General features: G+C 45.1%; 1 protein-coding gene across 5 annotated transcripts; it reads left to right on the top strand.

Moving 5' to 3' along the window:
* The first annotated feature begins 14,744 nt into the window (after positions 1 to 14,744).
* LOC122927210 (cytokine receptor common subunit beta-like) lies at positions 14,745 to 87,999 on the top strand. 5 transcript variants are annotated; one of them, XM_044278848.1, is made up of 12 exons: positions 14,745 to 14,953; positions 28,858 to 28,962; positions 32,643 to 32,766; positions 57,197 to 57,357; positions 66,864 to 66,996; positions 70,014 to 70,180; positions 71,774 to 71,925; positions 72,218 to 72,422; positions 75,610 to 75,700; positions 81,338 to 81,413; positions 83,429 to 83,490; positions 86,215 to 87,999. In XM_044278848.1, the coding sequence occupies exons 2-12, from the start codon at positions 28,896 to 28,898 to the stop codon at positions 86,471 to 86,473; spliced, it is 1,497 nt and encodes a 498-aa protein (XP_044134783.1). In that variant the 5' UTR covers positions 14,745 to 14,953; positions 28,858 to 28,895; the 3' UTR covers positions 86,474 to 87,999. The 5 variants fall into 5 exon arrangements, with proteins under 5 accessions (XP_044134783.1, XP_044134780.1, XP_044134781.1 ...); XM_044278845.1 differs by having other exon boundaries at positions 83,396 to 83,490; XM_044278846.1 differs by having other exon boundaries at positions 14,745 to 14,966; positions 83,396 to 83,490.
* Positions 88,000 to 121,896: the final 33,897 nt, after the last annotated feature.

The raw sequence follows: 121,896 nt of genomic DNA, 5'->3' as shown, positions 1-121,896 counted from the left end.
AACATTATGGGCGAGGGCCTGCTGGTGACCTTCAAAATTATTATGGGTGAGGGCTTGCTGGTGACCCTCTAAAACCTTATGGGTGAGGGCCTGCAGGTGACCTTCAAAAACATTATGGTTGAGAGCCTGCTGGTGACCCTCAAAAACATTATGGTTGAGAGCCTGCTGGTGACCCTCAAAAACATTAGGGGAGAGTGCCTGCAGCTGATCTGACCTTTTAAAAATGAGGGGCGAGGGCCTGCTGCTGAGCCGACCTCTAAAACATTAGGGGCGAGGGCCTGCTGCTGATCTGACAATCTAAAACATTAGTGGTGAGTGCCTGCTGCTGTTCTGACCATCGAAAACTTTAGGAGCGAGGGCCTGCTGCTGAGCTGACCCTCTAAAACATTAGGGGTGAGTGCCTGCTGCTGATCTGACCATCTACAACATTAGGGGTTTGGGTCTGCTGCTGAGCTGACCATCTAAAACATTACGGGTGAGGGTCTACTGCTGAGCTGACCCTCTAAAACATTAGGGGCGAGTGCCTGCTGCTGATCTGACCATCTACAACATTAGGGGTTTGGGTCTGCTGCTGAGCTGACCATCTAAAACATTACGGGTGAGGGTCTACTGCTGAGCTGACCCTCTAAAACATTAGGGACGAGGGCCTGCTGCTGTTCTGACCATCCAAAACATTAGGGGCGAGTGTACTGCTGATTTGACCATCTAAAGCATTATGGGCGAGGGCCTGCTGCTGATCTGACCATCTAAAATATTAGTGGCGAGGGCCTGCTGCTGTTCTGATCATCCAAAACATTAGGAGCGAGGGCCTGCTGCTGAGCTGACCATCTAAACCATTAGGGGTGAGGGTCTGCTGCTGAGGTGACCATCTAAAACATTAGGGGTGAGGGTCTACTGCTGAGCTGACCCTCTAAAACATTAGGGGCGAGTGCCTGCTGCTGTTCTGACCATCCAAAACATTTGGGGCAAGTGTCTACTGCTGATTTGACCATCTAAAACATTAGGGGTGAGTGCCTGCTGCTGATCTGACCATATAAAACATTAGTGGCGAGTGCCTGCTGCTGTTCGGATCATCCAAAACATTAGAAGCGAGGGCCTGCTGCTGAGCTGACCCTCTAAAACATTAAGTGCGAGGGCCTGCTGCTGACCTGACCATCGAAAACATTAGGGGTGAGGGTCTGCTGCTGAGCTGACCATCTAAAACATTAGGGGTGGGAGTCTGCTGCTGAGATGACCCTTTAAAACATTAGGAGCGAGAGCCTGCTGCTGTTTTGACCATCCAAAACATTAGGGGCGAGTGTCTCCTGCTGATCTGACCATCTAAAACATTAGGGGTGAGGGTCTTCTGCTAAGCTGACCCTCTAAAACATTAGGGGCGAGGGCCTGCTGCCGTTCTGACTTTCCAAAACATTAGGGGATAGTGTCTACTGATGATATGACCATCTAAAACATTAGGGCCGAGAGCCTGCTGCTGATCTGACCATCTAAAACATTAGAAGTGAGGGTCTGCTGCTGAGCTGACCATCTAAATCATTAGGGGTGAGGGTCTGCTGCTGAGCTGACCCTCTAAAACATTAGGGGCGAGTGCCTGCTGCTGATCTGGCCATCTAAAACATAAGGGGCGAGGGCCTGCTGGTGACCCTCTAAAACATTAAGAAAAAGGGCCTGCTGGTGACCCTTAAAAACATAATGGGCGAGGGACTGCTGGTGACCCTCTAAAACATTATGGGCGAGGGCCTACTGTTAACCCTCAAAAACATTATTGGCGAGGGCCTGCTGGGGACCCTCTAAAACATTATGGGTGAGGGCCTGCTGCTAAGCTGACCCTCTAAAAAATTAGGAGTGAGGACAGCCTAATAAGCATGTTGATATGATGGAGGAGGAGGATGAGAAAAGTGAGATTGAACCATATACCCTTTTTAGTGGTGGAAGGGGTGCATGGGAATACAGTATATTCAATACACCATAAAAGCCACATTTAGACTGCCTTTATGTTCATCCGCTTTCCTCTGGTGGAGTAGAGAAGTCAGGGGCAATCCAGGCCTTGTTCATTTTTATAAGAGTCAACCGGTCAGCATTTTCAGTTGAAAGGCGGATGTGCTTATCAGTTATTATGCCCCCAGCAGCACTAAATACCCGCTCTGACAAAATGCTGGTGGTGGGGCAGGCCAGCACCTCCAAGGTATAGAGCGCCAGTTTGTGCCACGTTTCCAGCTTAGACACCCAATAGTTGTAAGGCTCAGAGGGATCACTGAGGACATTGACACGGTCTGCTACGTACTCCTACATCATCTTCTATTTTTTTTTCCTCCTTGTGACACTAGGCCGCGCATTAGGTTGAGGGTGCTGGCGGGGTGTCATAAAACTGTCCCAGGCCTTGGAGGGTGTTGCCCTGCCTCTTTTGGAACTGCTGTGTGTTCCCCTCGTCTTCCCTCCTCGGTTGGCCAAGGAACTACGTACTCTGCATCCAGCGTTGTCAGCTGGAAATTTTTGGAGCAATTATTCCACTAGGGCCTTTTGGTATTGCACCATTTTGCTCGTCCTCTCCACCACAGGAATGAGAGATGAGATATTCTCTTTGTAGCGGGGGTCGAGAAGGGTGAACAACCAGTAATCAGTGTTGGCCAAAATGCGTACAACGCGAGAGTCACGGGAAAGGCAGCCTAACATAAAGTCAGCCATGTGTCCCAGAGTCCCAACAGACAAGACTTCGCTGTCCTCATCAGGAGGATGACTCTCAATCTCCTCATCCTCTACCTCCTCTTCTACCCATCCACGCTGAACAGATGGAATAAAACTTCCATGGGTACTACCCTCTGTAGCGGAGGTAACCGTCTCCTGCTCCTCCTTTTCCTCATCATCCAACTTGCGCTGAAAAGACGAACTGTGTACTGTCTTCCCCCATTTCCACCTCTTCCACATGCAAAGCGTCCGCCTTATTTGTGAGCAGCGAGCATTTGAGTGTGCACAGAAGTGGGATGGTTACACTGATAATAGCGTTATTGCCGCTCACCATCTGTGTTAATTCCTCAAAGTTGCGTAAAAAACTCACAGAGGTTAGACATCAATGCCCACTCATCGCTTGTGAAGAGTGGAAGCTGACTAGAAAGGCGACGACCATGTTGCATCTGGTATTCCACTACTGCCCTCTGCTGTTCACAAAGCCTGGCCAACATGTGGAACGTGGAGTTCTACTGCGTGCTCATGTCGCACAACAGTCGGTGAGCTAGCAATTGTAAACGCTGCTGCAGTGTTGCCAGACCGGCAGAAGCTGTCGATGACTTGCGGAAATGAGCACACACGCTGCGCATCTTCACCAGTAGCTCAGGCAAATTGGGGTAGGTTTTAAGAAAGCGCTGAACCAGTAGATTGAACACGTGGGCTAGACATGGTATGTGTGTGAGCTTACTGAGCTCTAAAGCCACCACCAAGTCACGGCTATTATCAGACACAACCATGCCTGGTTCTAGGTTGAGTGGCGAGCCACAGCTCAGTCTGGTCCCTTATCCCCTGCCACAGCTTTGCGGCGGTGTGCTGTTTGTCACCTAAGCAGATCCGTTTAAGCAAATCAGCCTGTTGCCGCTTCCCCACTGCAGTGCTACACTGCTTCCAGCTACTGACTGATGTCTGAATGGTGCTGCAAGATGATAATTCAGAGGTGGAAGTGGAGGAGACAGAGAAGGAGATAGGGGGGTTGCAGCCACTAACGTAGGTGGTGGCAGAAACCCTGATGGAAGTAGGGCCCACAATCCTTGGCGTCGGTAGCACCTGTGCCATCCTAGTGTATGACTTGCTCCCGGCTTCCACAACGTTCACCCAGGGAATTGTACCAAAAGCACTTGTCCATGTGTCAGTCGTTAAGTGGACCTTCCCAATAACTGCGTTGGTCAGGGCACAGGTGATGTTACGGGACACATGCTGGTTTAAGGCTGGGACTGCACACCGTGAAAAATATTGGCGGCTGGGGACAGAGTACCGCGGGACAGCTGCCGCCATAAGGCTGTGGAAAGCCTTAGTGACCACAAGCCTAAATGGCAACATTTCCAGGGCCAGCAATTTAGAAAGTTGCACATTTAGTGCCATAGCTTGTGGATGAGTGGCTGGGTATTTGCTTTTTTTTGTTCAAAGGCCTGGGGTATAGACATCTGTATGCTGTGCTGGGAAACAGAAGTGGATGTGTTAGTTGATGGTGCTTGCGAAGGTCCATGTGCATAGCGGGAGGCATTCAGGTCTGCGTCTTGGACAGGGGATTGGCCAGCACGTAACACAGGGGAAGAGGAGGCAGTGGTGTGACCCGCAGACACTGGTTGTGAACCCAGGCATTCGGCCCACCTATTAGGATGCTTTAATGCCATGTGGCGGATCATGCTGGTGGTGGTGAGGTTGCTAGTGTTCATGAACCTGTTCATTTTGGTACGACACAGGTTGAAAATGACAATTCTTTTATCATACGCACTTTCCTCAAAACAGCGCCAGACTGCGGAAAACCTACCCCTTGGCAAGGGAGATTGCCACAAGGGGGTGCTCCGGGGAACAGTTTCAGGCCTGTTTGGTGTGGCCCGCCTTCTCCCTTTTGCCACCCCACTGCCTCTTCCAGTCTGTTGCGGTGCTGCGGATCCCTCCTCCTTTGTACTGCTGTCCTCGCTCGGCTTGCCACCTTCCCAGGTTTGGTCAGTGACGTCATCATCCAGCACCTCCTCTTCCACTTCCTCACTCTAGTCATCCTCCTGACTTGTTGACCTAACAACAACCTCAGTTATTGACAACTGTGTCTCATCCTCATCATGAACCTCTTGAGACACTAATTGCGGTTAACTTATTGACAACTTTGTCTCATCATCATCATCCACCTCGTGAAACACTAATTGCCGTTCCCCACCGTCATCTTCTTCTGACTGTGGATTCTCCAGAGTTTGGGAATCAGGGCACAAGATCTCCTCATGTCCCTCTTCAAGCAGGCTTGGTGAGAGGTCCAAATTAAGGAATGGTGATGTAAACAGCTCCTCGGAATATCCGAGTGTGGGATGACTTGTTTGCCAAGATTCTCCATGGTGGGTGGAAGGAGTATCAGGGTGAGCATTCTGTTGACCAGACTCTTGTCTACTGAGACTGGACTTTGTGGAAGACAGGGTGGTGCTTAACCGACTGGAAGCATTATCTGCTGCAATCCAACCGACCACCTGGTCGCACTAGTCTGACTTCAAAAATGGTGTCCTGCCCCACCCTGCAAACTGGGACATGAAGCTAGGTATCGTGGATGAGTGTGTTTCTTGTGCTCTGGCAGCAGGTACAGTTTCACTGCGCCCAGGGCCACAGCCTCTGCGTGCACCATCAGCAGCATGGCCACTTTCCCGTCCCTTACTGCTCGCCTTGCACATATTAAATGGTATATATGCTTGCAAGTATGTCACATGTACTGTAGCGCAGGTTTTGTAAGTGTATGCGCAAATAAAGTACACAGAATGTCACTGATATTTTTAGGATGCGCACACATTAAACAGGAGGTATAGCGCAAGTAATGTAGCTGTCATCACCGCCTAATAAAAAATTACACTGAATGAATGCCACTGATATTTAGGATGGGGAAACGTTATACAGGAGATGTAGCGCAGGTAATGTCGCTGCCAGCAGCAGCAAAAAAATTTGACTGAATGTCACTGATATTTCGGATACGCAAACTTTATAGAGGAGATGTAGTGCAGGTCATGTAACTGTCCGCAGCGGACACTGTCTACAGAAAAAGTATACTGGATATCACAGATATTTTTAGTCTGTGCACACTTTACACAGGAGATGTAGCGCAGATAATGTCGCTGTCACCAGCAGCAAAAAAATTTGACTGAATGTCACTGATATTTTGGATACGCAAACGTTAGGCAGGAGATGTAGTGCAGGTAATGTATAGAGATGGCCTTGCGGTTCACCCGGAGGTCATTTCGCAGCGAACTTTGCTCTTTCGCGGTTCGCCGAACGGTTGAACATATGGTGATGTCCACCGGCGCCATATTCTTTTAGATTGTGAAGAACTTTGACCCATGACACATCCATCAGGCAGTACAGGACAGCCAATTAAGACGTTTCAGCACATGGATACACCCCCTAACTTATAAATAAACCCGATCTCGCTGCCATTTTACATTCAGTCTTTTGCCAGTGTAGAGAGAGGTTGCTGTGTGGAGCAGGGACAGACTGTTAGAGACACCAAACGCTAGCTAATAGGGCCACAAAAGTCCTTTTAAGGACTAGTATAGGTGTGACATATAGAGTGGGGATATACTTATAATATACTTTTTAACATAGAAAGTATATCATAGTGCATTTGTATTGTGCAGCAGTTGTGTGCGTTTCTGCAGCTATACAGAGGGTAAACACTCTTGGAACAAATAATTTCAACTGGTGTTATATACCAGTTGCCCCCCCAAAAAAAATGATTGAGGCAGGGGTGTGATATACCTATAATATACTTTCTATATAGTGCATTTGGGTAGTGCAGCATTTGTTTGCACCTGTTTCCACTGGTGTGATATACCAGTTGCCACAAAGCCACACTCCCGGCGCTTCACGTCCTTCCTCTTCTCCTTCTCCTCCACCTTCCACCGTGCCGTCGTCGATTTCATCTGGTAAAAAAGGCAGGCTTCCATTGCCCAAATGTTTGAGCATTAAAATATGATGACGCCGGATAACCCTCTTGCCCAACGGCTGTCTGCCGTCTTGTCGGAACTGCTTGCTCGTCAACTGCTGCCATATATACTGGTGGACTCAGAGGCCCTTAGAAAACTTGTGGCCATTGGCACACCACAATGGAAGGTCCCCGGAAGGAAATATTTCTCCCAGAAGGGCATCCCGGAGCTATATGGCCACATTCAGCGGCAAGTGAATGTATCTCTGGCACACAGTGTCGGTGCCAAGATAAATCTGACCACAGACACGTGGTCTAGCAAACACGGGCAGGTAAGGTACACAAGTTTTACTGCCCACTGAAGGAATCTTGTGCCGTCAAGCACAGAGAAACAGTTGCGAGTACCAATCCAACAGCGCATGCAAGAAGAGAGTGGTTTGAAGATGTGTTGTTCACTTCGGATATGAGATCATTCTTGCAACCAACCCATCGACAGCCACCCTCAGGATCCAGTCTCAGGGAACACCTAGACCGACGGGTGTCCGACTACATCGGGTTAATGGCTGTTGTGGACGCTATGAGAAGCAAGGAACCCATGGACTACTGGGTGTGCAGGCTTGACCTGTGGCCAGAGCTGGCACAATTTGCCATGGAACTCTTGGTTTTCCCCTCGTCCAGTGTCCCGTCCGAAAGGACGTTCAGCGCAGCAGGGGGGATCGTGACCGAAAAGCGCACTCGCCTAGCTCACGAGAGTGTGGACTACCTCACATTTCTAAAAATGAATGAGGTCTGAGGAATTCAACACCTGTGACGATCATGTGTTTCAACTATTATCATTAGTTTTTTTTTTCAAGAGGGGGGATTTCGTTAGCCATGTTTTTTTTTTTCAGATAATTTTTATTAAAGGTTTTATAAAGAACATTTAATATCACATTAACATATCCCTTCTCCCATCCCCGCCCTCCCTTCCACCCTCTCCCACCTTCCCATCCCCCTTACAGTCCTGAAACCATTTAAAGTCCAGAAGTTATGTTCCATGGTAAGTCCCGCAACACTATACATCAGCTACACACCTCCTTAATGCATATCTCATACATTCACATTTCTCTGGCACGACTTTGTCCGGCGTCATAGAGTCACATTTCTCATGCCAGTCTTACGGTTAGCATCCATACCTCCCTTCCTCAGTGTCTAGTCTTGTTTACAATATTATTGATTTATCTCACTTTTATGTTCTCAAGTAATATTATAGTGTTTTATCCATAAGAACCATATTACATCGAACTTTTTAATAGAGCCCCTCTTCTGATAAACATATCTTTCCAACCTTATTAGAGTATGCACCCTATGTATTAGTTCTTGCAGCGTTGGTGGTTGTGTGTCAATCCAATGATAAGCAATACTTTTCCTCGCCTGATATAAAATGCACATAATGGTGATTTATTTTTTTGCCATACCTGTCAATACTTTGACACTTCCCAAAATACGCGTTAATGGTGTAGCTTCTATATTTGATTGAAATACATTTATCAATTCCACCACTTCTGTCCAATATCTCATAAGTCTGGGACAATTCCACATGAATTAGGTGAATTAAGTCTGCGTTATGCCTATTACATCTTGGGCAGTTATCATCAGTTTTGTATCCCATCTTTTTTAATAGTACTGGGGTTCTGTATGTATCAAGTATAACTGCGACACCCTTTGTGCTTCACTCACCGCTAGTATTTGAAAGTTTTGCAGTGCTCCATCCCATAATTCCTCAGTCAGGTCTCCAATATCATTTTTCATATAATCCCAATGGTTTATTTTTGTGTTGCATTTCCATGAGGGTTTTATAATGGAGATATATTACCCCATTTGTGCTTCCATGGGTTACGGTGAGATCTATAATACTGTGTTTTGGTTGCCAGAGTAATACTTTCTTGTTTTTCTTGAGTTTGTATAGGATGTCTAAGTTGTAGATATAAATAAATAAAAACTTGTGTGGTATATTAAATTCCTTTTGTATTTGTGCAAATTCTTTTAAGGTGTTATTAGAGAATAAATGGGCCATCCTATTGAGACCATAACGCTCCCACACCCTCGTTTCTGACACTTTGTCTATTTCTTTATACATACACTCACCTAAAGAATTATTAGGAACACCATACTAATACGGTGTTGGACCCCCTTTTGCCTTCAGAACTGCTCAGGTAGCCCGTGGCATTTAAACGATGGCCAATTGGCACTAAGGGGCCTAAAGTGTGCCCAGAAAACATCCCCCACACCATTACACCACCACCACCAGCCTGCACAGTGGTAACAAGGCATGATGGATACATGTTCTCATTCTGTTTATGCCAAATTCGGACTCTACCATTTGAATGTCTCAAGGACTCATCAGACCAGGCAACATTTTTCCAGTCTTCAATAGTCCAATTTTGGTGAGCTCGTGCAAATTGTAGCCTCTTTTTCCTATTTGTAGTGGAGATGAGTGGTACCCGGTGGGGTCTTCTGCTGTTGTAGCCCATCGGCCTCAAGGTTGTGCGTGTTGTGGCTTCACAAATGCTTTGCTGCATACCTCGGTTGTAACTAGTGGTTACTTCAGTCAACGTTGTTCTTCTATCAGCTTGAATCAGTCGGCCCATTCTCCTCTGACCTCTAGCAACCACAAGGCATTTTCGCCCACAGGACTGCCGCATACTGGATGGTTTTCCCTTTTCACACCATTCTTTGTAAACCCTAGAAATGGTTGTGCGTGAAAATCCCAGTAACTGAGCAGATTGTGAAATACTCAGACCGGCCCGTCTGGCACCAACAACCATGCCACGCTCAAAATTGCTTAAATCACCTTTCTTTCCCATTCTGACATTCAGTTTGGAGTTCAGGAGATTGTCTTGACCAGGACCACAACCCTACACCCAACCCGCATTAATGAGAAATAGAACAGGTGTTCCTAATAATTCTTTAGGTGAGTGTATAATTGGGCCATATCGGGGTATATACCGTATATACAGATATTTTGGCCATAGATCTGGCTTTCCACCAAATTTTGTGTATTACACCTAGTATCCGATATCGGTTACTTTTACTATGGAAAGTACCGTCTTCCAAGGCAGATATTAAGCATTGAAGTCACGAAGAAGGACCGAAATTGTTATATGGTCTGAAACACATTGACGAAACCGTCCTGTATTTGAAGATTTTAACCACAAGAATAAAGTTTTTCCTGCTATGACGTGGAGCTGGATTTTTCTTCTACATATTAAGCATTGTCTACCAATAAGATGTTTCACTATTTCCCCAGCCTCTGATGTGTTGTAATTGAGCTGCAATATAATATACCCAAGGGTCTGGTATGGCTAATCTTCCTTGTGTTTTAGGTCTCTGCAATGTAGATAGTTTTATGCGCGGGATACCTTTTTTCCATATTAGGTCTCTAAAGATCGCGTTAGCCCTATAGAAGAACCTAAGTGGAATCCATGTTGGTGCATTGTGAATGAGATATAACAGCTGAAGCATGAGAATAATTTTGATGAGATTGGCTCTGCCAATCAGAGTAAGAGGTAATTTGCTCCACGCCTGTATTTTACTTCTGAACCTATCAAGTAACGGTGTCAGATTTAATTCTTCAAATTCTCGCATATCAGCAGATATTCTCACCCCCAAATATTTAAACGATGTAGCAACTCTGAGATCCATTTCATCTACCGGGGTTGAATTTCCCTTGTTAGGCATTACGACAGATTTTGACCAATTTATAGTAAGTCCAGACAGCTTGCCAAAATTATTTATGACTTTAATAGTTTCTGGAAGAGATGTTTCACATTCCTCTAAAAATAAAAGCAAATCATCCGCATATAATGTGACCTTTTCAGGGAGATTTCCATATTGAAAACCTTTCACTGAGCACGCAGTTCTCAGAGCTTCTGCCAATGGTTCCACTGCCATCGCAAATAATAGCGGCGACAGTGGACTTCCCTGCCTTGTTCCCCTATAAGTTTGAAACAAATCTAAAAGATTGCCATTCACTCTCAACGTTGCCCTGGGGCATGCATACAATAATTGTACCCATCTTAGGCCTCTTTCACACTTGCGTTGTCCGGATCCGGCGTGTACTCCACTTGCCGGAATTACACGCCGGATCCGGAAAAACGCAAGTGTACTGAAAGCATTTGAAGACGGATCCGTCTTCAAAATGCTTTCAGTGTTACTATGGCACCCAGGACGCTATTAAAGTCCTGGTTGCCATAGTAGAAGTGGGGAGCGGGGGAGCAGTATACTTACCATCCGTGCGGCTCCCGGGGTGCTCCAGAGTGACGTCAGAGCGCCCCATGCGCATGGATGACGTGCCATGCGATCACGTCATCCATGCGCCTGGGGCGCCCTGACGTCACTCTGGAGCACCCCGGGAGCCGCACGGATGGTAAGTATGCTGCTCCCCCGCTCCCCGCTACACTTTACCATGGCTGCCAGGACTTTAGCGTCCCGGCAGCCATGGTAACCACTCTAAAAAAGCTAAACGTTGTATCCGGCAATGCGCCGAAACGACGTTTAGCCTAAGGCCGGATCCGGATCAATGCCTTCAATGGGCATTCATTCCGGATCCGGCCTTGCGGCAAGTCTTTAGTTTTTTTGGCCGGAGCAAAAAGCGCAGCATGCTGCTGTATTTTCTCCGGCCCAAAAAACTTTCCGTTCCGGAACTGAAGACATCCTGATGCATCCTGAACGGATTTCACTCCATTCAGAATGCATTAGGATAATCCTGATCAGGATTCTTCCGGCATAGAGCCCCGACGACGGAACTCTATGCCGGAAGACAATAACGCAGGTGTGAAAGAGCCCTTATAAACTCAGGGCCAAATCCCATTTTTACAGACCACAGGTAATTCCATTCCACACTATCGAATGCTTTGGCCGCATTGAGAGATGCGACCACCGCACTCGAGGTATGATCCTGGCTCGTCTGAATATTTAAATACAATCGTCTGATATTTACCGCTGTTGACATATTTGGCATGACGCCAGCTTGGTCAGTATGTATGAGAGACGTTATTACCATATTTAAACGGTTCGTCAACACTTTTGCTAATATCTTCACATCCACCGGAAGTAAAGATATGGGTCTATAGGAGTCTGCTTCCAAAACATCTTTACCTGGCTTTGGTAATAGGACAATTATGGCCTCATTTATAGATGGCGGTAATCTGCCTTATTCTTTAGCTTCCTTGCATACTTCCAATAACTGAGGTAAGAGTATGGAAGCATATGTTTTATATATTGCTGTTGCTATCCCATCTCTCCCTGGGGCTTTGTTAGTAGACATATCACTCAAGGCTATTTCCTTTTCATTTATCGTAATAGGGCCATCCAGCATGTTTCTTTGTTCCTCAGAGAGGGTGTTTATGTGCAATGGTTGAAGGAACCTCTGTAACTCCTCATCTGATGCACACATTGTTACAATCCTACAGGCTCACCTGAGTCAGAGGACAGCTGGCTGGAGGTGGGAGCCCAGTGGCAAGGACCGCAGGCAGGTTGTAGTTGCAGGAAGTCAGGCAGAGGCGTAATCGGTTGGCAGGAGGTGGGTTAGGGCAGGCGGCAGTGAGCGTGGTCAGACAATCCGGATCGGGAACGGTGGTAGCAGTTCAGTTGGTAGGGACAAGCAGAAGAGTAGTCGGGGACAATTCCGAAGTCGGCAGCAGTCGAGTTGGTAGCAGTAGCAACAAAGGAACAGCGGTAGATGCAGCAGGATCAAGTCCAGAAGAACAATAACCAGCGGCGATCTGGTGCAAGAGGCTGGGCTTATAAAGAAGAAGTAGCAGGTGCAAGGAATCACAGAGATTAACAAGGCAAGGCTGGAACAAGGTAGATCAAAGAGTTCAGTAGAAGGAAAAGTCCAGAAGGGTTGGTAGTCTAGTGGCTAGAGCTGGGACATGGCCGGTCATGGGTTCGAATCCTGACACACATTTTAGCTTCATATAGAGTAAAATGAGTGCATGATTTTAAGTATGTGCTCTGGTGATGTATGAATGTCCCCCTCCTTGTTTTAAGGGCAGCTATATATGTTGTTGTTGTTGGGCTTTGGAGATCATTGCTAACAATTGGCCTGCTGTTTCCCCTTCTTTGTAGTATCGTTAGCCATGATTTTAATCCATTTTTTTTTAGTTCTTTTAAACATATGGATTTGACCTGTATTTGTACTGGCCTTCAGTAAAATTGATAGCTATTGACCGTCTAATATACCTCCGGCCACATAATCGCTTGATCTTTTATGTACGGAGAATGCATAATTTTTGGGGCCTGTAATCTAACTGGCCAACAGTAAAATTTTTATATGGTGACCGCCTAATGTACCTCCAGTGACATAATCAATAGTTTTTTCTGTACGGTGAATGCATAATTTTTGGGGCCTGTAGTCCACTGGCCTGCTGTAAAATTGATATCCAATGATGTGTAAGCTACCTCCAGCCACATAGTTGCTTGTTCTTTTCTGTACGGTGAATTAATAATTGTGGGGGCCTCGGAGGAATTCAACACCAGTGACGACCACGTGTTATCGAATTTCAACTATTATCATGAGGTTTTTTTTCAAGAGGGGGGATTTCGTTAGCCATGTTTTTAATCCAATTTTATATTTTTTGTTCTTTTAAACATATGTATTTGACCTGTATTTGTACTGGCCTGCAGTAAAATTTATATCCATTGACCGTGTAATATATCTCCGGCCACATAATCACTTGATCTTTTCTGTCCGGTGAATGCCTAATGTTTGGGGCCTGTAGTCCAGTGGCCTACAGTAAATGTATTATCCATTGACCGCATAATGTACCTCGAGCCACATAATCTAAATTTCTTTTATGTCAGTGACCTAAAATATAACTTTTCTAGGCTCCAACAGGGCACATTTTAGAGAATTTCCCTTTAAGACGCATAAAAATGTCCCCTGATTAAGATACATATTTTTTGTTGGAATTTTTATCATTAATCCCCCTCTAGTATGTCACTGACCATGTTGTGGGACTATTTGTGCACTTCTCCTAAGTATTTGGTGGCTGCAAATATGAGCTGAAGGTTTTTCAGGTTCGCCTGCCATTAAAGTGAATGGGACTCACCGCAAACTTGCGGTTCGCGAACATTTGATCGTGTTCGCGAACTGTCCCGGCCAATGTTCGTCCATCACTAGTAATGTAACTGTCCGCAGCAGACACTGTCTATGGAAAAAGTACATTGGATGTCACAGATATTTTTAAGCTGCGCACACGTTAGACAGGAGATGTAGTGCAGATAATGTCGCTGTCTGCAGCTGCCAAACAATTGCAAGCTATTTAGAGCAGGTTGATACAACTATAGTCCTTATAGGACTTTTCGGTATCTAACAACTCTGTCACAGGGGCTTTACTTGTATAAGCGTTTAATAGAACAGGTTCTGTAGACATCTATGTGGAATCAGCTGACGACAGTGTAAAAGGAGTGTGCTTCTTCTTGGCGCTAACATCGACCTGTACGGCTGACTTCATACTTGAGTTATTTGGTCACCAGTGTGAAAACGGCAGGATTTTTGGTTTTAGTTTAAATATAAAAAGTCACTTGTGAAATTAAAAATATCATCATCAAAAATTGTTAAAAATATGTTAAACATAAAGAAGAGATTTAAATAGCAGGTTGTTTTCTGATAACACATTCCCTTTAAGAAGACCCCAACATTATGATACATATGAGCTATGTTACAAAATTTGCCGTGAGGTCTAGAAGCTTCAAGTTGTGTATGTCACTGTAAGATGCCCTTAGCAGGGACAGCCGTCTTTGTGTTGATGTCTATCACTTCTGAAAAACGTGTAGCAACTTCAAAAACCAAAAACATCCGTGCCTCCCGACAGCTGGGCTTGGAAAAGCTGATTGTCCCAAAAATAGCTTCCCTATTACTTAAGGCAAGTATCGATAAATAAAGTATTGTGGCTCTCATAGTCCATCATGTCTGGTTACTGCAACTCTCCAGCTGTTCACAGGACCCGACCAAGCTTTTCTCTGGAAATCTTGCTAAACATGGGCCGGATCTTGTTAGCAGGAAGCAGAACGTTTTTCTAGATAAAGTCAACCCTGCAAAAGAAAAGGAGGAAGTTGTTCTAAATGCATTATAGAAGCAGATTTTATGAGCGACACATGGAAGGGATCCCAAAGGAGGCACAGAACCACCACCGTCTCGATGACAGCTTTTTAATTCTTTTTCATGTACCCCGGGCTGCTGCTACATATCCAGAAGCATAGAGGGAGAGTCTGAAACGTAATATCATATTTTATAGCTTTTGTCCATCATTACTCCTAGAGAACTGCTATAGAAAACTAGTCAGAGACGTGAGTATTTTATGTAAGTTACTAATTTACTGAAATGATAGTTGGTTAACGGTCGGCTAATTGAACACAGTCAACTACTGGCTGATTGGGGCATTCTTCTACGGGATTACCTACAGTATTAAGATAAATATTTGCCCTCATGATCTTGACTTTATCTGTGCCTTTATGTGTTCCACCAGAAACCTTACTTACATGTGTCTGAATGGATGTGAGCAGCTTGTCTTATAAGGTTCTTCAACTTTTAGAAAGTTCAGGTTCTTGTAGATTATAATGGTGCCTACAGGGTGGAGTTTGACTGCTACGGGAAGAAATGAAAGCAATTGTTTAAGGGTTTAATGAGATTGTGAGAACAATGTGAATCACAGCTTGAGATTGACAGATACTAATGAACATGGGGTAGACAATGATTCTTTGCTGCCACCAACCTCCTTTCTCAACATTAGTCAAAAAACTAACTAAAAATATTGTCTTTATCTGTACCATATACTTCATACAAGTTTATGGGTTTTCTTAGGAAGGCTTCTGACAGAAATGAGATCACCAGTTCTAAGAGTTGGTTACTATCAACCCCTTAAGGACACAATAAAATTTGGCCTTTAGGACGCAGATTCTTTTTTGCTCTGTCATAACTTCTGTATTTTTCATGTAGCTACATGAGGGGTTCATTTTTGTATTTCAAGATGTATTTTGGGACACATATAACCACATTTTGATTACCGTATATACATTTTTCATGAACTGCAAAAAAAATCACTTCCACAATATTTTTTTCTTCCTACTATGCGTTAACATTTTTGTAATTATTCTAATGTTCTGGAATACATACGCAGTTTCAAAGCATAGTAGTCTGTGATATGGCATGGACTTGACCCTTTTATGTTTATTAGGTCTTTTATTATAGCCAGTTTTCAGGACTAGAAAAGTTGCATGTTTTGTCACCATTTTTTTGCCGGTTTGTGACAAAATTTGTGACTTTTTATCTTTCTCCAACACCCTCACCAAAAGGTGTTAGTGGGTGGAGGTGGGTCACGGACAGAAGCTCTGTGGATCGACTCATTTAGTAACATATGCACCAGAAAACCGCATTGGGTCAAGTTTTTCTTTTATGCTGACCTATGCTATGAAGTGGCAGATGTAAATCACATCCAGCCCTCCCTCTCCTCCGACCCATGTAATCACAGTGTCGTAAAGTGTTGACACCAAGTATAACTTCCAGTTTACAACACTATGAGCAGATTTATCAAAACTGGTGTAATGCAAAACTGACTTAGTAGCCCATAGCAGCTAATCAGATTCCACCTTTCATTATCTAAAGGAGCTCTGAAAAATGAAAGGTGGAATCTTATTGGTTGATATGGGCAACTAAGCCATTTTTCCTTTACACCAGTTTTGAATGATCTCTCCCTATATATTTAGGACACAGGATGGGAAGTGGTTAATATCCCTGTTTATTGTATATGGCTCTGTGCTGTTACATGCTTAGGCAGAAGAGTTTTACTAAGTGAGTAGATAGGTATCTTCATAAATTAGGATCTCAACTATATAGTATTAGGCTACTTTCAAACTAGCGGCACGGACCTCCGGCAGGCTGTTCCGTCGGGTGAAAAAAAAAAACTACGACATATCCAACATTTATTCCGGCAGCCTCTCTCCATGCGCTGCCGTGCCTCACCGGAATTCCACCCCCAGTAAAGTCAATGTGGACAGAGCAGCAGTCCGGAGACACACGATCACTAGCAGAGGACGGATCCGACAGGCTGTTCACCCAACGGAACAGCCTGCCGGAGGTCCGTGCCGCTAGTGTGAAAGTAGCCTTATTTGATCATTAGGTATTTTTTTTTGTAATAATCAGAGTATATATATATATATATATATATATATATGTCCTGGTTTGTTTTAAAGGGGTTGTCCGAGATAATAAAAAATCTCGGATAGGCACTAAAAGGTCTTGAAATAAATTTAACAATTTTTTTACCTTTTTGTCCAGTGCCGTCGCATGTGATTGATGCGGCCAAACACTGTCCTCGGCAGTAGACCGATGAGGACAGTGATTAGCTGCTGTGGTCACATGCCACACAGCTTCCTGTGCTGAGTAGGTTTACAATACATTCTGGGTATCGACTCTCTTATTTTTTCTTCTACACTACGTGCAGAATTATTAGGCAAATGAGTATTTTGACCACATCATCCTCTTTATGCATGTTGTCTTACTCCAAGCTGTATAGGCTCGAAAGCCTACTACCAATTAAGCATATTAGGTGATGTGCATCTCTGTAATGAGAAGGGGTGTGGTCTAATGACATCAACACCCTATATCAGGTGTGCATAATTATTAGGCAACTTCCTTTCCTTTGGCAAAATGGGTCAAAAGAAGGATTTGACAGGCTCAGAAAAGTAAAAAATAGTGAGATATCTTGCAGAGGGATGCAGCACTCTTAAAATTGCAAAGCTTCTGAAGCGTGATCATCGAACAATCAAGCGTTTCATTCAAAATAGTCAACAGGGTCGCAAGAAGCGTGTGGAAAAACCAAGGCGCAAAATAACTGCCCATGAACTGAGAAAAGTCAAGCGTGCAGCTGCCAAGATGCCACTTGCCACCAGTTTGGCCATATTTCAGAGCTGCAACATCACTGGAGTGCCCAAAAGCACAAGGTGTGCAATACTCAGAGACATGGCCAAGGTAAGAAAGGCTGAAAGACGACCACCACTGAACAAGACACACAAGCTGAAACGTCAAGACTGGGCCAAGAAATATCTCAAGACTGATTTTTCTAAGGTTTTATGGACTGATGAAATGAGAGTGAGTCTTGATGGGCCAGATGGCTGGATTGGTAAAGGGCAGAGAGCTCCAGTCCGACTCAGACGCCAGCAAGGTGGAGGTGGAGTACTGGTTTGGGCTGGTATCATCAAAGATGAGCTTGTGGGGCCTTTTTGGGTTGAGGATGGAGTCAAGCTCAACTCCCAGTCCTACTGCCAGTTTCTGGAAGACACCTTCTTCAAGCAGTGGTACAGGAAGAAGTCTGCAAGGTAAGAAAAACATGATTTTCATGCAGGACAATGCTCCATCACACGCGTCCAAGTACTCCACAACGTGGCTGGCAAGAAAGGGTATAAAAGAAGAAAATCTAATGACATGGCCTCCTTGTTCACCTGATCTGAACCCCATTGAGAACCTGTGGTCCATCATCAAATGTGAGATTTACAAGGAGGGAAAACAGTACACCTCTCTGAACAGTGTCTGGGAGGCTGTGGTTGCTGCTGCACGCAATGTTAATGGTGAACAGATCAAAACACTGACAGAATCCATGGATGGCAGGCTTTTGAGTGTCCTTGCAAAGAAAGGTGGCTATATTGGTCACGGATTTGTTTTTGTTTTGTTTTTGAATGTCAGAAATGTATATTTGTGAATGTTGAGATGTTATATTGGTTTCACTGGTAAAAATAAATAATTGAAATGGGTATATATTTGTTTTTTGTTAAGTTGCCTAATAATTATGTACAGTAATAGTCACCTGCACACACAGATATCCCACTAAAATAGCTAAAACTAAAAACAAACTAAAAACTACTTCCAAAAATATTCAGCTTTGATATTAATGAGTTTTTTGGGTTCATTGAGAACATGGTTTTGTTCAATAATAAAATTAATGCTCAAAAATACAACTTGCCTAATAATTCTGCACTCCCTGTATATGGAGAATTTATGGTGGGTGGTGACTGCAGGAAGTCAGTTCCTTCTTTAAAATTTTCTGAATTTGTTTTCTGTATGACTCTCAAATGGGCCAAAAGTGCATCATGAAAGTGTCACCAACAGGAGGAAGAAACTCCACAGTTTCACCACACTCATGACTAAACTATCAATGCTCCATGTAGAATGCAATACCAATGCTATAAGGCAGTGGTGGCGAACCTATGGCACGGGTGCCAGAGGCGGCACTCAGAGACCTTTCTGTGGGCACCCACACCTTGGGAAAAGTCTATGGTGTACCAATATGCCTTAGACTTTTCCTGCCATTCATCAGCGCCGGGTTCACTATGAATGGCCCCGGCAGTGCACTGAATGTAGGCAGGCTATTACAGCTACATGATAAAGTACATGGAAGATACACTATATTGGACTGTAGTATTAAGGGTAAATTGCCGTGTTGGCACTTTGCGATAAATAAGTGGGTCTTGGGTTACAGTTTGGGCACTCAGCCTGTAAAAGGTTCGCCATCACTGCTATAAGGCATGAAATTGGAAACAGAATGAGGTTTCTTTACACGGGCCAATGCCTTTGGGCAATTATGGAGAAGGAGCATTCCTAGGAATGTCCCTTCCCGATAATTGCCCTGTGTAAAGGTGCTGCCGATCAACCGATCCCACTTGTTCATTGGGAGAAAGCATTGCTGATGTGGTCACCTAAATCATCATTTCTGGGCAGCAGATCATCTGCCCAGAAACAATTATTCTCTATGGTGATAAGCAATTACAGCAGCGATCATTTGTCCCCATACATAGGAGATGACTGCTGCATGTAAATAATTGCCTGCTGTGTCGACCTGTGTGGGCCTTTACTCTTGACCAGATTAGTCACAATATCTTGTGACACCAGACTTAAAGTGATTTTCCGGGAGTAAAATATCGATGTCCTGTTATCAAAACAGGTCATCAATATCTGACCAGTGGGGGTCCGATTCCTGGCACCCCCAACAATCAGCTCCATTGAGCGCTGTAGCCTCTTCCTAGGCCAGTGACGTTCACTGGTCAGACGGCCTAGGCGCAGCTCAGTCTCAAACGATGGGCTGGAGTTGCAATACCAAACTATACAATGTATGGCGCTGTGCTTGGTATGCTGTGAGGAGGCCATGGCTCTTGGAGTGGGGGCGGGTGCTGGGAGTCAGACCCCCATTAATCTGGTATTGATGACCTATCCTGGGGACAGGTCATGGAAAAATTGTACTCCCAGAAAACCCCTTTGATTCCTGACATAAACAGTCAATCATGACTGGCCTGTGACACAGTGTTAAGATCAGAACAAGTTTGCCAGTAGTCTACAATTGACAATACTGAGGACTGTGGCCGACATCAGGAAGTGGCCCGGACTGGCCCACAGGGGCACAGGTGCATCCCCCAGTGGGCTGCACAAGTAGCACATGACACAGTAGACTGAACGACCTTCGTGTAGCTAGGTAGCATACAGCACCCCAAACAGACTATGTTAGTATAAAAAATTGAGTAGGGTAACAGACTATTGTTATTATAGAAGCATCGGTGGGCTGAGATGACTTCTGGGTACAGAGGTGTGCCAGACAGTATCCTCTTTCCCTAGTGATCTACATCATCTTGTAGTGTCTTGTTGCTGCCCCGATGTGAGCAGGTAATATGCCTATAGTTAACTGGTTGACAAAGGGCAAAAAATGGCATGTCCATGTATTCCTGGGGTTCCAATATTTACGGGAAACGAATAGGACTAGATGATGCCTAGGTTCAGATTTCTCTAAAATTAAAATGTTATGTACTGGATGAGAATACTGGTGGTTTCACTTCTGTCTCACTGGGAAGCCCCGTACTATATGAGACGTTTTATAGCATAAAATTGTATATGTTTTGTCAACGTACTGCTGTACCAGCTCAGAAAATCACAGTATAGTGCCTTTGGATTGCACTGTATTGTTATCTAGAAGCAATGCTTATATAGTGACATCAGCATATGTAATGTTAGCGATTCATTTCTTTACCCTTACTAATAAGTTTTGTATGCTTTTTTTAATGACAGTTCAGTCATCTGGACTACCAAACTACAGGTCCACCATTAATCCTTTTAGCCCCAAGAGTCCCCCCATCCCTTTATATTTTCATTCTTCTTGCCTTCCCTGGGCCGTAACTTTTTTCCCTTCACATAGCCATATTAGAGCTTGTTTTTGTAGAACAAGGTGCACTTTCTAATTCCACCATTTAATATTGCATACTTTGTAGTGGTGAGCTAGAAAAATATTCCAAATGGGTTTTATGGGTTTTGTTTTTACAGCGTTCCCTATACAGTAAAACCAACTTTACTTTTATTCTACAGGTCAGTACGATTACAGCCATACCAAATATGTATATTTTAATACTGAAAAAAAAATAATCTTGACAAAATATATTTTTTTATTTTCGTTGCCATATTAACTTTTTGTTTTGTAGTTATGTGTACAGAGTTGTGTGGGGGCTAATTTTGTGTGGAGCGATCTGTACTTTTTTATTGATACCATTTTGGAGGGTGTATGACTTTTTGATCATTTAATAGTCTTTAATATAGATTTTAAGGCAGTAGTTCCTCATTCAGTGGCCACATGTGGCTTTTAAACCCCTGTCATGGAGCTGCCCTACAGAAGTCAACCAGGCAGAGCCCTTCACAGGGTAATACAGAGCAGAGTGTTTTTGGAAAGAATGGTAGCTTCCTTTTCCAGGGGTGTGACTTATATAAAAGGGACATGGCTAAATATATTCAGCCCACAATATTAATGCTTTTGCCAGGCCAGACCCCTGTATTACTATCAGACCCCAGATCAGATCAGACCCCCTGTATTAATTTCAGACCCCAGGCCATATCCTTTAAATATGTTCAGGGCCCCTATATTAATATGTGAGCAAAATATATTGGCACAGAAAAGTGCTGCATTAGCTGTGAATGCCCAGACATCAGGAGTGAACACCACAGCTCTGGAGATCCATACTGGCTAATAAGTACCCTCTGTTCCGTCAGACATTCCTTCACGCCAATGCTGGTTGAGCCATGACTCCTATCCAAAACTCTGCTGCACTACTGATGACTATACAATGCATTACTGCCTGCATTGGGCTGCTAGACTCATATGAGAATTCCCTATGTTCTGACAGGACAGGTATTCCTAAATCATCAGTCTCTAAATATCCTCCATCTTTAATGTTTGGTGCCTTCTGATGAAGCTAGGATGCGCAACGCACTTTTCATGATCACCCCAACTTTATGTCACAGTGGGGAGTGGGGGAAATTCCCCACCGTACAATGAGGACCCGATAGTAAAGCTACTAGGCCAGGACACCTGGGACAAGGAAGCAGGTCACCTCCTATTACATCCCTAATCCTTTCCCTTACTCCTCACCATATGAGCTGACCCAGATGGTAGGTGGTCTTATACACAGGAACCTGGGCCCTGAATCGCCCGGATGTTCCTTGAAACAAAGAAAGGGCTGAGACAACCTGTTCATCCCAGACACGGATGAACAGGAGTCTCGCTGGCCTAGCTGCAAGGGAAGGGACAGGCAGTGCACAGCTACTGAATCGGCAGGTAAGAGCCCAGAAACAACTCGCACTAACCTGCCGCGGCAACAACGAACCCCATGCAAACAGGACACATGGCGGCCCCAGGCAGAGCTGCATACTGACTTGTAGTTCCCCCTCCGGGGAACCCTGACATAGAAACATAGAATGTGTCAGCAGATAAGAATCATTTGGCCCATCTAGTCTGCCCAATATACTGAATACTGTGAATAGCCCCTGGCCCAATCTTATATGAAGGATGGCCTTGTGCCTTCCGGAGGCACAACACTCAGGGAAAATGTCTAGCAAACATGCTGGACTACAGACACCAACAGACCAGACATGTAACTAACCAACACCACACATATAAAAGGGTAGTGAAGGGAAGGTGACACCGGGATGACATTGTAGAAACCTTGATGTTCCACAAGGTGGCCCTCAAGCACTGGGCAGATGGAAGAAACCGGACAGGAGCAAGCTCCAGCACACACCAACGCTGAAGGACAACTCACCCCAGCCAACAGGCCCCAGGCAATATAAACCTCGTGGCCACACCCAGCCAGGTAGTTAACCCCTCCAGCACCAGACAGGGGGGAAACATGATATAAGGGGCAGTGCACAGACAAGCTGCAAACAACATGTAGCCCCTGGCAACGAGCATGCACGACTAACGTGTCACGGCGCACAGCAACAAGACCGTGACACCGCCATGACACTTTATCATCATGTCCAAGTGTATGTGACTTTAACTCCCTCTCCAACAGTCACATTAAAATTGGAAAAACCCTACCGAAAATGTCACTTTTTAATTGTAGATTCTGAGATTTTAGAGCACAAGTACATGACCTTAATTGGCCCGGGAAACCTGGTCCGTGTGTTAGCCGTTTCTCCCGGGCCGACCTCAGCTTACCTAAACTGACTGTATCATAGTTATTTATCATACAAGTTAATATACACTCACCGAAAGAATTATTAGGAACACCATACTAATACGGTGTTGGACCGCCTTTTGCCTTCAGAACTGCTCAGGTAGCCCGTGGCATTTAAACGATGGCCAATTGGCACTAAGGGGCCTAAAGTGTGCACAGAAAACATCCCCCACACCATTACACCACCACCACCAGCTTGCACAGTGGTAACAAGGCATGATGGATACATGTTCTCATTCTGTTTACGCCAAATTCGGACTCTACCATTTGAATGTCTCAACAGAAATCGAGACTCATCAGACCAGGCAACATTTTTCCAGTCTTCAACAGTCCAATTTTGGTGAGCTCGTGCAAATTGTAGCCTCTTTTTCCTATTTGTAGTGGAAATGAGTGGTACCCGGTGGGGTCTTCTGCTGTTGTAGGCCATCCGCCTCAAGGTTGTGCGTGTTGTGGCTACACAAATGCTTTGCTGCATACCTCGGTTGTAACGAGTGGTTATTTCAGTCGACGTTGCTATTCTATCAGCTTGAATCAGTCGGCCCATTCTCCTCTGACCTCTAGCATCAACAAGGCATTTTCGCCCACAGGACTGCCGCATACTGGATGTTTTTCCCTTTTCACACCATTCTTTGTAAACCCTAGAAATGGTTGTGCGTGAAAATCCCAGTAACTGAGCAGATTGTGAAATACTCAGACCGGCCCGTCTGGCACCAACAACCATGCCACGCTCAAAATTGCTTAAATCACCTTTCTTTCCCATTCTGACATTCAGTTTGGAGTTCAGGAGATTGTCTTGACCAGGACCACAACCCTACATGCATTGAAGCAACTGCCATGTGATTGGTTGACTAGATAATCGCATTAATGAGAAATAGAACAGGTGTTCCTAATAATTCTTTAGGTGAGTGTATAGGTTACACATAGAAACAAATACTAGGCAGCGTAGCTAAAACCCCAGATGGGCCCACTCAGCACAAACCGGATACAACATTTAGTGTGTGTGCGGTTCTCCTGAGGTGGGTGTCCCATTTTTTATGGGTATGTTACATGTGTTATTTGTTACATGAGGGATACTATATATTTTCTGGGGCAAATGTTATATAGGTGTTACTGTACATGCTTGATCTATATGTAGATCTCAGGGGTGGGGAATTGAATTTTGCTTTAAGATACACGTGTATTTATACTTACTCCCATTTGTGTGTAACCTTTGATCTGCATTGGTTCAGGATGTGGCTATGTACATACTATTATATTGGCATTACTTTTTACCAGATATAGTCAACTATGTCATCTCTCTCATGCTTTTTTTTATATCTATATAGAGCCACTTTAGGTGTACACTCCCCTAAAGAATTATTAGGAACACCATACTAATACGGTGTTGGACCCCCTTTTGCCTTCAGAACTGCCTTAATTCTACGTGGCATTGATTCCACAAGGTGCTGATAGCATTCTTTAGAAATGTTGGCCCATATTGATAGGATAGCATCTTGTAGTTGATGGAGATTTGAGGGATGCACATCCAGGGCACGAAGCTCCCGTTCCACCACATCCCAAAGATGCTCTATTGGGTTGAGATCTGGTGACTGTGGGGCCATTTTAGTACAGTGAACTCATTGTCATGTTCAAGAAACCAATTTGAAATGATTCAAGCTTTGTGACATGGTGCATTATCCTGCTGGAAGTAGCCATCAGAGGATGGGTACATGGTGGTCATGAAGGGATGGACATGGTCAGAAGCAATGCTCAGGTAGCCCGTGGCATTTAAACGATGGCCAATTGGCACTAAGGGGCCTAAAGTGTGCCCAGAAAACATCCCCCACACCATTATACCACCACCACCAGCCTGCACAGTGGAAACAAGGCATGATGGATACATGTTCTCATTCTGTTTACGCCAAATTCGGACAGAATTCGAGACTCATCAGATCAGGCAACATTTTTCCAGTCTTCAACAGTCCAATTTTGGTGAGCTCGTGCAAATTGTAGCCTCTTTCTCCTATTTGTAGTGGAGATGAGTGGTACCCGGTGGGGTCCTCTGCTGTTGTAGCCCACCTTTCTTTCCCATCTGACATTCAGTTTGGAGTTCAGGAGATTGTCTTGACCAGGACCACAACCCTACATGCATTGAAGCAACTGCCATGTGATTGGTTGACTAGATACTCGCATTCATGAGAAATAGAACAGGTGTTCCTAATAATTCTTTAGGTGAGTGTATATACCACACTTCATTCTTGATGTTTTTTGTCTCTATTTTTAATGTTTTGTAACTTTTTTGAATAAAATACATTATATACTCGAAGCCCGTTGGGACTCAGTTTTTTTCTTTTTTGAGTTGATGCATCATTTATCATACAGTCAGTTTGTATCTGATCGTGGATCTCTTGTACCCAACTGTGCATTCAGTACAAGAGATCCACGATCAGATATGAACTGACGGCATAAAACACTATGATACTCAGAGGATATGAGTACATTTTAACCCCTTATTGAAAGCTAATTTCAGCCTTAAAGGGGTTGTCCGCTTTTTACTATTGATGACTTATCTTCAGGATAAGTCATCAATAACAGAGCGGCGGGGGTCTGACACCTGGCACCCCCGCCGATTAGCAAGTGCTGCCTTCTCTGCTCTGTTTACCTGCTCAAGTGCATACCTGCATTACAAGTATAGTGTCCCCATCCACTTCTGAGATGGCTCTGTCTATTCAAGTGAATACTACAAAGCCGTCCCATAGAAGTAAATGGGGACACCATATATGTACCCAAAAGTAGCCTCTGAGAGCCTTTTTAGAGGGCAGCAGGGGAAGACCTCTTGTGGCAAGACCCAGTGTTTTATCAGACCGCATCTGTAATATGTAATCATTTACATATCTATATAATTAACATGTCTGCCTAAGACATAACTGCATGCTGAATTTTGCAGCAATCTGACATTTCTGTCTGGGTGCGGTATTTAGTGTACTTACCGTCTCTAAGTGGCGTGGTTCGTTCACTTGGGAATACGGTCACTTTTGCAGCCCAGGAAAGGGGAGGAGACAGGGGCATAGCTATAGGGGGAAGCGGCTTCTCCGAGGTCCAAACTCAAAATGGACCCACCCAGGAGGAGACTTAACAGATTTTATTGTCAGGGCCCCCTCAACAGTATTATACAATCCCATTATACACAGTGATACTGCAGGAAACGGAACCAGCGGTTGCCGGGCCTCATCTGAGGAGGAAATCTCATTCCGCACTGGGGGGGGGGAATCTGAATGGGGCTAGAATCATTCCTCTCCCTGGTGCATGCGCAGAGAAGGTGGATTCAGGAGTTTGCTCTGGCCATATCTCCATCACGTTCCCCATCTGAGGAAGTTATGTCGTCGTCCATAGACGAGACCAGTAAACCTAGGACAGGATGTGACATTGATAGAAGCAGGATTTTCAGAACAGGCGCATCACATGACTGGGTTCCTGAGCAACCTATCCACACAGTATTGAGATGAGTATATTAGAAACTTTCAGAGGCAAGATATGAGTAGTTATGGTGGGTTCGCGGGGCCTTAGACAACGCATGTCTAAGTTATGGTGGGTTCGCGGGGCCTTAGACAACGCATGTCTAAGTTATGGTGGGTTCGCGGGGCCTTAGTGCTCATGCACTAGCAGTTTTTAGGAAGACATTGTATTAGTGAGCCCTCCAACTTGCGATTATACTTACAATATTGTTAATGAAGATCATGGTAGATCTTTTTGTGTCATCGCATCTTATTTATAATTATTTATTTTGTATATGTGTACAACCTGGTGTGTGTATGTGTGTGTATGGGGGTTAGTAGGTGGATGTGATCTGTATCTGTAGTTATGGCTATAAAATCCTTTACCTTATGGTTGTGTACTATTTTATCTGTCTTGTAAGACATCGTGCTCTCTATGTATGTACAAAGACTACCATGCAAACCTAAGGCACCACCTCCTTCTGAGTGCAAGCAGTAGCTCAGCTGTGCAGGGTGAACTGCAGTGCCCCAGAGGACTACTGCAAAGGGTTAATTTCATGTTAGCAAGTTAAATGTTGTGATTTGCTGTTAAAGAACTTATCTTGTTTTGCACTGCATAAACCTAGTAGCAATGTATAGGAAACCAAATGGTTAACATTGGCAGACTGGTTAGATTGCCAGGGTGATGGACTTAGCTTGCCTCTTGGTTAGGAGTCTAGTCTGAGCATAGCTATAGGAAAGACATGTGTGTGACAGTTCCTGCAGACCAGGCCCAAGTCCAGAGAATATCTGTCTCTGAGACTACAGCTGCCAGAGAAAAAATATATACCGCCAGAATACTCCTGAAGGAAAGAGAAGGAGATAAGAAGTCTTATATGGTCCAGAACCACTATCCAGGGTGCAAGTAAGGTACTGCTCATTTATGACAATAGACTTTACTGCTGTGGAAAGGGAATGTTGCTCCAGAACCTGCCATACTTTGAGATGGACTGGGCACCTGGATCTGCGCTCTTCAGCCTTGGTACTGCAAAGAAGGCTAACACGAACAGTATAGCATGCTTATGGTTACTAAGAGAGGCTGCAAAGTGTCTCTAGAGAGAGATTCAGGGACTACTAATATCATCAATGTTGCTGCCTGTACATGCAACCTGCCACACCCCAGGGCCGATCGTTTCCCAGGTTTATAGGATGCGGCCTTAATAGTCTCTGTGTGTGTTACGGTGCTCCTAACTGAATACAGACTATCCCCATGGTTAGGCTCCAAATCAATAAAGGGGGATATTGAAGATTTCTCTTGGTTCCAGCTGACTTTGGCATAAACTGGCAGGCAAACTTGATAACTCTGCTTTCTCTTTCTTCTGTGCTAAACTCTGCTTTGGTCTGGTTACTGGACTTTCGGCCATTTCCGATATCCCTGGATTGGGATGCCTTTGGCTGTTGTCCCCCTCCTGACACTTAGTAAGTAAATTAGCAAGGAGTCCTGGTGCTCTATGAGCTGCTTCCCTTTTGAGAGACTCCTGCCGCAGCCGGAAAACTTTTCCCCCTTGCTGAAACATCTTCCACACATCTGCATCCATTGCAAGCTTAGCTTAGACTGCACCGGCTGCTACATGTTAGGCACGTCTGGCTCCGACGGTGCCCAGGTTTAGACTTCTCTAAACTAGAACTGCAACCCTTCCTTCTGGTAGGAAGCCGGACTGGCCCACTTCTGCCCAAAGGGGGGAGAATGAAATGGTGAGTTCTATTCTGTCTAGAGATGTCTCTCTCTACCAGATATACACTGCCACCTGCTGCTGAACCAGGCACATTACATGTACAAAACAGGTGCATAACAATAATATCAATGCACAATTTAATATTTTGAAATTTGTTTGCGTTTGGTTTGGTGGTAAAAGCAGAATTGTGTTTTGGATTCCGTTAACTCGGACCATAACGCAATTCTATAATGGAATGCATAACGGAATGCCCCAACCACCATGGGTCCCAAGCTGATAGACTGAGAGCTAGAACATAAAATGAATATAAACTATGGTAGTTTAACATATGTACGAAACTTCACACCTTAGGAGGTTCAGGTAGGGTTTATAAGCACAATTGAAGAAGCTTCATGCAGCAATGAGGGCCCCTCAAATGTTGGTTCTGGGCCTTTCATCTCTTACAGTCCTATGACATGCGCTATACAGTTTCTTCCCCATAGGTTTTATTCTAAATTTCTTACTTCATTTTAATGTATTGCAGGTGTCATATTTAGAGCAATCTGTAAATCTTCAGAGAATATGAAGAAAAGCCTCATCTTGTGTTGCGTGACCTGTTGTCTTCTATCTGCATTTCCCGGAAATCTAGGTTTGAATCTTTCTTTCTTTTATTTTTACAATACAAAAGTGCTGAGAAAATATATTTCTATTGTGAAGATAACATCGGTGGCGGTAATATAAGATAGCCTAGAAGTAAATCTCATGAAAACAATGTTCATTTATGTACTGTTATTAAAAATACAAACCAAAAAAGACAAGGTGGTATTAGCAGGAGGTGCTCAAACCCACATGCAGTCGTGCATATATATAGGGGAGCAAATCCTGCACTTGTGGCCCATTGCTAATGGCGATCCCCAGCAAAATGCATACGGTGGAGGATGCCCGCGGCGAACCACAAGTACCACAATAGACATCTCACACAAGGTAACAAGTGCGGATGTAATAATCAATATAACAATATAACAAAACAACAACAAATACAGGTGCACTCTGTGGTCTCACTAAACCCTCAAACTGATTTTAAAATTGAGAGATTAGTCAACATGTCCTACGGTGTAGAACATGTCTAAGCCCGGGCACCACGTCAAGGTTTCTCAAGTAGCCCGGGACCTAACGCTCTCCTACCTGCGCCGTATGGGCGATACCAGGAGCCAGTGGGCAGATTACAGGAGCATGAGGCCGACTCACAAGCAGCTCACCAGTTACCTCCAGCATGTAACCATGCTAGCAATGGGAGGAGGGAGGAGTCTACGAGTCCCACTCAAGACTGACTGATATGGCCCAGGCCTCACAGGTGCACCTAAATGTGGCCTGTAGATGGAAAACAGGCACATTTGAATTGGAGTTTAATTGTTATTAAAAATAGGCAATAGTTCAGAAACTACCACCAATGCCTCTTGCAAGACATTTTAACCATGGAAGTAATGTAAACCCTAGATGATCCCATGGCCATTCTATCCACCCATTGAATCCAATTACTTTGGAGGTCCACCGTCATACCCATGTTCAAGCCTCCCATAGGATAAAGGAAAGACCATTTGTAGTGGAGCCTTCCTGTATATAAGTATCATATCTATTAAGATTTTTACGCCACAATTGTACAATGATGCATTAAATTTGCTGCCCAATACAGGAATGCCATAAAGTCTTCAGCCTCTCTAAAGCGCAACTCTCAGCACAACTGATATTTATATATCTCTTACCTATCCTAGATTAGGGCAATATGGAAGACGGAAATGAAAAATTTCTTGGAGATCTTTCGATTCTGAATATCACACTCAGATGCATTTTTTTTTAAGATCAGGCATTTTCAGGCTGTGTTAGATGATGGTATTGCATTGTGAGGTGGTTTCCATCAAATAAATGCAATACCACCTGTTAGGGACTAAAATTTTGCAGGTAGGTTGGGTTTTATAAGTAGGTTGGGACTCCCCATCCACCAGTGCGACCAATGGCTAAATGGTGTTGTGGGTAGAACTAAGGCATTACCATTGGCTTCCACAGGTTGGCAGGGTTTGTGTCAGCCATGGCATTTAAACCCAGCCATAATGACCTGTACAACTATACTAAAGGGATACAGGGGTGAAAATGCATGGCTATGGGGGATGGGCAGAAGGAGCAGGGAAACGCTGACTGTGGCGCTTTAGGGGGTATAAAGGCACCAGTATTATTAATGGCACATGGTATGTGGGAGACCATTGCAGGTTTTGCATGAAAGGGGGAGAATCTTCAGGTTACATCTTTCATTTGTTTTATATAGTCTTAGACGAGGACTCTATTGCATGTATTACATGTATCTCATGGGTTTAACCCTTATTATGAGATTACTTTGTTGGTGAGAGGAAGTTGTTCTGTGAAAAGCACAATAGAAGCTCAGAAAGACATGCAAAGCTCTTGCGTGGTGATTAGGTGGAGATTTTCATATGTGATTCTGCTAAACTGCTAACTCACTGCACTTCTATAAAACCACAAAAGTCTAATGTGTAAAATCACAAACAAGCACAGTCACACATGAGAAAGCACACTTACTCCACAGCAATCATCAAAGGGGTTTTTGAAAACTTAGACACTGATGACCTCTCCTCAGGTTAAGTCATCAGTATCAGATAAGTGGGGGTCTGATCAGGGGCGTAGCTAGAAATGCATGGACCCCATAGAAAAAAGAATTTTATGCCCCCCCCCCAGTGCCATCCACAGATCCCCCTCCCCTAAACAGTGCCACCCACAGATCCCCCTCCCCTAAATAGTGCCATCCACAGATACAGATCCCCCTCCTCTAAACAGTGCCATCCACAGATTCCCCCTCCCTAAATAGTGCCATCCACAGATCCCCCTCCCCTAAATAGTGCCATCCACCACAGACCCCTCTCCCCTAAATAGTGGCATCAACAGATCCCCCTCCCCTAAATAAAGCCATCCACAGATCCTCCTCCCCTAAATAGTGGCATCTACAAATCCCCCTCCCCTAAATAGTGCCATCCACAGACCCCCCTCCCCTAAATAGTGCCATCCACCACAGATCCCCCTCCCCTAAATAGTGCCATCCACCACAGATCCCCCTCCCCTAAATAGTGCCATCCACCACAGATCCCCCTCCCCTAAATAGTGCAATCCACCACAGATCCCCCTCCCCTAAATAGTGCAATCCACCACAGATCCCCCTCCCCTAAATAGTGCCATCCACCACAGATCCCCCTCCCCTAAATAGTGCCATTCACCACAGATCCCCCTCCCCTAAATAGTGCCATCCACCACAGAACCCCCTCCCCTAAATCGTGCCATCCACCACAGGTCCCCCTCCCCTAAATAGTGCCATCCACCACAGATCCCCCTCCCCGAAGCTCACAGGAGCACATTTATAAACTAATCAGTAACTTTATTTTAATCATTGACATCGCTGATCTCTTCACCTGGATTGGATTTGGATACCTTACTCTGTCTTAGCTCCGGTAACGGTAACAGCAGGCAGTGCGGGCGGCGCTCACTCACTGACGTCACGCGCCTGTGCCGCCTATTGGGAGGAGCAAGCTCGTGACGTCAGTGAGTGAGCACCGCCCGCACTGCCTGCTGTTACCGTTACCGGAGCTAAGACAGAGTAAGGTATCCAAATCCAATCCAGGTGAAGAGATCAGCGATGTCAATGATTAAAATAAAGTTACTGATTAGTTTATAAATGTGCTCCTGTGAGCGGCGTGGCCCTGTATGTTCTAACCCCCAGGCAAGCGTCCCTGTCACCATGGGAACGCCTGGGGGTTAGAATATACTCTTCCCTTATGTCAGGAAAAAATGCCCACATGATGCAAGGGGATCCCCTTTAAGTGCCTAAATCCTTATGAAAATGCTTCATTGTGGTCTATGTTATTACAGAGACACTGGCAGAGGGATAACTTCAAGATCCTGGGCCCCAATGGAAGTTCTGTACCAGGGTCCTCCACCTATCATGTGTCCTTTATATTATGTGGCAGGGGACCTTTAGGTCCCTGAGGCTCCAAGACTTTTGGGCTACAGCAGCCTCTGCATTCCTATGCTAAGCTCCAGGACACTGGGCCTCATAGTGATCAGTCAGGTCTCTGCTTTATTTTTCAGCAGATTGGGCTGTAGACATGTGGTGCCTATAATGGTCCAACCATTTGTTCTTTTGACAAAAGATACATCAGGAGACGAATTGATATGGCACCTTATTTGGGTTCCCATTAGATTTCAGTTTGCTTACTAGAGCCACTATAGATTATAATAATATGCTGCTCTTCTCCCTTATTTTATCATCAGGTTCTAAGTTAACAGACAGTCTGTACTGTGTCCTACAGTATTCAAAAGACATTGTAACGTGTTCATGGTCAGAAAGCCGAATTTCCAGACATTATGTGAACATGTCATTGATGGAAAGAGACAAGTAAGTCACCTCCTTTTTGCCATTTACTGTGGCTACTTTATGTTGTCAATAGTAATTACGAATTACAATTGATGGAAGGTCACCCCAGAGATATGCAATTTCGCAGGTAAAATCTATCTCCACACTCATCCAAAATGCACAAAGTGGCTGTCCATATTACATACTGTAAATAGTAACACCAATTATTAATTTGGCTCTGAATTCAAAAATATATAGAGAAGCACTGTCTGGCACTGCTTAGCGCAGGAATGTCCATCGGAATAGGCGAAAACGTGGTGGAATAATGGCCCCTGATGGACTAGTGGTGGTGCTCAATACCAGGAACACAGTTCACAAGAAACTCCAGCATGAAGTAATGATGATGGAACGCACCATAGTCGTCTAGACTCTAAATGATCTTTATATTCATCCAAAAGATTATGTAATGGCAGCAGGGGTGCAGAGAGCCACACAGGCATCATAGGCGGTCATGACCGTTTTGCGTCAACACGTTTCCTCAGTCCTTTATTAATTTGGCTCTGTCTATCATTTTAGCTACAAGTGTGCTAACATAAAAATTTGGCAGACCTGGTTTATAGATGACAGATTCAGAGGCCATTTTAGGTCACTGGATGCCACAGTACAGCGAGCTCCGGAGGAGCCAGTGCAGAGGATGGGAAAGGTAGTGGACCTGATAAAGTGTTGTGTCATGGTGTAGTCCCTCTGGCTGTTGCTGTCTGGGGATCAGTGCAATGGAAATTTAGTACTGAAGAATGAGGCCAGAACTAAACGTATAAGTCTTTATTGCTAAGTGCTACGTAGAACTTCTAGAACTTCAAAGACATTCAGTAGCAGCAGATTTTTAGTGCAATATTCTCTGGCACTAGTAAGGAATATTCAGGCAGGTTGGGTGGCGGCAGTTTGGCACTATGTAGTACTGGCCCAGTGGTAGTATGGTGATGGGTGTCTTAGCCGTAGTCCCTCACCTCACAGCAGTTCCTGTAATAAATGCTTATGTAGTGGCTCACTCTACTGTCTTTCATTTCAAGGATTCGCTTGAGGCTTAGATAAGGTTGATCTCTTTAGCGGATCAGGATCAGGAGCCTAAATGTGAGCTTCTTCTCCAGTCCATAGCAGAACAGGAACTCCACCTCCTGGCAGGAAGCAGTGCCAGTCCACTCCTACCAAGCGCGAAAGAATAGGGGGTTTAGCCCTGTTCCTTGCCAACCATTGCCATTCACTACCTAAATGAAAAGAATGTCCATAACATGTAAAATGCACAAAATACATCACAATACAATAACTATTCACAGTTGTAGTACTCTGAAGTCTGGCATACTACAATAGCAACAATCAACACCTGACGAATGCATCATGGTAGAAGCATGAGGTTTACAGAGGCAACACCATCCCTAATGAGATGCTGTGGTGGCTATTGACTGTGATATCAAAAAGACAACCCACTCCACCTGTAGTGCTACCAAAAGGTAGATCTTCAGGAATAAAAACCCTTAGTGACTGTTTGAAAAATGTTATTGTCATTAACTAAGGGGATAATAATAAAATATACAGTAAGCTCTTAAAGGCTATGAACACTTTCAGGTCAATTTGTTTTTATGATTGCATTTTATTAATTTTGGACCCAAAAAAATAAATATTGTTTTCAATTGGTCTTCTTTAAAAAATTTCTGCAGTTCTTGTGATACATACAGTTAAAAATTTGTCTTTTTTCAAACTATCTCTGAGTGGTGACATCTGACAGCTCATGTGAAGTCTTATCTCTGATCTCCTGACCTCATAAACACTCATTTAAGCCATATTCTTAGTTAGTTAAGAGTTTAGCCATAATGAGTATTTATGAGATCAGGAGATCAGAGATAAGGCTTCACACGAGCTGTCAGCTGATAGAACCCAGAAATGATAGTCTGCAAATAGACTGATTTTTAGCCATATATATCACCAAAACTGTTGAAAATTTTTAATAAAGAACAATTGAAAAAAAGTTTTTAGCCCAAAATTAGAAAATGCTATCATAAAAAAATGAACAGACGTTATCTATACTAACCTATAGAATACTCCAAGCAGTGGTTGCAGGCATTCAAAATGTAATCATTTGCCTATAAGGCTATACAAACAGAAGACTTGGAACTGTTCTGCATTAAAAAAAAAAAACAGTTGTACAATTCATGTCTTTTTTGAGCACTATGACTAACCATACACGATGTAGGGGGAAAAAGTACTATATTTTTGTCCATAAGATGCACCTAGGTTTTAGAGGAGGAGAATAAGAAAAAAATTATTTTTCATTAGACCTCAGATCAGACCCCTAATGTTCTTCAGACCTCAGCTCGGAGCCCTGATCCGACCCCCAATGTTAATAAGACCCTCAATAAGATGTCAGCTCAGACCCCAATGCTAATAAGACCCCAATAACACCTCAGATCCAACCGCCAATCAGACCTCAGCTCAGACCCCAATCTGAATGACCCCAGTCAGACCTCAGTCAGCCGATTGCGTCACACTACACCCGGAAGAGAAGACTGCCGGCATCAGCGATAATCGGCAGTCTTCTCTTCCGGTTGTAGTGCGACATAATCGGTGCAGGTGCACTGAGGAAGGAGCTGGCAAGCGCGCGTCCTTCACTCAGAACGCCTGCGCTGATCGAGGAACGTTACGGCGCAGGCGTGGGAATTCAGCAGCAGACGGGGCCAATGGGAGGAGGAGAGCGCTCGCTGGCCCTGTCTATCAAGAGGAGATGGGGCGTGTCTAGAAGCGGCAGATGCGGCGGCTACCAGCAAGTACACGCCCAACTTGCTGGTAGTGAAGAAATTTGCATATGATAAAAGTATGATTTTTACAAGAAATAAGCCACAGACAAAGGTAGGACATGTATGATTGCACTCAGCTGACATTAGCAAATAGCTAATGTCGGCTAATGAAAATTGCACAATGGGGGATGACAGAAGCCCTTTAAAGTTACAGATTACAGTTAATAAATGTATAATCCTTTGAGCTGCCGGGCCCTGCATATTCTAACCCCCAGGCAAGCGTCCCGTCACCATGGGAACACCTGGGGGTTAGAATATACCATTGAGATTTGAGTTTTCATGATCTCAGTGAGATCATAGTTGGCTGTACAGCGCTCTCAGTTCCGGGAATGGATATGAGCGCGCACGTAGCAGGGCAGCCTGCTCGTGTGTCTCCCGTTCTCCAGCGCAGCCAACAGATAGACAGACCTCTCCTAGCCACGCAGTTTTAGGGTAAGATGAGAATAGGCGCTATTGGGACAAATTGAATGATTTTAATGGTTTAGGAAGAATTAATATAAAATTTTAATATGGCCACTAAGGTGATACTAATCACCTTTATCAAAATATGGAAAAAAATAATATGACAGTCATACTTTAATTAATACTAAACTGTGGAGAAAAAGACATGGATCGCACCTCCACATGCCATGCATTGATCTATCACTAGGTCTTAGCAAACCCAAACTTTAGGATTTTTTGACCGTGGACCCGAACCCGAACATTTCAGTAAAAGTTTGGGTTTGAGTTTGGTGTTCAGCGAGTTAATGCTGCTTTTTGAAAGGCTGCAGAGAAGCCAATCAACAAGCGTTTAACTCGTGTGCCCTTAGAAGCCATCACAGCCATGCCTACTAATGGCTGTGATTGGCCAGAGCAGCATGTGTCCCAGCCTCTATATAAGCTGGAGTCACTCTGCTCTGATTAGTGTAGGGATAGGATGCTGCTGCTGTGAGGGAGAGAATAGGAAAGAATCAGTTATCAAAAGTGCTTGTTAACTCAGCGATCTACAGCGATTTTGTTTTGTGAGTGCAGTGCACAATTGTTTTACCCTGCTCTGAGCCCACTGAAGCAGAAAAATAACTTTTATCCATCTATTAGTTTGGTGGGCGTCGGCGGCCATTTTATGCAAGTTCAGTGTACCAGAAAAGCATATTTGCATTTGTGACAGTAAAATACAAGCTTGAAATACTGCAATTATATTCTGGGTTTAAAAAAACACCCATTTTTTGCAATACCCTACATCTGGTGCCTTTTCTGCATTTATATATTTTATTTTTTTACATTTAATTTTTATTGAAAATTTTAACATGTAAAAGAAAATGACATAGTATCCGCTACAAGCGGGAATACATGTAAATACAATAATAGGTAAGACATATAGTTAACATGTGAGTGATCATAATCTCCAAAAGAATAGGCTTATGCAGGAGTATCAAACTATAACAAAAGGAATAATAATAGTGACCATTGGAAAAAGGGGTAGTAGGACCCTGTTTCATTAGATTTGGTTTTGTATGTACCAGATGGCAATATGAATAGCAATGGGTAGTAAGTTCCCTGAACTTATGAGAGAGAAAGAGATGGAGAAGAGGGTCTATTGGAGCGGGTTAGAAGAGTTTGTCAGGGAGAAGACAGTGAGCTGAATTTAGCCAGATATCCCAATATGTGTAAATTGTTGTGAGCACGGGCGTACATTACCTCATACCAACAGTTGTTGTTGATTTCTCTAATAATTCTACGAATAGAGGGGACCTCTTCTTTCTTCCAGCAAAATGTGATTTTTAGTCTAGTGGTAAAGATGATGTGGGCAGTAATTGTTCGAGAATGATAAGGGAAATCGCCTAGTCCAATTGATAAGAGAGCCAATAGTGGAGAAGGATTTATGTGAGTGACACAGAGTTGGGATATGAGGTCAAAGACCTGCTTCCAAAGATCCACTTTTATGGGACAAGTCCACCAAATAGGTGTATAAGTACCAATGTTTTTATGGCACCTCCAGCACTCAGGAGGTATGTCTGGGAGGAATCTATTTAAGTAGGCTGGCATGAAGTACCAGTGGTAAAATATGTTTTTCGATAATTTAGAAGTGATGTTATAGGATTCCGTCCACTGGTCGTCTGAGATAGTAGTTTGGAGCTCTGATTGCCATTTGTTTTGAGGTAGTTGACGGAGTCGTTGGATGTGACTTTCAACAATTGATAATCTTTGGAGATACCTTTTGTTGTTTAAATTATTAGATTGTATCCAATCTTTCAATTTGTTGTTGTCAGAATTTGGATTTGGAGATTTGATTTGTGTGATTACAATAAGTGTCTGACTTGGAGATATTTGAAAAAATCTTTGGAGGGTATATTGTATTTCTCTTTCAGTTGGGAGAAAGAAATGCATACATTGTTATTCCATAGTTGTTCGACCCTAGAAATTTGACAGTCTTCCAATTTGACAGAGATAATTAGTTAATGGCCAATTCGCAAATGTCTAAAGGTGAGTTTTGCAAATTTTCAGAAAGTAGTGATGTGTTGTTAGGGATAGAGTTCCAGACATAAAAGAATAGCTTTAAGAGTAGAGTCAGTGTTTTGAAGAAGGATTGAGATGCTAGGTAATTTGAGAATGTGTGGGTTTTTACGTTGTGTAGTTTAATTTGAACCCAGTGTTTAGATGAATCGTTAAATAGTAGAGATCTCATTTGGTCAAGGATCAAAGCTTAGTGATAGTGTAGCAGAGAGGGGGGATTTATTCCTCCTAGTTTAGTGTGTAATATAAGGGTGGAAGATTTAACGCTGGGCTTCCTTTTCCCCCATAAATAATGAGTGAGAAGCGAGTGTAGCTTATTAAGGTATGATCTGGGAAGGTGTATGGGTACATTTCTTATGATGTATTTAATCTTGGGGAGAACTATCATTTTTATAGAGGCCCGTTTTCCTAACCATGAGAGGTTTTGTAATTTCAGAAGAGATAAACTTGTTTTAATGGTCTCCAGTAAACGTATAAAGTTATGTTCAAATAGATTGGAGGAAGGATAGGTAAGTTCAATGCCTAAATATGATAGTGAGGATTTAGCTATGGTGTATCCAAAAGTGTTCTTGATGTGAGTTATGGTAGAGATAGGAAGGTCTAAGTTGAGAATTTGGGATTTGGATATATTTACTTTATAATAAGAGGCTAGACTAAATGATTTCATAATATTGCTAATGGCTTCTAATGAGATCAAAGGGTTAGAAGTGATAATAATAACTGTTATCTGCAAAAAGTCCAATACAATGTTCCTGGGGGCCTGATTTGATTCCTGCTATTAGAGGGGAGCATCTAATGTGTTCTGCAAAGGGTTCCATGATGAGCGCAAAAATAAGTGGGGAAAGAAGGCATCCCTGACGTGTACCGTTGGTTATGCTGAAGGGGGATGATAAAAAGCCTGAGGTATAAACTAAGGAAGTGGGAGATGAGTAAAGTGCCATTACAGCTGATAAGAAAAAAAAACGCACAGGCTCATCCAGGAGAGGGAGTGGTCCTGTCTGGTACTGGCCGGAAGTGGAGCGGCGGAGGAGAAGCTATATTGCGGAGGAGAAGCCATATTGCCGTGAGTGACTGATTCCAGCACAAGCGGCAGCTATGTCATCAGTTACTCACAGCAATATGGTGACAGTCACTGCACCCATAGGGGTTGCACTTGCAATCCCATATTTCCAGTGCTGACCAGCCCTGTGTGAGCAATAATGGCGGGCTTGGCGGCGATGTTAATAGCCCTGCTGGCATATAATGAAGCAAACTGAAAGGATAAGTGAAGGAAAATTTAAGAACTATGTACCTCCCATGCTGCAGAATGACACATATAGTCCGTGGTATCCCGGCCTGGATTTCTGCTGACAGCAGGAGCGCACGGTGTCCTTGGTTGCTATGACGCCGTGCGCTTCATGCCGCCGCTGTACTACAGCAATACACTCGTATGATCTATACGAGCATGTTACCTTAGTACAGCGGCGGCATGAAGCGCACGGCGTCAGTGCGCTCCTGCTGTCAGCAGGAATCCAGGCCGGGATACCATGGACCGTTCATCATCATCAATATGGGCATGGACACGGTGGGCGTGCAGGGGTCTGGTGGTGTTAGGAAATTGTATTGAGGGTAGGGGGGCCCAAACTGAATTCTTGCACCAGGGACAATTAGCCTATAGCTACGCCCCTGGTAATATTCATTGGTTCACCCATCCGGACCTGGAGATTTATTTAGTTTTAAAGATGATATGCATTTCATTATTTCTTTAGCGGATGTTTCTTTGTTGAATATGTTTATTTGCTGCGTCGTTATTTGGAGAAGGGATATGGAGTCTAAAAACCTGTTTATATTGGTAGTATTAGGATGTAGTCCTGGGGATGAAGAGTTGAGATTGTATAAATCGCGATAATACTTAGAAAATTCTTCAGAAATGAGTTTAGGGTTGAGAATTTTGTTTTTGTGTTGATCATAAAGAAAAGGAATTCTGGATTTAGTTCCTTTAGTTTTGATCTTTCTGGCCAATTGTTTATTTGCTCTATTACCTTGGCAATAGTGGAGGGCTTTAGTCCTGCGAAGGTGGAAGTCGTAGTTATTTTGAAGGTGTAGATAAAGTTGTTAACGTGCTTTTTTGAGTTTAATTAAGGTGTCGTTATGAGAGGTAGTTTGGAATTTTTCATCTAGTTTTTTTATGTCTGTTTATGAGCAATTCTAGTGTTTGTGTTCTCTTTCTTTTTTGTATCGAGGCAACTTTAAAAAAATTACCCCTTATGAATACTTTGTGAGCACACCATAAGGTGGTGTCTGAAACACTATCTGTCACAGCGGGCATGCACTCAGACTAACAGATAACCCACCAACCAGGCTCTGGGCGAGAGACAGGGGAAGGGTCACCTCCTAGCTAATCCCTGACCTCTTTCCCTGCACTGCTCAGCCCACATGCAGACCTTAAAGGTAGGTGTGATGTGTCCTCGTGCCTGGGCTGAGAAAACCCTAACTTCCCTGAGATGGTGAAGAGGGGAAATAGGAGCAGCCTGCTCGCACAGAACCTGGATGGGAGAGATGACACAAAACAACCAAACTTGAATCACACTTATCTTTCTGAGCTGGAACAGACAGACAACCTTCCTTCCTAGCTTCCAAGACCACAATGATTAGTATAATCCGCTCAGAGCACTGGGCTGGTGTGCTATTTAAACTAATGACCCCACCCAGTGCACCTGATGAGAGGCGGATCCAGCACGGCTCCAAAACAAACACTAAACTCATGCTGCTATCCTGGCCGACCTCCGCACATCGTCAGAGTGGGGCATGACACTATCATTGTCATTCAATTGGAAATATTCTAATAGTGTTGAGGTATTGGATTCTTGAAAGGTCGAGTTTGTTAGTAATGAGTTATTTAAACGCCATGGGGAAGAATGCGGAGAGAATTGTTCAGAAATTTCTAAGGTAATAGGAGCATGGTCTGACCATGTTATGGGAAGGATAGCAGTTTTAGTTACTCTTTGTAATAACCACTTGTCAGATATAAAGAGGTCTATTCTTGAGTAGGACTTATGTGGGTTTGAGAAGAATGTAAAGTCTTTTTCGTTAACATGCAAAACTCTCCAAATATCAAGTAGGCCTTCAGAGTGCAGCAGAGACTGTAGCCTGGGCAGGCCTCTATAGTCATGGGGAGGGCTCTTGTCCATGCCAGAGTTTAGGGGCCTTCATCAGGCTGTTCTCAGAACTGCCTGCTCCCGGTGACTGCATTTGTTTCAGACCGGCTCGCGGCACAGGCACAGGTATGGGGTTATCTGTGCATCGCCGGACTTGTGAGTTAAGGTGGCAGCCCGCATGTGTTCGCGGGCGAACACTGCGAACTGCCCATCACTGCTTATTTGTAGATTTGTAGAGTCGGGATAACTTGGTTCTGGTACATTGTATTCTTGAAGATGGTTCCTTGTGTTCGATTGTAGATGATAACTGTTGTTGTAGTAGCTAGAAAAAAAAAAGGTTAAAAACAGGCAAAACAAAACAGTCCAAATCATGGGGAAAAAAAAGTCACTTATAGAAGTATTCAGCTTCATGTAGGGGGGAGCGTGAAATAGTGGATAGAGAATTTTCAGTAACGAGCAAAAAATATCAACTAATTGAGTGTCTAATTCAACGAATCAACAATTCAACAATTCCCACCAAGCCATTTTTGTTCCTGCAGAATGTGTGAAGATTATTTATTTAGGCTGTCAGTGGGTGAGGGAAGAGCACGTATAATGAGTAGCTTGAAGTGAAGAAAGTGAAAGGGAGCGCAGGAGCGTCTGCTCAATTTCTGGGAGATGATGAGCCGACTCTTTGCCACTCTTGGGAGAGAAGTGCAGGTTTCTTCTTAGGAGGAGAGTTACGTGGAGCTATGTCGCCCTCTTGTGGAGATTCAAGTGTACAATTCTTTATGGCTGCTTCAGCTTCTTTTGGAGTGATAAAGACATGTGTGGCTCCATTTTTGTGAACTATCAGCTTCACAGGGAATCCCCATTTATAAGGGATATTGAGGTGATGCAGGATTTTTGTGTAGTTTACAAATTCTCTGCGCCGAGATAGTGTGGCAGGAGATAAGTCTAAGAATAAAGAGATTTGTTGAAACCTTTCTGGATATTTTTTGGTTTGTTGTCTTTAGTAGAGCTTCTTTTATGTGATAGTAGTGAATCCTTGCCAGAACATCGCGAGGTATATGTGAAGGTAGAGACTTGGGTTTGGGGACCCTGTGGGCTCTGTCTATAATAAGATCTTTATCAGAAGATTCTGGGAGGATAGCCACCATTAGATCCTTTAGGAATTCTTGTAATTGAGAGTCTTTTATTGACTAAGGTATATTTCTGAAGCAAATGTTATTCCACCTGGAGCGGTCTTCCAGGTCAGCTAGTTTTAATTTATTGGCTGCAACAACTCCATTGCGTTGTTAGTGTCCACAAGATTATTATGGGCCACTACAAATTCATCCATTTTATCCTCCAAGTGTGCCGTGCGTTTCCCAATTGCTACTAGGTCTGCATGTATGGCAGAGATAGCTTCTTTAATATCTTTGTGTATAGAGCTTTTTAGCTCTTGAAACATGGATTTAAGTTCATGTAGGAGGACTTGTGGTATTGGTGAAGGGCTTTTGTCAGACCCCAGTGTGGGATAGGAGGAGGCTGAAGAGTTATTCACAGTTTGGAGCTCTTTTTCATGGAGGTGGTAAAGGTGCTGCTGAGATGTGCCCAGTGAATTCTCAGGAGGCATCTTGGACGGTGAGCCGCTTCGCAGGAGCGCTGGCGGTGAAGCGCGCTCTGAGTGGCGCGAATCGGCGCCATCTTGTGTGCCCTGCTGTGCAGGGAGAAAAAAATGCAGTGAGTTTAGGCGGACTTGCCGCTTTCTTCTTCTCTCTTGTCATTACGGAGAGAGGTGCCCAGATGTTGCCAGGGTGGATTAGTGGGTTGGAAAGCAGCTTCTGTTGTCTGTTTCTGACGGTTCTGTGGGCCGCTGTAAGGCTCTTCACCTAGACGTCCTCACAGCTCGGCATCCGGCCACGCCCCCTGCTGCATTTGTCACAGTCAAATACAAGCGTTAAATAGTGCTGTTGTAGTCTGGTATTAAAAAAACACCCATTTTGGGCAAGATTATAAATTTGCGGCCTTTGCTGCATTTCTGACAGTCCAATACAAGCGTTAGATACCGCTGTTATATTCTGGTATTAAAAAAACACCCATTTTGGGCAAGATAAAGTTGTGGCCTTTGTTGCACTTTTCACGGTGAAATACAAGCTTGAAATACTTCAATTATATTCTGGGTTTTAAAAAAACACCTATTTTTTTGCAATACCCTACATCTGGGGCCTTTGCTGCATTTGTCACAGTCAAATACAACCAGTCAATACTGCAGTTACATTGTTGGTTGACAAATGAACATTTTTTGTGACTGTGAAGTAATTGTATAAAATTCGCCTGTCGCACTATTGTGTGACCTCAAGAAATGTTTCCTCTTTATGACTCCGGCGCTGCCTTACTCTCGGTGAGCCTAATTGTTGACTATTGGCGGTTACATTGTCACCTGACATAAACCATCTGTTAGTTTTGTGGGTGAAAGCAAAGAATGTGGAGAGCGTCAAATAAGGGACGTGGCCCGGTCGTGGTGCTGCTGGTGGAGTGTGCAGACTGACAAGGAGGGCAGGGGTGAAGACTGATTGGAAGATGATGTGGAGGACGATGAGGCCCTTGACCCCACATGGAATGAAGGTCATGCGAGTGACCTGTCTAGTTCGGAGGAAGAGGCGGTGGTCGCACAGAGGCACCAGCACAGCAAAAGAGGGACAGGGTGCAAAAGCGTCTGTTACATTCTTGGGTGACATTTTACCATTTTTGCCGTGAATAAACCCCTTCTCTGCATAGGTGACAGGGACCCAATTTTCAGAAAATCGTCTGTTACATTGTCAGGTGACATTTTACCAATTTTGCCGTATACAAACCCCTTCTCTGCATAAGTGACAGGGATTAAATTTTGGTAAAATCGTCTGTTTTGGTGGGTGACATGAACACAGTTTTGCCGTGAATAAACCCCGACTCTGCATAGTTGACAGGGCCCAACAGTTTCAAAAATCATCTGTTCCATTGTTGGGTGACATTAACCCATTTTTGCCGATGAAAAACCCCTGCTCTACTTAGGTGACAGGGACTTACATTTCTAAAATTCGTCTTTAATTGACGCTCGCCCCCTCCTTTCATTCGATGCTTCTGCTTTAACAACATGTCCCACATTTCAGCTCGATCACATTGCAGCCATTGACCTCCCTTGTATGTGGTATCCCTTTCTCACGCTCCCTCTCCGGCGTGGAACCCTGATTCGCCGCTAACCGTGATCAACATGATAGGCGCAGAAAAGAACATCAAAAGTTGATAGAGAAGATATCCAATTGGATCGTGGACATCACGGGGACGTGCGACATGGTTGAGCAGTATGTGTGCACACGCCTACACGTACTGACTGATGGGTCTGCCCCCTTCAACTTCTTGGTCTCCAAATTGGGCACATGGCCTGAGCTTGCCCTTTACACCTTGGAGGTGCTGGCCTGCCCTGCAGCCAGTGCATTGTCTGAACGTTTGTTTAGCACGGCTATATTTCTCAATGTTTTGGGGTCTACCCAAATTTAAACAAAAAATAATAAAATTAAATAAAAAACATAAACAAAAACCAGTGTAGGCTACCTCCTCCTCCTCCTCCACCACCGCTTCCACCTACACCGCCACATCCACCGCCTCCTCAATCGTCTACTCCATATGGACCTCCTTCTTCTAGATCAAGATTATTATTTTTTATTTTTACATATTTTATGTTATTTTAAGTCATTTCCCTATCCACATTTGTTTGCAGAGCACTTGCTATGCTCTTAACCACATTTTGCTGCCATTTGCAGCCTTCTAGCCCTATCAATGATTTTTTTTACAGCCATTTTAGTGCTCCAAAGTTCGGGTCCCCATTGACTTAAATGGGGTTCGGGGTCACGTTCGGGTCCTGAACTCAAACTTTTTTGTGAAGTTTGGCAGAACCCGTCGAACCTGAACATCCAGCTGTCTGCTCAACTCTATCTATTGCTTCTCAGCCTAATTTATAAACTGTACACAAAGCACTTTGCATATGTTTTGATCAAAATGCATAGACCCACTCACCTTGTCAAGGTGGCCTCTGTTGAGTGGGTCCCTACTCTAAGTTGGTGCAGTTGCACATTGCGACCACCGTCACAGTAGCAAAGGTGACAAGAACCATTAACAAAACAAAACCACTGCCGTCAGGCTAAGCTCCAATGGAACTGCGTCTCTCCAACCCACAGGCATAGTACCAAAGCACCAACAGCAACCGTGCAGTACCACACAACATGAACAGATCTCAAAAGTTCCCCTCTCTATGTGGTCCCAGCACTCCTCCCATTTGGCTCAGGAGACTGTGCAAGGGTTAAAAACTACTTGGCCTCAGTTTAGTTTCTAAGACCATATAGAAGGGTGAGCTTTTGGCATCTGTTCACATGGTGCAGTGCTGCATGATTGCTGTTGTTGCCGTAGGACCATACCTGTGGGTTGCTGTGGGACCGGACATGGGGTCCAGTGCCAAGGTGGCTTGGTGTTGGACTGATTGGTCACGCTGCCTGCTTGCGCTGCGTTGCGGCGGTGGTGGTTGCCACATGGTGCTGTGCCAAATTAGAGTACGGACACATTTAAAAAGGAAGCCTTGATGCAGCGGGTGAGCTTATGTATCTTAATCAATATGTATACAAATGGCCTTGTTTATAAATGATGGTGTCATATACAATTAATTATGCTGATAAACAGTAGATCAATGCATAGCATGTGAAGGTGTGATCCATGCTGTCTCTTTTGCTCTTGGGAATTTTAGGTTGTGCCACAGCCTCTTGATAGGGTTAAGGTCACGATTCTGACTTCACTATTCCAAAACACTAATCTTCTTTTCAACCATTGCTTAGTTCAGTGTTTCCCAACCAGTGTGCCTCCAGCTGTTGCATAACTACAACTCCCAGCATGCCCGCACAGCCAAAGGCTGTCCAGGAATACTGGGAGTTGTAGTTTTGCAACAGCTGGAGGCACACTGGTTGGGAAACACTGGCTTAGTTGCATTTCTTGTGTGCTTTAGGTCATTGTATTTTTGCATTGTCCAGTGTCTTTTTAGCTTGGGGTAATGGACTGCTGCCTTTACAGTCTCTTGTAAAATGCTTTCTCTAACTTTACAATTCATTATTACCTCAATAGTCAAAAGGCGTCCAGGCCCTGAGGCAGCAGAACAACCTCAAACCCAGATGTTCCCCCAACAAAGCTTCTTAGGTGGCATTAGTTTTAGGTGTTGGTATGTAGAGATGGCCTTGTGTTTCGCCCAGTGGTCGTTTCGCGGCAGACTTTGCTCGTTTGCGGTTCGCCGAACAGGCGAACATATGGCGATGTCCGCCGGTGCCATATTCTTTTGCATTGTGCAGAACTTTGACCCATGACACATCCATCTGGTGGGACAGGACAGCCAATTAAGACATTTCAGCACATGGACATACCCCCTGCCCTATAAATAAATCTGATATGGCCGTCATTTTACATTCAGTCTTTTGCCAGTGTAGGGAGAGGTTGCTGTGTGGATCAGGGACAGACTGTTAGGGACACCAAACGCTAGCTAATAGGGCCACAAAAGTCCTTTTAAGGACTGGTATAGGTGTGCTATCGATAGGTGTGACATACTGAGGGGTGTGATATAATTATAATATACTTTCTAAAATAGAAAGTATATTATAGTGCATTTGTATCGTGCAGCAGTTGTGGGCGGTTCTGCTGCGAAACCGCAGCTAGATAGAGGGACAAAAGCAATAAGAACAACTAATTGCAACTGGTGTCATATACCTGTTGCCCCCCCAAAAAACTTATTGAGGCAGGGGTGTGATATACCTATAATATACGTTCTATAAAGTGGATTTGTATTGTGCAGCAGTTGTGTGCGGTTCAGCTGAGATACCGCAGCTATACAGAGGGACAACTGCTATTGGAACAACTAATTGCAACTGGTGTGATATACCAGTTGCCCCCAAAAAAACTGATTGAGGTAGGGGTGTGATATACCTATGATATACTTTCTATATAGTGCATTTGTATTGTGCAGCCGCTGTGTGCGGTTCTGCTGCGATACCACAGCTATACAGAGGGACAAACGCTATTGGAACAACTAATTGCAACTGGTGTGATATACCAGTTGCCCCCCAAAAAAACTGATTAAGGGGTTTGATATACCTGCTTCCAGCAAATAATCATTAAGGGGTTTGATATACCTGCTTCCACAAATACTGCTCTTCTATAGGGACTTTGGCACAGGATCATTTTGAAAATGACAGGCAGAGGAAGAGGCCAGTCATTCCGCAGGTGTGGTAGTGGTCAGGCAGGTGCACCAGGTCAGAGTCTAGGTGGGAAGTTGGAGAAGGTGCGTGCGATTATGTCAAAGGACGCACCAGAGTTGGTTGAGTGGCTCACTCAGCCTTCCGCTTCTGCACCCTCCTTATCCTCTGTATCTGCACCCTCCTCACTCTCTGCTGTGTGCACCCCCCAAGAAACCACCACCACCACCACCACCATAGCCCCTCCACTCGAGTCAGAGGCTTGGCATCGCATCAGGAAAAGGAGGTAGCAACAGCCTTTACCCAGCGGTCTGACGACAGTACCCAGATCAGCCCAAGGACAGAGGTCCCCGCTGTGGCTGCCTACTCCGAGATCTCTAATGTCAGTGGAGTTGAAGGTGACGATGATGACGTGTCAATGGATGTTACGTGGGTGCCCAAAAGAGAGGAAGAGGAGGGGAGTTCAGAGGGAGAGACAGAGCAGCAGATAGGGGGTAGAAGTAGGAGAAGCAGGCTGAACTTGCAGTGCACAGGAGGCAAAAAGCAGACTGCAAATGTATCTGGAGCGAGCCATCCACCATGCACAGTCACATCTGGCACTCCGAGGATGCCGTCACATGGCTCAGCAGTTTGGGCTTTTTTTAACGTGTCCGCTGTTGACAATAGTGTTGCCATCTGCAGCCTGTGCTGTCAACGCATAAGACGGGGTAAGCCCAACACTCACCTAGGGACGACAAAGGCACCTGGCCTCCCATCAACGAGCCCAGTGGGAGCAACACCGTCAGAAAACACAAAGCCACACTCCCGGTGCTCCACGTCCTGCCTCTTCTCCTTCTCCTCTTTCCTCCCATTTGTCCTCCACTCCACCTTCCACCGTGCCTTCGTCGTGTTCATCTGTCAAAAGGCAGGCTTCCGTTGCCCAAATGTTCGAACGCAAAAAGTTGATGACCTTCTGACGGCTGTAAAGCATGCAACCCGTGGCACCCGTGTGGATTTGTTGTTACTGCCACGGATTGCATGCAGGCCTGCCTCTTCTCCTCCTCCTACTTCATCCTCCGTCTCCTCCTCGGCTGACTCCTTTTCCACTGCTACCGCCTCTTCTGCTGCACCCCCCCAGCTCCCCAGAACCTATTCGACGTGCCAGGTGAGACGTTGCCATGCTGTGCTGCGGCTGTTGTGCCTGGAAGCCAAGAGCCACACCGGTCCTGCACTGCTTTCAGCTCTGCGGTCACTGGCCAATCAGTGGCTAACCCCAATCAATTTGATAGTTGGTAAAGTGGTATGCGACAACGGTGCCAATCTGCTGAGCGAGCTGAAACAGGGCAAAATGACACACATGTCATGCATGGCACACGTCCTGAACTTAGTCGTGCAGTGATTCGTTGCCAAATACGCCGGAGTCCAGGACGTCTTGCGGCAGGCCAGGAAAATCTCTGGCCATTTTAGAAGATCTTACACCGCTATGGCTCGCCTTGCTGACATTCAGCGGCGACACCACTTGCCCGTCAGATGTCTGATTTGTGACTGGCCGACCCGCTGGAACTCCACCTTGTATATGTTTGATAGGCTGCTCCTCCAGCAGAAACGTGTCGTTTACGACTACCTGTATGAACTTTGCGGCAGGACAGGTTCTAGGGAGCTTGTTTTTTTTTCCACCACGACAGTGGCTACTCATGTGCGACGCATGCAGTCTTCTGCGGCCATTTGATGAGATCACCAAACTGGACAGTCGCAGCCAGGGCGCCATCAGTGACATTGTACCTTACGTCTTCTTTCTGGAGCGTGCATTGCGTTGTGTCATTGATCAAGCTGTCGAGGAGCAGGAGCAGCAAGATGAGGTAGTCACAATGCTGAATGAATTCCCAGGGGGGGCTACTCCATCTCAAACAAGTCATCAGGAGTCTGAAGAGGAGTCAGAGGAGGATGGTGCCTGGGGGGAGGAGGAGGAGCAAGAAGAGCAGGCTTTAAATTTTTTTGGGATCCCTGGTGTTGTCCGTGGATGGGGGGAGGAGACCCCATGGGGTCCGTGGATGGGGGGAGGAGAGGGCGATGAGTAGGAGCCAGGCCGCTCCACCGCTTCCAATTTAGTGCAAATGGGGGCATTCATGCTCCAGTGTTTGAAGAGGGAGCCCCAAAAAAAAAAGCATAAAGGGCAAGGACCAGTACTGGATGGCAACGTACTTAGACCCCTGGTACAAACACAAAATGGCGGACATGTTACCAGCATCACAGAGGGCTGTCAGAATGCAGCCTTTCCAGGCCTTGCTTCGAGAGATGCTGCATTTTGCTGTTGTGGGCGCTGGCAAAGGAATTTCCACCCACAGAAAAACTGTTGCAGGTACCAATCCTACTGTGCATTGTTCTTTTCTGTACGGTGAATGAATAATTTTTGGGGCCTTTAGTCCACTGGCCTGCAGTATAATTGATATCCAATGACTGTCTAATATACCTCCAGCCACGTAATCACTTGATCTTTTATGTACGATGAATGCATAATTTTTGGGGCTTGTAATATAACTGGCCAACAGTAAAATTGTTATACTGTGACCGCCTAATGTACCTCCAGCCACATTGTCAATTGTTCTTTTCTGTATGGTGAATGAATAATTTTTGGGGCCTGTAATCCACTGGCCTGCAATAAAATTGATATCCAATGACCGTCTAATATACCTCCAGCCACATAATCTTTTGATCTTTTCTGTCCGGTGAATGAATAATTTTTGGGCCTGTAGTCTACTGGCCTGCAGTAAAATTGATATCCGTTTATCGTCTAATATACCTCCAGCCACATAATCACTTGATGTTTTCTGTCCGGTGAATGCCTAATGTTTGGGGCCTGTAGTCCACTGGCCTGCAGTAAAATTTATATCCAATGACCATCTAATATACCTCTAGCCACATAATCACTTGATGTTTTCTGTCCAGTGAATGAATAATTTGTGGGGCCTGTAGTCCACTGGCCTGCAGTAAAATTGATATCCATTGACCGTCTAATATACCTCCAGCCACATAATCACTTGATCTTTTATGTACGGTGAATGCATAGTTTTTGGGGCCTGTAATCTAACTGGCCAACATTAAAATTGTTATACGTTGACCGCCTTATGTACCTCCAGCCACATTATCAATTGTTCTTTTCTGTATGCTGAATGAATAATTTTTGGGGTCTGTAGTCCACTGGCCTGCAATAAAATTGATATCCAATGACCGTCTAATATAACTCCAGCCACATAATCACTTGATGTTTTCTGTCCGGTGAATGCCTAATGTATGGGGCCTGTACTCCACTGGCCTGCAGTAAAATTGATATCCAATGACCGTCTTTTATACCTCCAGTCACATAATCACTTGATGTTTTGTGTCCGGTGAATGAATAATTTTTGGGGTCTGTAGTCCACTGGCCTGCAATAAAATTGATATCCAATATACATCTAATATACCTCCAGCCACATAATCACTTGAGGTTTTCTGTCCGGTAAATGCCTAATCTTTCGGGCCTGTACTCTTGTGGCTTAAAATAAAAAAATTCTAGTCTCCAGCAGGCCACATTCTTGACAGTTTCCCTTTAAGATGTATAAAAATGGCCCCTGATTAAAATACATATTTTTTGTGTGAATTTTTGCCATTGATCCCCCTCTGGTATGTCACTGTCCATGTTGTGGGATGATTTGTGTCCTTCTAGTAAGTATTTGGTGGCTGCAAATATGACCTGAATGTTTTTCAGGTTCGCCTGCCATTAAAGTGAATAGGACCCACTGCAAACTTGCGGTTCGTGAACATTTGATCGTGTTCGCGATATCGCGAATCGTTCCGGCCAGTGCTTGTCCATCACTATTTTTATGTAGTGTTCATTTTCCTCCAATATAGCTATAGTACTTTTTACCAAAAGCAATGTGGAACACCCAGGTGCTCTCACACAAACCTGAGATGTGCCACAATGATTTTTTTCATAGCAGTGGCTTCCTTCATGGTATCCATTACTGTTGAGTGAAGTTATCTAAAATTTGATTTGCCTGCTTCACCAAATTTCACAAAAGAATTCGCTTTGTGATGAATTACTTCGTCACAAAGAGCATTTCTTTGTATGTAGCAGGCATAATGAAAGGGAACGGTGATCACACCGTTCCCATCATTGAGCCCCTCAGATGATGCGTTCATCGCTGATCAATGCATCTGAGATTAATATTGAGGACTTTTAGGGGTTAACCTGTTAAAAAAAATACTCACCTTATCCATTTGATAGCGTAGAGGCTGTCATCTTGATTAAAGACACCTCACACGGTGACATGATGACCTCACGATGGCCAGCATGGTGACGTCATACAACACTGCACAAGATTTTGCGTGGTAGCTTCAATCAAGATGGCTGGGGTCAGTGTCGGACTGGGGTTCCTAGGGCCCACCAGTAAAATTCATTCTGGGAGCCCACTGTGAAGCTACATACATATACTACCTTCCCAAAGTTCAGAGTTTTTTTTATATGGACATAGGAAATGTACTGTATAGCATCTTAGCCAGCGTATCTATATGTCTTTGCGGCAAATTTTTCCTGAAATTCGGATCAAAGTCAATTTGTTTGACTTTGATTTGCTCAACGTTAGTATCCATCTATGAACACCATTGTTCTTCAGTGTTTTTCTATGTTTCAATAAGTTTTTATTAAAAGGTTTTCTTACGCAGAAGAGAGGCATAGATGAGGTGGACGCAGCCACCTATAAGTACGGTTACGGTGCGTACATAGGAAGTGCAATTGTATAAGTAGAAACAAGTAACATTACAAGGTAACAGTAAGCCAAAATGTTGGCTTGACAAACAGACAATGTGTGACAATAGCCAGAATCATACGTCGCAGATTGGGAAAATAAGAGGGGGGGAGGGAAGTCCTGAGAGTTAGAAATACTTTAGTAGATCATTCATAGTATAGCATCAGGGAGAGGTACAGCGTATGTACTTGAGAGCCATGGCATCCATTGGTTGAGTGACCTGGTTCTAGATATAAGGTCAGGTGAGTAGATAATCTCGTGTTGCATATGTTGGTTTATCAGTTGACTAACCTCTAGAAAAGGGGGAGTAATGTTTTGTTTCCAGTGACGAGCTATCACTTTGCGCGTAGCCGTAAGTATGTGTGCAATCACCCATCTCTGGTCACAGGGAGTGTCATTGAGCCCTATACATAGTATAGCTGGTTGTGGGGTCAGATCAATGAGTAGATCAGTCACTTTGACAATGAGAGCATCTGTTTGTCGCCATAGGGGAGTAATAAGAGGACAGAACCACCACTTTTTTTACCGCAACCACGCAAGCAAATGGGCGAGTAACCTGCTGTTACATGTGCTAGTCTATCAGGCGTAAGGTACCATCTTAGCTGAATTGTTCCGTTTTGTTCTGCATGGTTAATGCATTTGGAAGGTTTGACTGCCCAAAACACTGCATCTTGCCATGCTGTCAATGGAAACGTAGTGTTAAGTTCCTCTTCCCATCTAATCATAAATTGTAGTTTATGTGCAGTATGATATGAGGTCAAAACTTGGTACATTGAGGATAGCCCTTTCTTTGTAGAAGGGGCTAGGGTGAGGAATTTAATGGCTGATGAGACCGTAGGTGGGGGTCTCTCATTTGTGGGAGGGGGGAATGAGCCTAGGAGGTGCCGGACCTAGAGATATTGATAGAAATGTTGATTAGGCAGGGCACAGAGGTGGCTACCATAGGCCCTGTGGGTAGATTAATGTGAAATTGGCCCAGAGATTGTGCAGCTAGGTAGCTACTGTGAGAAGATCCCTTAATTAATGCCTCTTCAAGTTGTAGCCATCTCTGCGGACCGGACGGACACCACCACTCCTTGGCCTGAGATAGTAGTGAGGCCCAATAGTAAGTTTTCACGTCCGGCACCCCCAGCCCGCCCTTACGTATGGCTGGGTATAAAGCCGATTTATAAATCCTAGGTTTGGTGTTGCCCCATATAAATCTCAGCATCTCCCTCTGGATTTGGGAGTGTATTTATAGGCACCCACATTGGAATACACTGGAGTTTATACAAAATCTTTGGTAAGATTAGCATTTTAACTAGGTTTATCCTAGCTATCCATGATAAATTGTGGGCAGATATATTCACATCATCATTTTGCAGATCATTTTTTAAAGCATTAAAGTTTGTGGGTACCAACTGTTGTGTTGATGGGGTGAGCTTAATGCCAAGGTAGGTGATATGGTCAAATTCCCAGTTAAACTGGAACCTATCCTGGATTTTGTATTTGACACAATCAGAGATGAACATGGGTAGTATATTGGATTTTAAGACATCCATTTTGTAATAGGAGATTTCAGAGAACCTCTGCAAGACGTCCCACACAGCCTCTAGTGATTTTTCAGGGTCAATCATGGTTAAGATCACATCGTCGGCGAACAAGGTCAACTTGTGGTGCTGTCTACCGACAGGGATGCCCCCTATGGCACTATTTGACCTGATGGCTTCGGCAAGGGGTTCCATCACCAGTGCAAAGATTTAAGGAGACATGGGGCACCCCTGTCGGGTACCATTTGATATGTGGAACGTCCTGGAGAGGAACCCCGAGGCCAACACTCTGGCTGAGGAGCTCGAGTATAAGCCCATGATACCCTTCACAATAGGTCCCAAGAAGCCAAATTTTTTAAGTACTCTTTCCAGGTATCCCCAGTGCACCCTGTCAAATGCTTTCTCAGCATCTAGGGACAGAAAAACTGTGGGGGACCTAGAAAGCTCTGCCATACAGTATGTAGGAGATTGATGATATGCCTGGTCCCATCTCTACACTGTCTGCCGGCCACAAACCCTACTTGATCAATTTCCACCAAGGCTGGTAGAACTTTGTGAAGTCTGGAGGCTAAAATTTTTGAAAAAAGTTTGATATCTGTATTCAATACGGATATGGGCCTAAAATTACCAGGGGAATATGTTGATTTACCAGATTTAGGCAATGTGACTATCGTCGAGCTTAACATTTCAGGAGGGATGTGACCTGTACATAAGAGGGTATGAAATAGCTTCTGCAAGAGTGGGGTCAGGGAGCTCCGGAACGTCTTATAGTATTTGTTTATGTAACTATCTGAGCCAGGGACAGAGTGTAGTTTGGCTGAGCTTATTGCACGTTCTATTTCCTGTGTTTCAATAGGGGCATTTAGGGTGTTCAGGTCAGATGTGAACAGGCGGGGTAGGGATAAACGGTTTAAAAACGCTGTTATGTCCTCCGACTGGGGTTGAGTAGTAGAGCTACTATTACACAAGTTATACAGGTTCTCATAGTACTCTGCAAAAGTGTCCGAAATCTTTTGGGGATGGGTAATGAGTTGGGATTTCTCTGTCTTCAGATGGGCAATTCTGCTTGTCGCATTCCTGCGCTTTACCCTTTTAGCAAGTAGGGATCCCGCTTTGTCGTCTATATTATAATAGGTGGCCTTCAGTCATCTAAACGAGCGCTCATGGTCGTATAATAGGATAGTCCTAAGATTAACCCTCACATCAAATAGTTGTTTTTGGAGTGAAGGACTGGGGTGCAGTATATACTCTGAGTCAATTTTGGAAAGTAGGAGGAAACTCCACACCAAACACTGATGGAAAGCGGGAACAGAAACTAGGTGTGAACACAGGGTAATGGGAGCAGGGCACCTCCTAATGCAACCCTCATCCTAGCCCTGACTCCTATCCATATGAGCGGACCTAGATGCTAGGACGACTCATACACTGGAACCTCGGACAATGAGTCGCCCTGATGATCCTGGAAAATAATGTCAGGAACTAGAGACGACCTGATCCTCCAAGATACGGATGAACAGGAGTCTCCCACATGCCTAGATGCAAAGGAAAGGGGAAGACAGTGAAAAGCAACTGGATCAGCAGGTAAGAAACTAGAACAACTAGCACTTACCTGCCGCAGCAACAGTTAGGAAAACCAACAAGGTGCATGGCGGCCCAAGGCAGAGCTGCTCACTGACATGTTGTTCCCCCTCCCGGGAACCCTAAAGCCCTCTCACCGAAGGCACAGACAGACAGGGGAGTGTCTAGCAACCATGCAGGACCGTACACACCAAAACAGCACTACTACTAGACATACAACACAAACCCTGAACATAAACCACACCATACATAGAAATGGGTAAGGTAGGAATACATGGTAGCAACGGGATGACATTGCTGTATCACTAGGTGGCTCTCAATAACTGGGCAGATGGAATACCCAGAACAGGAGCATAGCTCCAGCACCAACAGAGGCTGCCAGCAATATAAGTACCTAGTGACCACACCCATCCAGGTAGTTAACCCCAAAAGCACCAGACAGGGAAGGGAAACAAACCTTAAAGGAGAAAAGTACACACATGCCCCAGGCAACCAGCTTGAATGGCAAATGTGTCACGGCAAACAGCACTGAGACCGTGAGACAGCCATGACACCAACAGTCGCCTGCTCGTTATTGAAGAGGACCACAATCTCCTTCACAGTATGGGGGTGGGTGGGCAATTGCCAATACCTTCACTTGTCCCCATACAGAATCATTGTTTGCTGGCAGCAGAGTGTGGTTTAGACAGCACGATCTGCTGCTGGCAAACAATGATTTAGGTGTCTGCACCAACGATTCTAGCATGGGTAGTCAGCAGCACCAGCAGGTTCTCATTAGCGAGCGTTTTTCTCAAAGATCGCCCAGTCTATAGGGGCCTTTAAAATTGGATGTCTGATGGATGTCTGCTGGGGTCCAATGATCACTAGAACAGATGTTCAAGCCTCAATTTCTCCTCACATTATGACTGCAGTGAGGAGAAGTTTGAATGGAGAGGTGGTAAGCCCCTATTTTAATGGTCAGTGGAGGTACCAATTGTGGGGCTCCCAGAAATCACACATTTATTACCTATTTTATGCGAATACCCCTTCAAAAAGACAGACCTAAGCAAGAACTGGTCTTAAAAAGTGCGCAAGCACTTTCAGTGTCCTTGACTGACAATCACAGTTTCATGGAAGACTATCACAAAAAGTCATGACCAAACATTACTCTCCAAACACAATAAATTATTATATATAGTGGATTAGTGTAACGTAAAGTGAATTGGAAAGATTTGAGAATGAATAAGCTTACGCAGGCTACGTGAATAAATATATTTACTAAGTGATTAAATATACGTTAATAAAAATAAATCCCATACAGAATAATAAAAAGTAAATAAACATCACTAGCCTAAATGGAGTGGAAACTCCGTCGATCATGCTATAACCCATGGCTTTCTACCCCATTATAACACATGACAGACACCCCAGGGTGTACAAGAGAGATAGGGCAATCATACTTGCATCCTACCTAGAATGGAGGGCCTGGTGGAGTCTCCTGAGATAAGGTGGGTAGTAGAGTTTTAACCTTTTAGCCCCCCCTCCACTGTGCATCACTCATGTCTCTGAGATCACTCAGGAATGTGGTCTTAACAGCACAATGGGGGTTGGGTACTATCTATAACCCACTTAATTATAAGGGAAACTTATAAACTATTACAAAGAGTATTAAACAGAATTAAAGGGGAGAACTAATCAATCACTTAAAAATACCCTTACAATACAATGGGTGATGAAATATTTTTCACCAGGGTGGTTGATGAGACATTCACTTGCAGAAGTGTAGTGCATGGCCCATTTTATATACATTGTGTAAATTGTAGACATCTCCTGTCTTTCTGTTTTAAAGTGGGGAGAGGCAAGTGTTACGGGAATAACGTTTATTGACCACTCATTTTACTTTATTTGTATTTTCAGCCCTACAGGTATGTGCGAGATGGAACTAGTCAAGCTTACACCAACTCATCTTAACTGGACATGTCATACAAATATTTCTTTTCGTGGTCTTTATCATGAGATTCATTTCATATTCGTACCAGACAGAAGTCTGGAGAGTCGCCTTAATGTGTCTAATGAAGGTAAGAGCATATTTTTCTAGACTAGACTTACTAGACTTAAGTTGACAAGATTCTCCTCACCATCCTACTTCCAACATATACATTGTAGTCCTTTTATGTTGTCAAAGGAGCTGGGTGCCAGGCCTACTATTTTTCTACAGCATGTTTCTTATTTTGATCTTGAGAACATTGCCCTTGGTAGGAGCTACAAAGGTTGAGTGTACTTTTATGATCTCTTGTGGTGTTTTAGTTTGTGTTGCTTGCTTGAAGCTGTGTTTTTGATGCTGGATGCAGCTGGTCACCACTGATGGATTGCAGGGTGATCATAACCACTGGAAACAAGCAGTGTATGATGTGATGCAAACATAAATCAAGTCAGCAAAGGAAGCAATATGGTCAATTACAGTCCACTAGTAAGTGCCTTGTATTTGTCTACATGATAAATGCCATTTGCTGAAGTGAGACAACCCGTTTAAGGGAATCTGAAAGCAGTTTAGATGGTGCTAGGGAGTAGACATTGGGAGCAGTACAAACATACCTTTTCTGGCATTTTCTCATCAGGAGTAGCATGCATCTGAACTTTTATTCTGGCAGATTTTGTTTCTTAAGTGCATTGTGAAGTGCTCTTTGCATTGAGCAGCTTCACAGCCCCTCTCCTCTGATCCATCACCATCAGGGGCATGATGAGCAGACTACTCAGGGTAGCTTGGGGGTGATTTGCCAGTGACAGGCTCAGTTTAAATAAAAATAATAGGAAGTATTATTACAGGTTGAAGCTCCCCCTGCCTGAAAGCAGTTTTTCCCTGCATGAAAGTATAAAATTATCGATGAAACCAGTAAGGTGTGAATGGAAGGACCAGCACTCCACTAGGATTGGATAAATGTGTAACTGTATTCCAGTAATCTCCATATGTGTCAGCAATGTGGTGGAGACGGTTTTTAGCTGTTCCATGCACAATTATTTCCAAGTGTACGGCCACACGTTCAGGCATCTGCCTTTTAATAAATTAGGTGTGTCTTACTTCAGAGCAGGGGGGTTCAAGACTGGCATATGGGAACGCCAGTCTTGATAAATGTCCCCCTCTATGTACTGAGGTATAAGGCCTCTTTCCCACGAGCGTGACGGATTGGCTCCGGATGCGTTCAGGGTGCGTTCAGTGAAACTCACACCATTTTGCAAGCAATTTCAGTCAGTTTTGTCGGCGATTGCGTTCAGTTGTTCAGTTTTTTTCACGCGGGTGCGATGCGTTTTGATGCGTTTTTCACGCGCGCGATAAAAACTGAAGGTTTGCAAACAACATCTCTTAGCAACCATCAGTGAAAAACGCATTGCACCCGCACTTGCTTGCGGATGCAATGCGTTTTTCACAGAAGCCCCATTCACTTCAATGGGGCCAGGGCTGCGTGAAAAATGCAGAATATAGAACATGCTGCGTTTTTCACGCAACACAGAACTGATGCGTGAAAAAAAATGCTCATGTGCACAGACCCATTGAAATGAATGGGTCAGGATTCAGTGCGGGTGCTATGCGTTCACGTCATGCATTGCACTCGCATGGAAAACTTGCTAGTATGAAAGGGGCCTAAGCATAGGATAAGATGCTGGTGCGTTGCTGGAAAATGCGCGATTTTTCAGTGCTAGTGCAAAACATTGTAATGTGTTTTGCACGTGTGTGAGAAAAATCGGCATGTTTGGTACCCAAAGGTGTTCTGTAGACTGTATTATTTTCCCTTATAACATGGTTATAAGGGAAAATAATAGCATTCTTAATACAGAATGCATAGTACAATAGGGCTGGAGGCGTTAAAAAAATAAATAAATAATAATTTAACTCACCTTAATCCACTTGTTCGCGCAGCCGGCATCTCTTCTGTCTTCTTCTTTGCTTCTTCTTTTAATGTAACGCAGGCCCCATAGAAATGAATGGGGCCGAATGCAAATCGCAAGCATCCGCAAGCAAGTGCGGGTGCGGTGCTATTTTCATGCACGGTTGCTAGGAGACGATCGGGATGGGGACCCGATCATTATTATTTTCCCTTATAACATGGTTGTAAGGGAAAATAATAGCATTCTTAATACAGAATGCATAGTAAAATAGCGCTGGAGGGGTTAAATAAACATAAAAAATAATTTACCTCACCTTAATCCATTTGATCGCGCAGCCCGGCTTCTCTTCTGTCTTCTTCTTTGCTGTGCACAGGAATAGGACCTGTGATGACGTAACTGCGCTCATCACATGGTCCGTCACATGATCCATCACCATGGTAAAAGATCATATGACGGACCATGTGATGAGCGCAGTGACGTCATCAAAGGTCCTATTCCTGTGAACAGCAAAGAAGAAGACAGAAGAGAAGCCGGGCTGCACGAGCAAGTGGATTAAGGTGAGTTAAATTATTTTTTATGTTTATTTAACCCCTCCAGCCCTATTGTACTATGCATTCTGTATTAAGAATGCTATTATTTTCCCTTACAACCATGTTATAAGGGAAAATAATAATGATCGGGTCCCCATCCCGATCGTCTCCTAGCAACCGTGCATGAAAATAGCACCGCACCCGCACTTGCTTGCGGATGCTTGCGATTTGCATTCAGCCCCATTCATTTCTATGGGGCCTGCGTTACATTAAAAACGCACAATATAGAGCATGCTGCGATTTTTACGCAACGCACAAGTGATGCGTGAAAATCACCGCTCATGTGCACAGCCCCATAGAAATAAATGGGTCCGGATTCAGTGCGGGTGCAATGCGTTCACCTCGCGCATTGCACCTGCACAGAAATCTCGCCCGTGTGAAAGGGGCCTTAGGGTCTTTCACATGAGCAGATGCAGTGTGTGGAATCCGCTGCGTGAAAGACAGCCAAGCCCGGCTCTGGACAGCAGAGACCCGGAGCATTAACATGATTGATAATGCTCCGTGACAACTTTATCTCACTGTGATTTTGTAGTAAAAAGATTACAGAGAGGCACGGAGAATTATCAATCATGCTAACACTCCGTGTCTCTGCTGTCCAGAGCGCAGCTTGGCTGTCTTTCACGCAGCGGATTCCACGCATGGCATCCGCACGTGTGAAAGACCCCTTAGGCCTCTTTCAGACGGCCGTCCCGTATTTGCTCCGAATGCGTCGCGGTCAGTTTTGACTGCGATTGCGTTGCGTTGTTCCATTTTTATCGCGCGGGTGCAATGCGTTTTGCACGCGCATGATAAAAACTGAATGCGGTACCCAGATCCAAACTTCTTTACTGAAGTTCGGGTTTGGGTTCGGTGTTGTGTAGATGTTGTTATTTTCCCTTTTAACATGGTTATAACATGAATACAGAATGCTTAGTAAAATAGGGCTGGAGGGGTTAAAAATAAATAAATAAATAACTCACCTCATCCACTTGATCGTGCAGCCGGTATCGTCTTCTTTCTTCTTCTTTGAGGACCTGCAAAAGGACCTTTGATTCATTCAGCAGGACCTGCGCTGACGTGACCACGTGGTGAGCGCCATTACGTCATCAAAGGTCCTTTTGCAGGTCCTCAAAGAAGAAGTGAATGGGTCCGGATTCAGTGCGGGTGCAATGCGGTCACCTCACGCACTGCACCCGCGCGGAATTCTCGCCCATGTGACAGGGGCCATACTCTTAGGCTGGTTTTACACGGGCGTTGCGGATTGGGGCTGGATGCGTTCAGTGAAACTCACACCATTTTGCAAGCAAGTTCAGTCAGTTTTGTCTGCGATTGCGTTTAGTTGTTCTGTTTTTTCCACGCGGGTGCAATGCGTTTTGATGCGTTTTTCACGCGCGTGCTAAAAAACTGAAGGTTTACAAACAACATCTCTTAGCAACCATCAGTGAAAAACGCATTGCTCCCGCACTTGCTTGCGGATGCAATGCGTTTTTCACGCAGCCCCATTCACTTCTATGGAGCCGGGGCTGCGTGAAAAACGCAGAATATAGAACATGCTGCAATTTTCACACAACGCAGAACTGATGCAGGAAAATCACCGCTCATGTGCACAGCCCCATTGAAATGAATGGTGCCGGATTCAGTGCGGGTGGAATGCGTTCACGTCACACATTGCACCCGCGCGGAAAACTTGCTCATGTGAAAGGGGCCTTAGGCCCCTTTCACACGAGCGTGACGGATTAGGTCCGGAGGTGTTCAGGGTGCGTTCAGTGAAACTCGCATCATTTTGCAAGCAAGTTCAGTCAGTTTTGTCTGCAATTGCGTTCAGTTGTTCAGTTTTTTCCGCGCGGGTGCAATGCGTTTTGATGCGTTTTTCACGCGCGTGATAAAAAACTGAAAGTTTACAAACATCTCCTAGCAACCATCAGTGAAAAACGCATTGCATCCACACTTGCTTTTGGATGCAATACGTTTTTCACTGAAGCCCCATTCAGCCAGGGCTGCGTGAAAAACGCTGAATATAGAACATGCTGCGTTTTTCATGCAACGTAGAACTGATGCGTGAAAAAACCCGCTCATGTACACAGACCCATTGAAATGAATGAGTCAGGATTCAGTGCGGGTGCTATGCGTTCACGTCACGCATTGCGCCCGGACTGAAAACTCGCTCGTGTGAAAGGGGCCGTAGTGGACAATATCACAGGGCCTGTGAGACAGAACGCAGGGGCTGTGCAGCTCAATACTAGAGTATAATCTCTGCACCTGCATTTAACATCTTTATTAGGGCCGCAAGGACCTGACTCCTATTTCTTCAAAATATTAAACTTGTGTGGGGTCCCGTGAAGCAGCTAAATTCATTTGGTATTACAAAGAAAAAAAAGTTATGCTATAGGTAACAAACTCCTCTTCCTGACCAGATAGGGTATTTTTTTCACACTCACAAAGACTTGGCGTCATCATTATCAGTAAATTGCAGATGTCTAGCTGCTACCACCATCCCTGCTTGCCGATTAGACAACGACATGTTATCACACCGAATGTCTGACAGCAATGTACTTTAGTGGTCATTCGATGGTATTTCTATTAGGTATATGTACCAACAGGGGCGGACACAGACAGCAGAGGGCCCCAGTGCAAAGAATGTGCCTGGGCCCCCCACCCCCCATGCCAAATTCTCAACCTAACGTATTCCATCCTAACATTACATACAGCAATACAAAACATACAGGGTAAGGCTACTTTCACACTGGCGTTGTTTGATTCCGTTGCCTGAACTGACTGCCTGATCAGGCAAACTGTATGCAAACGCATGTCATTTTTTCTGACTGATCAGGCATTTTTCAGACTGATCAGGATCCTGATCAGTCTGAAAAATGCCTGATCGGTCAGAAAAATGCATTGCAATACCAGATCCGTTTTTCCGGTGTCATCAAGCAAAGCGGATCCGTTGTTTTTTTCCCCCTCATTTTTAAAGGTCTGCGCATGCGCAGACCGGAAGGACGGATCCGGCACTAATACATTCCTATGGAAAGAAATGCCGGATCCGGCATTCAGGCAAGTCTTCAGTTTTGCTACGGTTTTATCTTTTGCCTGATCAGTCAAAATGCCTGAACTGAAGACATCCTGATGCATCCTGAACGGATCACTCTCCAGTCAGAATGCATGGGGATATGCCTGATCAGTTCTTTTCCGGTATAGATCCCCTGTGACGGAACTCAGCGCCGGAAAAGAAAACCGCTAATGTGAAAGTAGCCTAAGGCTACTTTCACACCTGTGGCAGTACAATCCGGCAGAAAATGCAAGGAATCAGCTGGACACAAACCACAAGTCCACAACATGCAGTGGTTTGTGTCCCGCTGTTTCTAACCTTTTTTTTTATCCAGATTGTGGCCGGATTTCTGCAGTACCCCATTATAGTTAATGGGGCAGGGGGGCATTCTGTCTGCATCCAGCAGTGCCGGATCCAGTGAATTCCGGCAGGCTTTTCTCAGCTGGAAGAGTCTGCCAGGATCAGTAACGCAGATGTGAAAGTAGCCTAATACAGCGCCCCATACCTCTTACATCCAGTGACATCTGCTTTGATGTAGATGTTCTCTTTCTTCATCTTCTCCATTCAGACCAGACCATCATGATGATTTCTTTCAGCCATCTCACGTCTCTGCAGAGTTTGACAGACATTGTAGTTTCCTACTTTTCCATCATCCACCAATTAACATCCCATAATGCACCCCCAATACTGAGAAGTTGTGCTCCTCAAAACTATACAGCAGAAACAGAAACTGAAAATACTAGTTACACACAGATAGTGCCCTCTGCAATAATTATTGGAACACAATGCCCTAAAAAATAACTGCACCCAGCAAATAGTGCCCCTGACACTAATAGTGTAACCATAATGTCCCCCAAAAAGAACTGTGCTGAGCTGATGCTGTGCCAGGGTGCCCCCACAGTAATAGTGCTCCCAAAGTCCCAACAAAAGTAATTATTTCTTTGCCAGACTGCATTTAGTAGTAATAGTGCTTCTTCAGTGTATCCAACAGTAATTGTGTCCCACAAGTAATAATGCTCCCATAGTTCCCCAGTTGTAATAAAGCCCACCATAATGCCCCGATAGTAATAATTCTCTTTATAATGTGTGACAGTAGAAAAACACCCCCTTATAATGTGCGCCAGTACAACAAATGCCCAGTTGTGTGGCAGTAAAAAAGAAAAACCTCCCCAGAGTGCCCTCATGTGTTCCAATGATCTAACATAGTAACATAGTAACATAGTACATAAGGCCGAAAAAAGACATTTGTCCATCCAGTTCGGCCTGTCATCCTGCAAGTTGATCCAGAGGAGGGCATCTGTACTGTTGATCTGTACTGTGTACCTCTACCTCTGTGTACCTCTACCTCTACAAAAAAACACTTAGTGCCAAAAGTTGAGCTTATGTGCCCATAGTGACCTTATAATTTGTGCCAGTATAAAATACTCCTATATAGTGCCCCCGGAAGACGCCCCATAGTGCTCCTTCCCCATCCCCATAATGCCCTCCATAATGTGCCAGTATAAAATGTAGCTATAGACTGCCCCACATAGATGCCCCCATAATGCTGCTCTCCTCCCTTCCCCATAGTGGCACCAAAATGGGTACCAGTATTAAATGCCTCTATATAATGCCCTCATAGTGCTCTTCTCCCCCACTTCTTCATAGTGTCCCCCTATAATGCATGTCAGTATATTGGGCCGCCAGTAGATGCCCCCTTAGTGCTCCTACTCCCCCACTTCTCCATAGTGTCCCCATAAGGTGTACCAGTATATAGGGCCCCCAGTAGATGCCCCCATAGTGCTCCTCCTCCTCCACTTCTCCATAGTGTCCCCCATAATGTGTGCCAGTATATAGGGCCCCAGTAGATGCCCCCATAGTGCTCCTCCTCCCCCACTTCTCCATAGTGTCCCCCATAATGTGTGCCAGTATTTAAGGCCCCAGTAGATGCCCCCATAGTGTCCCCCCAACTTCTTCATAGCGCCCCTATAATGTGTGCCAGTATATAGGGCCCCCAGTAGATGCACCCATAGTGCCCCCCCATAATATGTGCCAGTATATAGGGCCCCCAGTAGATGCCCCCATAGTGCTACTCTCCCCTTCTCCATAGTGCCCCCATAATGCGCCAGTATATAGGGCCCCCAAAGTGCTCCTCCCCCCCTTCTCCATAGTGTCCTCCATAATGTGCTAGTATGGAGGGACCCCGAAGTGCTCCCCCCTTCTCCATAGTGCCCCCCATAATGTATATAGGGCCCCCCACCCCCTTCTTGCCATACTATACTAAAAATAATGAAAGCAATAAACTCACATACTTACCTCCATGCTGCTTTCAGTTATGTGATGCAGGCCTCTTCCAGCCTGTGTCCCGCGCTGCATGGCTCAGGCAGAGCGACGACGTCATCGCGCACCCAGCCTGCACCGGCCTCTGATAGACTGCAGGCCTAGTGCCTCTCCCTTGATCCGCCGCACCATTCATCTGTATCGCTGTCCTGAGGACGGCGATACAGATGAATATAGAGATGAGCGCTTCCACAATGGAAGTGTTCATCAGCGATTCTGCTGCCCTGACGCCGGTCAGAAAGGGCCCCCCTTCCACACTGGGCCCTTGTGCAGCCGAACCGGCTGCACAGGCCGTATGTCCGGCCCTGTGTACTAATCTGTCAAGGAAGTACATGCTGATCACCCACATATGCTGCTTTTGTCGGGATGTCGTCTTTTTGCTTATCTCTTTCAAGAAAGTCTCACAATGACTGCAGCACATTATTCTGTCCATTTACTAAAAAAATTACCCTGTCAGAAAAAATGTTTTTGTTTCTTTCTCTTTACTCTTGAGTAGCATCGTCTCATTTAAAATTCTTTGGATGTTTTCACTGGAACAGGGCAGAAAAGGAGACAGACGGCATTTTGAACAATCTTATGTTATAGAGGCCATTTTTTAAAGTGTTTGTTGGTTCGTTTCTTTGAGGTGGTGATTATTTGCTGTTCATTATTTGATGTATAAATATTTTTTTACAATGGGGGTTACAGTCTCTGTAGATCCCTCTCTTTAGCCTCCCATCTAACACTTTTGCGCCCCTCCTATTCATCCTTAACTGTTTCCTGGTTGATCCACCACTTCCTCTGCCTTTCCCCTCTGCTAATCCCTTCACTGGATACCCCTCCTTATATCTCTGAGAAAGTCTTCTGCTACCTCCCTACAAAAATCTCCGCTCTACCCAAGACTTTGGGACTTGCTACCCCAGCAAAGCAACCTGAAAATTAACCTGTCCAGGAAAATCGTAAACCTACGATCTGAGCGGCTTCATCTTCTACCCTTACCTACTGTCTCCTTCCCATTCTCTTGTATATTGTATGCCCCCATTCGCATTTCCGTTTTTGACTGAGGTGTTTGCCTTTTCCATGTACAGTACACGTACCCATTGATTTGCTGACCTAGGGTCAGTGAAGGAAATCATGGAAACAGGCACTACTTTGGTCCGTGTTGCTGGCCAAACACACCCATCGAAATATATGGGTCCTGGAAAATCCCCAACATAGCACAGATGGCATGTGTGTTTGGTCCATGTTGGGTCAATTTTTCATCAATATCAGATCGGTGGGCGTCCGACACCTGGCCCCCCGACCAATCCGTTATTTTGGGCGGTTCCATCCACTGTGTAGTTTTCAGTGCCAGTGTAATGCAAAACTCTCTTGAGTGGGAGTTGCATTGCCATCCACTGTATCAATTCTGACACTGGTGACAGCTCGAAACAGATGATGGAGTGGGCGGGTGGGGCGGGATGGCAGATACTGTAGAGAGGCCATCAATATCTGGGTATCAGAAAACCAAATGAATTCTATTAATATGCTGAGCCAGAGTGAGTTAGCACTGGTGCCATGCAGCACTGGAGTCCTAGGTTCAAATCTGACCAAGGGCAACATCTGCCCAGAGTTTGTACAGTGTCTTCTCCTTGTGTTTGTGTGGGTTTCTTCCAACACTCCAAAGACATATTGAAATGGAACTTAGATTGTGAGCTTTCTGTAAAGTATTGCAGAATATGTCAGAGCTGTATAAGTGAGTCAAATAAATAAATCTGTTCTTTATTCTCCTTATGTACATTTATAGGTGATGAAGCCAAACCAAAAAACTTGCACTGTGAGATGTTTGATGATGGAATGACAACTTGTTCCTGGGAGGTGCGGCAGGCAGTGGCTGACTCTGTAGACTTCACTCTGTATTACCAGAATCGTTCTAAGAAGTAAGTCCCAAAAACCATCCCATGCACTACAGTGTAGATATGGATATGGTTTTCGCTTCACCTCAGTTATTTCCTTGGCCCCCCTTGCGTCACTGTCAACATAAGTGTTGGGCGCGAATAATCGAATAGCGAATATTAATTGCGAATATCAGCACTTTGAGAATTTGCGAATATTTAGAATAGAGTGATATATATTTGTAATTTTGAATATTCTAGATTTTTTTTTCCATCAGTAACCTCCCTTCTTGCTTGTGGGCCAATGAGAAGGCTGCAATTTCTTTGTCTGAGCTTAGCAACATCCCTAGCAACCAATAGGAAAGCTGCCTCCCCCTTACTATTTAAGAACCCAGTTGCGTAGAGTAGGTAAGTGTGCTTCCATTTGCACGTCTGGCCAGGAGGTAGGGGGTTTCTGCCCAAACAGCCCCAAAAAGTGAACATCCCCTTCAAGCCATTTTGCTACTAAGATCAGTCCTAGGAGCAGGCGTGTTCCCATACTTCTCATTTCTTCTACTTCAGCTGCTACAGAGTAAATTTTAACAACCTACAAAAAAGAAACAAGCCCCAAACAGTACCCATAAAATATAATAAAGCATTACTGTGTATACAAATAACATTAAACAAAAAAATAAAATAAACATTTATGGGGTCGCGACTACCATTGACCACAATTGCAAATGGGTGAGTTTATACACTGAGCAAAAATAAAAACGCAACACTTTCGGTTTTGCTCCCATTTTGCATGAGCTGAAATCAAAGATCTGAAACATTTTCTACATACACAAAAGACCCATTACTCTCAAATATTGTTCACAAATCTGTCTAAATCTGTGTTAGTGAGCACTTCTCCTTTGCCAGGATAATCCATCTCACCTCACAGGTGTGGCATATCATGGTGCTGATTAGACAGCATGAATATTGCACAGGTGTGCCTTAGACTGCCCACAATAAAAGCCCACTCTGATATGTGCACAGTTTTGCCTTATTGGGGGAGGGAAGGGAGACAGAAAACCAGTCAGTATCTGGTGTGGCCACCATTTGCCTCACGCAGTGCAACACATCTCCTTCACATAGAGTTGATCAGGGTGTTGATTGTGGCCTGTGGAATGTTGGTCCACTCCTCTTCAGTACCTGTGCGAACTTGCAGAATATTGTCAGGAACTGGAACACGCTGTCGTATACGCCGATCCAGAGCATCCCAAACATGTTTAATGGGTGACATGTCCGGTGAGTATGCTGGCCATGCAAGAACTGGGATGTTTTCAGCTTCCAGGAACTGTGTACAGATCCTTGCAATATGGGGCCATGCATATATCATGCTGCAACATGAGGTGATGGTCGTGGATGAATGGCACAACAATGGGCCTCAGGATCTCATCACAGTATCTCTGTGCATTCCAAATGCCATCAATAAAATGCACCTGTGTTTGTTGTTCATAACATACACCTGCCTATACCATAACCCCTCCGCCACCATGGGCCACTCGATCCACAATGTTGATGTCAGCAAACCGCTCACCCACACGACGCCACACACGCTGTCACGACGCCACACACGCTGTCTGCCATCTGCCCTGAACAGTGAAAACCGGGACTCGTCTGTGAACAGAATGCCTCTCCAACGTGCCAGATGCCATCTAATGTGAGCATTTGCCGACTCAAGTTGGTTACGACGACAAACTGCAGTCAGGTCCAGACCCCGATGAGGATGACGAGCATGCAGACGAGCTTCCCTGAGACGGTTTCTGAGAGTTTGTGCAGAAATTCTTCGGTTATGCAAACTGGTTGTTGCTGCAGCTGTCCGGGTGGCTGGTCTCAGGCGATCGTGGAGGTGAACATGCTGGATGTGCAGGTCCTGGGCTGGTGTGGTTACACGTGGTCTGCGGTTGTGAGGCCGGTTGGATATACTGTCAAATTCTCTGAAATGCCTTATGGTAGAGAAGTGAACATTCATTGCACGGGCAACAGCTCTGGTAGACATTCCTGCAGTCAGCATGCCAATTGCACGTTCCCTCAAACGTTGCGACATCTGTGGCATTGTGCTGTGTGATCAAACTACACATTTCAGAGTGGCCTTTTATTGTGGGCAGTCTAAGGCACACCTGTGCAATATTAATGCTGTCTAATCAGCACCTTGATATGCCACACCTGTGAGGTGGGATGGATTATCCCGGCAAAGGAGAAGTGCTCACTAACACAGATTTAGACAGATTTGTGAACAATATTTGAGAGTAATGGGTCTTTTGTGTATGTAGAAAATGTTTCAGATCTTTGAGATCAGCTCATGCAAAATGGGACCAAAACTGAAAGTGTTGCGTTTATATTTTTGATCAGTGTATATTGGTATCAGTTTTTTATACTCTGGTCTGGACACAGTTATTACTATTTATTATTGCCACTATTTGTAGCTATGTTGTTTACAGGGTACTATCCCAGTGGATGTAGTTCAGACCATTGTAATACATACACCTTTCCATATTCCCCCCCATTTGTAAATTATGTGATATCTGGAGGATGGTTTTTCTGCCACCTGTCCTTGCATCATGTGATTTTTAATAATTTTTTTTAAATGCTATTTGTATACACAATAAAGCTTTATTGTATTTTATAGGTACTGTTTTGGGCTTGTTTCTTTTTTGTAGGTTGCTTGCAGTTTTTGAGCTGGTACCTTGGTTACCATAATAGATGCTGGAAGTGCTCAAGCACAGTTTACTGTCCACCCGTGACTTAGGTGTTATAAGTGCTTGGCCTGTTTGTTCTTTTTTGTTTTCAGAGTAAATGAGGTATACATATATCCATTTAAATTTACAACCAACCATGTAACATGAGTGGGAGCTGCTGCGTGTTTGTGCCTCTCTGCCCTGTCTTATATGAAGGGGTTTCAGAGTAGGGGACTTACCTTCTTAGACATTATAAGTCCCTAATATGGCATATAACACCAGGCTGTGGAGACAATATTTGTTAGCAAATATGTTATGCTGACAATGAGATTTGACTGAAATTTATTTTATTTTCTTTAGAGAGGAAGCTTGTCAACCGAGATGCTGGCAGGAGGTCCCCATGTACCTTTTCTGTTCCTGCAACTTCACAGCCGGTGATCCCAATAATCCTATTCAGTTACGAAATATTAGTGTTGGACCAAAGGATGCGGAAAACTCCTTCATAAATTTTTACATTTGCAAAAACAGTAAGTTATAAAGGCATGTTGCTGACTTATTTAAATGATTGAATCAGTAAAAGTCAGGGACATATCTATAGGAGGCCCCTCTACAGCATAAGAAGACACCAGTATTGTAATTGGCACATGGTAGGTACAATACTTGTAATAGAGCTGAGGAGCTTCAGATTATTCCTCTGGTAACAATACCACATACTGTATTATGGATTGAAAACACATAGAGAAGTGTGTGTCTGGACTGGACTCTTCTGGAGCTGTGTCATGCCATCACAACACCTGCCTTGGGACAGGAGGCAAGAATTTATCTAAATCCTTATCCTGGTTTATCTATTGTGCATAAAACTTGGGTTGATACCTTCACGTTTTCCAATGTGCAGGTTCACAGCATAAAATTGATCAGTTGGGGGACTCCTGATTTGTTTTTGTTTTTTTTGCAAAACCTTTCAGAAATGCCAAGTTCACCTAGATCCTTATCTAGTTATCAGATAAAGCACTTTCACGTGAACCAACTATAGGGAATGTACATTCGTAGAAATGTTGGTTCGGCCAAACATAGGGAGGTCTAAAAATCCGCTGACAAATGCAACTATAAATATGATTTCACAATATTCAACCTGTATGGGTGAAGAACAATCATACCAACTACTGTTTGCTTGCCATGCAGTATGAATCATATAAAGGCCCCTTAAATGAGTGCCAATCAACTGGTAATATCACCTTGTTATGGTCACGCATTGGCCATGTAAAAGGACCCTAAGGGCACGGCTCGATGGTGTGGATGTCCTCATGGGACCAAGCTATGCCCATTTTGCTGTTAAATTGTGTGGCCTTTGGCAGCTGTAGGTGGTCATGGCTTGGTCTCATGCAGCCAGCCGCATTGTTGGGTCATACCCTAAGTCTTTAAAATGCAAGGCAAAGTGTAACACAACAAATTATCAAAGTAGATGCTGTTTCCTATACCCTACATTCTCCAGACTCACTCAGTAGGTGTAAAATGCATCAAACGAGGACTGACAGCTACCTATTTATACAATTTATAATAATCTATTTTATATCGGCCTATATATACTGTACATACTAGTGTTGAGCGAATCGAAGTTAACGAAGTGGACTTCGATCAGAATTTCAGGAAAAATTTGATTTGTCACAAAGCCAAATTTCCTCCTGAAATGGCTGTAAAAAACTAAAAATACATACTCACCACGACGTCACCACGCTGGCCGGGTGCGGTGACGTCATCAGTATTGATGTCACTGCACCCTGCCAGCGTGATGGCGTCATCACGCGCGAGATTTGCCGCTTTCCTACAATCAAGGTGGCCGCAACGCAATGGATGAGGTGAGTATGTATTTTTTATTTTTAACTCCATTTTAACATCAGATGCTCCGATCAGTGTTGAACGTAGCATTAGAGGAGTTTAATGACGGGGGCGGTGCAATCGCCGTTTCCCATCATTATGCGAGCCACATACAATGGAAAGCCATTCGTGACAAAGTAATTTGTAACGGATCGAATTTCTTTGTGGACTTTGGCGAAGCAGCCGAATGGAATCTTAGATAACTTCGCTCCTCTCTAATACATGCATTTCGGTTTGTCCCTCAGTCAAACTGCTGCCCAGGATCCTCACCGTTGATGAAAAAAATAAAGGAGAAACTTTTGAAATCCACTGGAAAAACCTGCCAAATGAGAAGACTGAATTCAAATATCATTATGAACTTTGTTACTGGAGAGAGAACGACATGGAGCTAAATGAGGTTGGTCCTATAGAACAGAACGAATAGCAGACGTGGTGCTCGGTATACAGTATATGTGTCATTAGAAAATAATGACTTATTGCTTAAATTAAGTTTTTATGTTAAATGTTTTTTTATACAGTATGATGGAATGGAATGCATGACAATACAAATAACATGCAAAGATTCACACATTCTGTCCTATCAGCTCAACAGCTTCTCCTAGTAATCCAATAATGTATGACCATCTTTGGTAGGATAGGTCTGGGGCCAAAGAACCTATTATTGTTATCTCATTTGTAATCATTGACAGGTCGCTTTTGACTGCCCAGGTGATACCAAAACACTGTCACCGAATAACGACCGCCGCGTACTCCTCACATTGGGAAAGCAGCTTAAACCTAGCAGTAACTACTCTGTGATGGTACGCGTACGATTGGGTGAGAAAAATCCAGACGACTGCTACAAGGGGCCCTGGAGTGAATGGAGCAATGTGCAAACATTTCACACCAAATCAGGTATCTTCATAACTGTTATAATTAAGTGCAATTCCAATATTGCCTTATGTAAGGATGCAGGAAGAGAAAACATTGATGTTGTATTTCTTATCATTGGAAAGTGTATGTATCACTGAGGCAATGGTTGACCAGCTAATGTGTATTGAGGCCTCTCAACATTGTCTGATGGTGAATGTTAGAAAAGAAAAGGAACATTCGATTGGATTTCAGCATGTCCCAAGCTGCCGTACACATTAGATAGGTGTCAATCAAAAAGGCTCATTTGGCTATCTCTCCCCATCCCTTCTTCAACATGATGGACTAAGCCACAGCCAGGCACTGCTGGTGGCAGCTTATCTCCCCAAAAACAAAAGGATAGGGTATGTCTATATCCAACCTGTCAACCTTTTCTCTCCTGACATTTGAGGGAATTGAGAGGCTCCTAGACATAGATTCCAGGTGTGTAAAAAATTTGAGGCTCCTAGACATAGATAGTTGTTCCAGGGGTGTAAAAAAACTGTAGAGGGCTCCTAAGCAAAAATAGTATTTTAGCCACTTGCTCTTTATCAGACAATTTATGAAGAGCGAAGGTTCTCATCATAGTGCTCCTCTTCCCTTGCTATGACTTTCTAGTAAATTCTTCATCTAATAGATGAGAATCTATCAGTAATTTTGAGCTAAAGGAACATTGATGCCATTTTTTTTCATACTGATACATGGCTGCTTTGCCTATTGAACCAATGGTATGTCTGCTCCTGAAATTGATAGGTTAGGCAGATATGCATCCTAAGTTTTTGGCCAGCTTTACTTCTCTGTCCATGTCAAGCATGCATGTGTAGAAAGCTGCCGGGAGAGAATGCTGTCTTAGATATATGGCCAGTTTCAAGGGGCTGTCTCACTTTAGCAAATGGTATTTATCATGTAGACAAAGTTAATACAAGGCACTTGTTAATGTATTGTGATTGTCCATGTTGCCTCCTTTGCTGGCTGGATTCATTTTCTCATCACATTATAAACTGCTCATTTCCATGGTTAGGACCACCCTGCAATCGAGCAGCAGTGGACATGCTTGCAAATTATAGAAAAAGCACTGTCCACCAGATGACCGGCGCTTTTTCCTTTAAGTCTTAGATTGCAGGGTGGTCGTCACCCCTGGAAATGAACTGTGTAATGTGATGGAGAAAATGAGTCAAGCTAAGTGCTTTGTATTAACTTCCTCTACATGATAAATGTCATTTGCTGAGGTGAGATAACCCTTTTAAATGGACCTCTACCTCATGTCAATTGATTTTAAAAGTCCCTAGACATACTAGTGTATTGTCAGCTAAAACCTGCTGAGAATGGAATGTTCAGCCGACAGTCTAATGAATGTGGGGAGATCCTGACTCTCCTCCGACAAATGAAGTCAGGGGAGAGAACAGTCGGGCAAATTGAATATGGAGAGAATAGTTCTCCTGATCTTTTTGTTCTCCCAGGAGCTAAGCTGCCACCACAAGTTTCTGGCAGCGGCCTTCTCCCCTTTGCTCTTTGAATTTACATACAATTTTGGCTGAGCAGAATGTGTATGTGTATTCGGGAACCAGGAGGGATTTGGAAGAGATAGCTCTCCTGACAAAGAAGAGTTTTACTAGGAGAAGCTGTTAGTATTGGGTGGTTTTGCTCTGGTAGATAGATTAAGCGGGCGCAGTACAGAGGCAAAATACAAATTCTTAACTCAAAACGTCAGTGTTTATTCACACTTGAGGCAATTGCACAAAACAGCATGTAACTTTGCAGTCTTGGTGTTAATTCACACACAATGGAAAGTTCATATAACCCAAGTCACCTTGCTGGCAGTTCTGCCTCCAGTAGTCCACAGCAGGCTTTAGGGGGCCTGTTTCCCCAGCGTGCGTCTCTCAGCCCTCCAGCACGGCACAAAGCATCAGATCCCCCAAAAAAGAGACCTCTCTGCTGAGCACAGCTGCCTATTTAAGGACAGCCAGGTGCTGCTAAAACCCGGATCGGCACTTAAACTCTGGTTTGGTATTTGACCTCACCTGGCTGGAAACCAGCCCAGCCGAACATGCTGGGGGGAAAATACCTGCCTAGCCAAACACAACCCCTCACTGTGTCACAGTACGCACATATTTCTTCTTCAATGGGACTAAAGAGGACATTTAGTACATGATACCTCATCTGTATGGAGTTCTCCTCTCCAACAACATAATTTATTTCCACATTATAAACATGTAGTGCACATCCAAACAAAACCTCAGAAGTGGAAATGGTTTTTAACCAATTTTGGGGATGCTGGAGAACTCCTTACATACAAAGTTTTTGATTTATCTAGCAGCTAGCCCACATCTTCTTCTCAAGAAGGTTCTTTACACAGTTTTATTGGGATGTCCAAAGGGATGTTAAGCCAATTTCTTCTACATGTATCTGGCATACAAGATGTTGTTTTCAATTACTGACATCCTCCAAAGCGTTAACCTCTCTCTGGAGTTGCTCGCCTCTGGACGTATGTCACCACCAGACATCTGAGAAGCTCTGTCAGACGTTCTTCAGAACCTCCTGCTTGAGGTTCCTTTTGTTTTGCTTTCGTTTTCTCATCTCGTTAGACTCTCTCAGCTGTCATGTAGTTGCTCTGATTGCATCCCTTTAAATCCCTTCCCATACTGCATCACTTTGCAGTTTATACAACTTCCTGGAGTGTGTGCATGCTGGATGCTACTACTGAGTCTTCTACAGATAAGTTTTGTTCATTAATTTGTGTTTTCCTGTTTGCTGGATCCCAGGTGACCCTGACTCCCTCCGTATCAAGTGTAGGGAGCCGGTGGTCGTGTCCCCTCACTATTATAGGGTGTTCAGGTGTTATACAGTCGAGGAACGAGGATATGCGATCATCTACCATTGAGATTTTTGCATAGGCTGAGCAGTTAGGGAGAGAGCCAGGTCTGTTGCAGGGCTTTCCCTTTGGTTCCTTAGTTTTGGATCCAGTCAGTCGGATCTTCATTTTGTGTCTTCTAGTTTTCTGTACACCTTCCGTGACAACGTAAAGTTCTGGACAGAGATCACCATATTCCCTGACTAGACATACAGGGAAGGGGGGAGCAGAAAACTCTTTCGGCTATCATAGAGTTGTATTTGAAAAGTTCATGATTCAGTTCATGTTTTCTGACTGAGAATGATATTTAGGTTATTTCACTTCATTTGCTTTTTTTCGTAGTTCCAAATATTTTGTTGCTGTGCATTCTGGTCCTGTCAGGTGTGGTCGTTCTTGTAATCTGTGTAGTATATGGATGCAGAGCTTTAATAAGGTGAGTGTACTTCATGTAATAGTAATGGCTGTATTAATGAAGTACATGGTAATGGATTGACTTATTGTGTCTCCAACATGAATATCTTCGTCAACCCCTGGTCTACATTACCTACATAAACTCCAGCATGTTCACCACATTTACCATGAATTAAGCCTGTATTACATGGCCCTTTGTGGGAAATTTTTATTATTATTGAATTGTACTCATTTTGAGCTAAAAATACTTTTTCAAATTGGCCCTTATTAAAAACATGGCATCCTATTAACTGTACAGAGCTGAGATGCTCTAGTAGGACACTTTGGATTTTTTTGTCTTTTCCGTCAGTTGGGGAGCTGACAGGCTCCTTATTTCTGCTCTCTGACATTATAAACAATCATTTTAAATAAGTGTTTATGACCTCTCAGTAATTTAGAGATAAGGTTTATTAGAGATAAGTGAAAGTGAAAGTACAAGTCACACAGTTAACCCTTTGTGACAGAACGGTTTAATATTTTTAATAAAGGCCAATTGAAAAAAAGATTTTTAGCCAAGAATGAGTAAAATGCAATAATAAAAAAAAAATTGCCTATGAAGGTGTACATAGCCTTTAAGTCTATCACTAGATTATAGACAAGATTTGTGACCCTGATTAGTTTAAGATATGAGCGTTAAAGATTACTTTTCATCTGAATCAGTCCTATTAAACCAGACATACTACCTGGTGGGGTTGATCTTGCTGATTAAAAATCTTGTGAAAATTGATCCAGAGGAAAAAATACTATTATTTTTATGCAAGTGAGGGGTGTGTCCAGACCTGGAAAACTGTAATGCACAGAGTGGTCAGGCCCCTCCCCTCTGTGCACTAAAGCCCTTATTTGCATAAGGAATAAAAAAAAAAAAATCTCTGGAACACCACATATGATTTTCACAGGACAGGTATCATTTTAATCATGGAAGCCACTGCGTTCCCGTAATTTGACGTAATAGTACGTCATGGTGATTGGGTGGGAACCTGAGTTGTGAGCGCCCGATCACTGCAGGAGTATGGCAGTCCCTGGTAGCCGGGCCCCTGCTGTATCCTGTAACAGTCGATCCTGTAAAAGCCGATGCTGGCTGATAAACCCCTTCTATGCCATAGAAAGGGTTTGTGTTGGGTGAGGGAGCGCATTGAGTTCCCACGCTGCTGTGGGGGGGGGGACTAGATGTGTCAGAAGGCAGCCCGATGCCATGCAGAGGCTGCCCGATGCCTTGCATGGCATCAGGACCTGCCTTCTACGGGTGCCCAGGAGATCCATCCTCAGGCTGGTTCTCCTAGGCAACCTGTTAGTGTATGACTTAGTGGCGTACACTAACAGGCAATGCATTACAATACAGATGTATTGTAATGCATTGTAGAGGGGATCATACCCCCAAAAGTGAACGTCAGAAATAAAGTAAAGAAAAAAAAGTGTTTTTAATAAAACTAATAGTTTTTAAGTAAAAAAATGCTCCTTTCCCCTTATTTAATAATAAAAAACTGAAATACACATGATACACCCTGTCCGATAAACACCATAAAAAAAGCAATTTTTGTCACCTTATATCACAAAAGTGCAACACCAAGCAATCAAAAAGGATTATGTCCCACAAAATGGTATCAATAAAACTGTCACCTCATCCCGAAAAAAATAAGCCCCTACCTAAGAGAATCGCCCAAAAAAAAAAAATATATAGCCCTCAGAACATGGAGACACTGCTTTTATTGTGCTAAAGTGAAATACATAAAAAAAATATACGTATTAGATATTGCCACGTCTGTAAAAACCAGCTCTATAAAAATATCACATGACCTAACCCCTCAGGTGAACACCGTAAAAAATGATCAAAAAGGCGTATGCCCCACAAAATAGTACCAATCAAACCGACACCTTATCCAGCAAAAAATAATATCCTACCTAAGACAATCGGTCAAAAAATAAAAAAAAGCTATGGCTCTCAGACTATGGAGACACTAAAACATCATTATTTTGGTTTCAAAAATGCTATCATTGTGTAAAACTTAAATAAATAAGAAAAAGTAGACATATTAGGTATTGCCACGTCCGTAACGATCTGCTCTATAAAAAAGTCACATGATCTAATCCCTCAGGTAAACACTGTAAAAATAAATAAATAAAAACTGTGCCAAAACAACCATTTTTTTGGTCACCTTGCCCCATAAAGTGTAATAATGAATGATCAAAAAATCATATGTACCCAAAATGGAGACACAAATTTATTTTTATTTTTTTCAAAAATGCTTTATTATGTAATACTGAAACAAACAAACATAGAAAGTAGACATATTTTATTTCATTGCGTCCATAACAACCTTCTCTATAAAAATAGCACATGATCTCCCCTGTCAGATAAATGTTGTAAAAAATAAAAAATAAAAACTGTGCCAAAACTAAATTTGTTGGTTACCTTGCATCACAAAAAACATAATATAGAGCAATTAAAAATCATATAGTACCCCAAAATAGTACCAATAAAACTGGCACATTATCCCGTAGTTTCCAAAATGTGGTCCCTTTTTTGAGTTTATAACGCAGACAGGGCCAGCCAGAGGACGAGAGCGATCGCTGGCCTTGTCAATCAACAGGAGGAGGGGGCGTTTTTTTGAAAGCAGGAACTACTTGCTGGTAGAGAGGTAATTCACATATTATAAAAGTCTGTTTTTTAAAGAAACTAGAGAACGAAAAAGGCTAAGAGCACTATATATTGAAAAATCGCTGTATAAGGATTTTAAGTAGCCAAAAAACGAAAAATGACTTTTGGGGGGTGACAGAAGTCCTTTAAATGTCATTTTCAAAATGATCCAAACATGAAGTAGATATATGGGAAATGTAAAGTAATAACTATTATATGAGGTATCACTATCTATTATAAAAGTAGAGAAATTGAAATGTGAAAATTTGGGAATTTTTCAAAATTTGGGGTTTTTCACAAATAAAGGTAAAATATATTGACTCAAATTTATGACTATCATGAAGTACAATGTGTCACGAGAAAATCTCAGAATGGCTTGGATAAGTAAAAGTGTTCCAAAGTTATTACCACATAAAGTGACACATGTCAGATTTACAAAAAATGGCCTGGGCAGAAGAGCGAAAACTGGCCCAGGGTAGAAGGGGTTAATAGGATTGATCCTGAAGTTAAGTGATGTTTAGGTGTAAACATCAAAACGAGAGATTCTTCCAGAACAGAACTGAAGCCTGAAGCTTCCCTGATAAAGGTGGTGGTGTAGCGTGGGTAGCCAGGACCCGGTCAAGCCAAGTATTGCGCCCCCCCAACCCATGGCCCCTTTTTACAGATAATGTAGTAGATATCTCTTGCAGTCATACATAACACCACAGATAACATAGTGATAACTCTCTGAGTACAGATAACACAGTGATAACTCTCTGAGTACAGATAACACAGTGATAACTCTCTGAGTACAGATAACACAGTGATAACTCTCTGAGTACAGATAACACAGTGATAACTCTCTGAGTACAGATAATGTAGTAGATGGGTGTGAGCCCCCAGAATTCAGTGCCCCCAGTAAATTCCCCCATAGTGTTCCTCTCCCCCCTTCCTCCTAGTCACCCCCATAATGTACCAGTATAAAATGCCCCTATATAGTGCCCCAGTAGATGCCCTCAGTGTCCCACATAATTTGGAGTTATAAAATACCCCTTCTTAGTGCCGCCCGTAGATGACCCCATAGTACTCCTCTCCCCCTTCCCCATAGTACCCACCATAATGTGCCCCAGTACAAAAATGCCCCTATACAGACCCCCTCATATAAAATACCCCTTCTTTGTGGCCTCAGTAGAGGCCCCTATAGTGCCCCCCAATAGTATGCCAGTGAGAAGTGCCCCCATAAATGCCCCCATAGTGCCACCCAATAATGTGCCAGTAAAAAGTGCCCCCATAATGCTCCCCAATAATGTGTCAGTAAGAAGTGCCGCATAGATGCCCCCACAGTGCCCCTAATAATGTGCCAGTAAGAAGTGCCGCATAGATGCCCACCAATAATGTGCCAGTAAGAAGTGCCCCCTAAAGATGCCCCCCAATCATGTGCCAGTAAGAAGTACCCCCCATAGATGCCCCCCAATCATGTGCCAGTCACAAGTGCCCCCCCAATCATGTGCCAATAATAAGTGTCCCCTCAGCGCTCCTCTCCTGTATTGTACCATAAAAAAAAATTAACTCACATACTTACCTCCATCAGGCTGGCAGCGGTGCGGTGCAGGCCTCTTCCGGCCTGTGTCCCGTGCTGTATGGCTCAGGCGGCGCCGCCTGCACCGGCCTTTGATAGGCTGCAGGAATGGGGAAGTGAGACACCTCTCCCCTGCCCCACAGCATCATCTGTATCGCAGCCCCCCACTTGTCACCAGGGCGATCACCTCACCTCGCCTACTTGACGGTACGACCCTGCTGGCGCCCCCTGCAATTTTTACGCCTGTAGCAACAGCCCCCCCTGGCCCCTGCCCCCCACGCTATGCCACTGATGGACATTATACAAAGAGGTTCCCTGCTTGTGGTCGTCCTCTGTGAGCCAATGAAGAGAGCCACTGACAAGAAGCAGCACTTAGCTTGTATTACATCTACAGTAGTTCATGCTGATGCTCACCATCAGTGGCATAACTAGAAATTACTGGGCCCCACTGCAAATTTTTTAATGCCCCCCCAGCAACCTTTTTGCAATCCCTTTTTCCATGCAACCCCCACTCCTATGGCTACTCAAGATCTCAGACCAGGCTCGGCAGCCGTTTCATCTGTTTCCTACACGTACTGTATATACTGTATGAAATGTCACCATATATAATGTCATTGTACAATACTGTTGAGGGGGCCCCAACAATAAAATCTTTTAATGCTCTCTTCCCCCTATAGCTACGCCCCTGCTTACCATGTCATACTACTTTATTGGTGAAATCAGCTAATATCTGGGGGCCTCAGGGAACAGATCCACAAAGAACCATCACACATGAAGCTGGGGTCCTTGTAATATGCTGTAATGTACAGGTGGTTTCCTATTAGTAGAGATGAGCGAAGTTTAGAAACATTTGATTCAGCTGCTTTCCCGAATTTTGACAAGAAATTCGATTCGTCACAAATCGTTTTCCATTGCATGGAGCGGAGCGCAACGACAGGGACGGCGATTGCGTCGCCCCCACCAGGTAATCCCTCAGATGCCGCGTTCAATGCTGATCACGGCATCTGTAACTCACATTGAGCTGCCCAGAGGTTAAAAAAAATAATAAAAATTATACTCACCTCATCCACTTGCTCATGGAAAGGCTGTCAAAGGACCTGTGACGAACGTGATGACCTCACCACGTGATTACGCTGGGCGCACTCTGTGACCTCATCACTGATATCATCACCACGTGCGCCCAGCGTGGTCATGTGATGAGGTCATCACGCTCTGCACTGGTCCTTTGGCGGGTTTTCTTCAATCACGACGGGAGCGGACGGCCTCTCCGTGACCAAGTGGATGAGGTGAGTATCATTTTTTTTTTTACTTTCAGTCACCATTTTAGGAAAAATTGATTCGTTACCATGAAGCGCAAGGAAATTTGTCTTCGTTCAACACTACCTATTAGTTACCTCAGTTCTGTTTTGCTCTACTTTCCATCACAGGCATAAGAAGCAATGGGATGATAGGATCCCAACCCCCAGCAAGAGTTCCATTATTAAAAGTATACGAAAAACAAAGGTAAGCGACAACATTCGCACGGAGGTTGTACATGGTTCACATGTATCTGAACACAAGTACACATTAAAGATGATTTCCACTCACCATAAACCCTACTGATCATAAGACTGATTCAACCAAGTACTGAAGTTCCGCAGAGTTTTCCTCCACAATGATCCCCAATCTCCAGATTGGACCCCAACATCAAATGTTATGTTTGAAATGTTGGTCTCGATGACTTTTGTGATCATGTATACTCAACTTGTCCAAAAACAGTGAGACCCAGCTAAGGGAAGCATGTCCTTTCTGGTGCAGCTCTGGGGAGTGTGTCCTTTCTCAGGGGGTGTGTCCTTTCTCAGGGGGTGTGTCTTTTCTGCAACAGCTCTTTCCCTGTAACTGTCTCAGTTTCTAACAGCTAGCGGCAGTTCAAGGATACAGTGGAGCATTTGCGTGAGGTGGACAGAGAAATAGGGAAAAGAACAAACAGCAAGAGACGCTATACATTTTATCAAATACCCCAGCGACTATACCAAATTTTTATTACATGCAATTACACTAAATATTCAGCTCGAGGTGCTTGTTTGAAAAATGTAGAATATTTTTTATTTGATGCCACCTTTAAATGTAATTTAATTTATTTAAAATTATAATTTTACATTTATATGAAATAGAGTTAATTATTTCGGTAAAGGGATTCTCTGCAAATTCAGAAAATAAAATTATTGAAAATACTTAGATATTACTTTATTATAAATATATTCCCAAATACCTTTCATTAGCTATACTGGCTCATTTTGTCTGGAGAGCGATCATTAAGAGGAATAAAATGGCCGCCGTCCTATTAGTGCACACAAAACCTGTCCTAATCACACAGGAGGACAAGTGAATTCAGAACACGGAGGTAAAGAGCTGCCTCATCCTCCTCTCTGCTCTGCTTGTCAGGGATTATAATGCTGAATACAGATGATAAGATCTTCAGCTGAATCTCTGTAGAAATGGAGTTCATGAGGAGATATAAAGTACAGACAGGACAGACTGTGGTAATGTGGCCGACTGTGTACAAGTGCTGCTGCTGCTCATTAGTCATCCTCCCACCCATCTGTCCTCTATGCACTTCAGCTGTCCCCCAATGAACTTGTCCACATGAGAGAGGAGGATAAGGCAGCTCTTTAGCTCAGTGCTGTGAAGTAACGTCCTCCTGTGTGATTAGGACAGGTTTTGTGTGTACTAATAGGACAGCGGCCATTTTATTTCTCCTAATGATTGCTCCCCAGACAAAACAAGCCATTATAACTATTGAAAAGTATTTGGGAATATGTTTAGAATAAAGTAAGATTTAAGGATTTAAATATTTTTTTATTATTAACATATAATATCTCTAAGTTAATTAATCATTTAAGGAATATATTAATTGAATTTAACTAAAAATAAATGTGCTGTCAAAATTACAAATTTCACCTGAAGGGATTCTCTCACTTCAGCAAATGGCATTTATTTATGTAGAGAAAGTTATTACAAGGCACTTACTAATGTATTGTGATTGTCCATATTGCCTCCTTTGCTGGCTTGATTCATTTTTCCATCCCATTATACACTTCACTTTCCATATTTACGACCACTCTGCAATCCATCAGCGGTGGTCGTGCTTGCACACTATAGGAGAAAGTGCAGGGACTGTGCATAGGCTGGTGCCTTATCCTATAGTATGCAAGCACGGCCACCACTGCCGAATTGCGGGGTGTGGTCGTGACCATGGAAACGAACAGTGTAGTATGATGGAAAAATGAATCCAGCCAGCAAAGGAGGCAATATGGAGAATCACAATACATTAGTAAGTTCCTTGTCTTAATTCTGTCTACATGATAAATGCCATTTGCTGATGTGAGACAACCCCTTTAAGGCAATATTTCTGTATGATTTCTAATTCCATGAAATAGCTTTGCTTTGTTAAAATTATTGCTGTTACAATATTGGTATCCATTAATAAAATTATCCATGTACAGGACAGGTTAGTGATTCGCTATCTAACTTTACAGAATGGACCAAGTTTCCCTTCTGAAGAACATCTCTATGTGGAGCCCTATAACAAAGTATTGATGTAAGTATGCTTCTATGCTGCTGAATAATAATGCTTCAAGTACCCTCCATATCCTCCTGGAGTATTATGGTGGTTCTCTAACTATGGCCAGACTACAACCCCTCTGTGTACGAGTAGTTTTTCTAGTGTAGAGTCTTAGGCTGAGTTCAGCCTTTCCGTTCTCCTGCTCTGTTATACGGGCTAGGACCTTCCCCTCGTTGCACTAAAGCTCTCATTTGCATAAAGGACGAAAGTTATTTTCCTTGGTAAGCTGCAGCCGATTTTCACGAGACAGGTATCATTTTAATCAGCACGGTCAATCCTACCAGACAGTGGTTTAATCGAGTTGATCCTTCAGACAGGTTCTCTTTAAAGGGAGTCTGTCAGCACATTTACCCCTTTTTAACAGTTCCCATAGCGCTGTAGCCGCAACACAGATGATTAAAATGGTACCTTTATATGCTTTTGTGGACTTGTAAAACTGCCAAAAACGAACTTTGATGCGTATGTAAATGAGGGCTCGCAAGTGCCCAGGGCGGCGTCCACCGCGTTGGTGCCCAGGCAGCTCTGCCTCTTCGGCTCTTATCCCCGCCCAGCCTCTTCCTCTGCCCGCCCATCTGTTTTCTCTCCCTCTCAGCGAGATCCCGCACCTGCGCGCTGACTTCCTTGGCCAGGGCATGCACACTGTGATGCCCATTGCTGGCACGGCATCGCAGTAGCTTATGCGCATGCGCCGGCTAACGGCGCAAAAACTGCAGAAAGGAGGCGGTCCATCGGCGCAGGAGAAGGAGGAAAGACGAGTGAGCAGCTGTCACAGCAGACACAGAGAGCCAACAGAGGTACATTTATCTCTTTGATCCGTTAACCGGCGCATGCGCATAAGCTACTGCGATGCCGTGCCAGCAATGGGCATCACAGTGTGCATGCCCTGGGCAAGGAAGTCAGCGCGCAGGTGCGGGATCTCGCTGAGAGGGAGAGAAAACAGATGGGCGGGCAGAGGAAGAGGCTGGGCGGGGATAAGAGCCGAAGAGGCAGAGCTGCCTGGGCACCAACGCGGTGGACGCCGCCCTGGGCACTTGCGAGCCCTCATTTACATATGCATCAAAGTTCATTTTTGGCAGTTTTACAAGTCCACAAAAGCACATAAAGGTACCGTTTTAATCATCTGCGTTGCGGTTACAGCGCTATGGGAACTGTTAAAAAGGGGTAAATGTGCTGACAGACTCCCTTTAAAGTACAATAAATGTGGATGTGGTCTACAAAACCTCCATCCACATGTGGCTGAAAAAGCTGTGTGGCATTCAGGGTATGCAGTGAGTTTTCAAATTCACAACACGCCCGTTCTTTTGCGGTATAGTTGCAAGCAGATTCACTGCAATGAGTAACATACAGATGTTGACGCAGATCCAGTGTAGGTTTTTCAGTGGATTTTGGTGAAATCAATCTGTAGTAGAAAAACTCAACTGTGTGTGGATTTACTCAACTCAATGGTTTCCTCAAAATAGACTCCAATCAGTAGTATGCAAAGTCATATCTCCATGGACAGCCAGGACCAAACTGGCCCAATTTTTTCACCCAAGGTTGGTCAAGGTACTGAACTGCCATTAGCCACCACTTAAAGGGGTTGTCTCATTTCAGCAAATGGCATTTATCATGTAGATAAATGTAATAGAAGCCACTTACTAATGTAATGTGAGTGTCCATATTGTCTCCTTTGCTGGCTGGATTAATTTTTCCATCACATTATACACTGCTCGTTTCCAGGAGTTATGACCACCCTACAATCCAGCAGCAGTGGTCGTGCTTACACACTATAGGAAATAGTGACTATGGGAGTGTAACCCCTGGAAACAAGCCGTGTATAATGTGATGGAAAAAAGAATCAAGCCAGCAAAGGAAGCAATATGTACAATCACAATACATTAGTAAGGGGTTTGTATTAACTTTCTCTACATAATGAATGTTATTTGCTGATGTGAGACAACCCCTTTAATGTTGTGTACTACTGATATAAAAAAATGAAAGCATAATCTTATGCACGTACATTTTTTAAAAATGAATCTGCACAGTAAATTATAAACTCTCCACGTGACTAATTTCTAACAATTTTGTACAATTATTTCAATTATTACCATTATTTTGACTTTTACAGATTATTCCTTGTTATGACCTTTCCAATAAAACTGCAGTTTTTGAAACCAATATCAGGAATGGATTGTAACGTGGGGGGAAGTGTAGGGATGAGCGAATCGACTTTGGATGAAACATCCAAAATCGATTCGCATAAAACCTTGTTCTAATACTGTACGGAGCAGAAACGCCGTACAGTATCAGAATGTATTGGCTCCGATGAGCTGAAGTTATAACTTCATAAATTAATTTGTACTGTAAAAATACATTTCCCGAACTCCGGTTCGGTTCCAATGTACCACTTGGAACCGAACCCGAGTTCGGGAAATGTTTTTTTTTTACAGTACAAAATAATTTATTAAGTTATTGCGCAAAGTCTCACGAGACTTTGTGAAGCAATAACTTTAGGTCATCGGAGCCAATACATTGTAATACTGTACGGAGCTCCTGCTAGGGGTTTTTATCTGCTAGGGGTTATATCTAGGCCAATGTTTCCCAGGCATTATGAGTATATACAGTATACTGTACATGATATCTGTGCATATGCTCAACATTTTCAAGCAGGCTATTCTCAAACGTTTTGTTTCCTTTATTGTATATTTTTCTTATGCCTAGGTGGGCACCATCAAAAAAAGATATCAGCCTCCTTAAACCAGTTGAGGAACAGATCACTCGGCCACATAGTGAGTTGCTTCGGGATAATGATACCCAGTGTCTATATCTCTACAATATAGCTACAGAAGATTACCCAACAGCATCTATAACCGATGGGTACAAACCATTTTCAGAGCTAATCGATGAACAGGAGAACAGAGATATGAAGGATTCTCAATTTACAGTTTGTGCCTTTGATGGACCTTACCTGTTCTCTTGAAGTATTGTCTTCTGCCAAAAGCAATTGGACTGGAAAGTAATTTCTAACCTATTTTACTGAAAGTAATTTCTAAGTTATTTTTCTGACTTTATGGAAACACTAGACGGCTGCCATGGGGAACCATCACAAGAGTTTGAAAAGGGCATTACCCAAAGAAAAGACGATATGGGAAGATGTATCAGAATATTTATTATGGATGATGCAGACTGTAACCTTCAGAAGTTCTCCTCATTAACATCTCAATGAGTAATATAGTCTTAAGTCTATACACTCTACAATGGATATTCCACCAACCTATTTTGGCACATGTTAGGATTCCTTTCGTACAATTGTCAAGTTGATATACTCTAAAGAAGAAATGGCCAGCTCTGTAACTCAGGGTTTGCCACAGGACAAACCTTGGCATATGACAGGCCCCCTTGGACTTTTGGAGGCTATCATAATCTGTGTAAGCATGCTGCAAACTTGTTAAGGTTAGGGTGGGTTTAAGCAGAGGCCGACTGCGGTTTGTATTATATAGGCACAATTTCTGCCTGAAACGAGTACCGATCAGACATATAGCAAGTTGATCAGTGCTTGATTAGCTTCATTTACATAGAGCATCGGCTAAGGCAACTGTCCATTGCCCAGCGAGCATTGTGCAGAGGTCATAATTAGTGATGAGCGAAGTATTGAAAAAAATCGATTCGGCTGCTTTGCCAAATTTTACACAAAAATTCCCTTCCGGAGGAATTACTAAGTCACAAAGAGCATTTCTTTGTAAATAGTGGGTACAATGACAGGTAGCAGAGATTGCGCCGCCCCCGTCATTGCACCCCTCATAGCAATAATACAGTGTAAAATAAAAAATAAATAAAATCATACTTACCTCATCCATTTGGTCGCGAAGAGCTGGCCGCCGGCATGTTGATTGAAGATCTAGTGCGAAATGATGACGTCATTTCGTGCAGGCATCTTCAATCAAGATGGTGGTAGTCAGCTTTTTGCACTCAAACGGATGAGGTAAGTATGATTATTTATATTTTTTACTGCCATTCAGGGAAAATCGATTCTCTACCACGAAGCACGAGTAATTTCGGCTTTGCTCAACCCTACTCATAATAATTACAATAGGGTCTGTGGACAATACTCACTGGGTTACAGTTGCCTGTGCATTTGCAGTTCTCCAAGATCATTGCCAGATCAATTTGTGTTTGGTGGGGGGAAGGGCGGGGGCATACACCGACTGTACGACTTGTACAACAAAGTAAACAATTTTTTTTTTTATAATTAAAGGGGTTCTGCACTTTGTTTAAACTGATGATCTATCCTCTGGATAGATCATCAGCATCTGATCGGTGGGGGTCCGACACCCGGGACCCCCGCCGATCAGCTGTTTGCGAAGGCAGCGGTGCTGGAAGTAGCGCCGTGACCTTCTCGCTGTTTACCGCAGGCCCAGTGACGTCACGACTAGTGATGAGCAGCAGGGAAAATATTCGAATTTGCAATATTTTGCAAATATTTGGTAGAATATTCGTTATATATTCGCAAATTTGAGATTATTTTCTTGATCGCGAAAAATCGTCAATGTAATATTCGTGTAATACGCGCACAATACGGGCGTGGGTCACTATAGCTACCTTTTTCAAGCTGTTAGAAGTTTCCTGAGACTGGAGAAAATGGTTGGCACGGCAGAACATTACAATAGCTTTATATGCAGATAGAGTGCTCCAATATATTCGCAATTGCGAAATCGGCACTAATTATGCGGATATTTGGGCGCAATACGTGCAACGTCACATTTTAACAGGTCTGACTACTTATTAGTGATTGGTGCACTAAGTATTTCTGTAAACTTATGACATCACAGCACTATGTATATGTGTATGTAGCATGTATGTATGTATGTATGGCAGCAGCTACACTATATCACTATCTAACCTACACTGACTATCTGTATTATATATAAAGGCTAACTAACTAACTGACTATCTAATGTAATGACACGGAAAGCAGAGAGCACAGCAATGACACTGCTCTATCTCTCTCAGATTTGCAAAATACTACAGAAAATGGCTGCTGGGGAGGTTCTTATATAGTAAGGGGTAGGCAGCTTTCCTATTGGTTGCTAGGGATGTTGCTAAGCTCGGACAAAGACATTTCTTCTCATTGGCCCACAAGCAAGAAGGGAGGTTACTGGTGAAAGAAAAATCTAGAATATTCAAAATTACAAATATATACCACTATATTCTAAATATTCGCAAATTCTTAAAGTGCCGATATTCGCAATTAATATTCGCTATTTGAATATTTGCGCCCAACACTAGTCACGACTAGTATCAATGGCCTGGGCGTGGCTAAGCTCTGTTCACTTGAATGGAGCTTAGCCCCGCCCACGCTGGTTGATACTAGTCGTGACGTCACTGGGCCTGTGGTAAACAGCGAGAAGGCCGCGGCGCTACTGCCAGCACCGCTGCCTTCTCAAACAGCTGATCGGCGGGGGTCCCGGGTGTCGGACCCCCACCGTTCAGATGCTGATGATCTATCCAGAGGATAGATCATCAGTTTAAAAAAACTGCAGAACCCCTTTAAGTAAAATAAAAATGTATTTAAAAAGTCCCGCTCCACCTCACCCTTTTTACCTGACTTCTATGTTGTTTCTTTATAAATATGAGGTCTTCTTGAATATCATATTGCTTAATGCATTTACACCTGGCAACTGTCACAAACACTGATAAATCTCCCCCATACTGCCCTAAATTCTGTGATTCCCTTCATATCAGTGTTGTAACTATCGGGGAAGCAGGGGAAGCGACTGCTTCGGGGCCCGAGCTCAGTAGGGGCCCGGGAGCAGTAGCAGGGGTGTGGCTAGCAGGGCCATATTTAAAATAATTTTTTTCATTTATTTTATTTTACATTACCCGTCTCTCCCTGCCCGAGGAAGGGGCGTCGTGACGCTGCGCAATGAAACAAGAGGGGAGAGCGGGATTCTGCTACCTCTGCGCTGCTGCGCTGTGTTATCCGATCAGTGGAGCAGCAGTGAGCCGAAGCTGCTGCTCCACCAATCATTTCCAGTAATACTTCAGTCACAAACAGGGCCCGCTCCCAGACTCCTAGAAGCTCCATGTGGACCCTGGATGTGACCGTCCGCGCGCCTGCCCGCCTGGCAGACTGTCTCTTTTACCTGCCCACCCGCCTCACTTGTAGTGGCAGCTGACCTCCTGCTCAGCCCTTTGAGCATCGCTGCAGCCTGCCTGCCAGCCAATGCTGCCAACCTTCAGACTCACTGCCAGCCTGACCAACAATGGTGAGTCTGTGCCCCCTGCCCTGTACTATGTCCCCTATGCTGCATTCTGCCACCAATGCTGCACTGTGCCCCCTATGATGCAATGTGTGTGCCCCCCTGCCCTGTACCGTACCCCCTATGCTGTATTGTGCCCCCTGCCCTGTACTGTACCCCCTATGCTGTATTGTGCCCCCTGCCCTGTACTGTGCCCTCTATGCTGCACTGTGTGTTCCCCCCTGCCCTGTACCGTACCCCCTATGCTGTATTGTGCCCCCTGCCCTGTACTGTACCCCCTATGCTGTATTGTGCCCCCTGCCCTGTACTGTGCCCTCTATGCTGCACTGTGTGTGCCCCCTGTCCTGTGCCCACTATGCTGTACTGTGCCCCCTACCTTGTACTGTGTCCCCCTATGCTGCACTGTGTCCCACCTGCCCTGTACTGTATTCCCTATGCTATATTGTGCCCCCTGCCCTATACTGTACCGCCTATTCTGTATTTTGCACCCCTGCTCTGTACTGTGCCCCTATGCTGTACTGTGCCCCCTATCCTGTGCCTATTATACTGTGCCACCTGCCCTGTACTGTGCCCCCTGTCCTGTACTGTGCCCTATACCCTGCTATATGCCCCATAATAATACCCTGTAGGAGGCACATTACAGGAGCATAAGGGGATACCCCTGTACTATGCCTCCTAACCTCTACTATGCCCTTGTATACCCTATACTGTGCCTAGTAACCTGTACTATGCCCTCATACCCTGCATTATGTCCCTTTACCATAGCTTGTACAGTGCCCCTAATCATACCATGTACTGTGCCCTCTTATACTCTATACTGTGCCCCTGGTCACATACTGTACTCTTATACCCTGTTAACCAGTCACTTTATGGCAGCGTTATCCAGTCACTATATGGCGGAGCTATCCAGTCACTGTGTGGTGGCGTTATCCAGTCATTGCATAGCAGTGTTATCCAGTCCCTGTATGACGGTCTTATCCAGTCACTGTATGACGGTCTTATCCAGTCACTGTATGGCGGTGCTATCCAGTCACTGTATGGCGGTGCTATCCAGTCACTGTATGGCGGTGTTATTCAGTCACTGTACGGCAGTGTTACCCAGTCACTGTATGGCGGTGCTATGCAATCACTGTATGGTGGTGTTACCCAGTCACTTCATGGCGGTCATATCCAGTCACTGTATGGCGGTGTTATCCAGTCACTGCATGGCGGTGTTATCCAGTCACTGCATGGCGGTGTTATCCAGTCACTGCATGGCGGTGTTATCCAGTCACTGCATGGCGGTGTTATCCAGTCACTGCATGGCGGTGTTATCCAGTCACTGCATGGCGGTGTTATCCAGTCACTGCATGGCAGTGTTATCCAGTCACTGCATGGCGGTGTTATCCAGTCACTGCATGGCGGTGTTATCCAGTCACTGCATGGCGGTGTTATCCAGTCACTGTATGGCGGTGTTATCCAGTCGCTGTATGGCGGTGTTCTCCAGTCGCTGTATGGCGGTGTTCTCCAGTCGCTGTATGGCGGTGTTATCCAGTCGCTGTATGGCGGTGTTATCCAGTCACTGTATGGCGGTGTTATCCAGCCACTGTATGGCGGTGTTATCCAGCCACTGTATGGCGGTGTTATCCAGCCACTGTATGGCGGTGTTATCCAGTCACTGTATGGCGGTGTTATCCAGTCACTGTATGGCGGTGTTGTCCAGTCATTGCATGACGGTGTTATTCAGTCGCTGTATGGTGGTGTTATCCAGTCGCTGTATGGCGGTGTTATCCAGTCACTGTATGGCGGTGTTATCCAGTCACTGTATGGCGGTGTTGTCCAGTCATTGCATGACGGTGTTATTCAGTCGCTGTATGGTGGTGTTATCCAGTCGCTGTATGGCGGTGTTATCCAGTCACTGTATGGCGGTGTTATCCAGTCACTGTATGGCGGTGTTGTCCAGTCATTGCATGACGGTGTTATTCAGTCGCTGTATGGTGGTGTTATCCAGTCATGATATGGAGCTATAACGTTAGTGTTTTGTCATCCAGTCATGGTATGAGCTATTATCCAATATGGTGGTATTATTTAGTCTCTATATGTTGGTGATGATATAGTCACTAAATCTATTATTATTCAGGGGTAGGGTTAATATTTTTACAGTATTTACTGTAGATTCCAGTACATGACACTGTGGAGTGAGCCTTGTAGGATACAGTCCACACCACTGATCACCAGGACCAGGCTGTGCGCTCTGCCAGCCTTCTGTACTATAGCATGCAGTACATTGCAGCCTCCCTTCTCTGCCTCTAGTGCTTGGCACTTGGCACTATCATGGCACACTAAGGCCGGTTTCACATCACGGTTTGCCATTCGTCTAATGTATGCATAAAATGTATATGTTAACAAATGCCTCAGACTGACACCATACAGTGGCACCTGTCAACATAGAGTGCCATTGTAAAAAATATATATATATATACGTTAACGTGTGTAGATAGAATTAAGAGGGGCACTCTCTACAGAGGGGATCACACACGAACCGTGAAATTGATAATTAATTTAATATCTTCACTGCAAATGACAACAACAATAATGGGCAATTCCTAAAATGTTAAAATGTTTACACACACAATAAAACCACATCAATCAATGTCAGAATACATTCCTAAAATCAACTATTCTGTGAAGGAAAAAATGGTAAATTGTCCACCATATATGTATATATATATATCTCCTTTTCAGGGATGGTTTGTCCTTGGTTACAGATACAGCACTATATCTTCAGAGATGATGTTCGATATCTTAATTCTATTAAAGTGCACTAGTGCCGTTCATTATTTGAATTATACAGCCTGAGCAGCCCAATATACCGTTATCCGGTTATATTTCAATGCTGTAGGACAATTCAACCTCACTTTTCCCTGGGTCCGTTGATCTGTTGCGCTATGTGTGTCAGCAAGCCGGCTGTGAAGTGCGCTAGTTTTATCCAGAGCTAGATATACGTTTTGCTTACCGGACTCTCAGGTGTGCCCCTCGCCCGCCTCCTGGTGATCGGCGTCTCTTACCGGCCTCCCGCTCCACGGCGTCTTCCGCTGCCCTGCTTCTCACTCTTCACGCAGCGTCCCACGTGGTGACGAAGCTGGCGTCGGCACGGCGTATCACGTGACGGAGCTCTCCCTGCTGGTCAACTGGTTTTACTTGCCGGAGGTTTTAATCGGGCTTGGGTTGTTTCTTAGACAGGCCTGTCGTATTTTAGGCCGAATGCCCTTTATATATACATCGATTATTTGTGCTCACTTCCTGGGACCATACGCGTTTTGGGGACAACCCCTTCCGCAGTGGATATCAGGAGTGAGCCTTAGTGCTGATCTTTTATAGGCGGACGCCTATCAGTCCACATTGTTAGTGGAAATTGTGGTTTCTCAAAGAGAGATTGTGGTTTCTATATGGAAATTGTGGTCTATTATGTAGAAATTGTGGTTCTCCATACGGAAATTATGGTATTATAAATTCAATGTTATATATCTAATGTTTTAGCTACATATGTATTATTGGTGATTTTATAATTTTATATATGCAAAATATTATTACAATATGTGAGGAGGAGAATATGTATGTATTTATATATATAACAATGCAGCACTATATGTAAGTAAAGATAAAGAAAAGGAAAAAGATTATTGACAGGGATTCCGGTCCGAAGTTTGGATGTGATCCACTAACAATGTGGACTGATAGGCGTCCGCCTATAAAAGATCAGCACTAAGGCTCACTCCTGATATCCACATGCGGAAGGGGTTGTCCCCGAAACGCGTATGGTCCCAGGAAGTGAGCGCAAATAATCGATGTATATATAAAGGACATTCGGCCTAAAATACGACAGGCCTGTCTAAGAAACAACCCAAGCCCGATTAAAACCTCCGGCAAGTAAAACCAGCTGACCAGCAGGGAGAGCTCCGTCACGTGATACGCCGTGCCGACGCCAGCTTCGTCACCACGCGTGAAGAGTGAGAAGCAGGGCAGCGGAAGACGCCGTGGAGCGGGAGGCCGGTAAGAGACGCCGTTCACCAGGAGGCGGGCGAGGGGCACACCTGAGAGTCCGGTAAGCAAAACTTATATCTAGCTCTGATTAAAACTAGCGCACTTCACAGCCGGCTTGCTGACACACATAGCGCAACAGAGCAACGGACCCAGGGAAAAGTGAGGTTGAATTGACCTACAGCATTGAAATATAACCGGATAACGGTATATTGGGCTGCTCAGACTGTATAATTCAAATAATGAACGGCACTAGTGCACTTTAATAGAATTAAGATATCGAACATCATCTCTGAAGATATAGTGCTGTATCTGTAACCAAGGACAAACCATCCCTGATAAGGAGATATATATATATATATATATGGTGGACAATTTACCATTTTTTCTTTCACAGAATAGTTGATTTTAGGAATGTATTCTGACATTGATTGATGTGGTTTTATTGTGTGTGTGTAAACATTTTAACATTTTAGGGATTGCCCATTATTGTTGTTGTCATTTGCAGTGAAGATATTAAATTAATTATCAATTTCACGGTTCGTGTGTGATCCCCTCTGTAGAGAGTGCCCCTCTTAATTCTATCTACACACTCTGAGGCCTTTTAGAGGTGAGCACCTCATATCCAATACCGATCTGTGGGTGTAGCCGCTGTTTTCTACGATATATATATATACATTTTTTTTTTTACAGACTTATAGGATACAAAAGCAAAGTGTGCTGCGCTTTTGAATCCCTTTTTTCCAACGTATACATCAAACGGCAAAAATGTGATGTGAACCCTCCCTTACATATGCACACATACGATGCCAGGATAGTCATAGAGGGGGGGGGGGCATACAGTTTATACAGTTACCACGGAACGTAATGGAAAGAGTAAAAATCTCTATGCCCTGAGCTCCTCCTAGTGGAAGCTGGTGGAAGATGTTGTGGATTTAAGTTGAGAACAGGCAAAGAAGTTCAATGCTTGGCCATCCTATGACCCCAGAACAGTCTTGCGGTGGGCCTCTTTGGTAGCTATACCACTGCGATATCCAGTTGCTGCATGTGGCCAACACCCCACCCACTCACAGTGGCCAATTGCTGTACAATTTGGCAGGTAAAACTGCGGCTCTGATGCGGACCATAACTACGGTCGCGTGCATGAGGCCTTATACCAGGGGCGTCGCTAGGTTAAAACATTCGGGGCCTGGGCCCCGAATGTTTTGTCCCATGCCCCGAATGTCCTGCCTGCCTGCTAGATGCAACTGTATTGCCGTACACAGAACGGCAAATACAATTGAATCTTATACTGGGAACAGGCGAAGGACCTTTGGTGACATCACAGGTCATGTGATCAGCAAAACAGGCTGTGATAGGATGACCTGGATGATGTCACCATCCAGGTCATCCTATCACAGCCTGTTTTGCTGATCACATGGCCTGTGATGTCACCAAAGGTCTTTCGCCTCTTCCCAGTTCAGGATTGGACCGGAGTCAAGAGGAGAAGGAGCCTAATAGTGATGTCTGTACAGGCGAGGTAAGTGAAGGGAGAGGCTGGGAGTTGTAGCTATTTAACTGGGATGTATTTTAGGGCTGAAGGGAGGGATGTTATTGACATGGAACTGTGTGCTTGAGGTGGCTGGGGGAGGGAGGGATGTTATTTACATGGGACTGTATGTTGAAAGTGGATGGTGGGGGGGAATGATGTTTATGTACATGGGACTTAATGTTTAGGGTCCGTTCACACTTGCGTTTGGTGATCCGCTTGTGAGATCCGTTTCAGGTCTCTCACAAGCAGCCCCAAATGCATCAGTTTAACCCCAATGCATTCTGAATGGATGCGGATCCATTCAGAATGCATTCGTTCGGCTCCGTGTGGTCCCCCGTTCCATTTTGGAGGCGGACCTCAAAATGCTGCAAGCAGCGTTTTTTGTGTCCGCATGGCCTTGCGGAGCCAAACGCATCCGTCCTGACAATGTAAGTCAATGGGGACGGATCCCTTTGCATTGACACAAAATGGTGCAATTGTAAACGGATCCGTCCCCCATTGACTTTCAATGTAAGTCAGGACGGATCCGTATTGGGACTTAGAAATTAAAATCTAATACAAACAAATTGGTCCTGAACGGATGCATTCGTTTGTATTATCGGTGCGGATCCGTCCTGTACAAGTACATGAACGCAAGTGTGAAAGTAGCCTTAGGGGGTGATGTTTACATGGGATTGTGCGTTGGAGGCGGCTGGGGAGGAGGTGATGTTATATACATGGGACTGTATGGTGGAGGGAGGATTATAACTGCAGGGGGCACTGCAAATCCAGGGGACATTATAGGCGTTCTTATTACTACTGGGGGCTCTATAGGAGGGTCTTGTAGATCTGCCTTATTTCTACTAAGCGCACTATGGGGGCCTTATTACTACTGTGGGGTCTGTAGGGAGCTTTATTGCCACTGGGGGAACAATAGGGGGCCTTATTTCTACTAGGGACTCTGTGAGGGTATTATTAATATGGGAGGGCATTGTTGAGGAGCATTATCACGGTTGGGGCAGTGTTACTAATAAGGGCATTCTAGAAGGGAATTACTATTGGTGGGACTATGAGGAGCACTATTACTATGGGGGGCAGTAATGTTTCTTTAGGATAGTATTTGGGGGTATGGGGGGGGGGGGGGGGTTGAGATTTTGGCATAGAAAGCAGCAGGATAACACTGTGGGGACTCCAGTTGGGGGATAATGATAGAAAGTGAGGAAGCTAAGATGTCTGTGTGTCACACTCTGCAGAGACGAGGCGGCTGAGAGAAGTTGTCCAGACCGAGAAGACGATGACAGAGAGGAGACGTCACCTGGAGGCCCTGGATGTGACAGGTAAGTGCCGCTGTATAGCAAGTACAGCATAGTGCGGGGGGGGGGGGGCATATTTATTGGGGCTTGTGCCCCGGATCTTTTGAGACCCTAGCAACGCCCCTGCCTTATACACATTGTGCACAATATTCCATGTGTGGTCTAACTAGTGATTTGTATAGAGGCAGGGCCTGACTGGGGCTAAAAGGCAGCCCTGGCACACAAGCTCTACCAGCCCACAAACAATATAGCCCCCTCCCATATTCCAGAAAAATAGCCGCACAGCGATCCTCACCACTCATATAAATCTGCAACAACATCAACGTAGAAAGAATGAAAATAAAGGGGAACTCCTTTAAATAGAATAAATAAATAGAAAGTCCTAAATCCACAGGTGTATGCTAACACTATAGAAGCACTAATATACCTAATAATAGTGCCACACAGTGACCATATGACGGTCAGTCTCCAGGTCTACACAGGCAATCTGCAGGGTATTATCAGGCTGCAGAACGTACAAGAGAACTGAGCACTGTTTACGGCTACGTTCACACTAGCTTTTTCGCTGGATCTGGCAGGGTTCAGCAAAAACGCTTCCATTACTGATAACACAACTGTCTGCATCTTTAACATACCCAAAACAGATCCGTCATGAACTCCATTGAAAGTCAATGGGGGATGGATCCATTTTCTATTATGTCAGATTGTGTCACAGAGATCCGTCCCCATTGACTTGCATTGTGGGTCATGACGGATCCGTCTTGCTCCGCATTCCAGGACAGAATGTTACGGTTTGCTCTCCGATATGAGAACAGAACGGAATGCATTTTGGAGCATTCCATTCTGTTCAGCTACGTTTTGTCCCCATTGACAATGAATGGGGACAAAACAGAAGCATTTTTTTTCCTGTATTGAGACCCTATGATAGATCTCAATACTGGAAAATATTAACGCTAGTGTGAGAGTAGCCTTAGCTAAGACTTGTACATCCCATGAAGTAACAAATGTAGGACATCCTTTCTTACATTCTCTTTGTCGAAGGGTGGTGTCCCTCCATACTGACGGTGTCCAGTTGCCTCTGACTGCATCCCATTGACATGATGGGACCCATCCCATTGACACGATGAATGGTGACACAAATTGTGAATTAGGCCTGGGCTACAAAGAGAGTATGTGTAGCCCTACTGAATGATTTTAGCTGCATCACAAAAGTCTCCATGTAGACCAGGCCTTCATACCTTCCCAGGAGGAAAAACAAAGAAATGTCACAACACAGAGCTCTAAGGAAAGATGCCCCAAAATCGTTATCTCAGATCATTGGCATACGTCGGACTGGTTGACTACATTTTAGTAGAGAAAGCCATTCCATAGTATGCAGCATGGTATACCTCTTGTACACTGTGAGTCAATAGGTGACATATACAACCTTATGGTGTACAGTAGGGTATGTCCAGGCCATACTACAGTACTCATAGACCCTAAGGGAGGAATTATACTCTAGAATTCTGGATTAAAAAAAGTCATAAAATAGGGCTTTTGCAACTTTTTGGGGTTACTAGTGCACAACTTTTTGCATTTTTACACCACTCACTTTTTGACAAGTGGATGGGAGAGTTGGTGTTGTTAGCTATGTTAATTACTTTTACTCCAAAATTATCACTGCAACTCCTTAAAAAGTTGCAAAAAAAAAGTCAACGCCCCCCCCCCCCCCCACTTGGCCAGACCTGTAAAAGGAAGCTTACTTACCTACTTCCCGATGGTGGCTCCCTGCTACTTCTCCTCCGGGCCTGGGCTGCTTTACTGGGCTCCCTCACTGAAACCATCTGGTTTGACTTTGCAGCAGCCAATCACTGTCCACTGGAGACCGCATCCCCTTGCATCATGTGATGTGTTTTATCCAATCAATAGTAAGAAAATCCCTATCCCTGGGTATTTCACTTGTAAAAAGACAGTGGTATATCTTCAATGAAGGCAGACCACACAACGTCTATGGGGCCTGGGCAGAGAGTCACAGTACTAAACACCTTCTTAGCTCTCCAATGTAAAAACACTGCATTTTCATCCAGCCACCCCTCAGTCCAAGCAGATTCTTACACCTTGCATTTTAGACAATTATAATTGTATACATTCCTATGTATTGAGCTCCCCTAATGGTGGCTGCAGGCAGCCAACTTTATAATATGTGGGAAGCAGGAGATTTACCAATGTATAGCCTGGTGTCTGAAAAATATAGTGTTCAGGGGCGTGGTTTGCCGGCCGAGCAAGATGGCTGCGTGCACTACCTCAGCGACAGCGGGACAGTATAACCCACAACTGAGCTTTCCGCTACTGCCGAGAGAACACAGACAGTCGGGATGATGACTAGAGGCAAGCGGTCCATGAAGAAACAGAGGAAGTTGGACTTTTACCTGGGGAAAGGCGTCACTCCAGCGCATACTTCTCCACCTCCGCCATCCCGCCAACAAGGCCTCGATGTTCCAGAGGCTTGAAACAACCCCCGAGGTGACATGGCCTTTGATTCACCAAAAGCCGCATCTGACCGGCTCCCACCTGCCTTCTCAGAATCCCCGACAGGGTATGGGAGGCCCGGAGCGACCCACGGATCTCAGGCGGGGAGTCCACAGAAGCGCGCCAATACACCGGCGCCATCTTCACACTCGCCTACGGCAGGACAGGCGCGACCGCATCAGGCTACAGAGATCCCAAGCGGGGAGGTGAGTGATCACACTACCCCGACTATACAGGCGATTCCAACTAATGATCAGCCTGCATCAAGTAACCTGTTAAAGGACATGCTGGTCCTTTTTAGCGAGTCCATGCACAAGGACTTAACCGTCCTAATCCGCCCACTTCAAGCAGCAGTAGTGGCGGTGGAGAGCAGAGTGGACCACATTGAATCCAAGATGGGAGATTTTGCTTCGTCGCATAACCAGCTCATTGACGCCCATAATGATTTATCTGAAGAGATAGACCGGCTTAAAGCTAAAGTGGTGGACCTGGAGGACAGGTCACGCTGGAATAATCTCAAGTTTCGAGGGGTCCCTGAGGACATAGCACCTAATGATCTAACTCCTTATCTACAGAGCCTCATGACAGCCCTGATCCCAGATCTCTCTCCTCATGACCTTACCCTGGATAGAGCGCATAGGGTGATGAGGCCAAAGCACCTTCCCAGCACGTCACCGAGAGATGTCCTGGTGCGGGTCCATTTCTTCCATATTAAAGAAGCCATACTAGCGGCGTCCAGGAAGCTAGGCACAGTGCCTTCTCCATACAGCCAAATTAAGGCTGTCACTCTTTAACAGCGCAGATCCCTTAGTGCTTTTACTACCACTCTACGGAATAACACCATCCCGTATAGGTGGGGTTTCCCGACTAAAGTCTTGATTCATCACCAGGGAGCCGTCCACGTCGTCACCTCCTTAGAATCCGGGAAGACGCTTCTGGACTCATGGACCATCTCAATGGAGGTCCCAGACCAAAGACACAGCTCGTCTGCTCCCCTGGACTCTGGTTGGCAACTAGTGTCCCAGAAGAGGAAATCCCACCGTTGACAGGTGACTGGGTGCCACAGGTGCACTGTTGGTCATATTAGTGATGTGCGGTCCTTCTCGGCCAGGAGCCGTTATATTTGCCCTAATGAATGTTTTGCGGTACCTTATGCCTTGTTTTTGTTTGTCTCTTTTTGATTTTGTTATTCAGGTTACACAGATTAGATTTTTTTGTATGTCCTGTTACTCAGTACACTTACATGATGGGATGTCAACGGGCTCTATTGTTATGGGTTACCCCCACTTGCAATGTCTCATATCTTACTGGTGCGTTACGCCTCCATAGCATAACTCTCTCTCAACATGGTCTTTAAAGTAGTTGCCATCAACACTAAGGGCTTAAACAGCCCGTTCAAGAGGTCTATGCTGTGGAGGGAGACGAGGGCTTTGGGAGGGGATATCATCTGCGCAAATGAGACACACCTGTTGAAAGAAGATGCTCATAGGCTCAAAAATGCTCATTTCCCCCATATTTTCCACTCCCATTTTAGAAAAAAACTGAGGGACGTGATGATCGCAATCAGGGATTCAGTTGTGTTTCAGTTGTCCAGATCTATAGAGGATCAGAATGGCCGATATATTATCCTGATAGCGTCCATTAATTATGTGACATACACAATGGTATTTGTATATGTCCCTAATAAGCACCAATTGCACTTTTTACGTAAGTTAATGAACAAGGTGAACGCAGTGAAGGAGGGCTTGGTCCTCTGGGGGGGAGACTTTAACTAGGTATCAGACCCTCATATGGATTCGACATCCAAAACCAGAGCTCACCCGCAGAGCCTCAACCCCATGTTACTGAAGGAAGACCTCTATGATATTTGGAGGCTACATCATGAAAGAGAAAAATACTATTTGTTTTTTTTCAAATGCCCACCAAACCTACTCCAGAATAGATATTTTTCTAGTTGATCGACGCCTCCTGCGAAATGCCACGCACTCCTCCATAGAATTAATCACATGGTCTGACCATGCGCCCATCACTTTGACTATTAGTGAAACCGTCAATAGGCCCCCCTACTCCCCATGGTGCAATAATACGTTCCTGTTGGAACACCCTAAATACAAATCAACACTGATTGAGGGACTGGTAGAATTCTTCCGCATTAATGATGGGTCTGTATCAAATCCCTTCTCCCTATGGAATGCCCACAAAGCGGGTATTGTTTATAAAATCAAGATATAGAGAGAAGAAAGATAGAGAAGAGCGTATCAATGCGCTGACCCAACAGATCAGATCCTTAGAATCAAGCAACAAGACCAGCCCTTCCGCTACTGTAGGAACCCAACTACAGAACCTGCTCCTCCAGTTAAAAGAGTGTCTCCTCTATAAATATGAGAAACACCTAAAAACAATTTGTGCGACATATTATGCACAAGACAATACATCGGGTAGGTTACTAGCCTGTAGACTGAAGGAAAGATCCGCCAAGGCTAAGACTCCCTTCATTACGGTACAACAGTCGGGTAAAAAGATAATAGACCCCCAGGGAATTGCGAACTCCTTCAAAGGCTTTTATGAAGCCCTCTATAACTTGAAGCCACAGATTGAGATACCTTCTCAAATAGCGGCAGCAATAGACAAATTTTTAAGCTCCCTTGCTCTTCCTAGCCTCACCAAGGTCCAATTAAAGAACATAAACTCCCCTATTACGGAACAGGAAATCCGCGGGATCATCACAAAACTACCCAGTAATAAGGTCCCCGGTCCAGATGGGTTTTCGAACGCGTATTACAAGAAATGCAAACACAGGCTGTCTCCCGAAAGAGATGCTAGAAGTGACAATAGTCACTATACCTAAGACTGACCCCCCATCAGACGATACGAGGAAATATCGTCCGATATCGCTCCTGAACACTGATACAAAAATATATGCGAAGATCCTGGCGAACTGCTTAACCCCCTACATATTAATCCTCACCCATGCAGACTAGGTGGGTTTTGTGAAAGGCAGACAGCTACTGGACAATTCCAGACGCACCCTAAATATATTGGACTATGTACAGAGATCGAAACTCCCCGCTCTGCTGGTCACCTTAGATGCTGAGAAGGCGTTTGACTGCATTTATTGGTCATTTGCCTTCGCAGTCTTATCGAAGATGGGTTTCTCTGGGGCCATCCTGGCGGCTATCAAAGCGTTATATACCCGGCCTAGTGCTAGGGTGTGGGTCAACGGGGCGCTTTCAGACCCGTTTGACATCTCCAATGGTACCCACCAGGGTTGCCCCTTGTCCCCTTTGATATTCATTCTGACTATGGAGCCCCTAGCCCAAGCCTTGTGACAGTGCCAGGAGATAACAGGCATTAATATAGGAGATAAAGAACACACGGTTAGCTTATATGCCGACGATATAATTTTGACGTTGACTAATCCCCAATTGTGTCTTACGGCCGCTATCAACATCATATCTCAATTTGGAGATCTCTCCTACTATAAACTAAATGCTGCTAAGTCCCAGGCCCTCCCAATAAATATTCCCCCTGAGCGGGCAAAATCGCTTAAGGATGTCTTTGACCTGGACTGGCAGGATAGCCAAATTGATTACTTAGGGATAGAGTTGAGCGAACACCTGGATGTTCGGGTTCGAGAAGTTCGGCCGAACTTCCTGGAAATGTTCGGGTTCGGGATCCGAACCCGACCCGAACTTCGTCCCGAACCCGAACCCCATTGAAGTCAATGGGGACCCGAACTTTTTGGCACTAAAAAGGCTGTAAAACAGCCCAGGAAAGGGCTAGAGGGCTGCAAAAGGCAGCAAAATGTAGTTAAATCCCCTGCAAACAAATGTGGATAGGGAAATGAATTAAAATAAAAATAAAATAAATAAAAATTAAACAATATCAATTGGAGAGAGGTCCCATAGCAGAGAATCAGGCTTTATGTCATAGCAGAGAATCATGCTTCATGTCAGCCAAAACTGGAACAGTCCATTGTCAGATATTTAGGCCCCGGCACCCACACAGAGGAGAGAGGTCCCATAGCAGAGATTCAGGCTTCATGTCAGCAGAGAATCAGTCTTCATGTCATAGCAGAGAATCAGGCTTCACGTCAGCCAAAACTGGAACAGTCCATTGTCAGATATTTAGGCCCCGGCGCCCAGACAGAAGTGAGAGGTCCCATAGCAGAGATTCAGGCTTCATGTCAGCAGAGAATCAGTCTTCATGTCATAGCAGAGAATCAGGCTTCACGTCACACAAAACTGGAACAGTCCATTGTCAGATATTTAGGCCCCAGCACCCAGACAGAGAAGAGAGGTCCCATAGCAGAGATTCAGGCTTCATGTCATAGCAGAGAATTAGGCTTCATGTCAGCCAAAACTGGAACAGTCCATTGTCAGATATTTAGGCCTCGGCACCCAGACAGAGGAGAGAGGTCCCATAGCAGAGATTCAGGCTTCATGTCATAGCAGAGAATCAGGATTCATGTCAGCCAAAACTGGAACAGTCCATTGTCAGATATTTAGGCCCCGGCACCCAGACAGAGGAGAGAGGTCCCATAGCAGAGATTCAGGCTTCATGTCAGCAGAGAATCAGTCTTCATGTCATAGCAGAGAATCAGGCTTCACGTCACACAAAACTGGAACAGCCATTGTCAGATATTTAGGCCCCGACACCCAGACAGAGGAGAGAGGTCCCATAGCAGAGATTCAGGCTTCATGTCATAGCAGAGAATCATGCTTCATGTCAGCCAAAACTGGAACAGTCCATTGTCAGATATTTAGGCCCCGGCACCCAGACAGAGGAGAGAGGTCCCATAGCATAGATTCAGGCTTCATGTCATAGCAGAGAATCATGCTTCACGTCACCCAACACTGGAACAGGCCACTGTCAGATATTTTTAGGCCCCGGCACCCAGACAGAGGAGAGGTTCATTCAACTTTGGGTTGCCCCGCAATATAATGGTAAAATGAAAATAAAAATAGGATTGAATGAGGAAGTGCCCTGGAGTACAATAATATATGGTTAAGGGAGGTAGTTAATGTCTAATCTGCACAAGGGATGGACAGGTCCTGTGGCCTGAAAGTGCTAAAAATGACCCCTCTTCCTCCTCCTCCTCCTCCTGGGCCACCTCCTCTTCCATCATCGCCCTAAGTGTTTTCTCAAGGAGACATAGAAGTGGTATTGTAACGCTGATAACGGCGTCATCGCCACTGGCCATGTTGGTGGAGTACTCGAAACAGCGCAACAGGGCACACAGGTCTCGCATGGAGGCCCAGTCATTGGTAGTGAAGTGGTACTGTTCCGCAGTGCGACTGACCCGTGCGTGCTGCAGCTGAAACTCCACTATGGCCTGCTGCTGCTCGCACAGTCTGTCCAGCATGTGCAAGGTGGAGTTCCACCTGGTGGGTACGTCGCATATGAGGCGGTGAGCGGGAAGGCCGAAGTTACGCTGTAGCGCAGACAGGCGAGCAGCGGCAGGATGTGAATGCCGGAAGCGCGAACAGGCGGCCCGCACTTTATGCAGCAGCTCTGACATGTCGGGGTAGTTGTGAATGAACTTCTGCACCACCAAATTCAGCACATGCGCCAGGCAAGGGATGTGCGTCAAACCGGCTAGTCCCAGAGCTGCAACGAGATTTTGCCCATTATCGCACACCACCAGGCCAGGCTTGAGGATCACCGGCAGCAACCACTTGTCGGTCTGTTGTTCTATACCCCGCCACAACTCCTGTGCGGTGTGGGGCCTGTCCCCCAAACATATGAGTTTCAGAATGGCCTGCTGACGTTTACCCAAGGCTGTACTGAAGTTGGTGGTGAAGGTGTGTGGCTGACTGGATGAGCAGGTGGAAGAAGAGGAGGAGGAAGCCAAGTAGGAGGAGGAGGCAACAGAAGGCAAAGAATGTTGCCCTGCGATCCTTGGTGGCGGAAGGACGTGCGCCAAACAGCTCTCCGCCTGGGGCCCAGCCGCCACTACATTTACTTAGTGTGCAGTTAGGGAGATATAGCGTCCCTGGCCGTGCTTACTGGTCCACGTATCTGTGGTTAGGTGGACCTTGCCACAGATGGCGTTGCGCAGTGCACACTTGATTTTATCGGATACTTGGTTGTGCAGGGAAGGCACGGCTCTCTTGGAGAAGTAGTGGCGGCTGGGAACAACATACTGTGGGACAGCAAGCGACATGAGCTGTTTGAAGCTGTCTGTGTCCACCAGCCTGAATGACAGCATTTCATAGGCCAGTAGTTTAGAAATGCTGGCATTCAGGGCCAGGGATCGAGGGTGGCTAGGTGGGAATTTACTCTTTCTCTCAAATGTTTGTGAGATGGAGAGCTGAACGCTGCCGTGTGACATGGTTGAGATGCTTGGTGACGGAGGTGGTGGTGTTGGTGGTACATCCCCTGTTTGCTGGGTGGCAGGTGCCAACGTTCCTCCAGAGGCGGAGGAAGAGGCCGAGGCGGCAGCAGCAGAAGAGGCCGAGGTGGCAGCGGCAGAAGAGGTAGCAGGGGGAGCCTGAGTGAGTTCCTTGTTTTTAAGGTGTTAACTCCACTGCAGTTCATGCTTTGCATGCAGGTGCCTGGTCATGCAGGTTGTGCTAAGGTTCAGAACGTTAATGCCTTGCTTCAGGCTCTGATGGCACAGCGTGCAAACCACTCGGGTCTTGTCGTCAGCACATTGTTTGAAGAAGTGCCATGCCAGGGAACTCCTTGAAGCTGCCTTTGGGGTGCTCGGTCCCAGATGGCGGCGGTCAGTAGCAGGCGGAGTCTCTTGGCGGCGGGTGTTCTGCTTTTGCCCACTGCTCCCTCTTTTGCTATGCTGTTGGCTCGGTCTCACCACTGCCTCTTCCTCCGAACTGTGAAAGTCAGTGGCACGACCTTCATTCGATGTGGGGTCTAGGACCTCATCGCCCCCTGCATCGTCTTCCACCCAGTCTTCCTCACTGACCTCCTGTTCAGTCTGCACATTGCAGAAAGACGCAGCAGTTGGCACCTGTGTTTCGTCATCATCAGAGACGTGCTGAGGTGGTATTCCCATGTCCTCATCATCAGGAAAAATAAGTGGTTGTGCGTCAGTGTATTCTATGTCTTCCACCGTTGGGGAAGGGCTAGGTGGATGCCCTTGGGAAACCCTGCCAGCAGAGCCTTCAAACAGCATAAGAGACTGCTGCATAACTTGAGGCTCAGACAGTTTCCCTGATATGCATGGGGGTGATGTGACAGACTGATGGGCTTGGTTTTCAGGTGCCATCTGTGCGCTTTCTGCAGAAGACTGGGTGAGAGATAATGTGAACGTGCTGAATCCACTGTCGGCCACCCAATTGACTAATGCATGTATCTTCTCAGGCCTTACCATCCTTAGAACGGCATTGGGCCCCACCAAATATCGCTGTAAATTCTGGCGGCTACTGGGACCTGAGGTAGTTGGTTCACTACGACATGTGGCTGTGGCAGAACGGCCATGTCCTCTCCCAGCACCAGAGGGTCCACTAACACCACCACGACCATGTCCGCGTCCGCGTCCCTTACTAGATGTTTTCCTCATTGTTACTGTTCACCACAATAAGAAAAAAAAATATTTGGCCCAATGTATTGAATTCAAATTCAGGCCTTTTTTTTACAGACACCTAAGACTATCTGGCTATCTATTTAGGTACCATACTACACTAATACAGGCACAGCAGTAACGACAGATTTAGCTGAATATAAATTGTAGGCCTAGTATTTAGGCCCTGGATGACAGGTATACGTTTACGGACAGAATTAGACTTGGAAATGCACGGTAGCGTGTGAAGTTATTGACAATGACCCTATCTGCACCTTCAATCTAATATACCCTTTGATGGATAGATTTAAAGTAGGCCTGATACAGCAGAAACCACTAATTTAGGGAATTGCTAAGTTGGGAATTGTATTTCAACCCAGAACAAAAACTGTGCTTTAACGGACACCAAATAACTTGACCAGCCACAGCAATAATGACAGATTTAGCTGTATATAAATTGTAGGCCTAGTATTTAGGCCCTGGGTGACAGGTATACGTTTACGGACAGAATTAGACTTGGAAATGCACGGTAGCGTGTGAAGTTATTGAGGATGACACTATCCGCACCTTAAATCTAATATACCCTTTTATGGATAGATTTAAAGTAAGCCTGATACAGCAGAAACCACTAATTTAGGGAATTGCTAAGTTGGGAATTGTATTTCAACCCAGAACAAAAACTGTGCTTTAACGGACACTAAATAACTTGACCAGCCACAGCAATAATGACAGATTTAGCTGAATATAAATTGTAGGCCTAGTATTTAGGCGCTGGATGACAGGTATACGTTTACGGACAGAATTAGACTTGGAAATGCACGGTAGCGTGTGAAGTTATTGAGAATGACCCTATCCGCACCTTCAATCTAATATACCCTTTTATGGATAGATTTAAAGTAGGCCTGATACAGCAGAAACCACTGATTTAGGGAATTGCTAAGTTGGGAATTGTATTTCAACCCAGAACAAAAACTGTGCTTTAACGGACACCAAATAACTTGACCAGCCACAGCAATAATGACAGATTTAGCTGAATATAAATTGTAGGCCTAGTATTTAGGCGCTGGATGACAGGTATACGTTTGCGGACAGAATTAGACTTGGAAATGCACAGTAGTGTGTGAAGTTATTGAGGATGACACTATCCGCACCTTCAATCTAATATACCCTTTTATGGATCGATTTAAACTTGGCCTGATACAGCAGAAACCACAGATTTAGGGAATTGCTACGTTGGGAATTGTATTTCAACCCAGAGCAAAACTGTGCTTTGACGGACACGAAATAACTTGACCAGCCACAGCAATAACCACAGATTTAGCTGAATATAAATTTTAGGCCTATTATTTAGGCGCTGGGTGACAGGTATACGTTTACGGACAGAATTAAACTTGGAAATGCACGGTAGCGTGTGAAGTTATTGAGGATGACACTATCCGCACCTTCAATCTAATATACCCTTTTATGGATCGATTTAAACTTGGCCTGATACAGCAGAAACCACTGATTTAGGGAATTGCTAAGTTGGGAATTGTATTTCAACCCAGAACAAAAATATATCCTTTGCCAGACAGCAGACAGTATTACAATTGGCTAGCCACAGCTGAAACACCAGATTTAGGGTACTGCTATTTTGGCAATTGTATTTCACCCCTCAATAAAATAGCAAGCACAGCCAAGCCCCTGATGTAGGATATAGCAAAAAAAAAAAACACACTATTGATGGTTAAATGGACTTGGTCGCAGCTTGTGCTGGCGCACCACAAGACACTAAATGGCCGCCGATCACCCCAGAAAAAAGTGACTGAAAAACACTCTGGGCAGCCTAAAAACAGTGAGCAATTAAATAGTGAGTTAATCACTGCCTAATCTCGCCCTAACAGCAGCTGCATCCTCTCCCTACACTGATCAGAGCAGAGTGACGTGCGGCGCTACATGACTCCAGCTTAAATAGAGGCTGGGTCACATGCTGCACTGGCCAATCACAGCCATGCCAATAGTAGGCATGGCTGTGATGGCGTCTTGGGGCAAGTAGTATGACGCTTGTTGATTGGCTGCTTTGCAGCCTTTCAAAAAGCGCCAAGAAAGCGACGAACACCGAACCCGAACCCGGACTTTTACGAAAATGTTCGGGTTCGGGTCCGTGTCACGGACACCCCAAAATTCGGTACGAACAGTTCGGGTTCACTCATCCCTACTTAGGGATAAAGTTGACAGCATCATTTACGAGTCTATACGCCATGAACTATGTCCCATTTCTAGGATCATTAGAGAAAGACCTCTCCAACCTATCCAAATACGAGACGTCTTGGGTGGGTCGAATTGCCTCATTCCAGATGTTTGTTCTTCCCAAACTTTTGTACCTATTTAAAACATTGCCCATTACCCCTCCAGCCATTTTCTTTAAGAAATGCACCACGCTGATTAATAAGCTAATATGGAAGGAACACAGGCCTAGGATAGCAACTACGATAATGCAGAGAGACAGGCGCCGAGGTGGGCTGGGCCTCCCGCATATATAGTACTTTTTTGGCCTTGCAGGTCTCCCAGCTGAGAGAATGGTGGACAGACGACTAGAGTTGAGCGAACACCTGGATGTTCGGGTTCGAGAAGTTCGGCCGAACATCCCGGAAATGTTTGGGTTCGGGATCCGAACCCGATCCGAACTTCGTCCCGAACCCGAACCCCATTGAAGTCAATGGGGACCCGAACTTTTCGGCACTAAAAAGGCTGTAAAACAGCCCAGGAAAGAGCTAGAGGGCTGCAAAAGGCAGCAACATGTAGGTAAATCCCCTGCAAACAAATGTGGATAGGGAAATGAATTAAAATAAAAATTAAATAAATAAAAATTAACCAAAATCAATTGGAGAGAGGTCCCATAGCAGAGAATCTGGCTTCACGTCACCCACCACTGTAAGAGTCCATTTTCATAAATTTAGGCCCAGCACCCAGGCAGAGGAGAGAGGTCCCGTAACAGAGAATCTGTCTTCATGTCAGCAGAGAATTAGTCTGCATGTCATAGCAGAGAATGAGGCTTCACGTCAGCCACCACTGCAACAGTCCATTGGCATATATTTAGGCCCAGCACCCAGGCAGAGGAGGGAGGTCCCGTAACAGAGAATCTGTCTTCATGTCAGCAGAGAATCAGTCTGCATGTCATAGCAGACAATGAGGCTTCACGTCAGCCACCACTGCAACAGTCCATTGGCATATATTTAGGCCCAGCACCCAGGCAGAGGAGAGAGGTCCCGTAACAGAGAATCTGTCTTCATGTCAGCAGAGAATTAGTCTGCATGTCATAGCAGAGAATGAGGCTTCACGTCAGCCACCACTGCAACAGTCCATTGGCATATATTTAGGCCCAGCACCCAGGCAGAGGAGGGAGGTCCCGTAACAGAGAATCTGTCTTCATGTCAGCAGAGAATCAGTCTGCATGTCATAGCAGAGAATGAGGCTTCACGTCAGCCACCACTGCAACAGTCCATTGGCATATATTTAGGCCCAGCACCCAGGCAGAGGAGGGAGGTCCCGTAACAGAGAATCTGTCTTCATGTCAGCAGAGAATCAGTCTGCATGTCATAGCAGAGAATGAGGCTTCACGTCAGCCACCACTGCAACAGTCCATTGGCATATATTTAGGCCCAGCACCCAGGCAGAGGAGGGAGGTCCCGTAACAGAGAATCTGTCTTCATGTCAGCAGAGAATCAGTCTGCATGTCATAGCAGAGAATGAGGCTTCATGTCAGCCACCACTGCAACAGTCCATTGGCATATATTTAGGCCCAGCACACACACAGGCAGAGGAGAGAGGTCCCGTAACAGAGAATCTGTCTTCATGTCAGCAGAGAATTAGTCTGCATGTCATAGCAGAGAATGAGGCTTCACGTCAGCCACCACTGCAACAGTCCATTGGCATATATTTAGGCACAGCACCCAGGCAGAGGAGGGAGGTCCCGTAACAGAGAATCTGTCTTCATGTCAGCAGAGAATCAGTCTGCATGTCATAGCAGAGAATGAGGCTTCACGTCAGCCACCACTGCAACAGTCCATTGGCATATATTTAGGCCCAGCACACACACAGGCAGAGGAGAGAGGTCCCGTAACAGAGAATCTGGCTTCATGTCAGCAGAGAATCAGTCTGCATGTCATAGCAGAGAATGAGGCTTCACGTCAGCCACCACTGCAACAGTCCATTGGCATATATTTAGGCCCAGCACCCAGGCAGAGGAGGGAGGTCCCGTAACAGAGAATCTGTCTTCATGTCAGCAGAGAATCAGTCTGCATGTCATAGCAGAGAATGAGGCTTCACGTCAGCCACCACTGCAACAGTCCATTGGCATATATTTAGGCCCAGCACACACACAGGCAGAGGAGAGAGGTCCCGTAACAGAGAATCTGTCTTCATGTCAGCAGAGAATTAGTCTGCATGTCATAGCAGAGAATGAGGCTTCACGTCAGCCACCACTGCAACAGTCCATTGGCATATATTTAGGCCCAGCACCCAGGCAGAGGAGGGAGGTCCCGTAACAGAGAATCTGGCTTCATGTCAGCAGAGAATCAGTCTGCATGTCATAGCAGAGAATGAGGCTTCACGTCAGCCACCACTGCAACAGTCCATTGGCATATATTTAGGCACAGCACCCAGGCAGAGGAGGGAGGTCCCGTAACAGAGAATCTGGCTTCATGTCAGCAGAGAATCAGTCTGCATGTCATAGCAGAGAATGAGGCTTCACGTCAGCCACCACTGCAACAGTCCATTGGCATATATTTAGGCCCAGCACCCAGGCAGAGGAGGGAGGTCCCGTAACAGAGAATCTGGCTTCATGTCAGCAGAGAATCAGTCTGCATGTCATAGCAGAGAATGAGGCTTCACGTCAGCCACCACTGCAACAGTCCATTGGCATATATTTAGGCTCAGCACACAGGCAGAGGAGAGAGGTCCCGTAACAGACAATCTGGCTTCATGTCAGCAGAGAATTAGTCTGCATGTCATAGCAGAGAATGAGGCTTCACGTCAGCCACCACTGCAACAGTCCATTGGCATATATTTAGGCCCAGCACACAGGCAGAGGAGAGAGGTCCCGTAACAGACAATCTGGCTTCATGTCAGCAGAGAATCATTCTGCATGTCATAGCAGAGAATCAGGCTTCACGTCACCCAACATTGGAACAGTCCATTGGCATATATTTAGGCCCAGCACCCAGGCAGAGGAGGGAGGTCCCGTAACAGAGAATCTGGCTTCATGTCAGCAGAGAATCAGTCTGCATGTCATAGCAGAGAATGAGGCTTCACGTCAGCCACCACTGCAACAGTCCATTGGCATATATTTAGGCCCAGCACACAGGCAGAGGAGAGAGGTCCCGTAACAGAGAATCTGTCTTCATGTCAGCAGAGAATTAGTCTGCATGTCATAGCAGAGAATGAGGCTTCACGTCAGCCACCACTGCAACAGTCCATTGGCATATATTTAGGCCCAGCACACAGGCAGAGGAGAGAGGTCCCGTAACAGACAATCTGGCTTCATGTCAGCAGAGAATCATTCTGCATGTCATAGCAGAGAATCAGGCTTCACGTCACCCAACATTGGAACAGTCCATTGGCATATATTTAGGCCCCGGCACCCAGACACAGGAGAGGTTCATTCAACTTTGGGTAGCCTCGCAATATAATGGTAAAATGAAAATAAAAATAGGATTGAATGAGGAAGTGCCCTGGAGTCCAATAATATATGGTTAAGGGGAGGTAGTTAATGTCTAATCTGGACAAGGGACAGACAGATCCTGTGGGATCCATGCCTGGTTCATTTTTATGAACGTCAGCTTGTCCACATTGGCTGTAGACAGGCGGCTGCGTTTGTCTGTAATGACGCCCCCTGCCGTGCTGAATACACGTTCAGACAAAACGCTGGCCGCCGGGCAGGCCAGCACCTCCAAGGCATAAAAGGCTAGCTCTGGCCACGTGGACAATTTAGAGACCCAGAAGTTGAATGGGGCCGAACCATCAGTCAGTACGTGGAGGGGTGTGCACACGTACTGTTCCACCATGTTAGTGAAATGTTGCCTCCTGCTAACACGTTGCGTATCAGGTGGTGGTGCAGTTAGCTGTGGCGTGTTGACAAAAGTTTTCCACATCTCTGCCATGCTAACCCTGCCCTCAAAGGAGCTGGCATTGACACAGCTGCCTTGGCGACCTCTTGCTCCTCCTCTGCCTTGGCCTTGGGCTTCCACTTGTTCCCCTGTGACATTTGGGAATGCTCTCAGTAGCGCGTCTACCAACGTGCGCTTGTACTCGCGCATCTTCCTATCACGCTCCAGTGCAGGAAGTAAGGTGGGCACATTGTCTTTGTAGCGTGGATCCAGCAGGGTGGCAACCCAGTAGTCCGCACAGGTTAAAATGTGGGCAACTCTGCTGTCGTTGCGCAGGCACTGCAGCATGTAGTCGCTCATGTGTGCCAGGCTGCCCAGGGGTAAGGACAAGCTGTCCTCTGTGGGAGGCGTATCGTCATCGTCCTGCCTTTCCCCCCAGCCACGCACCAGTGATGGACCCGAGCTACGTTGGGTGCCACCCCGCTGTGACCATGCTTCATCCTCATCCTCCTCCACCTCCTCCTCATCCTCGTCCTCCTCGTCCTCCAGTAGTGGGCCCTGTCTGGCCACATTTGTACCTGGCCTCTGCTGTTGCCAAAAACCTCCCTCTGAGTCACTTCGAAGAGACTGGCCTGAAAGTGCTAAAAATGACCCCTCTTCCTCCTCCTCCTCCTCCTCCTCCTCCTCCTCCAGGGCCACCTCCTCTTGCATCATCGCCCTAAGTGTTTTCTCAAGGAGACATAGAAGTGGTATTGTAACGCTGATAACGGCGTCATCGCCACTGGCCATGTTGGTGGAGTACTCGAAACAGCGCAACAGGGCACACAGGTCTCGCATGGAGGCCCAGTCATTGGTGGTGAAGTGGTGCTGTTCTGTAGTGCGACTGACCCGTGCGTGCTGCAGCTGAAACTCCACTATGGCCTGCTGCTGCTCGCACAGTCTGTCCAGCATGTGCAAGGTGGAGTTCCACCTGGTGGGCACGTCGCATATGAGGCGGTGAGCGGGAAGGCCGAAGTTACGCTGTAGCGCAGACAGGTGAGCAGCAGCAGGATGTGAACGCCGGAAGCGCGAACAGACGGCCCGCACTTTATGCAGCAGCTCTGACATGTCGGGGTAGTTGTGAATGAACTTCTGCACCACCAAATTCAGCACATGCGCCAAGCAAGGGATGTGCGTCAAATTGGCTAGTCCCAGAGCTGCAACGAGATTTCGCCCATTATCGCACACCACCAGGCCGGGCTTGAGGCTCACCGGCAGCAACCACTCGTCGGTCTGTTGTTCTATACCCCGCCACAACTCCTGTGCGGTGTGGGGCCTGTCCCCCAAACATATGAGTTTCAGAATGGCCTGCTGACGTTTACCCCGGGCTGTGCTGAAGTTGGTGGTGAAGGTGTGTGGCTGACTGGATGAGCAAGTGGAAGAAGAGGAGGAGGAAGCCGAGAAGGAGGAGGTGGCAACAGGAGGCAAAGAATGTTGCCCTGCGATCCTTGGCGGCGGAAGGACGTGCGCCAAACAGCTCTCCGTCTGGGGCCCAGCTGCCACTACATTTACTCAGTGTGCAGTTAGGGAGATATAGCGTCCCTGGCCGTGCTTACTGGTCCACGTATCTGTGGTTAGGTGGACCTTGCCACAGATGGCGTTGCGCAGTGCACACTTGATTTTATCGGATACTTGGTTGTGCAGGGAAGGCACGGCTCTCTTGGAGAAGTAGTGGCGGCTGGGAACAACATACTGTGGGACAGCAAGCGACATGAGCTGTTTGAAGCTGTCTGTGTCCACCAGCCTAAATGACAGCATTTCATAGGCCAGTAGTTTAGAAATGCTGGCATTCAGGGCCAGGGATCGAGGGTGGCTAGGTGGGAATTTACGCTTTCTCTCAAATGTTTGTGAGATGGAGAGCTGAACGCTGCCGTGTGACATGGTTGAGACGCTTGGTGACGGAGGTGGTGGTGGTGGTGTTGGTGGTACATCCCCTGTTTGCTGGGCGGCAGGTGCCAACGTTCCTCCAGAGGCGGAGGAAGAGGCCGAGGCGGCAGCAGCAGAAGAGGTAGCAGGGGGAGCCTGAGTGACTTCCTTGGTTTTAAGGTGTTTACTCCACTGCAGTTCATGCTTTGCATGCAGGTGCCTGGTCATGCAGGTTGTGCTCAGGTTCAGAACGTTAATGCCTCGCTTAAGGCTCTGATGGCACAGCGTGCAAACCACTCGGGTCTTGTCGTCAGCACATTGTTTGAAGAAGTGCCATGCCAGGGAACTCCTTGAAGCTGCCTTTGGGGTGCTCGGTCCCAGATGGCGGCGGGCAGTAGCAGGCGGAGTCTCTTGGCGGCGGGTGTTCTGCTTTTGCCCACTGCTCCCTCTTTTGCTACGCTGTTGGCTCGGTCTCACCACTGCCTCTTCCTCCGAACTGTGAAAGTCAGTGGCACGACCTTCATTCCATGTGGGGTCTAGGACCTCATCATCCCCTGCATCGTCTTCCACCCAGTCTTGATCCCTGTCCTCCTGTTCAGTCTGCACACTGCAGAAAGACGCAGCAGTTGGCACCTGTGTTTCGTCATCATCAGAGACATGCTGAGGTGGTATTCCCATGTCCTCATCATCAGGAAACATAAGTGGTTGTGCGTCAGTGCATTCTATATCTTTCACCGCTGGGGAAGGGCTAGGTGGATGCCCTTGGGAAACCCTGCCAGCGGAGTCTTCAAACAGCATAAGAGACTGCTGCATAACTTGAGGCTGAGACAGTTTCCCTGGTATGCATGGGGGTGATGTGACAGACTGATGGGGTTGGTTTTCAGGCGCCATCTGTGCGCTTTCTGCAGAAGACTGGGTGGGAGATAATGTGAACGTGCTGGATCCACTGTCGGCCACCCAATTGACTAATGCCTGTACCTGCTCAGGCCTTACCATCCTTAGAACGGCATTGGGCCCCACCATATATCGCTGTAAATTCTGGCGGCTACTGGGACCTGAGGTAGTTGGTACACTAGGACGTGTGGATGTGGCAGAACGGCCACGTCCTCTCCCAGCACCAGAGGGTCCACTAACACCACCACGACCATGTCCACGTCCGCGTCCCTTACTAGATGTTTTTCTCATTGTTATGCTTCACCACAACAACAAAAATATTATTTGGCCCAATGTATTGTATTCAAATTCAGCGGGATATAAATTTGAGGCCTAGTATTTAGGCGCTGGGTGACCGGTATGGATTTACTAACAGAATTAGACTTGGAAATGCACAGTAGCGTGTGTGTGAAGTTATTCTGAATGACCCTATGTGCACCTTGAATATTATATACCCTTTTAGGGATAGATTTCAAATAGCTCTGATATAGCAGAAACCACTAAGGCCTCATGCACACAGACGTTTTTTTTCACGGTCCGCAAAACGGGGTTCCGTTGGTCCGTGATCCGTGACCGTTTTTCCGTCCGTGGGTCTTCCTTGATTTTTGGAGGATCCACGGACATGAAAAAAAAGTCATTTTGGTGTCCGCCTGGCCGTGCGGAGCCAAACGGATCCGTCCTGAATTACAATGCAAGTCAATGGGGACGGATCCGTTTGATGTTGACACAATATGGTGCCATTTCAAACGGATCCGTCCCCATTGACTTTCAATGTAAAGTCTGGAGTTCTGTTATACCATCGGATTGGAGTTTTCTCCAATCCGATGGTATATTTTAACTTGTAGCGTCCCCATCACCATGGGAACGCCTCTATGTTAGAATATACTGTCGGATATGAGCTACATCGTGAAACTCATTTCCGACAGTATATTCTAACACAGAGGCGTTTCCATGGTGATGGAGACGCTTCAGGTTAGAATATACAAAAAAACTGTGTACATGACTGTCCCCTGCTGCCTGGCAGGTGCTGCCAGGCAGCAGGGGGCAGACCCCCCCCCCTGTTTTTAACTCATTGGTGGCCAGTGGGCCCCCCCTCCCCTGTTGTTAACTCGTTGGTGGCCAGTGCGCGCCCGCCCAACCCCCCCCCCCTCCCTCCCTCTATTGTAATAATAGCATTGGGGCCAGTGTGCGCGCCCCCCCAACCCCCCCCCTCCCTCCCTCTATTGTAATAATAGCATTGGGGCCAGTGTGCCCCCCCCCCCCCCCCCCCGATCATCGGTGGCAGCGGAGTAGAAGATTCATACTTACCTGGCTGCTGGCTGCTGCGATCTCTGTGTCCGGCCGGGAGCTCCTCCTACTGGTAAGTGACAGGTCTGTGCGGCGCATTGCTGTCACTTACCAGTAGGAGGAGCTCCCGGCCGGACGCAGACATCGCAGCAGCCAGCAGCCAGGTAAGTATGAAAATCTTCTACTCCGCTGCCACCGATGATGATTACAATAGAGGGAGGGAGGGGGGGGGTTGGGGGGGTGCGCACACTGGCCCCAATGTATTAAAACAATAGAGGGAGGGAGGGGGGTTTGGGGGGGGGCGCGCGCACACTGGCCCCAATGTATTAAAACAATAGAGGGAGGGAGGGAGGGGGGTGCGCACACTGGCCACCAACGAGTTAACAACAGGGGAGGGGGGGGCCGCACAATGATATTCAAACTGGGGAGGGGGGGGTCTGAGGGGGGTCTGCCCCCTGCTGCCTGGCAGCCCTGATCTCTTACAGGGGGATATGATGGGGTTAATTGTACTATCATATCCCCCTGTAAGAGATCGGGTGCTGCCAGGCAGCAGGGGGCAGTCTTGTACACAGTTTGTAGTGTATTCTAACTAGAAGCGTCCCATCACCATGGGAACGCTTCTGTGTTAGAATATACTGTCGGATCTGAGTTTTCACGAAGTGAAAACTCAGCTCTGAAAAAGCTTTTATGCAGACGGATCTTCGGATCCGTCTGTATGAAACTAAAACCTACGGCCACGGATCACGGACACGGATGCCAATCTTGTGTGCATCCGTGTTCTTTCACGGACCCATTGACTTGAATGGGCCCGTGAACCGTTGGCCGTGAAAAAAATAGGACAGGTCATATTTTTTTCACGGCCAGGAAACACGGCTCACGGATGCGGTGCATTTTCCGATTTTTCCACGGACCCATTGAAAGTCAATGGGTCCGTGAAAAAAAACGGAAAACGGCACAACGGCCACGGATGCACACAACGGTCGTGTGCATGAGGCCTTAATTATGAAATTGCTAAATTGGGAATTGTATTTCAACCCAGAACAAAAAATGTGCTTTGACGGACACTAAATAACTTTCCCAGCCACAACAGGACAGCGGTAACGAGAGATTTAGCGGGATATAAATTTGAGGCCTAGTATTTAGGCGCTGGGTGACCGGTATGGATTTAGTGACAGAATTAGACTTGGAAATGCACAGTAGCGTGTGTGTGAAGTTATTCTGAATGACCCTATGTGCACCTTGAATATTATATACCCTTTTAGGGATAGATTTCAAATAGCTCTGATATAGCAGGAACCACTAAATTATGAAATTGCTAAATTGGGAATTGTACTTCGACCCAGAACAAAAAATGTGCTTTGACGGACACTAAATAACTTTCCCAGCCACAACAGGACAGCGGTAACGAGAGATTTAGCGGGATATAAATTTGAGGCCTAGTATTTAGGCGCTGGGTGACCGGTATGGATTTAGTGACAGAATTAGACTTGGAAATGCACAGAAGCGTGTGTGTGAAGTTATTCTGAATGACCCTATGTGCACCTTGAATATTATATACCCTTTTAGGGATAGATTTCAAATAGCTCTGATATAGCAGGAACCACTAAATTATGAAATTGCTAAATTGGGAATTGTACTTCAACCCAGAACAAAAAATGTGCTTTGACGGACACTAAATAACTTTCCCAGCCACAACAGGACAGCGGTAACGAGAGATTTAGCGGGATATAAATTTGAGGCCTAGTATTTAGGCGCTGGGTGACCGGTATGGATTTAGCGACAGAATAAGATTTGGAAATGCACAGTAGCGTGTGTGTGAAGTTATTCTGAATGACCCTATTTGCACCTTGAATATTATATACCCTTTTAGGGATAGATTTCAAATAGCTCTGATATAGCAGGAACCACTAAATTATGAAATTGCTAAATTGGGAATTGTACTTCAACCCAGAACAAAAAATGTGCTTTGACGGACACTAAATAACTTTCCCAGCCACAACAGGACAGCGGTAACGAGAGATTTAGCGGGATATAAATTTGAGGCCTAGTATTTAGGCGCTGGGTGACCGGTATGGATTTAGTGACAGAATTAGACTGGGATATGGCCAAAAAATAACCACACTATTGCTGGTTAAATGCACTTGGTGACGGGCGCAGCTTGCCCCTGATGTAGTATATGGCCAAAAAATGAACAGACTATTGCTGGTTAAATGCACTTGGTGTCACAGCTTGACGAACCACACTACTGAGGGTTAAATGCACTTGGTGACGGGCGCAGCTTGCCCCTGATGTAGTATATGGCCAAAAAATGAACAGACTATTGCTGGTTAAATGCACTTGGTGACGGGCGCAGCTTGCCCCTGATGTAGTATATGGCCAAAAAATGAACAGACTATTGCTGGTTAAATGCACTTGGTGTGATAGCTTGACCAACCACACTACTGAGGGTTAAATGCACTTGGTGACGGGCGCAGCTTGCCCCTGATGTAGTATATGGCCAAAAAATGAACAGACTATTGCTGGTTAAATGCACTTGGTGTCACAGCTTGACGAACCACACTACTGAGGGTTAAATGCACTTGGTGACGGGCGCAGCTTGCCCCTGATGTAGTATATGGCCAAAAAATAAACAGACTATTGCTGGTTAAATGCACTTGGTGTGACAGCTTCACCCTGATGTAGGCTTTAGCCAAAAAACAACCACACCATTGAGGGTTAAATGCACTTGGTGACAGGCGCAGCTTGCCCCTGATTTAGTATATGGCCAAAAAATGAACAGACTATTGCTGGTTAAATGCACTTGGTGTGACAGCTTCACCCTGATGTAGGCTTTAGCCAAAAAACAACCACACCATTGAGGGTTAAATGCACTTGGTCGCAGCTTGGATGCACTTGGTCGCAGCACCGCACAAGACACAAAATGGCCGCCGATCACCCCAGAAAAAAGTGACTGACAAACGGTCTGGGCAGCCTAAAAACAGTGAGTGAGCATTTGAATTTCAGCAGCTCAATGATGCACAGCTGCAGATCGATCGATTAATCAAGTGAAGTCCTTTGGAGGAGTTAATCTGCCTAATCTCGCCCTACTGTCGCATCCGCAACCTCTCCCTACGCTAATCAGAGCAGAGTGACGGGCGGCGCTATGTGACTCCAGCTTAAATAGAGGCTGGGTCACATGGTGCTCTGGCCAATCACAGCCATGCCAATAGTAGGCATGGCTGTGACGGCCTCTTGGGGCAAGTAGTATGACGCTTGTTGATTGGCTGCTTTGCAGCCTTTCAAAAAGCGCCAAGAAAGCGTCACAAAAGCGCCAAGAAAGCGACGAACACCGAACCCGAACCCGGACTTTTACGAAAATGTCCGGGTTCGGGTCCGTGTCACGGACACCCCAAAATTCGGTACGAACCCGAACTATACAGTTCGAGTTCGCTCATCCCTACAGACGACCAATCCAAACAGTGGGTACATATGGAAGCAACATTATCCTCGGTTAGCAGCCTCAGGTCTCTTTTGTTAGCGGCTCTCCATCCATCATTCCACCGACCCTCCTCCCCGAAGCTGGTATCCATGGCATTAAAAAATTGGTCCCACTTCCACAAATTCGACTCCTGTACTTAACCATCTAATCGCCAACATTTAAATCTCACCCTGGGTGGCTAATGGATTAGATCTCCTCTCAAAGCTATTTACGTCAGACACCCTCTGTTCCTTTGAGTCCCTGCACAAGAAATTCCAAATACCAAACACTGATTTCTATAAATACCTATGTATTAGGGACTTCCTCAGAGCTAACTCTGCCTTCACACTATTGTGCAACCAGGAAGTGTTCAAGCTCTGGTCACTTGCACCTCCATATTGTACTCGCCTTCGTCCCTTATACGCGATGCTCAGGGACAAAGGGTCCTTTACTAAAACGACTCCTCTGCACTCCTGGGAAAAAGACCTGGGACTAACGTTTTCGGATGAGCAGTGGTCCTCAGCTTTTGCCTTCATCTCCAAAAACCTTAGATGCGCTCTGCATTATGAATCATTAATGAAAACAATGTTAAGATGGTATTATACCCCTGATCGCCTATGCCATATCTTCCCGGGATCCTCACACCTTTGTTGGAGGGGCTGCGGCCAGAGAGGCACACTATACCATATTCTGTGGTCCTGTCCACTGTTGCAAGGTATATGGGGATCCACTTTCTCCCTTGCTTCGGATTTAATAGGTAGCCAGCTCTCGCCATCTCCCGAACTGGCCCTTCTATTCATAGATCTGAATAAACTGGCATGTGGTGTTAGGGTGGTATTGGGGCACCTCTTCCTTTCCACTAAATTGGCTATCACCCAAAACTGGAAATCCCAGACTGTCCCCAGCTTAGCAGATATTACCCGCAAACTCAATTCCACTTATATACATGAGAGGATGTGGGCGAGAGCTGGTTACTCATCCGCAGCGTTCGAGAAGGAATGGAGTTCATGGAGTTCCTCCCCGCTTGCATTGTATTCCCCTGACTGATTTTGCTGTATCTGTTCAATTAAGGCCCGATGCACAAGATATTGTATATGTATATACCTATCCCATGTATGTACTGAACGCTATTCGTTGTTTTTTTATTATTATTTGTCTGTTTTTCTGACTACGTATTGATGTACCGCAATACGGTTCATTCGGCGCTGCCAATGTGGCTATGTAAAGCGCTGATTATGTAACTGTTCAGTGATGATCATTAATATGTCTAAAAGTCAATAAAAACATATTGATTAAAAAAAAATATATAGTGTTCAGTATGAATCCCATATTTTTGAAGCACCAGTTCCACCTTTTCAGACAAAGTTAGATAAAGTCGGTGAGGCCAAGGGTTACTTTTTAATTGAAATGTATTCTGCTTAATTAAAAAGAATCTAAATTTGTAAAATTTGCTACATTCTGCACTGCCTTGGAGTGTTTGATGCACACGCACACAGAAATTGGTGATGGTGGGTGTCCCATACCAAGCATTGCTATGGGGACCCATAAGATCCGTGTATGGTCCTGGTTATAGCTATAATGTTATATGCATATTGAAATACC

The sequence above is a fragment of the Bufo gargarizans genome, chromosome 2, assembly GCF_014858855.1.
Source record: "Bufo gargarizans isolate SCDJY-AF-19 chromosome 2, ASM1485885v1, whole genome shotgun sequence".
NCBI classification, from domain to species: Eukaryota; Metazoa; Chordata; class Amphibia; order Anura; family Bufonidae; genus Bufo; species Bufo gargarizans.
The sequence above is the reverse complement of the archived record's forward strand: the minus strand, read 5'-3'. Positions and strand labels throughout refer to the sequence as shown.

Bases quoted from the DNA above. Each gene is read 5' to 3' on its own strand.
- LOC122927210 (XM_044278845.1), top strand. From the start codon at position 28,896: ATGAAGAAAAGCCTCATCTTGTGTTGCGTGACCTGTTGTCTTCTATCT. The intron at 71,926-72,217 runs GTTGGTCCTATA...AATCATTGACAG, and splicing joins ACGACATGGAGCTAAATGAG to GTCGCTTTTGACTGCCCAGG. The intron at 72,423-75,609 runs GTATCTTCATAA...TTTTTTTCGTAG, and splicing joins AACATTTCACACCAAATCAG to TTCCAAATATTTTGTTGCTG.